The sequence below is a fragment of the Ailuropoda melanoleuca genome, chromosome 6 (assembly GCF_002007445.2).
Source record: "Ailuropoda melanoleuca isolate Jingjing chromosome 6, ASM200744v2, whole genome shotgun sequence".
In the NCBI taxonomy this organism is placed as follows: Eukaryota; Metazoa; Chordata; class Mammalia; order Carnivora; family Ursidae; genus Ailuropoda; species Ailuropoda melanoleuca.
In genome coordinates this window covers 59,020,884-59,165,062 of record NC_048223.1, presented here as the reverse complement: position 1 = coordinate 59,165,062, position 144,179 = coordinate 59,020,884, and the positions used below count along the sequence as shown (strand labels likewise).

Sequence of the window (144,179 nt, the reverse complement as noted above, 5' to 3'; positions counted from 1 at the left end):
CACAATTGTGATTGTACAGACTCATAAGCCAATAGGACCATTTCCTGACCTACAAGACAAGAGGAAAGAGCACCCCAGGTTTTAAAACAAATTAGGATTTAATGCAAAGACCCTGTGATGGGAATTTGCTTGGCATGTTTGAGGAAGAGAAAGAAAGTCCATGAATCTGGAATAGAAAAAGCAAAGGGGGAATGAGAGCAAGAGAGATCAGCAAGTCTGGCAGGGTCCAAAATATAAGCCAAACTGTGGAGCTTGGATTTTATGCTAAGAATAGGGGGTGCCTGGGTGGCACAGCGGTTAAGCGTCTGCCTTCGGCTCAGGGCATGATCCCGGCATTCTGGGATCGAGCCCCACATCAGGCTGTTCCGCTATGAGCCTGCCTCTTCCTCTCCCACTCCCCCGGCTTGTGTTCCCTCTCTCGCTGGCTGTCTCTATCTCTGTCAAATAAATAAATAAAGTCTTTAAAAAAAATTAAAAAAAAAAGAATAATGTGAACCCAGCAGAAGTTTTTCAAAGGGGCACATGATCTGAATTAGGTTGTTAAAAATAACCCTGCCTACTGCATGAGGGGGAAACTGTGGTGAAGTACAGCAAAACTGGAAGAAGAGAAGAGCACTGCAAGACCTCTTCTTCATAAAGGGGAAAAAAAAATGGAAGAAGAGAGACCAGGGAAGAGGCTGCTGCAGTTGATGAATAATGGTGTTTTGGACTAGGGCGGTAGTGGTGGACATGGAGAGAAATAAATAAATTTGAAATATGTTTGGAGTAGAATTGATAGGACTGACTGATGGATTAAAGCTAAAGGTAGTGAGGGAAAGACAAACCAAGGAAAACTTCTTGATTTTAAAGTTTTGATAATGGGATTGGTGGTGGGACTATTTATTGATAAGGAGAAGACCAGAGGGGGTACAGATTTAGAGACAGCAATTGAGAGATTGAGTGGTGATCCATTTAATATGACTATTAGACATCTTATCCAGGAGGAAATAGGTGTAAACAGTTGGATGCATGAGACTGAAGTCCAGACGGAAGTCGAAACTGGAGAAACAGATTTACTCACCATCACCCATAGATGGAATTTAAAGCTAGATATGAGATCGCCAAAGGAGACCTGGTATCTGGAGAAGAGAAAGGGGCTCAAGACCAAGGACACTCCAGACTTTACATGTCAAACAACAGAGGAGGATCAATCAAAGGACACTGAGAGGAAGGCAATCAGAAAAATGTGAAAAGCCAAGAGAATAAAGTTGGTCAACTACAACTTATTGTATATACATGAATAAAGCCATACTGTGGCCTATAAGTGGGTCTTTTGTGAATACATTAGCATGTCATACCTCAGTACCTGCTTAACCCTAAGTAAAAATGGCAATAATGAATTTCCTACCTGGAAAATCAAGAAAAATAGTTGGCCTAAAATGACTCCACCAAGATATCGCTTCACAATGAAATCTAACCAAATATAGTCATTTGTTTTCTATCCTTGACACTTTAACTGTAAAAACATACTACATTACTAAAAATATATATACGTCAAGAAAAACACTATGGCAAAACTATATGATTATGTCACTAGATGCAGAAAAGCCTCAGACAAAACCCAGTATCCGCTCATGAAAAAAAATTCAACAAACTGAGATAGAAGAGAACTTCCTCAACCTGATAGAGGCTATTTATGAAACTAACCTCGAAACTAACATCATCTGTAATGGTGAAAGACCGAATGCTTTTCCCGTAAGATCAGAAACAGGCAATGATGTCCACTCTCACAACATCCAATACACACTGTACTGGAAATTGTACACAGGGCAATTAGTCAAGAAAAAGAAACAAAAGGCAAAAAGGGAAAAGCAAAAGATTTCTATTCACAGATGATATCATTCTGTATATAGAAAATCCTAAGGAATCCACTAAAAAGCTTAGAACTATTAGATACTCAGGGAGTTTGTACAATATAAAATCAATGTGCAAAAATCAATTCTATCTCCATACACTAGCAATAGACAAGCTAAAATGAAATTAAGAATGCAATCCCAGTTAAAACAGTATCTAAAAAAATAAAATACTTAGGAATAAATTTAACAAGAGTACAAGACTTGTACACTGAAGACTATAAAACATTGTCAAAAGAATTCAAAGAAAATCCAAATATATGGAAAGACATCTCAAGTTTATGGATTGGAAAACATAATATTGTCGAGATGGCAAATCTCCCCAAATTTTTCTACAGATTTAATACATCCCAGCTTTTTTTTTTTTTTTTGGAAGAAATTGATAGTTCACATGGAAATGTACAAGACCCAGGAGAGCCAAAATAAGTTTGACGACTCACAGGTCCCAATTTCAAAACCTGTTACACAGCAACTGCAATCAAAATGATGCAGTGATGGCATAATGGTACATATATAGACCAAAACAACAGACTTGAAAGTCCAGAAATAAACCCTTATATGTACGGTCAATTGATTTTCAATAGGATGCCAGGACAAGTTAATGGGATGTGGGGATAGTCTGTTCAATAAATGATTCTAGGACAACAAACAAACATTATGCAAAAGAATTAAGACAGACCCCTACCTCACATTATACACAAAATTAATTCAAAATGGACCATAGACCTGATTACAAGAATTAACACTATAAAACTCTTAGAATAAAACATAGGATCAAATCTTTATGACCTCTGATTCAGCAATGGTTTCTCATATATGGCACCAAAAGCCCAAGCAACAACAATAACAAAAAATAATAAAGTGGACTTCATGAAAATTAAAATCTTTTATACTTTAAAGGACCCCAATAAGAAAGCGACAAGACAACCCACAGAATGGGAGAAAATATTTGCAAATACATCTAATCAGGGACTTGTATCCAACATATATAAAGAACTCTTGCAACTCACCAACAAAAAGACAACCTGATTAAAAACTGGGCAAAAAGACTTGAATAGACATTTCTCTAATGACAACGATAATGATGATGATGGAAAATCAATATCATTAGTCATTAGAGAAATGACTAATTTCATGCAAATCAAAGCCACAGTGGGATACCTTCACACCCACCAGAATGGCTATATTCGAACACATAGTCAATACCAAGTACCATCAAAGACATGGAGAAATTGTGACCTTCGTATATTGGTGACGGGAATGTAAAATGATGCACCTGCTTTCTAAAACAGGCTGGTAGCTCCTCAGATGGTGAAAAAGAGTTACTACATGATCCAGCAATGCCATTCTTAGGTATATACCCAAGAAAATGAACACACATGTCCACACAAAAATTTGCACAATGAATGTTCACTGAAGCATTATTTCTAGTAGCACAAAAAGTGCAAAGAACCCAAAGTTTATCAACTGATGAATGGATAAATAAAGCATGGTATAGCCATTTAATGGATTGTTATTTGGCAATAAAGTGAAATGAAGCACTGATACAAGCTACGACATAGATAAACCTTGAAAACATTATGCTAATTGAAGGGAGCCAGTCACAAAAGATCACACATTAGGTGAAATGTCCAGAATGGGCAAATCCGGAGACAGAAAGTATGTTAGTGGTTGCTGGGTGCTGGAGAAGATGGGGAGATTGAGGCGTATGGCTAAGCAGTTCGGGGTTTCTTTTCAAGGTCATGAAAATATTCTGAAATTGATTGTGATGATGGATATACAACTTTGTGAATATACTAAAAGCCACTGAATTATATACTTTGAACGGGTGAATTGTATGGCATCTGAATTATATCTCAATGGACCTGTTCAAAAAAGAACACCATTGTGCCTTTAACAATGAAAAGAACTGAATACTAGGATGGTGTATTATGAGGTCGGTCTAAGGGAAAAAAATTGCTCTAATGCAGTGTTGTTGAAAAAACATTGGACTCAGCAGTCAGTTTGGATCTAAACGCCACCTGTACAGTTGACTTGTTATGACTCAGGATGAAATGATACATGCAAAGTCTCTACTGTAATTCCCAGTACAAGGAAGGAAGGAAGGAACTGTTTCAATTGGAATGGTGAAGTCAAAGGCCCAGAACAGACATTGAAAGTATGCAGAGTAATGATGTTAATAGCTTGATCTGGAATAAGTAGTCTAATATGACAATGTGTGTGTGTGTGTGTGTGTATAAATGGACATAAAATAACATTGTTAAGAAACTTCGTGTGTAACTAAAATATCTGAAACCTAACTAAAGCTCACTTTTTTTCAGTAGGAGTAATACAGGAAAAAATTGAATAATCCTTTGCACATTATTGTCATGGAATTTAGCTGAGTGATGACAAAAGAAACTTATTTTAGGTTTTCAGACCCAAGTGCTAATTTCAGCTGTTTTCCTGAAGATAAAATTTTACACTACTTTCAAAACTTGAATAGAACTAATTTCTCTTAGTAGTAGCACTACAAGAAAATAAAAATGCAGAGAAAGGAAGTAGTTAGTTCAGGCCTCCAAATGCTCTTTTCTAAGTCTTCTAAAGGCAATCAGAAGATAATAAAATGAAATCTTTGTGAAAAAGGAAAATAAAGATCTGGGGGCTTAAAAGAAGTTCCCAGAAACAAAATGCGTAACTTGAAGGAAATGCAGTATACGGGATGCAATGTCATTTCCTCTGTCATTTTTCAGTGTAAGTACTACGATAAAAAGTTTGTACATCGATGATGAATTAATCCTGTTTTTATCTGCTGTTATGAGCCATATGAAATAAGCACAAACTAGAGAAAGGACAATGACAGGAACCGGTAAAACATTACAGTTTAAAAGTAGACACGATGTACAAATTCTGATGAGAAATAACTAAAATTACGAGTTGAAGAAATGAAGTTGAAATATAACTATGCAGTCTTAGGTACGGTTCTTACTTCGAATTAATTCACTGTCATTCTGTTTTTAAAAAATCTTTTTCACTTCACTGAAGATAATGCTGTGATCAATTATTAAATGGCGATAATAAACACTCTACCTTTGAGATCTTCCACGGTTTCCTGTGCCGGCAACTCCTGAGCAAATGGAAAAACAAAAATCAATATGTGACTCAGCTCAGTGCCCACTTCCAGGCAGTCAGCGGACACGGAGCAGCAGCTACTCGTTTTCCACATGCCACGTGGGGAAGAGACTATACCGTGTCCACTCTGCGTAAGCTTCTAAAAAAACGGATAGCAAAAAGGAATACAAAATATAGGTAAGGGCAGATATCCGAGCAAGACCACTGTACTGTGATAAAAGAGGTTTGATAATTAAGAAAGTGAAAAGGAGAGAGAAGAATGTGCTACCGTGTATGACCTTGAATAAAGCCCAATAAGTTTCATCTAGAGCAAAGGGGTTTGTTGACTTCCCAAGAGACAGGTGTGATTTCATGTGGAACGTGCAGCTGACTCCAGGGGAAGACATGGTAAATATGTCAGTTAGATGAATGACAGACAAGAGAGGGAGAGGGAAGTCAAGTTCTGCTGACAGATCCTTCTAGCCAGAGTGGCAGGCCCGGCAGGGTAGGGCGGCCAGCAGAGGAGGCCAGGGGTGGTGCGTCCAGCACCTGACTGGGTGTTTATCTCATGGTCCACAGCTCCTCTGAGGTCACTCCCACACTCTGAGATGTGGTACACCACCAGCACAACGGCAGTTATAGACAACTAGAGCTGCTACCCTTGCACGCTCCCATTCTAGGCAGGATCAAAACTACGCAACAAGAACAGCATGAAACAGAAAAACGCACACTGACCAGTGGCCCAGATGAGTGCTGAGAGTTTATGCTTTGCCCTCTGGAGCTGCAGCGGAGGGGAGGCGTGGAGAGGCTTCGATGAGGCTCTTCTTTTTTGCCATTGTGAATCTGCCTGTTATTGCTAATGTACAGAAGAAACACAAGAGCAGGGATATTATCAAACTGAACGATGACTTCCTATTAGTCCCAAACCAGCTCCTGTTTCTAGATCCTATTTTGTAATATTCACTGACCACAAATTTTGTTTTTAAGGGAGAATAGTAAATATTCTTTTAAAATAAGACATGCTTTCTAAAGGAACTATCAGAAATAAGGGCAAGAATAGCGACAAAGACACTCAAGAATCACTTTTACTTTTTCAGTTCTGTGTGATGCATTACTTCTATATCAGCAAACACAAGCGTTCTTTTTGAAAATACTCTGGCATGCACTAGGCACTGAGATGACAAGACAAAAACGCTGAAATAAAATATTTTGTTGTATTAAGCCTAAGGCAAATGAACTCCAGAGCACAGTACAAAGTCACATTAATAGTTAAACCATCTCGATTATCAATATCAATTTTATGCTTAAGTGTATGCTTCAAGAAAAGAAAAATATACGTATTTATGTCTGCCTATACTCGTGTGTTTTTACAAACAACTAATAAATTAAAAAAATATTTTAACCAAAACTAAAACATTTAAATTATGAACTGACATATTAATAGAAATGTTACCTTGGAATTTTGTGATTAGTTACATGTTCCTTGTCAGCCTCTTTGTCTTTATTTGGCTTTTCTTTCTTTCCTGAGGGCTTCTGCTGAATTACTTCTCCTTTATCAAACATGAGGTGTAGGCGATAACTGACCAGTTTGATTATCGTGAAGAATATAGTCACTGAAGTGCAGTAAAAAAATGCAGTGATGGCGTTTGGAGGAAAAGCCTGAAGAAGAGAAAAGAAAGAAAAAATTCATTCGATTGCAGGGTGATCTTTTGTTTTAAATCTGAAAGCACTGTTGGACTATTTATTGAATACAAATTAGGCAAGATTTCAAATTTTACTGGCTTTACAACTTTTCCTGGTTGCACTACCTGAGGAGAAAGAGCTGCTATCTTTTTATCTTTTTAAAAACATCGTTCTTGTTTCTCACATTCTGGTACTAGTTGTGTTGATGACCAACATTTCACTGCAGGCAGGAGCCCCACAGAGCAACAGGAGTTTTACAGTCAGCCTTTCTGGGTTCTACTAGCTCTTTTCCAGAGCCTGGTCTGGACTTCCTGCATGTTTGCTTATAGCAAAGCCTGAAGAAAGGCCTTTGAGATGCTGTTTCCTTCAACAAAGCACAAAAAGCCTTGTTGAGAACAGAGGAAAGAAGGAAGGAGAAATGTCAATGTAAAGTCTCCTCTCTTCCTTCCTTCCTTCCTTCCTTCCTTTTTCTTTCTTCCTTCCTTCCCTTTTCTTTCTTCCTTCCTTCTTTCCCTCCTTCCTTCCTTTCTTCCTTCCTTCCTTCCTTCCCTCCTTACCTCCTTCCCTGCTCTCCTGTTGGGTTAACACCATCAGGACATGTATTTCCCTATTTGTTTGATGCAGGCAAGGCGCCGCAAAAGGGCACACTGCTTCTAAAAGGAAGATAGCTGCATTAGTGTAAAAGGATCCGAGCATGGAGATCATGGTGAAGGTCAGTTCAATTCTGTCTGATCCCCTCAAGAAACAAAAAGAATTACTGGGATCCGTGCAACTGTCCCACTCTGTAGGATCCCCCACATAACTTCTTAGTTTTCTCCCAGGACCATGGATGATTGCAGGTTCTCTAGTCCTTCCTAAATTCTTATCTCTGAAGATTGAAACAGATCCCAGTGTCTCAAGATGATATGAAGGACAGCCTCAATAAAAAGCAAGACTCTTTTATCAATGCACCTCGATAACAGATCTCAAGAAATCCAGTGATAAGTGTAGTCTCTTCTTCAACCTGAACCTGCTGGGCCCAGCCCAAATCCGCTCCCAAGCAGCCCCTGCACAACCCGCCACAGTCCCATATTAGTCCATCATCTAGGTAAGACTGCTCCAAAAACAACATGGCCAAACAAAAAGAATAAAGAAAAAGGCAAACTATCACCAACAAGTAAAAGCTAGAGTGAAAATTTCACCATCACCGACTTGCTTTTACTTCATGGGAAAAAGGTCCACAAATAAATATAAATTAATAAATAAGTGACTGAAAGATTGATTAAATATAGATAGATAGATAGATAGATAGATAGATAGATAGATAGATAGATAGATAGATATGGGAGAAAGAGAGAGAGAAATAAAATCAGGTTCCCTACCTGGAAGCAGATAAGTTTCCCACTTAAACACATACCTCCTGGGGCACCTGGGTGGCTCAGTCAGTTAAGAAGCTACCTTTGGCTCAGGTCATGATCTCAGGGTCCTAGGATCGAGCCCCACATTGGGCTCCTTGCTCAGAGGGGAGTCCACTTCTCCCTCTCCCTCTGCCTCTCCCCACCCCACTTGTTCTCTCTCTCTCTCTCTCAAATAAATAAAATATTTTAAGAAATAAATAAATAAAAATAAACACATACCTCCTGAGGAGAAGCTGTGATGAACTTCAAGCAATACAGAGAGAAATTAAAAGAGAAAGAGTAATGGGGACCACTAATAGTACCCAACACTTTTTCTTAATTGTCTGAATATTTCAGGTCTAAAAAATTGAGGCTAAAGCTACACAGTGAGTTTGAAGAAACTGTTAAAGGAAGAATAAAACCCAGCAAACGTCCTGAGAACAGATTAGCATACTATCATACGTGAATTATATTCACAAGTTGTTTAAATTATAATGTAACTTGAGATTCATAGTACTCTGATTAGTAGGGGCCACAGAGAGAATTTGTGCTCACTAAATATTCCATGTGGCCCCCTGCATTTCCTAGCCTCCCTTGCAGTCAGGTTGGGGTCATGTGACTACTTTTGGCCAATGGACTTTGAGAAGTGGCTGGTGTCACTTCTAAGCCCAGACAATTATGAGCTCGGTGCCTCCTCCATTTCACTCTTCTCTGTAGTTGGCAATCTCAGAGGCCGTGTTTTTTAGATATTCCATCTGCAAGATGACAGAGCTTCCTTCAGCCAGGGTACCTGGGTGACTCTGGAACAAGGTCCTTACAGACCTGAGACAGACACGTACTAGAAGTGAGAAATAATCCTTTGATTCATTAAACCACTGAGATTTGGGGGGGTTGCCTGCTGTGACAACTAGCACTGTTTAACCCAATACTGGGGATTCCATTCCCATGAGGAAGCTTCCATTCATATTAGATTAGAAATAAATGGGGGAAAATACCCTCAGGTATTGGGAAGAGAATGCGAGGGAAGGTGAGAGAGAAAAGATTACATATGGCTATTGGGATAATTCATTTGGAAAGAAACTGACTTGCCACAATAAGAATAGATATTACTTTTCAGTTTACCCTCATAAATAGGGAGGTAGCACCAGCTTAGTAGTGTTGAAATTAAGAGAAGTCAAGAAATTACAATATGACTTGGTATCTAGTTTGCAACCCAGGTGAGAAGAGGCCCTTGTCTCACCCTTTATGAAGGACCACTGGCACTCTGTCACATCTTCAAAAGCCCACAGACCTCACCAGGCCATAGCAAAAGAGAGTTATTTTACTGAAAATTTCCAGGGAAAGAGGAAATGTTTTACAGCATGCTAGAGATGGCACATTATTCCTGCCAAAATTCCCTGATCTCCTTTAAAATGTCTCCCTTCAGAAGACCCTGCACACGGAATCTAGAATCTTCCCAAATATCCCTTTTTAAAATACCATGTAATTAAGCTCTGCTCAGGCTCCGCCTATTGTACATTTCCAGGGACATCATTGAAAAATACTTTCAAGGCCATTTTACTGCTGACATCATCATGTTCAGTCAACAAAAGATCCCCAGCTCCCAGAATTTTCTGTCTTTATAAGTATGAATGCAAGGAGAGGAGGAGAATTGGGGAAGAAATGTGTCATGGATGAGCAGTTTTTAATTGGCTTTTAATTTATATCACAGATCCTGCCCCCCAATATTAGATATAATCAGATTTTGAATAGAGGTTTATTTGTTTAAGGAAAATCATTATTTTTTTCTTTATTTCCATGAACCTATCATTTTAACACATTCTAATTAATAGGAGACAATATTTTTCACAATTATATCCTTGGCCAAAGAAAAGCTGTATGTTGTTCTCTGACAATTTATTAAGATAACTAATAGTGTAATAACTCATTTCACCAAACTTTTCCTGACAAAATTTCATGATAAACAACATGCTGTTACCAACCAAGTGATTACAAATATATATGCACTCCTCACAAAACTGGATTTCTTGGGATTTGGCGCCATCTAGAAGAATCTGTCTGTATGAACACCCAGACCATCTGCAGTCCCCCCAGATGGAACCTACCTCAGTTCCCTGAGGTTCATAGCTCAGGCCCTCTCATAGAGTGTACCCACTCTTTTAAAAAAAATTTTATTGTGTCAAAATATATATAACATAAAATTTACCATCTTTTCTATTTTTAAGTGTACAGTTCAGTGGCATTCAGTGTGTTCACACTGTTGTGCAACCATCACCGCCATCCATCTCTGGAACATCTTCATCTGTCCAAAGTGAAAGTTTATACCCATTTCCTCCTCTCCCAGCCCCTGGCAACCAACATTCTATTTTCTGTCTCTATGAATTTGACTCTTCTTGGTACCTCATATCACTGGAATCATACAGTCTTTGTCCTTTTGTGACTGGATTATTTCCCTCAGCATAATGTTCTCAACGTTCAGCCACATTGTAGCATGGGTCAGAATTTCTTTCCTTTATAAGGCTGAATAATACTGCATTAATTCATTACACATTTTGCTTATCCATTCATCTGTTGATGGACATTTGGGTTGTTTACACCCTTCAGTTATTTTGAATAGTGCTGCTGTGAACATGAGTGTGCAAATACCTCTTCAAGACCCTGCTTTTAATCCTTTTGGATTTATATCCAGAAGTGGAATTGCTGGATCAAACACCAATTCTATGTTTAATTTTTTGAGGAACCTCCATGCTGTTTTCCATAGTAGCTGTGCCATTTTACACCACTCTGGCTTTGAACTTCAGGTTAATGGATTATTACTGTCCATCTTTTGAGTAGCCTGGCAAGATCAATAATCTGGCTGAGTACTACCCATAAATAATGCTGGTGTCCAGTGAGAATAGACCACTTCTTGAGGGTATCCGTGTGCAGACATAAAGAGGGCACTCTTGGGGGTTCAACCTTTATCAACATGTATTTCATAAAGGTACCTCATCAATCTACTTTCACAAACTAAGTTTGAAGAAGACTTCTGGAAACGATTTTTTCATCTTAAAAAATGAGGAAGCTGAAAAGTAAGTGAGTCATACTTTCAAGTTGATAAGTACATGTATCTCCTCTCACCTGGAAGTTACTTACCTAGCCACTTCCATCACCTAACAGAGAATCGAGAACTCAGAAGAAAGATTTTTTTTAAATGTCTTCTGGGCAGTCAATACATATCACTGTCATAGAGAAAGTCCTCTCCACTCCTATGGTTTCCAGGAAAGGGAACTGACTCTAGGGCTCACAATTAGGGAGTCCACCTACCTGCAGATATAACACCTCTCCAAATAATAGCTTAATTTGCAATAAAGATGATACCTGAACTCTATCTGCTTGACTACTGTTTCCCTCGAGTGGCTCAGAAAAAGGAGGTGCTATTTATTGGACTGCCAAGTCTATGCACAAAGGTTCTGACCTTGACTGAAGTGTAGTCACTCAGAGCATTAGTTGGAAGCTTTGTGCTCTTACTCTAGGCATAATTCATTTATGTGTCACATAATATGCCTAATGGTATCTAGTCCATCACAGAAATTAGAAGGGGAATAAGGAATGAATACAAGTAACTGAGATAATGTAAGAAGGCATGCTAAATGACTGTGTAAATAGTGTTGGGAAAGTACAAGAAAAAAAAACCTGTGAAAAATCAAGTCACTTGTGTGGTCATCTTCTGAGACACAAACACACTTCAGTCATTCCCTGAGGACATCACTACAAAAGCATAATAAGATAACCAGTAGTACAAGCGAAATGTTAATGATATTCAGTATCGTGTCAGAGAAGGCAGGGAAATGTAGAACTATCAATGCGGTTAAAGTAAATTGAATTTTCCTGCTTTCAGGTTAAGCTTCAAGTAACTTAGAAAATGTTTTCACTCAGAGTATGTGGCCTAATGAATAAGGCGTTAATCTGCTAAATATAACACACTGTCTCTGCCATGTTCCGCCATCAAGGAGTGCTGGGATGGTTCTGCCGCGTGCCAGCGTGAGGAACTGCCCCCTGTGGGTATCTGGGCCATCTGGGGCAAAACCTCCTCGTTCATGTTTCTGGAAGCCTAACCAGCTCTCGACTATTAGAAGGTCCTAAGTTATCCTAAAAAGACAGGGTGCAGACTGAACAACTGAGTTGTCTTATCTGCTCCAGAGGTAAGAGAGATCCCCTCTTATTCATCCATTTTGTCAAATTAGGAGAGAAGAGCTTTGTCCATCCGACCATCCATTCCTCATTCATTCACCCATTCAATAGACACATACGGAGTGTTGTGTCACGACATTAGTTCCAATGACTTCATCCAGGTAGGATTTTAGAGTCCTATCGAAGCAAACTATAGCTCCCTTGGAAGAGGGAAAATCAGGCCATTTATATACGTGAAGGAATGTACAGGTTTTCACATCCTAAATAAAAGTTCATTACCTATTTCATGAAGTCCCATGATGAGAAAACAACCAAAAACACATTTAATACTGTCTCAGAATATCTGGAACTTAGGATTTTATCTTGAAACTAGAATGAACTCCGCAGTCCTGTGGATACCTGGAATGCGGTCGAGAGCTCCCGGAGGCAGACATGTGAGGAGGCTTGCTGGTGTCGGAATCTCCTGACAGAAGTTCAGGGGAGGGGGGAGAGGGGGCCCTCCATGCAGTACCCTCAGAGGTAGGCCAGCCTTGCAAATAAATACTTGCCAAAAAATGGTGAGGTGAGTAGAAGCAATAAATCTGACTGGTTCTCAAAAGGCAGCCCGACTTGTAGCTCTGTCTTGCCAAGTAAGATGCACAAAAAGAACATCCCACGTTCTCTTGGGCCTGCTGCTTGACAGCTCTGGGGTCTGCTTGTCTGTGTATCAGATCTGCTCTGATTTCTCTGAGCTCCTGGGCCTCCTTCTTTGTGTGCAGCTTTCACGAGGGAAGTGCTCGATACAGCAGTGGCAAATGTTTGGATTGACAAGGCAGTGCTACGGGGAACGATAAGAGGGAAAAACAGCTGAAGGTTGCACAGAGAGATTTGAGGCAGGAGCATTAAAATGAGAATCTCTGTGGGCCCGAATGCTTTGAAAACCATTTAGAAAGCTGGCACGTGCAATTACCTACTCCTTTCTCTCTTTCCTCTTCTCATAAAGAATATTTATGGTGGACTCTGTCTTCAATGGATGCCTAGTACAGTCAAGAAACTAGATGCATGTTGTCTTTTCCATTTTGGATGGTCACAGTAAGGGGTGACATTTCATTTCCATGTTTAATGTACACTAAGCTAAACAGGATGAACCACTCAGTAAACTCATTGAAGGCAAAGTGATGTCAGTCTCGATGCAGTGATAAGCTCAACCAGGAATCTGCACGGATAGAGTTTGAATATCATTGAATATCAATGCCTAATAGAAAAGTGTGAATTCAAATTTACAATGAGAATTTAATAATGTGAATATTTACAAAATATAAGCCATACCTGATCAATTCTATATTTGATAAATAAATCTAAACTTACACATTCAGTTTTCACAAGGAATTTTAGATTCCTTTAAGTACCCTCAAAACCCAAATGACAGAGACTATGTTTAGTGTCATAAAATTTCAAACGTGTTTGAATTAATATTTAATGAATCGAAATATTACATTTCTTCATTCGTAAGCAATGTTCTTCAAAATCAATTATATGAAAATATTAAAATCAGTCAGTAATACTGCTTTTAAAAGGGAATAGCGAGACAAAAATGAACTGAATTTACAAACTTTTTCTTTACGCCCCCTGCTTCACAAACAAGCAGAAGCTGCAATGCTGTCTGAACCACAGAAGGGGGAGCTCACAGCTCCAGGTGAGACGCTGAGCTAGAAGGGATCACCAGGCCGACTCCAAGCCCACCTGCGGATTTTGCATACCTTCCTTGCTTGGCCTGCTTTTCAGCATGTTAGGCAGAAACTGGGCGTTGGTATGCCTCAGAATCCTTTCCTTCTACCCAATGGCAAGTGTCTTCAGTTTGATTCTTTCATAGCCCACAGCTACCAAGGACTGCCCAGTGGGCTTCTGCTCCTTCCTGCTCAATGGTGTTTTTCAGTAGAATGGAAGTTCTACTGGCATTTGAGGTCCAGCAATTTCTCATTACGCAGTATGTTCAGCATGCCTGGCCCCTACTCTTTAAATGCTATTGTGACATTTATTTGAAATGCCACTCTGATAAAGTCATTGAGATGAACCTCAAAATACTCCTTACCAAAACTGCCAGTGCTTCTCGGGGGCAGTTACTTCTCCCAATCTAGAACCATCATGCCTACTTAACTATAACATAAGGAGTAGATATTATCACCTGGCAGTGAAGGCCGCTAGAGTCAGGGACATCACCCACTGATAGTCTGTAATGATCCACCTCATTCTTTTAGCCTAGAGTTTCTCTACCCCAGTACTCTCGACCTCTTGGGCTGAGTAATTCTCTGTTGTGGGAGCGATCCTGGGCACTGGGGGACAGGGCAGCATCCCTGGCCTGGACACACAAGGCACCAGTAGCAACCCCTCCAGTGTGGCAACTCAAATTGTCTCCACACATCACCAAATGTCCCTGGAGGGGGTACAGACCTGACATCCTCACTGAAAACCACTACTTAGCCCATAAATGTATATGTGATTACCTTGTACCAAAAACAGAGATAAAAAACATAGTCCCTGTAGTCACAGAGTTCAAAGTCAAGCTAGATGAGGAGATGATTACAGGAGAGAGCAGCAAGTGCATCCTTCTAGTCCACTGAGGCACGTCTAACTCAGACTGAGAGGTGGGGGTAAGTGGCCAAGGAGATCATTCCAGAGCAAGCCGTCATCTGTGAGAACTTGAAGGACCCTGAGCCAAGGCAGGCAGAAGGCATGCTGCGTGGAGCACAGATCCTTCCAGGAAGAGCACACATTCCGGAATAAGACACATGGGGCACTCCAGTGAGAGCTCAGAGAAAACACATGAGGAGTCTCACACAGCACATGCTTAGGAATTCCATCTTCACTGGGGCTTCTGGGTGGCTCAGTCATTAAGCGTCTGCCTTCAGCTCAGGGCGTGATCCCAGAGTCCTGGGATCGAGCCCCACATCAGGCTTCTCCGCTGGGAGCCTGCTTCTTCATCTCCCACTCCCCCTGCTTGTGTTCCCTCTCTCACTGGCTGTCTGTCTCTCTGTCAAATAAATAAGTAAAATCCTAAATTAAAAAAAAAAAAAAGGAATTCCATCTTCACCATGAAGAAAGAGCGTAGAAGACTGTTTCAGCATGGAAGCGAAAAGTGGCTACAAGGTCACCAGAGTGCATGGCAAGCTGGGTGGAGGAGCCCCTGCACTAGCCATGGGGAGACCAGACAGGGGCTGACCTACTTCAAGACTATTGAAGAACTTAATGAAATCATCTGTGTGGATGCCCACTGCACAACGTAAACTGTGATTTTCCACAAAAATCACTGCAAAAACTGTAAAGTACAATTTAAAGTATAAGCTATTATCTTTGCTCTCCTATGTCAGCATTAGAAACTCCAAAGACATCTCTGAAAGAAACATCTGAGGCCACCAGCATCAATGGCAAGACTGTTGGAATAAATAAATAATCTTGTAAGGTGACTATGAGGAAGGAGCTACCATATGGTAAGTTGTCACATTTTCTTTTTATTTTAAAAAGTTGTTATTTATGGAAAACAGTACGGCAGTTCCTCCAAAAATTAAAAATAGGATAACCGTATGATCCAGCAATTCCACTTCAACCCAAAAGAAGTGAAAGCAAGGTCTCCCAGAGATTTTTGTGCACCCATGTTCCTAGCAGCGTTATTCACAATAGCAAGAGGCAGAAGCAAGCCAAGTGTCCATCCAAAGATGAATAAACAAAATGTGGCATTATATACAATGAACTACAATTCAGCCTTAAAAAGGAAGGAAATTTTGATACATGCTACAACACAGATGAATCTTGAGGACATTATGCTAAGGGAAATAAGTTAATCACAAAAAGTCCCCAAGTCCTGTGTGATTACACCTACATGACGGATCCAAAGTAATCAAATTCACAGAAAGGGAAAGTAACATGGTGATTACCAGGGACTCAGCAGAGGGGGAACGGGGAGTTGTTGTTTAATGAACACACAGTTTCAGTTTTGCAAGATGAAAACATTCTGGAGATTGATTGCACAACCACATGAATATACTTAACACTACTGAATCGTACACTCAGAAATGATAAAGATGGTTGGGGCACCTGGGTGGCTCAGTTGGTTAACCGTCTGCCTTTGGCTCAGGTCACTCCCTCAGCAAGGAGTCTGCTTCTCCTTCTCCCTCCGCTCCTCCCCCCACTTGTTCTCTACCCCCCTCTCTCAAATAAATAAAATCTTAAACAACAACAACAAAAAAGCAATGATGAAGATGGTAAATTTTAAGTTTTGTATGTTTCACCACAATTTTTAAAAGTAATTATTATTTTATACCACTTGAGATTATGTATGGCATTTTCCACCTGGAAAATATGAACATATGAGCTCCCTCTGCCTGAAAATAGAGGTTCAGCGGGACCAGTTCCTCAGAATGCCTGCTAAGTCTCCTAGAGGATCTCTTCAAAATCAAACTGCATCCACTAAAGTGTCCGCCACCCAGAGTAAGCAACAGTTAAAAGCCCCACATAGTTACCTGGACCACAGCAATGACCAAGATGCCTCCTATTCACTCAGCCTCCCACAAGGACATGCTGAATACACCCTCTGTGCCAGGCTGTCTTTGGCACGGGGGAGGGTGCTGTGAACAAAGCATGCAAACATCTGTCTTCACAGAGCTTCTGTTATAGCACAAACTAATTACAGCTAATTACAAAATTAATTTATTTTTGTCCAACAAGGGGACCTACCCTAGTTTGGAGTACCAGGGAATAATCCTGTATGAAACTGGTATTTAACTTTAGCACTAAAGAATGAACTAGAGGTAACTTGGAGAGGCGAGTGCAGGAGATTTCAGGCCATGGGAACAGGTGCAAAAGCTATAAAGTGGCCTCAGAGATATGAAGAAGCTCTGTGGAGCTGGCCACCCTGGAGAGAGCAGGAGGAGAAAGGAGTGAGATGAAGACAGGAATCCAGGAAGAGCTAAAGGCCAGCCTGCTGCTGGGCCCCTTTAGGGCTGCCTCAGTCTTGTGGGGAGGTCCCTGGGGGCTGGCTTGCTCCTCTCCCCTTCTCTACTCCCCAGTGCACCGGAAAGTCCCTCTCAAGCACGACTGTAACCACATCACTACCCTATGCGAACACCCACACTCAACTCCATGCAGCACCTCTTAAATTCGTTCCAAACATTTCTACAGCAAGGCCCCATTGAGCCTCCAGGCTCTCGATCATTGCATAATGAGGGTGTGCTCTGGGGTCCTCCACTAAAGGCAAAACTCCAAACCAATTTGGCCTCAAAGAGTAAACCGCCTAGAGGGTGAGATGAGATGAACACACACAAAGTGGCATACAAACAATATGGACTGGCACTCAACTGAAGGGCTCGCTCAAGTCAACTGTCCTACCTGAGCATGAGGCTGTCCAGTTAGGGACAGTGGAGAAAAATCATAGGGAAGGGGAGCTGTTGTCAAGGGCCTCACGGGGAAGCTGGGCTTAGACCACGATGCCAGAAATAGTTAACACAAGACATGGAGCAGGAGTCTAGGAAAGGGTGGGTGCCAGGCATATTCCATTAGCACAGACACAACAGCCAAAGCCATCAGAGTGGCTTGACTCTCAAGGGAAAGAGAAGATAATGAGCTGCAGAGCTAGACTGAAGAAAAAAGGAGGAAATGAAGCCACGCAGGGAACATGGAGAAGCAATGAATGACAAGTTCAGGATGAGGAATGCCAGAATATACCTTTCTCTGCAACATCACTGGTTATGCTTACCATTCATTATCGATCAGTTGGTTAGTAAACGGTTTAGTGTACACTGTGTGTTAAGCACTCTGATTTCCAAATCAGCTATTATTCGTGCCACTCACTGAAGGTTATCTCACTTTCATGGATTCTCCTTTCCGGTCATTATAAACTCCTTGAATGCAAGGGCTGAGTCTCTCTTTCTACATCCTCAGTGCCTGACCCAGTCAGCACTGTGCCCTTTCTTGGCTCCAGTAGTTATGCCAGGCCCTGGTCTCCCCCCTGTTCAAGGCTCCTAAACAAGGGCAAGGGCAAGGGCAAGGGCAAACTGTGCTTTCCTCAGGAGCTGACAGAGCCCAGTGCAGGGAGAAGTCGCAAAAAGTAGCTGACTCATGGCAAGCTGTTGGGGCTTCCACCCTGGGCTGCTTTAAGATCTTCCTGAGATGACAAGTATAGGATGTGCGGAGGGAGAAAGGATCCTGCAGCAGAGACAGCACATCAAGGAGACCAGCACCCTGAGAAGCAGTTTACTACCATGATGGAAAGGGGAACCTGGGCCCCAATCTCATGAGTCAGAGCAAGAAAGAACTCTTAAAGAATTGTGCCTGCTGATGGGAATATGGGGGACACTTCTGTGAGAAGGAGTGGAGATATCTAAGAACCGAAGATTTTCTGACAACCAAGAGATATGAATAGGATTGTATGTCTCTTCTTTGCTGTCAGCTCCGCTTCTCCATTCCTTTGCAGCTGGACACACGGACGCCCTCCACTCTGTTGCATTCTGGAGCCAACCACAGTCCAGTTGCAGGTGTGAGAGCAAGTCTTGGCTCACAGAGCAGCTGCTCCAGGTGGTAAAGATGAGTCTTTCGGCATCCTGTATAGCTCCCATAGTCTAGCATTAGTGTCTGGTCCTCTTATAGGATGCAGCCCACTCCTAAATACATATCATCGGAACTCAAGTGGACCCAGCTTCGATGGACACCTACAAGTTTTCCCCCATAGCCTTTTAACATAATTCTAGTATTTTTCAATAGTTTCTTTGATTTTAGACTCCTCTTCCACATTTTCTGGCCCAGACCGGGGATGTGCCATTTCTCCAAAGAGCCCTTGTTCCTTTTGGAAGGAAATGGCATTTAGAGCCCAGAATCTGAGTGTGAGATTTGTAAATTCTTACTGGGTTATCATTGCTTCTAGGTGTTTTAATAGACAGAGCTAAAAAAATACATGTATTTTAAGAAAAATAAATTAATCATGATTTTAGCTAGGTATTTCCAATTCAAATGAAGGATTACAAGGTTCTATGTAACTTTGGGGACTTGATTTATATGCTTTTTTATTGTCAAAATCTTGATTCCTCAAAATAATAACATGATTTCTTATTTTCTTTACATATATATAATAAAATTTCAAAATAATAATATAAAATTTTATCGAGGGCAGTAAGAAAACTAAATTTAATTGAAGATTTTTTGTGGTTCTTTTATCTTTAGATTATGCCCCAGTAGGCCTAGAAGCTCTGTGTTTATTTTTTTTACGATTTTATTTATTTATTTGAGAGAGAGAGAGAGCAGACTGACAGAGCACGAGCAGGGGTAAAGGGCAGAGGAAGAGGGAGAAGGAGACTCCCCACTGAGCAGGGAGCCCAACGTGGGGCTCGGTCCCAGGACCCTGAGTTCATGACCTAAGCCGAAGGCTAACACTTAACTGACAGAGCCACCCAGGCACCCCAGAGGCTCTGTTTAAAGTCATTTGAAATATTTTTTGAGTGTGCCACCAAATTATGAAACAAGTTCATGCCTTGTTTCTAGCTCTGTTGCCTTCCCTCTGCTTATTTTTTATTAGTTTTTTAAAATTTATCCTTCTGTTGTGTCTTCTTGAAACATAAGAAACTGGTTTATATGCTTCACATTCCCTCCTCCTTTTTAGTCTATACATAGTTTCTGCTTTTTTTTTTTCACAAGAGTGGGTCCTAGAGATCATTTTTATAGCAGCCTACTTCCTCATCCACTTTTTTATGGCTGCAGAGCACTCTGCCATGTGGACATACCATAATTCCATCAACCAGATCCATATCAGTAGAGATGTGTTTCTAGTCTTTTGCTATAACAAATAGTACTTCGGTGACTCACCTTGTTAAATTTTTGAGAAGGGCTATTTATTTAAAATACATTAGATGGGGGTGCCTGGGTGGTTCAGTCAGGTAAGCGTCCGACTCATGATTTCAGTTCAGATCATGATCTCAGGGGCTTGAGATCAAGTCCCACAGCAGGTTCCCCCCCTCAGCGGGGAGTCTGCTTGGGATTCCTTCTCTCTCTGCCTCTCCCCCACTCATGCATGCTCTCTCTCTAAAATAAATAAATACATATTTATAAAAAATAAAGTACATTAGGTGTTATTTTTTAAAATCCCTGCTATCTAGATATGCCAAAATCACATTATTTTAATATGTACTCCTTGGATTATTAGTAAAATAGTCATTCACATGTTTATTGGTTATATGTGTATGTACCTATGTGTATTTCTCTCTGTCAACTCTCTGTTTATGTCCCTTTTCAAAGTGTTTATATTTTTTTTCATTTATTCTTACTTATTCATAAGAGCCATGTAAGGATGATAAATTCCATGAGGACAAGAGCCAGATCCAACTTGTTCTCCATTATACTCTCAACACCCAGCCTGGTATCCAGCAAATAGTTACTCAAAAATATTAGTGAATATATCAATATTTATTATAGTAATGTATGTCTATATGTTTTAAATGTTTCTCATTTTAACAATTTTACAACTTGGGGAAGTCATTTAGCCTCTGTAAATCTGTTTCTTCTGTGAGATGGGATTAATAGTTCTTAACAAGTTTGTTAATTATTTTATTAATATGTTTTCTAAAATGTAACAAGCACTCAAATGTTAGTGTCACTTATCATCACCATCATCCTCATCCTCATCTATGCATCATTCATCAAACCATGGAATAAAAAGTTCAGATATGATGTTTCATGATAGAGTAAAGGGCCACAGAGCAAATGTTGCTATTGTCTGCACAGTCAGGAGTGTTAATAATAATAAATAATAAGAAAAAATAATTATGAAATAAGCCAAGACAGTTGTTTTCCTGGGAAAATATTTGTGTCAGGGTCATTTCCTATAGTCAGGGACTTTTTTTTTTTTATTCTTCCCTGATTATCTAGTATCTGGTTGCCATCTTGAAAGGAAGATGTTGTCAAAAGACCAAAGGCAAATAAGCCTTGGTTCTCTTGATTTTCTTTTGAGGTGGTAAGGATTTGGGGGAAGGAAATAAAACATACACATGAGCCAATATAAAAAATTACTCAGGTCCCTCACCATCCAAAACTTCCATATGTATGATCAATCAATATCAATAAATGAATTAAAATCATTTTCATTTGATCCAATGGTCTTTTTAAAGTACAAGTTTCCCATGATGCGGAAAAAGTTTATAGTTATCACACAAATGCCACAAAAAATACATAATTGCCACATAAGTAATAAAACAAAGGTTATCTTGGAAACAACAGCAATTTGAACTTCAAGGAAATCCAATACAAAGAATAACACCTGGGTTTTCAAACTCCATTTTTAATGATCTGGATCCTGGTCACAACGTGGCGGTGAGTAGTCTGCATTAAGCCTGACCACAAACTGTATATGCACTACCAAAACTGTGTCTTTTCTTACCACGTTAGATTCCATTAGCGGAAAGAGAAGTTTGATCATCCCTTGTGTATAAAGCACCACACCAGCGGCAGAGAGGAAGTCAAATTGCATCCCCACCCTCAAGATTTCTGCAGAGTTGGTGGAGGGATAAGCCTCTCTTGAATCCCAACTTCTCACCAGATGTTGTGCCATTTCTCTGCTCCCTGCATGAAAGAACCATCCTTACCAGCTGTCTTCATTCCTCCACCTCCCATTGCCTCTTAAACACACAGCAATCTGGCTTCAACTCCCAGCACTCCACTGAAAATGTTCTTGTCAATGTCTCTAAAGCTAAACATTTAATGCAAGATGCCAAGGTCTCCAGTCTTTTCCTTACCTCACCCATATCACCTCTTTGTCTACATAGAGAGCTCCTTGGACCTCACCATCTGAAATGTAATAATTACCCAAATGTTAGTATCACTTATCATCACCATCACCGTCACCATCACCATCACCATCATCTATGCATCCTTCATCAACACTGAAGAATAATACATTCAGATCTGGTGTTTTGAGAAGAAGCAGAGAACAACAGAGCAAATGTTTTATTTCCTGCATAGAACAGTAAAGATTTGGAGATCAAATCTCTCTTTCTACACATCCTCTCTAGGAGCTCCCACTCAGTCCCTTGACAATAAATATAATCTCTACATGGATGATCTTCGAATTCTTTTTTTTTTTTAAGATTTTATTTCTTTATTTGACAGAGATAGAGACAGCCAGCGAGAGAGGGAACACAAGCAGGGGGAGTGGGAGAGGAAGAAGCAGGCTCATAGCGGAGGAGCCTGATGTGGGGCTCGATCCCAGAACGCCGGGATCACGCCCTGAGCCGAAGGCAGACGCTTAACCGCTGTGCCACCCAGGCGCCCCTGATCTTCGAATTCTTATCTCAAGCTACTATTGCTTTCTTAAGGTCCGCAGAACTATATCTGACTATTTACTCAACATCTCCACTTTGATATCTAAAAGGAAACTCCAAACTACCATGTCCAAAATTAGATGTTTGCTTTCCCATCCCTTCCCACCAACTGTCCTCTCCTACCTTTCCCATCTTTGGCAACGGTAGCTCATACACCTACTGCTCAAGTCAGATCACCTCGATTTTGCCCTCATCCTCACTCCTCCACCCCCAAAACGAACTTCTCACTAAACCCTACTACCATACAGTCACATGTCTCCATCTTAATGCCACCACCATCTCTTGGCTGGACTACTAAAAAAGCCTCTGGACTTCCCCTTCTATTCCTGCTTTTTCTCTAATCTACTTTCCACCCAGCAGCCAAAGAAATTTTTTTATAAAGTAAAACAACATATCTTTGAAATGTATTTTCTGAACCATGTGAAGGTTTCCTACTTTCAAAAATTATTAAATCAACAAGGATGAAGGGAAAAAACTAAAATTATACACCCACAGCTGGACCTAAACATACATCAAACTGACAATATACTTACAAAAACAAATCGAAAAACAGAAGTAAAGAACAAGTCCTATACAAATATCGAATCATTATGTGGTACCCCTGAAACGAGTACAAGTTTAAATCTCAATTTAAAATTTTTTTTCAAAGAATTAATCCAAGTAACTTTATTTTTTTTAAAGATTGTATTTATTTATTGGGGGGGAGTGGAGGGAGGGGCAGAGGGACAAGCAGACTCCCCACTGAGTGGGAGCCCAACACAGGGCTCCATCCCAGGCCCCTGAGATCATGACCTGAGCCTAAGTCAGACACTTAACCGACTGAGCCACCCAGGTGTTCTAATCCAAATTATGTTAGAACACAATACTCTCACAGCACACCACTGTATTCTTAAAGAATAATAACAAAACTCAAAGCAAGCTTGAACTTTACGGAAAGGTTTTGTTTTGGTAGTGGAATGGGAATAGTAATTCATGTGTGTATCATTGAAAAAATGATATTTTTGGCAACCAGAGTTCTCCTTATGGGAAAAAGTAGACACAAATGTGGAAGGAATAAAGGAGAGGAAGAATCCTTTGATTTGGATCAGATTAAAGGTTTCAGAATAAACTCTCAATAGATAGATAGAGAGGTAAATAGACAGACGGACAGATAAGCTCCCCCAGCTCTGTCTACGAAAGGACCCAAAGACAATTCTGTAGTAATGAACACAACGACTATTCCCTCAATCTTGGTTTCCAAATGCCACTCCCCACTAAAAGGATCCAGGCTCCTTAGAAAAATGGCTGCTTTTTCCAGAGCTGGGATGGGAAAAGTATATGTTAAGCCTGGACTATCTTGCTGGGCCAGAAAGCAAGAAAGTACTCAGAACCTGCTGGGGACACGTCCAAAGGATGCAGGAACTGCTCGAAGAAAGTCTCACTTGCCAAATTGTGTGTAATTTGAATATCAAAAAGAAGGATCATAGAAACAGATTTTAACCCACTGAATTAAAAAGCCATGAATCTAGGGACGCCTGAGTGGCCCAGTCGTTAAGCGTCTGCTTTTAGCTCAGGTCATGATCCCAGTGTCCTGGGACTGAGCTGCGCATGGGGCTCCCTGCTCTGAGCCTGCTTCTCCCTCTCCCTCTGCCTGCTGCTCCCGCTGCTGTGCTCTCTCTGTCAAATAAATAAATAAAATCGTTAAAAAACAAACAAACAAACATGAACCTAGGAGAACTACCAGCACAACAAAGCTACAGGGGAAGTGGGAAAGGGAAAGCTTTTCTTTACAGAAGAATACCATTAAATGGAAAATCACGATTTTGCAACTACCATTGCAATAATTATTTTAGGCAAGAATTGATGTATGTTACCACCACTGAGTGAAAGATTTGGGTGAATACAACAATATATACAGCCTCTGCATTTTTCCTCACGGATTACTTATTAAATACAAAGGGACAAATAGGTACCATTATAATAGATTCACGTAGGTGACACCCCTTTAACCAGTGACCAGACTTCACAGAGCTAACAGTCGGAGGATGGTATCACATGTCAGTGATGTTATGCACGACAAAGATACATTACTTATCTAGATTCCATGCCTCAAAAAAAAAAAAAAAAAAGCATAATCGCACATCGTATCTCAAGGAAATGATACAAAATATCTAAATTAAGGAACAGTCTCCAAAACATCTTTCAATGCCACAAAAGAAAACAAAAAGGCTTGAAGAACTTGTTCTAGAATAAAGTGCGATTTAGAGACATGACAACTAGAAGCAATGTATGATCCTTGATTAAATCCTGGAACCAGAAAAGCAAAACAAAAAGCTCCAACTATGTAGGGCATTATTGGGAAAACAGGAAACAGGATGGGAATTATACATTAGACAACATTAGATCAATAAAACTTCTTTTGCTTGTGATAATTGTGTGGGAGAATGTCCTTCATACCTGCAGACATTTTTAGGGAGAAAGTGTCCTTTCTTTTTAAAATTTGTTTTTTATTCACTTATTTAAGACAGAAAGAGTGAACATACAAGCAGGGTAAGGGCAGAGGGAGAGGGAGAGAAGCCTCAAACAAACTTCCCACTGAGTACAAAGCCTGAGACTGGCTCCATCCCAGGACTTCAAGATCAGGACCAGAGCTGAAATCAAGAGCCGGTCACGAAACCAACTGAGCCACCCAGGAGCCCCAGGGAGTGTGTCTGATGCCTGCAACTTCTTCTGAAATGATACAGCAGAATCAAAAAATGTATAAATATACAAAGAGAATGATGAAGCAAACGTGGCAAAATATTAAGAACTGGTGAATCTAAGTGAAGGGCATATAGTATCCATTCACTATTTTTGCAACTTGTTTATGCACAAGAAACTTTTCAAAAATAAAAATTAGGGAATAAAAAACTATATTCTACTTCAAATTTGACCCCCAAAACACACACACAAAAAAAACAAAAACGAAAAACCAGCATCAGTGTGTCTCACTATACTGAGAATTGGATCCAAATTCCACNACAAAAATGAAAAACCAGCATCAGTGTGTCTCACTATACTGAGAATTGGATCCAAATTCCACATGGTCTACCCATTTTTGCTTGGCTAACTCCTTAGGCATTTGTCAGGTCTCAGATCAGAAGTCATTTCCTCTGGGAAGCCTTCCCTAAATACAAAAGCCAGATGGCTCTTTATGTATTAATGTCTGAGATGTTCCATAAAGTGGGAAAATAAGAATATATGTACAGACAAATGACTGCATATGTATATAACAAAAGATTCATTTGCAAGTGTTGACCAAAAAGCCAAGATAGGATAGAAATTGGATTCCAATCTACTTCTGGATCAAACCACATCTAGAAACTTCTAAATGGGTTATGAAAGTGGATTAGATGCCTCTAAAATCTCTCACCCAAAGTGAGGATGCAATACAATCCAGAAGGAGAGGACTTGTGTAGATTTTTGGAGGGGACCAATGGTATTCGGTGAGTCCTGTGTCTGCACCTGACCCAGTCAAGACAGAAAGGCTGCAGTGGACCACTCAGAGACTTACTGGGGGTCCGCCACAACTTGGGTGGGGAATGGGAAAGACAATCTGAGTGGTGTCTGACTCCTTCCTAAAAGAGCTAAGAGATGTGAGACCAGCTGGCTCACTGCTCTGATGGAGGGACAAAGGGGAAGTTGCTATGTGTGAGCCTGGCCTCCCCCTCAGGGTCTGATGGGAGAAGGTATGTGAGTACTCACATGGGCTCTGTGTGTGAGTCTGCAGGAGTTTGCTTTAGAGAATGTCCCAAAGGGCTGCCTGAGTATGGAGGCCCCGCAGAAGCCACTTAAGTGAACTGCCAATTCTGAGAAACTTGGAAGTATTAGCAACCAGGCAGGACAGAGATGCAGCAGTCTTCCTCAAGGAACTGCAAGGGACAGAGTGCTGGCAAGGAAAACAGGGTCTCCGAAGGACCTGGGAAAGGGCCTCACCAGAGAGGTTCAACTGGGAACACGTGCCATACTTCCAGAGTCCAGAGCCAGCTAACCACTGTGTCAGTCAGCAAAGAACTTTCCAGCTCATTAAGACTAAAGGTGTCAGAAACATCAACCAATGTGTGAGGGAGGAGGAGAGTGGGACACAGCATGCCATCCTTAGACCCATTCCTGCCTATAGAAATGACTGAATGGTTGGAGCTTTGATTACCGTGCAGAACTGGACATTCTGAAATCTCACTCAAGTCTGTGGTTTGTTCCTTAAAGCAACTATAGGACTTTTATTACTTGTGAGCTGAAGTCCTGGGGCTTGCGCATGCTTTTATCCAGGAGTAGAGAAAAAACCCTCTATAGAGAGCAAACCACAAGGGCAACAGAGGATGAAGAAGGCTACTTTATGATTCAACCCAGTATCCCCTCACCAAACTTCCCCCCCCCATGTATAAAATATCCTCGGAACAACACACAGGAGACTGTAAGTGGTGCTGGCCTCTCGGATGAGGTACTAGAGACAAGAGGCAAGGGAAGTTAACTTTTCACTAGATGGTCTTTTTCACATGTTCAGAGTTTGTATCTCTTCATGCCAATGTGCAGGACGTAAATGCCCATGTTGTGAAATGACCATGTTGTGAAATGACCTTATAAGGTGGCGTGGCTGGCTGGTAAGAGCACCAGCTGCTGGGACTCTCTCTCTGGTTAGGTCACACCTGGCTGTGCATCCTTATGCACATTAACCACCCTCTCTGTGCCAATGGCATCAACTGAAATATGGGAATAATGGCAGTGCCTCTCTGGGTTGTGAGGACCAGGTGGCTGAGTACATGCAAAGCTCTCGTGAGAGGGCCCGCCTTATATGTGTTTGGTGAGCACTGGCTGTCGCTACTTCCTATTCCAACAGTTTATAATAATAATACGATAAACGTTAAAGGGGAAAGATTCATAAGAAAACAAGGGAAAAATCTGAGTACCATTTTTTCCTTCCATTAGATGTGGGAAAGAGACAAGATAATATGGTTAATACTTAAAAGTAACCATCTGAGAGACCAAGAGGTTAAAATCAGGAAAACAATCATCACTTGATAAGTATCAACTTCCCTGCAAAGCAAAAACAAAAACAAAACCCAAAAAACAACAACAAAAAACCCATCAAGGGTATTAAAGTATTGGACCTCATAACTGGAAAAACTAACGCTGTATCTGCGGAGAGAGGCATCCAAATATAACTAGTTACTAATTGGGAGAAATCTCCAAAAGCTCTAAGGGAAGTGCGGGTGGGTTGAGAGACATAAATTTAACCACCAGAAAATTAGTCATGAACTTGAAATACTAGAACAGAAAGAAGGGGAACGAGCACTATTTTTGGAGGGTGCTCCAGAGGCCAGCATCCCAGGACAAGGCAGGTGCTGGTTCCATTGCACAGACACAAAACACAGCGTAGGCACAACATCCATGTGTCTAAGTGGCAGGGGACAAGGACGAGCGGGAGGCATTGTGCAGAAGGGTGGCAATCATCACTCAAGCGGTTATTACCTTGGAGAGATTGAAGATGACTGTCCTGGAGAGTCCAGGGATGGACAGACACCCCTAGTAGAAGGGCTGACACCAGGAAAGCAAAGCCCTCACGGAGCCAAGACCTTCGCACACATAGTCCAAACAGCTATCTGGAGCAGCAAAATTTTAAAGACAGCTGCGTGGATGGCGTTGAGCCCAAATCTAGAAGGCTTCGGTCTGCACTTCTTCAGAGGCCCAGGGCCAGGAAAGAATGCTTTTAAGCACCCGCAAGGTACAGCTGCTTCACCTCCAACCCCTGTCTGTTGCAGGCAGGTGAGGGCAGGAGGCAGGTGAGGGCAGGAGGCAGGTGAGGGCAGAAGGAAGTTCAGACATGCAAGTAAGTTATGGGAAAGTACAAAGGGTCCCATGAGAATAAATAAGAGCCCAGAGGTAGAAGGACGAGATAACAAGCTTCTCAGAGTCAACAGAGAGATGGTATGGTCCATGTGATTCAACAGCAGAAAAAGCCTTCCTTATGGAGACACTGAATGTAAATACTAGGCCTGACCCGGATGAGAGGTAACATTTTTGGAACAGCAGCGTGTGAAGTACATGTAACAAAGTGACAATGACCAAGGAGACCCAGCCAGGCCTGTCATGGAAGGTTGTGCAGGTTGCATTTGGCACAAAGGCCTCCTCCAGCTGACAGGGTCAAATGGTGGCTGAGGTCTAGTCCCCAAGTCCTGAGCCAAGAAAGGGTCACTTTTTGAACACACCATCTTTTCATAATTCATGGAAAGGCATCTTATATGCTAAAAGTGGGAGTGGAAGGAGGGGGTACAAAGAAATATAAAACCTAAGGGAAAAAATTATGTACCCAAATGGGGGAGTGGCTACAGACTATAACAGGGTGGTTGACCAGTTGAAACAATACCAGCTAGCGCTCACAGAGCGCTTACTTTGTGTCTTGCTACACTAGCACATGATAGGTAAGCCCGTTTGGTAATTACAGCAATTGGAAATGAAGTGGTTCCTATCAAAGGAAGGCTCCAACACTAAATTAAAAAGCAGAACTGGAAACAGAGCAAGTCTAGCTAACATAAAAGAAAATGAAAGGCAACATAAAGCTAGAGTCATACGATAAAAGACAGGCTTTCTGTGTGAAAATCACATATAGTGTTGCCCTGCAAGGGGTCTTGAAGAACATCAAGGTTCCACCCCGTTTTCTCCACTACTCAACTCTTCATCTACTTGGGTTGATCATACCATCCCCAGGATAATGAGAATGCCACTTTATGTGGACCTACTGTTTCAGGGAGTTCGAATGCTCTCACGTGTACCAAGTCTAGCAGCACAGTGTTGTGTGAAGGCCAAGGACTTGGATACGACAGGACCTCAACTAAAATTCTATATTTTACCACCTGCTGTCTAGATGACCTTAGGAAAGTAACCTACTCCCCTGGATTTCAGTTGCTAAATCTCTAAAATGAAACCCATACTCCCCATTTTACAGGTGCTAAAACTGAGGCATGCAGAAGTGAGGTAATTGATAGGTGCTAGAGCAGGGATGCCTTTTGACACTAGCCTCGCGCTGTCAGAACTCACACGGGGTCAGAATCACGCCCATGGTATTACTGTTCTAAAGCTCCATGTGAATTTCCGTTCATTACCTCAAAAGAATTAGCACAAGAACACGTGTAATAAATGAAAGTTTAAATATCTCTAATGACAAATGCATTTTTCAGTTTGTTCAAAAGAAAGTCAGACTGGTAACAAATCAAAGTAAAACTCTTTCCAAATTATCCAAACTGGCTTAATGCTTTTAGTTGAGCATTTCCAAAAAATATGTAAAGTTTACAAATGCTAATAATTAATCTACTTTTCACATTATCAACCAGGTCTAAGTAAACTCTAGGGCTCAGAGATAAGTTTGCCTCAATAATTAATAATAAAGTTTTAATTTACATGCCCAAAGTCCCCATTAAATTAAAAGGTGGATTTTCCCTACAGTAGAACTATCTTGATTAAACATGCTTAAACTCAAATTGTGCAAAAACCAGAAGAGTCCAGGGCCCCTTAAATAACAGAACTTCAAATAAGCCCCTGCCATCAGTGAGCAGCCAGGTAGCTTTTTGGAGCAAAAAGTAGAACAAACTGAAAAAGATGTTAACAATCGCAGGCAGGCACTGAAGTGCAGAAAAAAATATATTTAAACATCAGGACCTAGAGAACAGAACACTCACCTGGAGAAGGAGGGTCTTTTATTGCTAAAGTCACTTTCAGAGACCAGAAGACCACAGAAATAAAAGGCTAACATGCATTTTTGGAAAGATATATTTAAAAGTAGTGTAAAAACAAATGCACGCCCATAAAATTATTCTGTAATACTTAAAAGCACACTGGCAAAAAAATACACAAAGTTTGGTATCACTGGTTTGATCCAAAAAATCCAACATAAGAGTAAAATTATTTAAGGTATCGGTTTTTTACTCTCTAAACTCTTGAGATCTAGACAAAAATTGTTTTTTAAAAAAGCATTAAACAGAAACTTAACTAAGGACAATCATAAATACAAGTTAGAAATCAAGCTACTCAATAAAGCATAATTAGGCAGAAATTAAGGGTTCTGATCACATGCATACATCAAATCTCAAAAGGAGTTACATAAAAATGAGCCCATATGCCTAAAAAAAATCTGTAGGAATATACATTAAATGCTAATGCGGTTGTTGCTGAGGAGTGGGATTAGAAGTGGAATATATATTGTTTTCATGATCAGAAATACTTAAAATATACAGTGAAGTAGACAATATAAGGCTGGATGGAACAGGAAGAGATGCAGGTTGATTTTATTTCCGCTAGTTTATTACATATGAGATCACTGTTAACCAAATGCAGGGCACTTCACTAGAGGCCACAAGAAAAACCAAGATGAATCAACAAAATCAAAACCCATGCCCTCAAAAAGCTCATGATCTAGGAGTCAAGGTAAAATACATGCTCCTACAACTAAGTACAAAGCAGAATCCAAAATGTGCTATCGTACTCACAGTAAATACAGAAGGCTAGAAGGGCAAGAGAGAAGAGCAATTAATTCTATGGAAATCAGGGAAGCTGAAACAGAGAAGGATGGAGAGATTCAGGCAAGTGAATGATGACAGAAGTGGGGGGGGGAAGCCCAGCTCATATTGAGCAGTTGCTATATGCCAGGTACTGAGAAGTGTTTCATTCATTTAACCAATCAACTATTCATTCATTCATTCATTCATTCAACCAACCTTCATATGTACCCTATAAGGACGTACTATTATCCCTGCTTTACAAACCAGGAAGCTGAAGCTTGCTGTAGCTCACACAACCAGTAAACAGAAGAACCAGGACTGAACCCAAGTTTGTGTTCCTCATCACTCAGTTTATGCTGCCCCTCCAGGCAGAGAGAAAACATCAAGACCTGGAGGCCAGGGGAAAATAATGAACAAGGTCATAGAAGAAGAAGGAAACTCACATTTATTGAAGGGCATCTATGGATCAGCTTTTGTATCTTCATGCCTTTTATATGAACATTTATTTATTTTACCTGTGATATGATCATTATCACAACCATTTTAACGCTGAGAAAACTAAGGTTTAGATAGGTCAAAGATCAGGCCAAACAGCTACTATGCAGCAAAACAGAAATTTAAACCAAGTCTGAGCCCAATCCTGGGGCAAGCCAGACAGATGGCTGGCTGGCTGTATGGGCAGTGCCTCATTTAAGCCTCCAAACAACACTGTACATCTGGTAATATTATTTTTCTCATTTTACAGCTAAGAAAATGAAAAGTAAGATAAGGTAAGTAACTTCCCCAAGGTCACAGAACTGGTAAGAGGTGGACCCAAAATTTCAGCCAGCCAGCCTGATTTCAGAGCCAGAATTCTGACCCTCTGGATAAAACGCCAGAAAGAGTAAATGGCAGCCAAATCATGGATAGCCTCTAAAGTCACACTTGGAATCCATCAGCTGTGCAAACTTACTGAAGATTTTTGCTGGGGAGAACATGATTGAATTACATTTTAAGAATAAAGTCCTTCAAAAGGCATATCAAAATTAGATTTTGGCACATAACGTTTAATAAGATATAAAGCACCTTACTTTTACAGCTTCTCAAATAAAGATAACCACTGTTTCAATGAGGTATATTTAATTTACCCAAGAAGGTCATCTATGTAGTTATTCTGCAAGCACTCAATTATGGTAACCCTCTTAAAGTGTCAAGTCCCAACTAGGTACTAAAATACTTCGCATAAACCACATTAGGTTTTCCCATTACTATATCTTTCTATAGATTTCTTCACATAGTGGTGTAGAAATTGGAAGTTAGGTAATTGATATTGAACCTGCCTTCTCAAAGCAAAACAGGAAGAGAGGGGAGGGGTTACAAGATCAACAACTGAAATACACTTGCTTTTAAAAATTCATTTTTCATTTTCGCTGTCATGCCCAGCTAACCAGCCAGGAGGCCTAGGATTTTCCACCTCCAGAACAGGTTCAACCAACATCCCCCAACGACAAGCGGAGTCTGACTCATCCTAACAGCCAGCATCAATTCTTAATGAGTCCCAGAGCTCCCAAAGTCCTTTCTACTTCTTTTCCTGCCAGTGAGTCCCTGGCCCCCTTTCCCTCTGTCCCAAATTCCTGAAGACCTTCCTCATTTCACCTCTTTTCTTTTAAATTGAGGTATAACTGACATACAATGTTATATTAGTTTGTGGTGTATAACATAGTGATTCGACATTTGTATACATTGTGAAATGGTTACCTGACAAAGTTAATACAATATTATCCACTGTATTCCCTATCCTGTACCTTGCAACCCCGTGGCTTACTTACCTTGTAACAGTACGTTTATACATCTTAACCCCACCCCTTAAGAATCACTGCCTGCCAACCCTTTCCATCATGAGGCAGACACGCAGGTTTTGGTGGCTTTTCCCCCTCTTCCCTCCATCCTCACGTCTCCCCGGCTCGAAACTCCCCACTCACCAGGTGCAGGGCCAGGGGCAGCAGCAGCAGGAACAGCCACAGGTAGAGGGAANAGAGGAAGAATCCTTTGATTTGGATCAGATTAAAGGTTTCAGAATAAACTCTCAATAGATAGATAGAGAGGTAAATAGACAGACGGACAGATAAGCTCGCCCAGCTCTGTCTACGAAAGGACCCAAAGACAATTCTGTAGTAATGAACACAACGACTATTCCCTCAATCTTGGTTTCCAAATGCCACTCCCCACTAAAAGGATCCAGGCTCCTTAGAAAAATGGCTGCTTTTTCCAGAGCTGGGATGGGAAAAGTATATGTTAAGCCTGGACTATCTTGCTGGGCCAGAAAGCAAGAAAGTACTCAGAACCTGCTGGGGACACGTCCAAAGGATGCAGGAACTGCTCGAAGAAAGTCTCACTTGCCAAATTGTGTGTAATTTGAATATCAAAAAGAAGGATCATAGAAACAGATTTTAACCCACTGAATTAAAAAGCCATGAATCTAGGGACGCCTGAGTGGCCCAGTCGTTAAGCGTCTGCTTTTAGCTCAGGTCATGATCCCAGTGTCCTGGGACTGAGCTGCGCATGGGGCTCCCTGCTCTGAGCCTGCTTCTCCCTCTCCCTCTGCCTGCTGCTCCCGCTGCTGTGCTCTCTCTGTCAAATAAATAAATAAAATCGTTAAAAAACAAACAAACAAACATGAACCTAGGAGAACTACCAGCACAACAAAGCTACAGGGGAAGTGGGAAAGGGAAAGCTTTTCTTTACAGAAGAATACCATTAAATGGAAAATCACGATTTTGCAACTACCATTGCAATAATTATTTTAGGCAAGAATTGATGTATGTTACCACCACTGAGTGAAAGATTTGGGTGAATACAACAATATATACAGCCTCTGCATTTTTCCTCACGGATTACTTATTAAATACAAAGGGACAAATAGGTACCATTATAATAGATTCACGTAGGTGACACCCCTTTAACCAGTGACCAGACTTCACAGAGCTAACAGTCGGAGGATGGTATCACATGCCAGTGATGTTATGCACGACAAAGATACATTACTTATCTAGATTCCATGCCTCAAAAAAAAAAAAAAAAGCACAATCGCACATCGTATCTCAAGGAAATGATACAAAATATCTAAATTAAGGAACAGTCTCCAAAACATCTTTCAATGCCACAAAAGAAAACAAAAAGGCTTGAAGAACTTGTTCTAGAATAAAGTGCGATTTAGAGACATGACAACTAGAAGCAATGTATGATCCTTGATTAAATCCTGGAACCAGAAAAGCAAAACAAAAAGCTCCAACTATGTAGGGCATTATTGGGAAAACAGGAAACAGGATGGGAATTATACATTAGACAACATTAGATCAATAAAACTTCTTTTGCTTGTGATAATTGTGTGGGAGAATGTCCTTCATACCTGCAGACATTTTTAGGGAGAAAGTGTCCTTTCTTTTTAAAATTTGTTTTTTATTCACTTATTTAAGACAGAAAGAGTGAACATACAAGCAGGGTAAGGGCAGAGGGAGAGGGAGAGAAGCCTCAAACAAACTTCCCACTGAGTACAAAGCCTGAGACTGGCTCCATCCCAGGACTTCAAGATCAGGACCAGAGCTGAAATCAAGGGCCGGTCACGAAACCAACTGAGCCACCCAGGAGCCCCAGGGAGTGTGTCTGATGCCTGCAACTTCTTCTGAAATGATACAGCAGAATCAAAAAATGTATAAATATACAAAGAGAATGATGAAGCAAACGTGGCAAAATATTAAGAACTGGTGAATCTAAGTGAAGGGCATATAGTATCCATTCACTATTTTTGCAACTTGTTTATGCACAAGAAACTTTTCAAAAATAAAAATTAGGGAATAAAAAACTATATTCTACTTCAAATTTGACCCCCAAAACACACACACAAAAAAAACAAAAACGAAAAACCAGCATCAGTGTGTCTCACTATACTGAGAATTGGATCCAAATTCCACATGGTCTACCCATTTTTGCTTGGCTAACTCCTTAGGCATTTGTCAGGTCTCAGATCAGAAGTCATTTCCTCTGGGAAGCCTTCCCTAAATACAAAAGCCAGATGGCTCTTTATGTATTAATGTCTGAGATGTTCCATAAAGTGGGAAAATAAGAATATATGTACAGACAAATGACTGCATATGTATATAACAAAAGATTCATTTGCAAGTGTTGACCAAAAAGCCAAGATAGGATAGAAATTGGATTCCAATCTACTTCTGGATCAAACCACATCTAGAAACTTCTAAATGGGTTATGAAAGTGGATTAGATGCCTCTAAAATCTCTCACCCAAAGTGAGGATGCAATACAATCCAGAAGGAGAGGACTTGTGTAGATTTTTGGAGGGGACCAATGGTATTCGGTGAGTCCTGTGTCTGCACCTGACCCAGTCAAGACAGAAAGGCTGCAGTGGACCACTCAGAGACTTACTGGGGGTCCGCCACAACTTGGGTGGGGAATGGGAAAGACAATCTGAGTGGTGTCTGACTCCTTCCTAAAAGAGCTAAGAGATGTGAGACCAGCTGGCTCACTGCTCTGATGGAGGGACAAAGGGGAAGTTGCTATGTGTGAGCCTGGCCTCCCCCTCAGGGTCTGATGGGAGAAGGTATGTGAGTACTCACATGGGCTCTGTGTGTGAGTCTGCAGGAGTTTGCTTTAGAGAATGTCCCAAAGGGCTGCCTGAGTATGGAGGCCCCGCAGAAGCCACTTAAGTGAACTGCCAATTCTGAGAAACTTGGAAGTATTAGCAACCAGGCAGGACAGAGATGCAGCAGTCTTCCTCAAGGAACTGCAAGGGACAGAGTGCTGGCAAGGAAAACAGGGTCTCCGAAGGACCTGGGAAAGGGCCTCACCAGAGAGGTTCAACTGGGAACACGTGCCATACTTCCAGAGTCCAGAGCCAGCTAACCACTGTGTCAGTCAGCAAAGAACTTTCCAGCTCATTAAGACTAAAGGTGTCAGAAACATCAACCAATGTGTGAGGGAGGAGGAGAGTGGGACACAGCATGCCATCCTTAGACCCATTCCTGCCTATAGAAATGACTGAATGGTTGGAGCTTTGATTACCGTGCAGAACTGGACATTCTGAAATCTCACTCAAGTCTGTGGTTTGTTCCTTAAAGCAACTATAGGACTTTTATTACTTGTGAGCTGAAGTCCTGGGGCTTGCGCATGCTTTTATCCAGGAGTAGAGAAAAAACCCTCTATAGGGAGCAAACCACAAGGGCAACAGAGGATGAAGAAGGCTACTTTTTGATTCAACCCAGTATCCCCTCACCAAACTTTCCCCCCCCATGTATAAAATATCCTTGGAACAACACACAGGAGACTGTAAGTGGTGCTGGCCTCTCGGATGAGGTACTAGAGACAAGAGGCAAGGGAAGTTAACTTTTCACTAGATGGTCTTTTTCACATGTTCAGAGTTTGTATCTCTTCATGCCAATGTGCAGGACGTAAATGCCCATGTTGTGAAATGACCATGTTGTGAAATGACCTTATAAGGTGGCGTGGCTGGCTGGTAAGAGCACCAGCTGCTGGGACTCTCTCTCTGGTTAGGTCACACCTGGCTGTGCATCCTTATGCACATTAACCACCCTCTCTGTGCCAATGGCATCAACTGAAATATGGGAATAATGGCAGTGCCTCTCTGGGTTGTGAGGACCAGGTGGCTGAGTACATGCAAAGCTCTCGTGAGAGGGCCCACCTTATATGTGTTTGGTGAGCACTGGCTGTCGCTACTTCCTATTCCAACAGTTTATAATAATAATACGATAAACGTTAAAGGGGAAAGATTCATAAGAAAACAAGGGAAAAATCTGAGTACAATTTTTTCCTTCCATTAGATGTGGGAAAGAGACAAGATAATATGGTTAATACTTAAAAGTAACCATCTGAGAGACCAAGAGGTTAAAATCAGGAAAACAATCATCACTTGATAAGTATCAACTTCCCTGCAAAGCAAAAACAAAAACAAAACCCAAAAAACAACAACAAAAAACCCATCAAGGGTATTAAAGTATTGGACCTCATAACTGGAAAAACTAACGCTGTATCTGCGGAGAGAGGCATCCAAATATAACTAGTTACTAATTGGGAGAAATCTCCAAAAGCTCTAAGGGAAGTGCGGGTGGGTTGAGAGACATAAATTTAACCACCAGAAAATTAGTCATGAACTTGAAATACTAGAACAGAAAGAAGGGGAACGAGCACTATTTTTGGAGGGTGCTCCAGAGGCCAGCATCCCAGGACAAGGCAGGTGCTGGTTCCATTGCACAGACACAAAACACAGCGTAGGCACAACATCCATGTGTCTAAGTGGCAGGGGACAAGGACGAGCGGGAGGCATTGTGCAGAAGGGTGGCAATCATCACTCAAGCGGTTATTACCTTGGAGAGATTGAAGATGACTGTCCTGGAGAGTCCAGGGATGGACAGACACCCCTAGTAGAAGGGCTGACACCAGGAAAGCAAAGCCCTCACGGAGCCAAGACCTTCGCACACATAGTCCAAACAGCTATCTGGAGCAGCAAAATTTTAAAGACAGCTGCGTGGATGGCGTTGAGCCCAAATCTAGAAGGCTTCGGTCTGCACTTCTTCAGAGGCCCAGGGCCAGGAAAGAATGCTTTTAAGCACCCGCAAGGTACAGCTGCTTCACCTCCAACCCCTGTCTGTTGCAGGCAGGTGAGGGCAGGAGGCAGGTGAGGGCAGGAGGCAGGTGAGGGCAGAAGGAAGTTCAGACATGCAAGTAAGTTATGGGAAAGTACAAAGGGTCCCATGAGAATAAATAAGAGCCCAGAGGTAGAAGGACGAGATAACAAGCTTCTCAGAGTCAACAGAGAGATGGTATGGTCCATGTGATTCAACAGCAGAAAAAGCCTTCCTTATGGAGACACTGAATGTAAATACTAGGCCTGACCCGGATGAGAGGTAACATTTTTGGAACAGCAGCGTGTGAAGTACATGTAACAAAGTGACAATGACCAAGGAGACCCAGCCAGGCCTGCCATGGAAGGTTGTGCAGGTTGCATTTGGCACAAAGGCCTCCTCCAGCTGACAGGGTCAAATGGTGGCTGAGGTCTAGTCCCCAAGTCCTGAGCCAAGAAAGGGTCACTTTTTGAACACACCATCTTTTCATAATTCATGGAAAGGCATCTTATATGCTAAAAGTGGGAGTGGAAGGAGGGGGTACAAAGAAATATAAAACCTAAGGGAAAAAATTATGTACCCAAATGGGGGAGTGGCTACAGACTATAACAGGGTGGTTGACCAGTTGAAACAATACCAGCTAGCGCTCACAGAGCGCTCACTTTGTGTCTTGTGCTACACTAGCACATGATAGGTAAGCCCGTTTGGTAATTACAGCAATTGGAAATGAAGTGGTTCCTATCAAAGGAAGGCTCCAACACTAAATTAAAAAGCAGAACTGAAACAGAGCAAGTCTAGCTAACATAAAAGAAAATGAAAGGCAACATAAAGCTAGAGTCATACGATAAAAGACAGGCTTTCTGTGTGAAAATCACATATAGTGTTGCCCTGCAAGGGGTCTTGAAGAACATCAAGGTTCCACCCCGTTTTCTCCACTACTCAACTCTTCATCTACTTGGGTTGATCATACCATCCCCAGGATAATGAGAATGCCACTTTATGTGGACCTACTGTTTCAGGGAGTTCGAATGCTCTCACGTGTACCAAGTCTAGCAGCACAGTGTTGTGTGAAGGCCAAGGACTTGGATACGACAGGACCTCAACTAAAATTCTATATTTTACCACCTGCTGTCTAGATGACCTTAGGAAAGTAACCTACTCCCCTGGATTTCAGTTGCTAAATCTCTAAAATGAAACCCATACTCCCCATTTTACAGATGCTAAAACTGAGGCATGCAGAAGTGAGGTAATTGATAGGTGCTAGAGCAGGGATGCCTTTTGACACTAGCCTCGCGCTGTCAGAACTCACACGGGGTCAGAATCACGCCCATGGTATTACTGTTCTAAAGCTCCATGTGAATTTCCGTTCATTACCTCAAAAGAATTAGCACAAGAACACGTGTAATAAATGAAAGTTTAAATATCTCTAATGACAAATGCATTTTTCAGTTTGTTCAAAAGAAAGTCAGACTGGTAACAAATCAAAGTAAAACTCTTTCCAAATTATCCAAACTGGCTTAATGCTTTTAGTTGAGCATTTCCAAAAAATATGTAAAGTTTACAAATGCTAATAATTAATCTACTTTTCACATTATCAACCAGGTCTAAGTAAACTCTAGGGCTCAGAGATAAGTTTGCCTCAATAATTAATAATAAAGTTTTAATTTACATGCCCAAAGTCCCCATTAAATTAAAAGGTGGATTTTCCCTACAGTAGAACTATCTTGATTAAACATGCTTAAACTCAAATTGTGCAAAAACCAGAAGAGTCCAGGGCCCCTTAAATAACAGAACTTCAAATAAGCCCCTGCCATCAGTGAGCAGCCAGGTAGCTTTTTGGAGCAAAAAGTAGAACAAACTGAAAAAGATGTTAACAATCGCAGGCAGGCACTGAAGTGCAGAAAAAAATATATTTAAACATCAGGACCTAGAGAACAGAACACTCACCTGGAGAAGGAGGGTCTTTTATTGCTAAAGTCACTTTCAGAGACCAGAAGACCACAGAAATAAAAGGCTAACATGCATTTTTGGAAAGATATATTTAAAAGTAGTGTAAAAACAAATGCACGCCCATAAAATTATTCTGTAATACTTAAAAGCACACTGGCAAAAAAATACACAAAGTTTGGTATCACTGGTTTGATCCAAAAAATCCAACATAAGAGTAAAATTATTTAAGGTATCGGTTTTTTACTCTCTAAACTCTTGAGATCTAGACAAAAATTGTTTTTTAAAAAAGCATTAAACAGAAACTTAACTAAGGACAATCATAAATACAAGTTAGAAATCAAGCTACTCAATAAAGCATAATTAGGCAGAAATTAAGGGTTCTGATCACATGCATACATCAAATCTCAAAAGGAGTTACATAAAAATGAGCCCATATGCCTAAAAAAAATCTGTAGGAATATACATTAAATGCTAATGCGGTTGTTGCTGAGGAGTGGGATTAGAAGTGGAATATATATTGTTTTCATGATCAGAAATACTTAAAATATACAGTGAAGTAGACAATATAAGGCTGGATGGAACAGGAAGAGATGCAGGTTGATTTTATTTCCGCTAGTTTATTACATATGAGATCACTGTTAACCAAATGCAAGGCACTTCACTAGAGGCCACAAGAAAAACCAAGATGAATCAACAAAATCAAAACCCATGCCCTCAAAAAGCTCATGATCTAGGAGTCAAGGTAAAATACATGCTCCTACAACTAAGTACAAAGCAGAATCCAAAATGTGCTATCGTACTCACAGTAAATACAGAAGGCTAGAAGGGCAAGAGAGAAGAGCAATTAATTCTATGGAAATCAGGGAAGCTGAAACAGAGAAGGATGGAGAGATTCAGGCAAGTGAATGATGACAGAAGTGGGGGGGGGAAGCCCAGCTCATATTGAGCAGTTGCTATATGCCAGGTACTGAGAAGTGTTTCATTCATTTAACCAATCAACTATTCATTCATTCATTCATTCATTCAACCAACCTTCATATGTACCCTATAAGGACGTACTATTATCCCTGCTTTACAAACCAGGAAGCTGAAGCTTGCTGTAGCTCACACAACCAGTAAACAGAAAAACCAGGACTGAACCCAAGTTTGTGTTCCTCATCACTCAGTTTATGCTGCCCCTCCAGGCAGAGAGAAAACATCAAGACCTGGAGGCCAGGGGAAAATAATGAACAAGGTCATAGAAGAAGAAGGAAACTCACATTTATTGAAGGGCATCTATGGATCAGCTTTTGTATCTTCATGCCTTTTATATGAACATTTATTTATTTTACCTGTGATATGATCATTATCACAACCATTTTAACGCTGAGAAAACTAAGGTTTAGATAGGTCAAAGATCAGGCCAAACAGCTACTATGCAACAAAACAGAAATTTAAACCAAGTCTGAGCCCAATCCTGGGGCAAGCCAGACAGATGGCTGGCTGGCTGTATGGGCAGTGCCTCATTTAAGCCTCCAAACAACACTGTACATCTGGTAATATTATTTTTCTCATTTTACAGCTAAGAAAATGAAAAGTAAGATAAGGTAAGTAACTTCCCCAAGGTCACAGAACTGGTAAGAGGTGGACCCAAAATTTCAGCCAGCCAGCCTGATTTCAGAGCCAGAATTCTGACCCTCTGGATAAAATGCCAGAAAGAGTAAATGGCAGCCAAATCATGGACAGCCTCTAAAGTCACACTTGGAATCCATCAGCTGTGCAAACTTACTGAAGATTTTTGCTGGGGAGAACATGATTAAATTACATTTTAGGAATAAAGTCCTTCAAAAGGCATATCAAAATTAGATTTTGGCACATAACGTTTAATAAGATATAAAGCACCTTACTTTTACAGCTTCTCAAATAAAGATAACCACTGTTTCAATGAGGTATATTTAATTTACCCAAGAAGGTCATCTATGTAGTTATTCTGCAAGCACTCAATTATGGTAACCCTCTTAAAGTGTCAAGTCCCAACTAGGTACTAAAATACTTCGCATAAACCACATTAGGTTTTCCCATTACTATATCTTTCTATAGATTTCTTCACATAGTGGTGTAGAAATTGGAAGTTAGGTAATTGATATTGAACCTGCCTTCTCAAAGCAAAACAGGAAGAGAGGGGAGGGGTTACAAGATCAACAACTGAAATACACTTGCTTTTAAAAATTCATTTTTCATTTTCGCTGTCATGCCCAGCTAACCAGCCAGGAGGCCTAGGATTTTCCACCTCCAGAACAGGTTCAACCAACATCCCCCAACGACAAGCGGAGTCTGACTCATCCTAACAGCCAGCATCAATTCTTAATGAGTCCCAGAGCTCCCAAAGTCCTTTCTACTTCTTTTCCTGCCAGTGAGTCCCTGGCCCCCTTTCCCTCTGTCCCAAATTCCTGAAGACCTTCCTCATTTCACCTCTTTTCTTTTAAATTGAGGTATAACTGACATACAATGTTATATTAGTTTGTGGTGTATAACATAGTGATTCGACATTTGTATACATTGCGAAATGGTTACCTGACAAAGTTAATACAATATTAGCCACTGTATTCCCTATCCTGTACCTTGCAACCCCGTGGCTTACTTACCTTGTAACAGTACGTTTATACATCTTAACCCCACCCCTTAAGAATCACTGCCTGCCAACCCTTTCCATCATGAGGCAGACACGCAGGTTTTGGTGGCTTTCCCCCTCTTCCCTCCATCCTCACGTCTCCCCGGCTCGAAACTCCCCACTCACCAGGTGCAGGGCCAGGGGCAGCAGCAGCAGGAACAGCCACAGGTAGAGGTGGCAGCTGTTGGTGAACTTGCTCTGCTCCGGGTCGTGGTACCAGCCGCCGGTGAGCGCGGCCCACACGCCCTGCCGGAGCAGCTGCAGCGCCTGGGACACCATGCCTGCTGCGCCCCGCGGCCGGCGCGCCCCGCTGCACGNCTGCTCTTCTGCCCCGATCCGCGAACCGCGGCGCCGGACCCGGCTGCTGCCGCGGGGCAGGTGGGAGCCATGTCCGAGGGAGGAAGGATTTTCCCATGGTGCTCAGAGGCGGCCGCTCAGAGGATGCTCCCGAGGCTCCGCCCAGCGCCCGCCCAGGCTCCCTCCAACAGGCCTGCTTGCGGGGTGGAAGGATTTCTGAGTCCCTCCAGCCTCTCTTCTTTGGCTCTGCCCGCTGCCCCCTCTTTTCCTCCCCCTCCTCTTATTAGAACAAAGATGTTCTCATGCAGAAGAGACAAACCAAGACACGTTCTTTTCCCTTTTCCCCTTTTGCTTCCTGCACCAAAAATATTTATGTAACCAAAATCCTGTCACACATCATTCAATGTAATTTCTCCGCCCCCCCTCGCCCCCAGCACTGCCTGCACAGTTTCATTCTCCTTAATTAACCGCTGACCTCAGACGTTCAACTAGTCAGCCTGCGCCCTGCCTGCACCTTTGGCACTGACGTTTTTGACTCCCCGGCCTTCTCCCTTCCTCCCCTCTGTTGTCCAACCTGGCAGATAAAGAAGATAAGCACCTTCCTGGAATAATTTCAGGAGACTCAACTAGACTTGTCTTTTTATATTTTGCCTAGAACATAATCCCAGTCATCAATCGACTACTTACAATGTTAATCTAAGTCTTTCTATACTGTTTAGATAGAAAGACCCACTAGAAGATATCAGTGAACTAATAATCTTTAAGCTTTTATACTATTTTATAATTTATAGTAGATAAATTTCAAATTCTCTTCTGAAAGCAAGTTTTGGACGAGAACAAGATAAAGAAGAACTCATCTTTAAAGTGAGGAAAGGAAACTCTCATTTATTAGTAATTGATAACTTCAAGTAAATGAGTTTCAGATTCTTGCAGAGAACAGGTTTTGGAAAAGGAGGAGATAAAAAGGAACTTGTCTTGATTAGGAATGTGCAGAGGAAGCCCTGCGTGAGGTAGGGCCTTTGGGCAAGAGCAGGTATTAGAAGGTTCCATGGTACCCAAACATGCCTTTCCGGTGTCCTCTGTCCCAAACACATCACATCTCTTCTCTGATATGTGCGCCTGTGTATGCCCTGGCCACGTTCTGGTCTGCAGCAGCATTTGCTCATGGCTGCCTTTGCCAGACCAGTAAAGGCATGCCAGGCTTTCTGTGCTAAAATGAAATAAGATGAGGTCCATCGTGAGGAGCAGGTCTGGAACATGAAAGTCCACTGGGTGACAGCAAAAGTCTCACACTGGTGTGTATGCCGCCAGGCTTAACCACTTTTTCATCTATTCTGCATTCATCTGCAGGAATGATTAACCAAAATGTTATAATGCTGCTTTCTGTGTTGGAATAGTAATTTTCTCAAAGCCAAGAGGATGCTTGTGATATGGCTTGATGCTTGAAACCTACCAGGTGCTCTATAAATATTTAACGGACAAATGAATTGATGAACTCCACAGGAAGCTCCACACTAAAGGGTCACTTTCATGCGCATGAGTCCACTAGGAATGGCCGTGCAACAGATCCGTTCCTGCACCACAGGCATGCCCTCATTCATTTGTGCCTGATTCATGAAACATTTAGTGAGCACGTTCTATCTGCCAGTTATTCTGTTGCAGACTGAGAAAGCAAATATCAATAAAATATAATTCTTACCATGAAGGAGTGCACAGACTACAAGAGGAATCAGGCAAATCAGCCAAGACTTGCAATAAAATGTTCTGGGTACTATAATAGAAGTGTATGTATGTATCCTGCGGTAGGAGGTCATCTAGAGGTCATGATCCCTGCTGGACCTGAGAGCTGGGCCAGGACTATCAGAGGCTCCTTACCCCCACCCCCAACTCCACCCCTGTACTTGGAATATATGTTCTGCCCACCGTTTTCACTCTAGGAGCCACATCAAGGATTCAGACTTGAGAAAGCAATGTGTTATTGAAACCACATTAAGACCTCTATATACATTAAGATTCTGGCTGGCAGGTGTAGATATCTACTCATCTTGTGGCTGCTCCAACAAGATACGTGCATTAGTTCCCTTGCTTATTAAAACTGCCACCAGGGTGTCTGGGTGGCTAAGTCCAAGCATGACCTTTGGCTCAGGTCATGATGCCGGGGTCCTGGGATCAAGCCCCATGTGGGGCTCCCTCCTCAGTGGGGAGCCTGCTTGTCCCTCTCCTCCCCACTCGTGTTCTCTTCGCTATCTCTGTCTCTTTCTCTCTCAAATAATATTAAAATTTTTTAAAAATTTTAAAAGAGAAAGCAAAACCTGCCACTTCCCAATCTAGAGTAGTCTGCCTCCCTTCCTTTGGTCTCTCTTCGCCCTCTATGTTTAGGGACCAGTTTCAAATTTTCCCTGATAACTCCCAAGGTTGCAAGGTCAATTTTGTGGATCATTTGAAGTTCTTCAGAACTTATCCTTGGCAATGGACAGACATTGAAAGGCTTTAAGCACAGATGTATCATGAACAACAGTGCATGGGGAAATGGTGCATACCGGAGCCAGCAAGAGTGGATGTGGTGTTAAGGGATTAAATATGACTTAGGACTTGGAAAACAATTCGACATAGAGGCAAAAGAATAAAGTAACTTTCTGTTTGGGGTTGGGGGGACTATGCTATAAAATTAATCAAGTTGTAGAATATAGGCTGTCTAGTGGGGGGAAAAATGACTTGTCTGATTTTGAGTTACCTGGGGGCTTGGCAGGTGGGGCAGTGTGAGTATGACTCTGGAGGTTAGTTAGGAGAGACGTCTGAAATAGGGATATAGGCTTGGGGAAGAACAGCATGGAGTTCCAGGAAAGGGAATGACAGTCTCCTGGAAAAAGAGTGTGGAGTAGAGAGCATAAGGATCGTGGATCACAAGGGTTAAAGGCACGAGCAGGAGGAAAGGAGGAAGGAAAAGAATAGACCAAAGTGGGCCTGTGACCAACAAAAAACTATACAGGGAAAGAACAATTCAAGAAGGAAATGGTTCAGGGACACCTGGGTGGCTAAGTCAGTTAAGCGCCTGCCTTTGGCTCAGGTCATGATCCCAGGGTCCTGGGATTGAGTCTCATGTGAAGCTCCCTGCTCAACAGGGAGTCTGCTTGTCCCTCTCCGTCTGCTTATCCTCTCTCTCTCTCTCTCTCTTTTTCAAATAAATAAATAAAATCTTGGAGGAAAAAAAAAGAAGAAGAAGAAGGAAATGGTTCACGGGGTCACGTGTCATAGAAGAACATTGTCCTTAGGAGTGACCTATGCCACTGCAGCTTCAGGACTGGAGACAGTGACGTGGGCAGACACCTAATTACATTATATTTAAAAAGAGTGAACAGGTAGTGAAGAAGAAGAGACAAGCGAAGTAAGCCACTCCTTAGAGGCCATGAAGGTAGGTGTGATCTAAATGCAGGCACAAGGTCAACAAAGTGTTCCTTTTAAGAAATTGTCTTTTAATACGGGAGTGGGAGGGTGGGGGCGAGGGATGGGAGAGATAAGCAAGTTTCTTCTCCACCACTCCTCTTCTCCTGCACAGTCTCATCTACTCTCCTGGCTTTAACTATTATGCATGTGTTGACGATCTGAAATCTCTATATTCAGCCCTGACCTCTTTTCTGAACTTCTGATTTACATGCACTTGGGTGCTGCCCCCCTCCAGGCTGTCAGCATGTTCACACATGTACTCATTGGCCTCTCTCTTGTTGGTATTTTTGCTACTCTACCTTCTATATTTTGGATCTCAGTTGATAAATCTACCACCCACCAAATTATTTAGAACCCAGGATCTATCTTAGATTCCCCCTCTCTCTAATCACTTCCTTCAGTCAATGATCAACTCCTATCAATTTTATGTCCAAGCGACTATTGTCTAGATATGTTTTGCTCTAGCCTTACTAGAGCAGGTCAGGTCTTCAAGATTTCTCACTTGTGAACTATCTCAGTGATTTCCTAATGGATTTTCCTATCTCTAATTTAACCCTTTGTATCAATTAAGGTCCATTCAGGAAAAAGTAAAAAAAAAGAGCAACTCTGGCTTTCAAACAGATGTCATTTTACATGGCAAATGGGAAAGACGAGAAAATGAGCAATGGATGATGAAGCTGGAGATGAGCAGAAGCAGGACTCCTAGGACTGGAGGTAGCCCCATCAGAGCCAAGAAGTCAAGGACTGGCAGCAGGAGATAGAGCCATGGAAGGTGCAGGCTGGAGAGAGCTGGAGCTCGGAGGACGAGCAGCTGCTTCAGCAAACCCCACAACATGCAATGGGGGGGGGCGTAACAATGGGTCTAATACATAAATACCCTGACTTCTCTTTTACACACTTCCAATCTCCTACTTCTCCCTTCTGTAGGTCAAACTTACCTGGAAGTCCTAGGGCCCAGAAGCCCGGGGAATGTAGTTACCTGCAGTAAAGATCTGAGCAGGTGAAGGGAAAGGCAAAGTGATTTATATAAAATGTAAATCGGACCTGGTTACCCCTTCTTAAAATGTTTTCCATCACATGCAGAACAAAAATAAACAGAAAACAATTCAGTGCCCTCCAAGCCTTGACTTCACCAAATCCCTACAACCTTGTCTCTGGAAACCCAAACTATTGATGTTATCTTTGCACGTACCATGTTCGTTCATGCCTTTCTGCTTGTGCTGATACTATTCCCTCAGCAAGTCCACATAGGTCAACATATCTATCACACACACACACACGCACACACGCATATGGGATTTTCACTGGGATTATAGCTGAGTCTACTAGCCAATTTTTAGAGAATTGACATCTGAATATTGAGCTTTTCCATTGGTGAACAAGATGTATCCCTTTACTTATTAAGACCTTTCAATACCATTTGACAGTTTTCTATGTAGAATTCTTGCACATTATTAATGGCACTCCGTGTGGGCCATGGTCTAATTGGCTAGGGCTGAGGAAAGCAATGTAAAACTGAAATATTATGGAACTGGGATTAATTGGGGTTGAAATATTAAAATTTATATGGGTACTGGAAGAGCACCCCTTCATGGCCAGAAGCATATCTAGGCTTCCTTCCATAGCAACTGCCTGCTAAGTAACGTGTGTTTGCCTAGCCGTCTCTAATGTGGGGCATATAGCTGGAGCCAGGGCAGTGACTCAGCTATGTTTGAGTTACCACGACATAAGCAGTAGCGTTAGGTGGAGTCAGATGGCTTGGCAGAGCAGTAACATTCCTAATATCCTTCGCTTCCCAAGGCTCATTCACCACCTTGCCCATCAACTGCAATTCTCAATGGATACTGACAACCTGAAGACTGTCCCAGCAGAGGATGACAATATGGCTATGCCAAAGAGCAGACCCTAGAGAACAAACAAGTAGTCTAGAGCCCTGGACAAGGAAAAGCTGGTAAAAGTCTCCATGCCAGCCTTCACCCTGGTGTGCCTGCCCACTAACACTAGTGAAGAGGTCACTTTGCTGCTCAAGGATCCATGTTGTTCATCTCCCAATCTGCTTCTGGTTCATGGGTCCCAGTGAGGCTCATTCTTGCTCACTAACTATTCTGGATGAAAGACTCTTTGAGGTCCAAGAAGGCTCTGAATGTGGGCAAATGGAAGAAGTTGTATCTTCTAGAGAAATGAAATAGTGATTAACAGGGTTTGTTATAGAGTGATATTAGCTACCTCTCATAGAGATAATGAGGATAATCCTCATTAATTTAGACCTCATTTATAAATATGAACAAAGAATAAAAATTTTTAAATCATCAAAATAATTAAAAAATCAAAAGTTAACCATTCTAAGAAAATGGTCCCCATGAAAACAGGACACATGAAGAAAACAAGAGAGGTCCTTAAAAATTATAATTAATAGGGGCGCCTGGATGGCTCAGTCAGTTGAGCTTTTGACTCTTGGTTTCAGCTCAGGTCATGATCTCATGGGTCATGAAACCGAGCCCAGAGTCAAGCTCCACACTCAACAGGGAGTCTGTTTGAAGTTTCTCTCTCTCTACCCCTCCCCCTGCTCACTCTCTCCTCTCTCTCAAATAAATAAATAAATCTTTAAAAAATTATAATTAATATTCTTCATGAGATTCGAGGGAATATTGGATTGATTAAAAATAAAATAAGACATTAATGAAGAGGAGAAACTCGAAAGTAGAAGAGAATTTTGGCTACTAACAAAGCTTGTGATTATCACATACAAACATTATCAGGAAACAGAGAAGGAAGAATATTTATCAACTCATTCTATGAGGCAAGTATTTCCCTGATACCAAAACAGATGAAGACACGACAAGAAAACTACAGAGTATTCTTTATTCCTCTATAACAAAAGCAAAATCCTCAACGTAATATTGGCACTCTGAATCCAATAGCATAAAAAATATTATATAGCATAATTATGTAGGATTCATCCCAGGAATTCAAGGTTGGTTTAACATCCCCAAATCCATTAAGCATTTGGGGGTGACCCTAATGTCCGTGTTGCAGGACACCACAAATACCCACTACACCCTTGTGTTCTCATTCTCAGAGCGACTGGAAAATACTCTTCATCAAAATGAGTGAATATACTAGGGAAGGGAAAGTGAGGGAACACAGGGAACAAGCTCTGGCAAAAGGGAAGGGAAAATAAAAACGAATTACTGCGTAACAGCTCACAAAACAGCCTAGAGAATAACTAATCCAGATGAAGAATCAAGATGCATTTTGAATGCAGTATCTGTAACAATTTTAGGTCTGTTTGGATATTTCACTTCTTTTGACTTTTTGGTAAATTGAATTTTGAAGAAGAATTTGTCCATCCCATCTAAATCTTTTACTTTATTGGCATAAAGTTGTTAATACCATCCTCTTGTGATATTTTAAAAAAATATGCAGTGATATATGCCTTTGCATCCCTAAAATCCATTATTTGTGACTCCTCATTCTTTCAGGTTCACTCCTCAGGGATTTATCAATTCAACCAGTCTTTACAAAGAACAGATATTTGATTGTGTGATCTTCTCTATAGAACTTTTGTTATTTCGTAAATTGACATTCTTCACTTATTTTCCCTGCTTTTATTGTATTTGAGTTTAATTTGTTCTTCTTTTTCTAACATCTTGAGGTGGATGCTTGGCTCGTTTGGTTTTTGCCATGACTCTTAATATATAGTTGAACCTATGTAGTTATATATAGTTAAACCTATATAGTTAAACCTATGAAGTTAAACCTACGTAATTAAACCTATAAATTTTTCTCTAACCATGGTATTAGTTATATATTTAATTGCTCAGTTCAAAATACTGTCTCATTTCCATTGGGATTCCCCTAACCCATGAATTATTTAGAAACATATATGTAGGGGCTCCTGGGTGGCACAGCAGTTGAGCGTCTGCCTTCGGCTCAGGGCGTGATCCCGGCATTATGGGATCGAGCCCCACATCAGGCTTCCTCAGCTCCTCTGCTGGGAGCCTGCTTCTTCCTCTCCCACTCCCCCTGCTTGTGTTCCCTCTCTTGCTGGCTGTCTCTATCTCTGTCGAATAAATAAACAAAATCTTTAAAAAACACACATATGTATAAACAAATATGATCATCTTATAATTATCTTTGATTTTGCATTTAATTCCAGAGAACATACTCTGAATGATTTCAATCATTTGTTGAGACTTGATTTATCACAAAGAATATGGTCAGTTTTGTAAATCTTTACATGTGCTTTTAAAGAATGATTTATCTGCACATTTAAGGTGCAGTGTTCCACAAATGTCCACTGATTAAATCTGGTGCTCACAAAGTAGGCATTATTCTTTTTTTAACTTTTTATTTAAATTCAATTTAGTTAAAGTATAGTGTATTATTAGTTTCAGGGGTAGGTATTATTCCATTGTGAAGGAAGAGAAGGAGAAGGAATAAGAAGGAAAAAAAGAAAAGAAAAAGCAGAGAAGCCTTTACTCATTTGTAGCACTAGGTGGCACCAGACACTGCTTCAAATACAGTAAAATACTGTCCGTGGCCATTATTACAAAGCAGGAGTGAAATCAGTACTCCAGAAATCGAGTCCCCAAAATAACAGTTCTACTTTTCACCTGTTTAGTTTGTTCATGTCCTGTGAAAGTCAGCGTGTATTGTGCGTGTTTTCTGTGAGTGACTATGATTACTTATTTATTAAATTATTTTTTTCTTAAATTTCTGTGCAAATTAGTATCCCTGAAGACCAGAATAGAAATACTGGAACCCAAGGTATATTCTAAATTAATTAAAGAATTTTTTAGAAACAAAAGAGGACTTTTCCTAGACATGAAAACGGTACATCAGGCTCCCACCCCGATATGACCAAAACACAGGAACAACAACAACAAAAATCTGACATTAAGGTGGATCCTGAGGAAGTTGACATCTGCAGCTATAAAGGACAGACCTTGGTGAGCTCACCCTCCCACAAATACAATGAAAACAGAGGCACAAGCAAAATCGATCATTTCAGAACTCTGGAAATTAACCAAAGCCACGGATTGAATAGCAAATCATCTATCTAAGAGAAACAATTGAACTTTGGTAAAACGGTGGGGTCTGTGATGTTTTAACAGGGGCTATTGTCATCCCTCCTGCATCCCAGGCCCATTGACCTGCCCTACAGAAATAGAAGAGTGTCCTTTAGGCTGAAATAAAAGGACACCAGACAATCTCTTGAATCCACCCAGAGAAATAAGGGACACCAGCAAAAATAACTACCCAGGTAAATTATAAACATGCTTTCATTTATAATTCCTTTATATGCCTATCTGTTTTAAAAGGCAACTGTAGGGGCACTGGGTGGCTCAGTTGGTTAGACAGCTGACTCTGGAATTGGGCTCAGGTCTTTGTGTCAGTGTGGTGGGATCAAGCTCCGAGTCAGGCTCCACACTTAGGGCAGAGTCTGCTTGTCCCTCTCCCTCTGCTCCTCCCTCCACTCACTCTCTCTCGCTCTCCCTCTCTCTCTCTCTAAAATAAATAAACAAACAAAATCTTTAAAAAGCAAGTGTATAAGGCAAGAACTACTAAACTGTGCAACTGTAGGACTTATGATAAAGATGTAATGTATATGAGAATAGCATAAAAGAAGTGGGAAGAAACAGAGTAATATGGGAGCCAAGTTTTTAAATAATATTGTAATTAGATGATTTTAATCCCTAGTACAACCACTAAGAAACTAAATTTTAAAATTACCTTAAAAGAGGCGTGTCTGGGTGGCTTCGTCAGTTAAATCTGGCTCTTGATATCAGCTTAGGTCTTGATCTCAGGGTTGTGAGTTTGAGCCCTGCATTGGGCTCCATACCCAGCATGGAGCCTGCTTAAGAAATATATATTTTTGTAAAAGATTTAAAATTACAGTAGAAGAAAGAATAGGGAATTAAAATGGCACACTAGAAAATGTCCATTTAGCAATAAAGAAGGCAGTAATGGAGAATAGAGACACAAAAAAGACATGGAACACATAAAAACAAATACCAAAATGTCAGCTATAAGTCCTACCTTATCAGTGATTACACCAAACACAAATGATTAAACCTGCAATCAAAAGGCAGATGGGCAGAATGGATTAAAAAGAATAATCAGATGATATGTTGCCTCAAAACATACCTCAGATTCCAAGATAAAAATAGGTGGAAAATAAAAGAGTTGAAAAAGAGTGACTATCCTAACGTCGAAGAAAAAAATAGACTTTGAGACAACAATTAAATGGTTGTTACTAAGAAAGAGATGAATTTAGAATATACCTTGGGTTCCAGAGATCATTTTATAATGATAAAGGATTAATTTATTAAGATTTAACAAATATAAACACATGTGCACCTAACAACAGAGCCCCATCACATAGGAAACAAAGAGTGACAGAATTAAAGAGAGAAATAGACAATTCAACAATAAGAGTTGGCGATTTCAGTAACCCACTTCAGTAATGGATAGAATAACTACACAGGTCAACAAGTAGATAGAAGTCTGGAACAACAATGTGCTGTACATATCCTATATAGGCAACATCAACCCCTATCTGGAATTTGGTTTGGATGTCCAGATTCATGATACCATGCAAACACCAAGAGAGTGTGAGCATTTTATTACTTCTATAATTAGGTTTTCTGTGGAAAGCAGAGCCAGGTCTCCCCAAGCAAATCCGAAGAGAGGTCCAGAGAGTGGAGAACGGAGAATGCATTTGGGTTTTTTTATGATGAAGGAATGGGACCAGGGTGAGGGTCCCCACATATGGGCAAGAGGCTTGCGTGGTTTGAATCTCCTGCTGGTGCCAAAGGAAGGACACCTAGTCCTTATCAGATTGCCCTGATGTGGGAAAAGCAACAGTGAGGGTGAGGCTTAAAGGCTGTGAGCAGTCAGTAACAATGGTGGTAGGGATGTGGAGGAATTGTAACCTTCACACACTCCTGGTGGCAACTCAAAATGGTGCTACTGCTTTGGAAAACAGTCTGGCAATTGCTCAACATTAAACATTAAATACCATATAACCACCTATTAATTACCATATACCAAATACCATATAACCCATCTAGGTATATACTGAGAGTAAGTGAAAACATATATCCACAAAGTTGTACATGAACGTTCATAGCAGGACTAGTCAGAATAGCCAAAAATGGAAACAAACCAAATGCTCACCAACTGGTGAATGGATAAATTAAATGTGACATACCCATACAATATCATTTGACAATAAAAACGAGTGAAGTACCGATACATACCACAACATGGATGAACTTTTACAGTATTATACAAAGTGAAAGAAGCCAATCACAAAACACCACGCATTGTATGAGCCCAGACCCGATGACATGAAATGTGCTGAATGAGCAAATCAGAAGAGAGAGAAAGTAAATGAGTGGTTGCCTGGGGCTGTGGGTGTGAGATCAGGTAATGCGAAATGACTATTAATGAGTATGGGGTTTCTTTTCCGGGAGATGAACATGTTCTAGAATCAGAGAGCGGTGTTGATCGCACAACTTGCGATCATAGTAAACACATCTGAATTATGTGCTTTCAAGGGCTGAATTGTATGCTATGTGAGTTATACTCAATAAATGAGTTTTTTAAAAAACCACATAAAACCAAACCAAACTATATGCTTAAGGGTCTCTGACCACGTTCACACTACATTGAAGAATTTGTTTTGATTCTGAAGCTTTATTTTCCCTTGGGGTGTTTACCAATTCTGGCAAATGTAGCTTTGATTGAGGATGCTGCAATGAGAGTGGGCACCTAGGGTCTTCTGGGACATGAAAATGTTCTGTACCTTTACCTGGGTCACGACTGCAAGGCTGTTTGCTTTCCGGTAATTCATTATGCTGTGTATATATGTTTTATGCATTTCTCTTGATGAGTGCTCTATCTTAAAATAGTGATTTTTTAAAAAAGAGATAGATTCTAGTAAAGTTATCAAAGGTCAAAACTGAAGAATCTTTGGGTAGCCTAGCCAAAAAAAAGAAAGAAAGAAAGAAAGAAAAAGAAAAAGCCACCTATTACGGGAAAATATTAGATTGGCCTCAGAATTTCCTTCAGAATTATATCATGTGAAAAGTTGATGACATCGTGGTTACAGAGTTCTTTGGAAAAGATTGATGTGAGTTTTTCTACCATCTCAGAATTTTATCACACATAGTAATGGCTTCCGCTGAATAATCTCCTTGCGCCAGGCACTATTATTCACATTTTATATGCACTAACTCATTTAGTCTACAAAATAACTCTTCTAGGTAGGAGCTATAATTAGCCGCATTTTATAAAGAAGAAAACAGGCATAAATAGCATAACTGATATATATCAACGAGGTACCCCATTTAGATAGAATATGTCACCATTTCAGACATTCACAGAGCATTCACAAATCTGATCATATAGTCATAGAAGAAAATCTCAATATGAAGAGGAATGATACAATTTAATAAAAGTAGAAGCTAAAAACCCATCTAGAAAGCAAAACAACTTCTGTCATCTAGAATTTTCAAAAATTACTTCTTAAAATCCTGTTGGTTCAAAAAAAGAGGTAAAGGTCACAATAACGGAATACCTAGAAAATAGTAAAAACATGGTATATAAGGGGTGCCTGGGGGGCTTGGTCGGTTAAGCATCCAAGTCATGATTTTCCGCTCAGGTTGTGATCTCAGGGTCATGGGATTAAGCCCTGCCCCCATTGGGCTCCCTGCTCAGCAGGGAGTCTGATTACCTCCACCTCCCTGCCCCTCCCCCTGCTCACTATCTCTCTTGGTTTCTTTCTCTAAAATAAACAAGTACATCTTAAAAAAAATTGTGTATCAGAATTCGTGGATACAAAAAAAGTAGTGCTCAAAGGCAAATTTACAGTTGCAAATTATGCTACTAAAATTGTGTACAGGAGACCACTGGTTGTCTATGAACAACGGCTATTGTCCCCCTTCTTCTGAAACAATGTTACACAGTGTTTGTAATTCTAACCTCGTAGTTAAAACCTATAGATAAGTCATGTAACATACACGGACTTCCTAACGATCAACAACAAAAGACCAACCATGGGGTGCCTGGATGGCTCATTCTTGGGGCGCCTGGGTGGCTCAGTCCTTAAGCATCTGCCTTTGGCTCAGCCCTGCATCAGGCTTCCTGCTCCGCTGGGAGCCTGCTTCTTCCTCTCCCACTCCCCCTGTTTGTGTTCCCTCTCTCACTTGCTGTCTCTCTCTCTGTGAAATAAATAAATAAAATCTTAAAAACCAAAACAAAACAAAAGACCAACCAGAAATGGGTAAAGGAAAAAGAATAGATAGTTCACAGAAAGCGTCATTCAAATGTCTCAAACATCTGAAAAGATGTTCAGTCTCAACCACAGTAAGAAATACAGTTTAGAACTGTGGAAAACGAGCTGTCCCTATCAGCTGTCCCTTGCTTTTTGCACAGGGGGAAGTTCCGTGTCGCGCTGTGCTGAGGAGGATTGGGGAAACACTTGCTGAAGGGAATTCAAAGAGGTACAACCTCTGGGGGGACCATTTAGCCAAATCCATCACAACAGCAGTGTACACACCCTTTCATTCAGGAATCCACTCCTAGAAACAGGTCCTACTTGCGTGCGGGCACTTAGGAGAATGGCAAAGTACCAGGATAATTCCTGCAGTACTTTTCATGACAATAGAAAATAGGAAGCAACCTAAATTTCCATCAAAGGACGCCATTAAGGTAGAGTATAGGTAAGTACTGTGTAGCGGTCAGGGAGAAAGAGGCAACGTTCAGTGTTCTACTACCAAACGATACCTAGGATATACTAAGAGAAAATAGTTAGGTATAAAATAATGTATAAATAAATGTATATTTGTATGAATCTATGTCTGGAGAGATACAAATTTAACTCTTCAGCAAAGAAATGGATGGCTGGGGGGTTGGAGGGCACATGGAAGAGAAATTTAGCTCTTCCAAGGATCCTTTTGCATCCTTAACTTTTAAAAAATATGTATGCAGATAATAATTAGAACACACATGGAAGATCTTCTAGGTTCCTTCTAGATGGATCCTAACACAGCAAATGTTAAAAGAGCATCTAATCAAGAGAACAATAAACTGCTAGAAGACTATTAATGTGGCTTGAGAAAGCAGGCTTGGAATCCACCTAAGTAGGAAAAAAACAAGGTTCCCTGTACCAAGGTCAGCATTAGGGAAAATCAAAATCCAGGACAAGTGGAAGATGGGGCTCGTATTTTTTCAAGATGTTTAATTTCAAATCTTTGAGAGGCTGAGGTTTTGTTGTTTTTGTTTTTGTTTTAAGGGCATTCTTACTGTTAGTCTAGAAAACCAGTTTGCCCAAGAGCATTATCAGATAAGAAAACACCCCTGAAAGAGATACTTACTGGAAGCATTCCCTCACAGAGCCCTCAAATTTATCAAGTGACTTGAGAAAAGATTAAAAAGACTTCAAATAATCCTGTGATTAAGTGGCAACCACAAAGCCATACTTTACAGAGCATAAGACCATTTTCAAAGGATTTCACATTGATCAGCTCCATCAAGATAACATAACCAACTGAACAAGGTAAGAGTAACACCCTCAAAATCAGGAAGTCCACATCATGACGCAGATTCTGTGGCTTAAGGCCCTAGAAATTCTTGCCGAGAAAAAAACTAACATTGAGGCATGAGGAATGGCAGCAACGAGAATGGATTAAACCAGAGTAGTTATAACTGGTACGTTCCACCTTTGTGTTTAAAACAAGGAGAGGTCAGCTGGTCTAGTTGAAGAGTTCTGAAGACATTTCTGCAGAGATTTTCAAAAGTGAGAAAAAGGCTTCACTTGATCAGAGAAACCTGAACTACGTGGATCAGATCTGAATTAGCCTATGTTTAAGCGTTAATTAGAAAGAAATGCTTAGATTTATTTAGTGTTACTCTTCTAAGAATTTCAAAAGCGCTGTTTCATTTTGCTATTTCATTAATGCTCATGGTATTCACCAACTTCTTAAGGGAGCAGGTTAATAGTCTTCCAATTTTATATATAGATTAAACAATTGAAGAGTGGAAACAAAAGCTCAAGGTCACTACAAAGGTCAGTGGCGTAAGTTGGCTTTTGCTGTGTATCCCAGTCTGGTTTTGGAAGCTCACAGATCTGATAATTCAAGAAAATAGATCTGATATGCAGGAAACCATCATTTTCATAATGAATAAGATAAAAGAACCCTACAGAGTAAGTTTGTTCAGAGTAGGAAAGTCAACTCACAAAAGGAGACCCATGAGTTCAAGAATAAGACTTTCTGATCAAGAACATTAACTTAAAGTATGTTTTGCAAGGTAAGTAGCAAGTTACTGGCACTTAATAAAAAGTAAACGTGGCAAAAACAAACCTATGATTCTATGGTTTTTTTCATTATGATCTTAGAATGATGACTTGCTCTTTTTTTTAAAGTTATCTCTGTCCTTCGTGTCCTCTGTTTAATATTTCTAGCTGGTTACGAAGAATTAGTCATTACATTTGAAAAGAGTCCAGTAAATTATAAATAAAATGAATTTTGATAGCACAAAATGTACAAAAATGGTAACTCAGGGTGGAATGGCAACCTTCCTATCTCGGGTCCAAGGTCATGAGCTTGGTAGCTTTACTTCAGAAGAGATATCTTCAAGGGTTTAAAGACTTGGGCTTTGTGAAAGGACTGGGATTTTTACATTGTTGTGCGAGTCAGTGAAGCAGTTCATTGTCTGTTTGGGCAGGCCTGACCGTAATCTGTAACTTTAAGCATGGACAGGCAAGGCTCCAGTCTTGTCCAGTGATTAAGTTACAGAAATTCTAAAACTCACGATTACGCGAAAGCTGAAAGCCAGCTGGAACTTTGAGAACGTTTAGGAACCCGACGCACGGGCTGAATCCAAAGCTTCACCACTTAAATACACGCCAATAAATGTGAACTTATCATTCTTGCTGCACCATCATCATCGTATTGTTATTATTACTCATTGAACCCCACATCCTCACGCTCACGAAAAGGAAGCCAGAGAACAAGATGCAAGACAAAAATACTTCATTGACAATCTCGACACATTCATAAAGTACTTCTTGCTACTTTTTACTCACCCTTCATTTATAGCTACTCAACTACAATATTGAAGTTATGAGTAGGGCATTCCAGAGAGCATGAAAGTCAAAGGGTACTGTGAACACCTTGTGGTATATGCCCAAGTGATCTTTCTCCAGATAATTGTTGTCTGATTCCTTTATCTCCTTCCAGTTTTGTTCTGATCTGATCTCACCTTCTGAACAAGGCCACCCTGTCCACCCCACTGAATATGACAAGGACCCATTCATTCCGCCTTTGCCCCCCATGCCTGATCCATGTTTTCTGGTTCTCTTTTTTATTTTTATATAGCAGTTAATTGAATTCTAACGGACTATGTAATTTATTTATGTATTCTATTCCCATCTACTGCTTCTAAGATACAAGCTTCATCATGATAGAGAACTTTGTTACGTTCACTTTCATATCCCAAGTACCTTGATTACTGCCTGATACTCAAAAAAACAAAACAAAACAAAACACAAGTGTTGAATGATGAGCCCATTCATTCTCTGTATTCTGTCCTATCTCAACTGCAACTATCTATATTGTTGCCTGGTTTTATTGTAGCATAATTCATGATAGATAAATAAGAAATCTGATGACACCAGGATAAAATTATAAATTGTCGCATACGTGCATAATTCGGTTTGCTCAAAAAGCATCATGTTTTGAGGTGCGATATTCCCAAAAGCCTTGGCAATTACCATGCCAACCTTTAATTCTGACAACCTTGTGAAAATTTTTAAACTTTTGTCGGCAGGTGAAATTGATTTGGGGTATAGGAAAATAAACCAAATGGAAGCAGGAAAAAAAGGATAAATATACTTTCTGTTTTTTCTTCTAATGGGTCCTTCATGAACGGTAACTAACATAACAGTAAATAATATGAACTAACATTTATTAGCCCTAATGTAGTGCCAGTGCTTTAATATGTCAGCTCAACAAGTCTTCAAAACAACTCCAGGGGTAAAGATACATCGTCCTACCATGTTACAGAAGAGACAACGGAAGTGCAAAGATCCAGTATCATCTAGCAAGTAATGACAAAGCAGAATTGGAACCCAGGACCGGGTTAATGCTTGTTGTTAATGACAGTGGCCTAGGCCCTTTCTTTGCTCAGCAGTTGATGACAGGTTATACCAAATTATACCCCATTGGTAAAACGTTACACACATTGTCTCCTAAATGTAAGCCAAGTAAGTAACAATAGATGGCATTTGCAAAATTCCAGGATGTCAATCAAAACACTTGTCTTAAAAAGATTGGCACAGGAGCACCTGGGTGGCTCAGTCGATTAAACGTCTGCCTTCAGCTTGGGTCATGATCTTGGGGTCCTGGGATCGAGCCCCGCATCAGTTCCCCACTTGGTGGGGAGTCTGTTTCTCCCTCTCCCTCTGCTCCTCCCCCTGCTTGTGCTCCCTCTTTTTCTCTCTCAAATGAACAACTAAAATCTTAAAAGAAAAAGAAAAAAGATTGGCACAGTACCAGACAGGAGCAATTAAATTGAGCTGTTAATAGTTTTCCTAATGCTCTTTATTTCACATTTCAAGTATAAGAGTCTGAGAAAAGTAACTAAAAATTCTGGGAAACAATTTTTGAATCCCAAATGTTTTTCCATTTTTTAAAGAATTCCTATGCACAGTTCTTGGGGGAATATTTTTTCCTCATGCCTTCTTCCCGCCTCTCCAGGCTTTGTCACTTCTCGTCATGTCCAGACACCCCAGCCCATTTTGGAAGTTCTTTCTAATCTGTCTTCCTTTCTCAGCTCCTCCCAAGAAAACACCCTTTCCTGCAGTTGAGTAATCTCGATGGCCAGTGTCCGGGAACCTGGAACAGCCGGTCACCTTGCAAACAACCTCTCTTCTCACTGACCCCCACTATCTTTCAACTGCGATGCCATTCCACAGATTCCACAAAATATGGCCCTCTCTCACAAGGCTATTTTCTCGTATCTGTTAATCTTGGCTCTCAGATCCTTAAAGGCAGGGGCAGCTCTAGATGAATTTTCACCACCTCACTTCCTCAACCCTTGTTTTGTCCACTGTAGACTATATCTCAGCTCTACTGAAGCTGAACTTTTAAATGTCAGCGGCCTTCTCTACGCCAATCCCTCTGGAGTCGTGGCTCTCAGTGGGTACATTAGACACCCTCCCCGCCAAGAAAGGGATGATCTTTTCTGCTATTAGCCTCCGAAGTTTCTTCAGGTAGGAAACTGGAAGTCAAAGCAGGTGGGAGAGTCAACATTAATCTCTCAGCACTTTTTTTTAAAAAGATTTTATTTATTTACTTGACACACAGAGAGAGAGCACAAGTAGGGAGAGCGGCAGGCAGAGGGAGAGGGAGAAGCAGGCTCCCCACGGAGCAGGGAGCACGATGGGGGGCTCAATCCCAGGACCCTAGGATCATGACCTGAGCTGCAGGCAGACGCTTCACCACTGAGCCACCCAGGAGCCCCTACTCTCTCAGCTTTTTGTCTTCAGGTCTAAGGCAAAGCCCATGAGCAAAAGCCCTCTTTTCTGGTTTAAATGTGAGTGTTTTTCTATTTTGTGGACTCATTGCCTTTACCACCGTGTTGTTGAAGTGTCCCAGCGTTGCCTGTACTGGCCTACAGCACACTCGGGTATTAAGTAAGGGTTTTACGTTCCCATTTAAATAAAAGCCTAATCAACAGAACTGCCTTTTTTTTTAATCCTTCCTTTAAGACAATTCTAAACTTCTCAAATCTCAGCACCCCTTTACATCCTTACAAATTATTGAAGACCTCAAAGAGGTTTTGTGTATCTGTATATAGTTTGTGTATTTGTGTTCTAACCATCAGTAATTTCTATATTGGAAATTAAAACTGAGAAAATTGTAAAACCTGCATTTAAAGCTTTATTTTAAAATAATAAAAAGAAACCCATTCCATAGCAACATGTAACACACTTTTATGAAAAAAACATTATTCTTTTTCCCAAACTGAGACATATAAATAAGTTGACTGGCATCGTTTCAGATTTTTCTAGATCTTTTCCTACCTGGTTAAATAGGAGATAGCTGCATTCTCTTATATGCTTCAGCATTCAACTTATTGCAAAATAGTGTGCTGCTTGAAACATATGGAGAAATTCCAGCCTTATGAAGATAAGTGATTAGAAAAAGCAGAAGCATTTTTCCACTTCTTATTTCTAGGTAATTACAGGTTTACATGCAGCGTAAGAAATCATACAAAGAGAGTCTGTGTCCCCCTCTCCTAATTTTACTTAATGGTAGCATCTCGTATAACTATAGTATGACATCACAAGGACAGCAACACTGATAACATCCAGCGAATTGACTTGGGTTTCATGTTCTACATGCATTCATCTGTGTGTGCATGCATGTGTGTGCTTGTGTGTCTGTGTGTGCATTTAGTTCTGTGTCATTTTTTCACATGTGCACAATCATATGACCAGCACCCCAGTTAAGACGCAGAACAGTTCCATCCCACAGGTCTCTCCTGCCACTGTTTTATAACGATAGTCACTTTCGGGGCACCTGGGTGGCTCAGTCGGTTAAGCATCTGCCTTTGGCTCAGGTAGTGATCCCAGGGTCCTGGGATCAAGCTCCAAGTGGGGCTCCCTGCTCAGCGGGAGTCTGCTTTTCCCTTTCCCTTGTTTTATATGTATTTCCCATGATGTCACGGTGAATATTAAAGACTCAAGAGTGAAGATTTGGGACACCTGGGTGGCTTAGTCGGTTAAGTGTCCAACTCTTGATTTTAGCTCAGGTCATGATCTTGGGGTTGTGAGATCCACCCCTACGTGGAGCCCCACATCGGGCTCTATGTTGAGAATGGAGCCTGCTTGAGATTCCCTCTCCCTCTCCCTCTGCCCGTCCCCACCTTCCCCACCCCATCAGAGCGTGTGTGCATTCGCATGCTCATTCTCTGGAAAAAAAAAAAAGTGAAGATTTAATTAATAGTTTTTACTGCTTTATCAAGGACATTTCAAAGTGAACCTAACATTTTTTTTTTCTTTTACTGCAAGTGTATGACATTGAAGAATATAATAACTACTTGTGCAATTTGGTGTCACTGCCTTGATTTGCTGCACTAACCATCAGTGCAAATGTCAACAGTGAAAAAGGCAAATAATATTTTGGTATTATTATGAAAATAATTTTGACCTTGAGGACCCCCTGAAACAGGGATCTCTTGGGGCCCACAGATCACACTTCGGGACCTGCTGACCTAAGATAATAGGGGTAGTGGTGATTAATAGGAACAAGATTCCCAAAGAGAAGATGATTCCTAAGGTCTCGTTCTTCTTCCAGAACCAACCCTGATAGGTACAATTTTTCCAGAGAGCAATTCCATATAGCCATTCCCTGTTTTCCCTAACACTAACCTGTTCTCTTTGTCTGATTCCTTTTTACTTTTTTCCTCTTGCTTCTTTCTTTCATCAACTTCCATTTAAATGTGTTTGTCACCAAAGTTCTGTCCTAGCTCTCTGCTTTTCCTGCATTACTATCTTCCTGGTAGAATGTACTGGGCTAGACAGAATGGTCATGGCTACAGCACACATCTCTAGGTAGTGCTATTTCCCCAACTGTAAGATTGGGAGCGGGGTTAAAAAAAAAGACACAACAGTAACAAGTCATGAATTTTAGAATCATCAAGCCCCGGCAGACCCCATCAGGACACTGCGCTGCTCAGAGGTCCCAAATGGGGAAAAGGTCCCAGGAGATCACAGTGCTGAAGGTCCTGGGAGGGTTTACAGGATGAGTCTTTGAATCGTGGTGTGGAGACGTAGAGTCAACTGGTACTCCTGTTAGTATCAGGTGTGTGAGTCAAATGAGGGCTCAAGTTGAGTTAAGTCAAAAAACTTCACAGGGATGACTGGGTGGCTCATTCAGTTGATCGTCTGCCTTCGGCTTGGGTCATGATCTCAAGGTCCTGGGTTCGAGTCCTGCGTTGGACTTCCTGCTCAGTGGGGAGTCTGCTTCTCCCTCTCCCTCTGCCCCTCCCCACCCCGCCACCTGTGCTCTCGTTCTCTCATAAATAATATCTTTAAAAAAAAATTAAAAGGTCTTCACACACTCATCCATCTGGAACTGGAGAGGGGGTTCCCAGCAGGCAGCAGGGTCCCTGAAGGGCATGAGGAAACTGCCAGGGTGAACAGAACTGTCACGCTGCTCACAAAGGCTTCCAACTAAAGGGCACACATGGGGGCCCCCTGCTCTCTGCATGGCCTAGAAGAGTGCTCTACAGTGTGAGACATCACCTTAGAAAATTACTTCCAAAACTCAATTCCCTCCACCCCTGGTCTCCTTTCCGTGTCCCTGATCTCTGATATTTCCACTGTATGACTAGGTGCCCCCAAGTTATCCCAAATTCAACGTGTAAAAAAATAACCCTAAAACCATTTTCTAGGTCATTTGACATCATTACCTTCCACCTACTCGCTGAAGTAAGAAACCTGGGTGGGGTCTGCTTGAACACTTCCCACAAGCCCTTATCCACAATTCTAAAACCAAAAAGCTCCAAAAACCAAAACTGATTTGGTAAGGTGGCATCAGAACTCATTTGGCAACAAAACTTAACTTGAAATGACCTCACTTGGTGAGGTTCATTTAATATTTGGGGGCAGAAATATCAATGTGTTTGATCATGGGGTGCTGTCCCATTCCCACTTGGAAGAGTTAACATTAAAATATGTACGATATCATTAAAATCCCCCAAATTCTAAATTCTGCAATGTACCTGGACCCCTGAGTTTGGGATGAGGGACTGTGGGCCTGTAATTGGTGACGAAGTCCTTTCGATTCTTCTTTGAATATTGCATCTGGCACTTGTCTATTTCTTTCCCAATACCAGCACCATAACTTCCAGGCCCCCTCAATCCTCCCTTTTACTGTCTCAGTAGTCTCCCTCCTGGTTCTCTTGCTTCTCACCTTGCCCTACTCAAACTTATTGCTTCCATGTTTGCTAATTTTATTTCTAGGCAGTTTCAGTTTAATCCTATCACTGCTCAGTCCTAAAGCATAGAGGTTCCCCAGCACGACCAGCCACGTTATTCCCAACCTCATTCATTCCAGTACAACCTTCTTGATATTTGCTATTGATGTGCCGACTGTACTATTTTAATTGTATTTTCTTTTAAGTTGACTTATTTTTTTTTACTTAATTCATTTGCATAAGAATCTTAATTTCATTGCTGCAAATGGAAAACACATAATGCTAGTCATACAAAGAAGCCAACCATAAGTGTAAGTACTAGAAAAACAAAATGGTTAGAAACTATGTTTGCCAGAGGGGCTGACCACAGACTGGCTTGCTTTCTTTATTGAAAAGGGATATTAATAATAAGAGGTAATATTTATTGAGAACCTAATATGTGCTAAGCACCTTCCACCCCTTTGCATTCATTACCTCCTTTAGTCTTCCCTATCACCCCCTGTGAGGTAGGTGTCATTTCTTATTATTCCCATTTTACAGATGAGGAAACTGAGCCACAGAGAAGTAAAGCAGTATGTTCAGGGTCACACAGCCAGTAACAGTATATATGAAAGTAAACTGAAAGTAAACTGGAAAGGCAGTGACTTCCTCATGGTGTTATTATAGGCCCTATCCTCATAAAACCCAAAGAGTCGCTCCATTCGCTGGTGGTAAAGGACCTATGCTGCAGGAGACTCTGGCCTACTAGAGGACATTCTCATTTTTCTGGAATTTTTATAATTGGGCTTTCTTCTTTCTAGTCTCCTTCCTTGCCATAGTGATCTCTCAGGCTCTAATAGTACCCTGAGCCCAATATTTATTTGTTCTCTCTTATCTTTGCTCACACTGCCTGGGATGACCGTCTTCCTCTTTTCTATTAATCCTAGTCATACTCAGCTCAAATGATGCACCACAAGGCATTCCCCAGGGACTCCAGGCAAAATGAAGTGCTTCTTTACCTTGAGCCCAGGACAATAGTTTATTCTCCTGCTGTGGAAGTTTCTCTTTTCTCGTACCATTCTCTAGAGAAAGGGGTTTCCTAACCTCCCAGCCTTACCATAGGGTCTTACACAGGGTTCGTACTCTATAAACATTAGTTAAATGAGAAGTACTGACACCTGGAGGGGTTCTTCCCCATCTCCATCAATATAGACAGGAGATCCAAGTCTGTATAGGCCGGTCTTGATCAGGGCAGAAACTGTGAATGGGGGTAGAACGGGATCATGGGGCGGAGAAGAGAGTCTCCGTGAGTCTGGGCTGCGCACTGCCGCCCTTTCAACAGCGCAGGGAGAGAAGGTGGGCTCTCTACTTCTCAAAGATTATTTCAAAAAAAAAAAAAAATCCGGAAAAAATTACAGAGAAGAAAACATGCGCATACAAGAAAAATCCCAAAGTTCTCCTTATCGCTAGACTTGAAATGATCCCTGCCCCCAGACATAAAAGCTTCACTTCCCATCTGTGTTAGGAGGCTATCGTTCCCTGCACGGAGAGAACGGAGAAGGGTGGAAGCCCTGCTTCCCAGAATGTTTCTGTACACAACTGGTCCCCAGCGCAGCGCCAGGTAAACACTGGTAAATGAACAGTCAGCATACGAGGGACCTCGGGAGTTTCTGTGCACGGACTCTCTTGGTCTGTTCGCCGTTTCTGGGAATATGTAAGGCCCACGACTCTAGCACCCAGCCGTGGCCAACGCTTTGTAAACTTGAACCTGTGGGTTCACAGGGGCCAGGCAGTCCTTTCCCACTCGAGGAACCAGTATAGGCAAACGAGGGATGATGTGTCACGAAGAACGAGCTTCGGGGCCTGTGCAACCTGCAGCTCACGGCGCGGTGATGTAATCTAGTCAGTTCTGGGTTTCTCGGGGTGGATTTCGAATGCTTGCAATCCGGTACGCTGGTCTGGAAACGCAATCCGATGCGTTCCGCAGCCTGTTCTGGGATGCACGGTGACTCTCCCAGCACTGCAACCTATTCCCTCGCGTCACGCCCCAGCGCACCGGGTCCCCTTCAGCAGCTGCATTGCTTTTGAGAGAATCATGGATTCCCCAAAGCCTTTCCCTCGGCTTAGTTTAATTTTTCTCGAAAACCTCCTGCAGCCACGGCCGGCTCCGCCTCCCGGGCTGAAGGGGCACGGTGCACCCTAGCCCCCGAGCGTCAGCGGCGGGGGGCGGCCCCGGGCCCGGGGGTCTGGGCAAAAAAAAAAAAAAAAAAAAAAAAAAAAAAAAAAAAAAAAAAAAAANTGGAGGTGCTGTCCCAGGACGCCGCCGTGTCGGGCGACGAGGGTTGGTGGGCCGGCCAGGTGCAGCGGCGCCTCGGCATCTTCCCCGCCAACTACGTGGCGCCGTGCCGCCCGGCCGCCAGTCCCAAGCCGCCGCCGCCGCCGCCACGGCCCGGCTCGCCCGTGCACGTCGACTTCGAGCGGCTGGAGCTCAAGGAACTCATCGGCGCCGGCGGCTTCGGGCAGGTGTACCGCGCCACCTGGCAGGGCCGGGAGGTAGCTGTGAAGGCGGCGCGCCGGGACCCAGAGCAGGACGCGGCGACGGCTGCCGAGAGCGTGCGGCGGGAGGCGAGGCTCTTCGCCATGCTGCGGCACCCCAACATCATCGAGCTGCGCGGCGTGTGCCTGCAGCAGCCGCACCTCTGCCTGGTGCTCGAGTTCGCCCGCGGCGGAGCGCTCAACCGCGCTCTGGCCGCCGCTAACGCCGCCGCGGACCCGCGGGCTCCCTCCCCGCGCCGCGCGCGCCGCATCCCCCCGCACGTGCTGGTCAACTGGGCAGTGCAGATCGCAAGGGGCATGCTCTACCTGCACGAGGAGGCGGTCGTGTCTATCCTGCACCGGGACCTCAAGTCCAGCAACAGTAAGTGGGCCGGGGTGGGCTGGGGGTGGGGGTGGGGAGACGCAGCCTTGCCCCAGCGAAGCCCACCTCGGTGCCAGCCCTGGGCCAGCCGCTCCCGGCCTTGAGCCAGGCGGAAGGAGGCGGGGATCTGCCTCCTGGCGTCAGCAGCACCCTCTGTGCAGGTGTTCCAGGGCCCGGAGGTCCAGCTAGACCTTGGTTACTTGCCTTGGGGGAGGTGACACACTTACCTTGACTTTGTTTTGTTGCTTTTTGGGCGCCTTTAAAAAAAAATGCAGATCAGACTTGCTGGCTGACTAAACAGCTGTAAAATAGCTGGATCTTCTGGAAACCTCGTGGTGCGCTTTGGCCTTTAGGTACAGTAAGTGGGTCATTTTCTGGAACTGCAAACTGGAGACTTCCTCAAATGAGGAACCCATGGCCCTCCTTCTCGGCTTCATCAAACTCCTCCTTTCCTTCAGCTTTACAAGTGCTGAATTGAGATCGCTCTTTACCACTTTAAATATGGCTTGATGTCCTTTGACATTTCCAAAGACTTTTCATTCAGACATCTCTGCACACGAAGTATAATTTTATCATTGGTTTGGTGGCTTGAGTGTTGATGGATCGATCGTCTCCAGACAAGAAACACCAGTTTGTGCCAATATGCACAAGTAGGCTTAGAGCAAGCTCGTGGTCCTTGCACAGGGTACTTGAAATCTTCAAGACCTGGCCTGTATCGTTTATTTTGTTTTTAAGTCAGGGTGAATTTTCTACCTGTCAATAGAAAACTGACAAATGAGCTAAACCTGAATCCTATTAAATTTCACCTTATAAAAGAGTTAATGGGATTGCCGTTTGAAGTTGGTTCTTCAACACTGAAGATCACTTGGTATTCTTAGGATGGGATGAGATCGCATGAAAGATTAAAAATGCAGCCCGAACTGGCATTGGCCTACCACAGCTGCCTGTCTTTCAACCTGGTAAAACCTGCTAGGACAGGCGCTAACCCAAACGGAAACACTGTCTTTCCCCAAGTCTGCAGGAAGAAGAATGACAAGAAGAAATGATGTATTTGTTTTATGTTTGTGCAGATTCTTTTTCCTATTCGAAATTCTTCAGCACTGAAAGTTACTTGAAAATGACGAGGGTGGCATTTTCATTATGGGAGTCAGAATACTTAGGTGTTGCTAACTCCGCGTAAGCATTGGATACTTGCTTTGGATTTTATTTTACGCTGTCTGCTAACCCCCCATATAAATTATAACCTTATAATTTAGATGGCAACTGCTCAAGTGTCAGAAGCAGATTCAAACAAGATATGGCATAAAAGAGTGGCAGTGGTAGCGTGCGTTCTTAGAGTTCGAACAGAGGCTGTATAAAGGGCTCCAGAAGTATTTACTTTTGGACTGTGTTACAGTAAAAACATAGCACAGTTTTCAATGTACTTTTTTTGTAAATGCTTCAAACCCTGCAGTCTTCACTACCAGTTGGTGCTTATTTCCTAAACTGTGCTTTCAGTGAAAGATGGGTTTAACTTGCTACCACAGAACAAGGCCTCTGTGCCCTGTCCGTGGGTCCCATAGGCTTTCTCCCCAGTGATATCCTGCAAGACCTTATCTGCTGGTTATTTTCTGCAAAACCAGGTTATTTTAAAGACAGCAAAAAGAGCATCATTGCTTGCGCAGTCCTGATATTTGTGGCAGTTCTGTGATGTACATGGAACTGCGTTCTCCAGGCTGATTCTTTTGCAGGACCTCAGATTACCAACACGGGCAAATGACTTGGGTTAGATTGATCCTTAGACCAAAAAAGCAAAAGGGCCTGTAACAATTATTTTTTTTCATCACGCTTAGTAATGAGTGAGGTTAGAAGAAATTGCCAAACCTCCTGGAGCATTTTAATTTCTATAATTGTCAGGCAAGGTCACCTTTGCTTTAAATTGTTGCACTTTGAAAAAGACATAATTGGCTTCGTCACTAGCCTAGCCAAATATTTGTTACAATATGACCATTACTATAGATCTTAAATGACTACAACAGAAACATTTTGCATAGGGCCTAAAATGTGCAAATCACAGTGCCTAGCACATTGCCTTATCCTTGCTCTCTGATGTTATTTATTCAGTGAATAAATGCAGACACTGGGACTTCTCTTGTGGTACATGAAGCCATGACTTCTTATTCAGACTTTTGAGAACAGCAGAAACTCTATTACAGTGTGTTTTGTTTGAATTTATTGGTTATTTGCTAATGGTGGTAGTGAGTTAATGATAATGTAAACAAGGTTTTAAAAATCAATATTGAATTTTATCTTCATTCTGGAGTCCACAAAGAGCCCGTGTAAAACTACCTGGAACCAAGTTAGTTGAAATTACTGTTTAAAACAAATGTTTAAGTTTGTCACAGGGAGATAATGGTTCTTGACATGTTTTCTTTCCTCTTTTCTCATTGGTTTTCTTTTAAGTTTTAATCGTATGTGGGAGACAGTGATTATGTTGAAATAATAGCTATGTTGTGATGGTACAAACAACTTTGTTCCTTTTCTAACAGCAAAAGATTGCAAGTTGAACCAAATTAGCAAGTTTTAAGCATCATTTATGTTGTTAGAGTATCCTAGGCCCTGGCACTCTCTGGATGCAAAGTGTGTAGAAAATACTTTGCTAAGTCTATCTATGTGCAACAGCTAGAGAGGAGTGTGAAGCAACTTTGGGTTCCTGTGAACATGGCCAGTTTTCTGTGCATGCAGAGGAGAGAGAAAAATCATGTCTTGAGCCCTCCCCTCACCCTCCAGTCACTTCTGGACCCTGGGGACATGGTGGCAAACCAGATGACAATATCCCCGCTGACATCCAGCATAGGCTAGCGGGAAAGATAGACGGTAGCCATGCAATGGCAAATATCAGTAAGCATGGTGGGGGTAGATGGTGATGGGGCCAAGGATGAGGATGCCAATCAGACTGGGGTGGTGGACAGAAGCCGCTCTGAGGAGTGACACAGAGATGTAGGTGAGGAGGAAGAATGAGTCAAGCAAAGATCCGGGGAAAGGAAGGGTAAAGGAGAATGAGCCTCACCTCCTGGGGTCTGGAGGGAAGGCTGGGAGGCTGAGAGAGAGGGAGGAGTAGAGGTAGCTATGGAGGGGCTTGTGGCCATGACCCACAGGGGTTCCACTCTGAGTGCCCTCTGTCCAGAGCCCAGGAGTGTTCTGTGTAGAGGAGCCGTGGGATCTGGTTCTGTGTTTACAAGAGCAGTCTGGCTGCTCTGGAGGATGGACTTAAAATTGGCCTACGTGAAGGCTGTGGAGGTTGTGCCCTTCAGAGAACGGGTTGCTTTCACCCAGGGTGGTAGCAATGGGAGTGGTTTTCAGGGAAGAGGAGTGAAGATAAACTAGTACAATATGTGAATTACTGACGATGGTTTGAATTATTAGAATTTAGTGTTTTGTTTATTCTGACATAATTCAGTATTGAAAAAAGATTGTGTGGCATAATTTGTTTTTGGTTTTGTTTTGGTTTTTTTACTATTGCTTACTGTGTTGTTGTGATAGCAGTGGTTTTAGCAAAAATAAACATTCCAGGAGAAACTGACCCACAAATTTTGGTAGCTACTTACTTTTATATTTTTTTATTTCAGTGAGTAAGCATCTTTTTAGCTTGATTTTTTTTTTTTTAGCCTTCTGGGGAGTAATTATTATATGTATTATTGTCTACAATGGCATTTACAATCAATAAATAGACATGATTACATTTAGTATCACATGCAGTTTAGAGCTCTTAATAAAACTACAAAAGGAATCTTATTTTTTTGAAAAATTTTTCTTATTAATACAGTGTAAATAAAGGAAAATTGTAGGAAATGTAATCTCCAAATAAGGTGTTAGTAGCTCATTGGAGTGATTTGGAGGAACTATTAATTACACTATTATCAGTTAAAAGACGTGCATCTTCTTTCTCCTCTGGTCTGTTCTTTTATTCCAGACATGTAGCTTCATGCCATGGCCTCATCCCGCTCCAGGGGGCACAAGGAGATTGGTACAGATACCCCAAGGGTGGCAAAAGCTAATCTGCTTCTGACACAAAAACAGCTAAAGGATGTATTTTTTAGAAGAACAGCAAGGACAAATGGTCCCCACATCATCCCCTACCATTTTAATACTTTCATATTAAAAGTAACTAGGCCACCACTCATTTTGTTCTAGTTGTAAGGAGGCGGGTCAGTAATTTGGTTCTGGATTATGCAAACTCACTCTTCACTGTGCACATCTGATCGAGTTTGTAATCGTCGAGTGTATCACAGCACAGTGAAGGAACGAGGAAAGGGAAGACCACTCCATACATTTCAGAAGGTGTCTGTGAGCCCAGCTTTCTCTTCGCGCGCCAGTCAGCAAGTGTTGAACTGCTCCAGAACCACGCAATTACTGGCAGGAACATCGCCTTCAAAGTCCGTCGGACCTGGGTTCGATTATTGGTGTCGTCATTTAGGAGCTGTGTGACCTTGGACAAGTTGTATAACCTCACTGAGCCTGAATTTCTTGATTTCTGAAACTGTCTACTGAATTCCTCTCTTTGAGATGGACAGAGTCCTGGAGGGAAAATCTGTTTGATGTTTCTTTAACCTGTCAAAGGCATTCGTGGAAAAACTGGCATGAAAACATAGGGCTTTTTTTAGGGAACCAAGAGTAAGTAGTTGGGTGCAGCTAGAATGAAAGGTAAACAAGGGTTTTCTGGAAAGGTTACAGGCATCGAGCATGTGGCCAGCAGTGAGTGGGTGACTTGAACACCATCCTAACAAGGATAACAAGAGCCAGCCATTGGAGGTTTTGAGGAGGAAAGTGGTCTGCTCTGCTGAAAGATTAACATCTATACAGAAAAAAAAAAAAAAAATACAAGCTTGGGATAATTTGCTTTATGACCATACTATCTAAGGTTATCAGTAGGGCAGTAAAAATTAAAATACTTAGACATTGGTTTGACGTAAATTGTTTATCATTTATGACCAGAACCTCGTATTTATAATCAATATTCATTTTGTGAGTTAGTTTAGGGCATTTTTCTCTTTCTGATTCACTAGAGTTAAAAAACAGTGACCAGCTTTACCGTGCCAGGCTGATGATTGTCTCTCCAAATATCAGGGTGACTGTCCCCAAACCCTCTGTAGCCCTCAAGGGTTCCGAAAAGGTGAAACACCTCTGTAAAGGAGTGTTGGGGGGCAGAGGAAGTGTTCCTAGACATGCTGGCAGAACTGTGCTGGTTTTATTTTGGATCTTGAAACAAATTTGTACAGGTGACTTCCAATCAGTGTGAATTTAGTTATTTTTTAAAATTCATCTTTTCCAAATACTGCTTCATCTCAGGTGTTTTAACTAAGGAATAGTCGTATCAGGCACAAGGGCTCGCGAGTATCTAATGCTTACAAGGCACTGGGTACTGCCCAACCTCGATCCTCACTTACTCTTCACAGCAAATTTTTGAGGTAGGTACTTTATTCCCATTTTACAGATGGAGAAACTGAAGCCAGGGCTTAATTGCCTTTATCAAGCTCACGTGGCTTGTCAGAGAATTGAATCCAGAGCCTGTAATCCTGGACCTTGAGCATTTATCTTCTCCATCTATTGCCTCTATGAACAGTTCTCAAATGTTTGTTCTCAGGACCCCAAAGAGCTCTTACTTGCGTGGGTTATAGCTATTGATATTTACCAAGTTAGAAACTTAAAATGATACATTTAAAATGTTTAATAGTATAAAAATAACAGACCCATTACGTGTTAACGTAGCATTTTTAATGGTAAAAAAAAAATCTTATTTTCCAAAAGAAATTTAGAAAGGAGAGTGGCATTGCTTTATACTTTTGAAGCTCACTTTGATGCCAGATTTAATAGAAGACAAGTGGATGTTCATATCTGCTCCTGCATTTAATCTGTTGTTACCAGGGAAGCCCAGGGGTCCCTACTTTGAGGACCCCCCCCCCGGCCAGTTGATCATTTCTGTTGGTAAAGAATGGCACTCTAGAGGACTTGGTCCTGTTCCTACTGTAGCGTCAGACACTCTTCATGAGCTTTTTTTTTAACAGATTAATGCACGTATTTAATATAACATAGAGATTCACATATTTTTTAAAACAAAATGTAGGAGCATGTATACAGCTTTATAAGTTTTTTTACCTATTATAAATATTCATTCACTAAACATTTATTGAATATCTGTATAATCATTTCAATGGGTGCGTAGTATTCTGTTATATAATACATCAGAAAGAAGTAACCAGTCCTCTGCCATTGCCATTTATTTTTTTTAATTTTTTTTAAAGATTTTATTGATTTGACAGAGAGAGAGGCAGCGAGAGAGTGAACACAAGCAGGGGGAGTGGGGGAGGGTGAAGCAGGCTCCCTGCTGAGCAGGAAGCCCAATGCGGGCTCAATCCCAGGACCCTGGGATCATGACCCGGGCCGAAGGCAGATCCTCAATTGACTGAGCCACCCAGGCGCCTCTGTCATTACCATTTACAGCTACATTCAATCCTTGTACAGGATTGTACAATCCTTGTACCATCTTTGTGTACTTAGATTATTTTAAGTTAAATTCCCAGAAGGGGAGATGCTGAGGCAAAGGACATACACATTAAAATGCTGATCCATATTCCCCAGTTTATCCCCAGAAGAGACGGATCATCTCACTAACAGTGTATGACGATTCTTGTTTCTCAATATCAGTTCCCAAATGGGCACTTTTTTCCTTTTTAATTCATACCAGCACATCAAATAAAAACCTCATTTGTTGGGGTGCCTGGGTAGCGCAGTCGTTAAGCGTCTGCCTTCAGCTCAGGGTGTGATCCCAGCGTTCTGGGATCGAGCCCCACATCAGGCTCCTTCCGCTGGGAGCCTGCTTCTTCCTCTCCCACTCCCCCTGCTGTGTTCCCTCTCTCACTGGCTGTCTTTCTGTGTCAAATAAATAAATAAAAAATCTTAAAAAAAAACAAAACAAAACCTCATTTGTTGTTATTTTGCTTTTAAAAAATAAAATTCCCTGTCTCACTTTTGGCTGTCCTGATTTAGTTGACCTTGTTTGGGAATAGCCATGAATTTTTTTCTAATATTTTATGTAGAAAATCTTGAAATACAGAATCGAAGGACTTTAAGCCATCACTTATGTACTCACCACCCAGATTCTACCATTCATGTTTTACTTACTTGCTTTAACACAAATCTAACCCTATCCATTGATTAACCCATTTGAACTTTTGATGCAGCAATATATGTTTTTTAAAAAGCTTCTGGATGATTTAAATCCAGAGCCAAGTTTGGAAACTGTTATTCGAAGGACCAGATTTGTGGGTTCCTTCTTATGGTTATCTGGGTTGATCTATAAATCCTTCCATGAACACAGACTGCGTCTAAAATCCAGTTAAGTGTCTGATGAAATTGCACGGTTGGTCATAGAAGGCACCAGGTGAGAGTATGGGTAGCTTTTTCTGGGCTTGTGTCTCTGGGGAAAGGAATCTCTCTAGGTATTTGTTCCTTTGACATTGGGTGACAAATAGTGTCATTGTGGTGTCTGAGGTTTGCCCTCTGACTCCACGACTTACCAGCTGTGGGTTCACGGCCCTGACTTCCTACTGAGGATAAAGTGAGATAGTGTACTGCCGGGGTTGGCACACTTTTTCTATAAAGATCCAGATAATAAATATTTTAGGCTTTGTGGACCATAAGATCTTTGTTGCAACTGGTCAACTCTGCTCTTGTAGCCGAAAGCATCTACAGACACTATGTGAGCAAATGAATGTGGCTGTGTTCCAATAAAGCTTTATTTACAAAATAGGCATTGGGCTGGATTTGGCCCATGGGATGTAGTTTGCTGACACCTGGTATATGTCAAAGTATTTCAAAAACTGTAAGACACAATCTAAGTGGAAGTTGGTAACTATGTTCATTTTTATATATTGTTTAGAAACAGTGAGTGCTTTAAATATCTCCTAATTGTGTGTGTGTGAACTCATTAATACTTAAAAGTTTCCTACACCTCTTTATAACCTTAAGAACATTACTATTAGTCATTCTGCACTATATAGTGCCATGTAATCATATATTTGTTCATCTTGCACAGGGGTGAGGGTCTTTTTGATTTGGCTAATTTGCTTGATTGGGGCCAACCAGCAGTATGAGGAAACAGTCTGGAGCTTTGTTCTCTGTAGGAGTGCTGCCATCTGCGTGCTTTGGCAGGTCTGCTTGAACTTGGGTTGATAAGTTGAGGGTCAAGGAGGAGGCATGAAGTACTATGTTGCTATTGTAACTGTTTCACTACCAGGTTTCATGTTAGTTGCTTTTTTTAAACTATTGGAAAAAGACCAAATCACATGCCATGTGGGGAAGTATCTTGATTGCATATGAGAATGTTTGAGTAATGACTGGCTTAAGGCGATTTGAAGGAGTTTATTTAGTTTCAGGTTTTCTGCAAATGTTGAGTCAAATAATATCAGATATATGACTTTCCGTTCACTAATACATTAGCATAGAATATTGTGGAAGACTTCCTCCCTCAGTTTGCTTTGCACCTACTTTGTGAAAATACTAAGGGGACACAAATATTGAACTAGATTTGCACACACAATGAAATGTAAGAAGTTTCCTCATTAAAACTGAACATTGTATGTGTCCATGAAAAGGTTTGTACAGTGGTTTTTATTTTTGGTGCAAGAGCAAGATGAAGTTCTATTTTAGCTGACCACATCTCTATTTTCTTTAGAGAAGTCCATCTTCTTGTATGTAGTAAGCTTACTCCTTCATTCATGCAACAGCTGCTTATGGATTGTGTGCTATGTGCCAGGAACCCTCTGAGGCCCTCGGTGTTCAGTAGTGAGCAAAGCAGAAATGCATTCATCCGCTCCCAGAAGTTACATCCCAGTAAGCAACGCAGACGTTAAACAAGAAATAATAAAAGATGTAGCATGTGGGAGAGTGGGTAAGTGCTTGGTAGAAAAACTAAAACAGTAAGATTGAAGAGGATGAATCCATTGAGGCTAGCAGTTGAAGTTTTAGGTTGGATAGGTCAGGAAGGCCTTCCAGAAAAGGTAGCTCATCAGGAAAACCTGAAGAAGTGAGGGAACGTGTCACCCGGGGAGGACCACTGTGGTAGAGGGAATGGAAACTGCAGAATCCCCAAAGCAGGAGGCCAGCGCAACGGGAGAGGACTGAGGGAGAACAGTAGGATGTGAGGGGGTGGGGGTCAGGTCAGGCAGGGTCTGGTAGGTCTTGCAAGACCTCTGACTTTACCATGACCCTGGAGAGTTTCAAGCTGAGGACTGGGATCTGACTTGCTTTCTAGCAGGATTGTGCTGGCTGCAGCATTGACAAGAGATCGGAGGGACACTAGGGAAGAGGTGAATTTGGGAGTCATCTGCGTCCAGGTGGTATTCAAAGCCCTGAGGTGGACTGAGATTATCTGGGAAGTGAGTAGATAGGAAGACCAGAGATCCAAGGCTCTAGTCCTGGCGGTCTGAAGTAATTAGAGATCAGGGCGATAGGAGGAACCAGAAAAAGGAGTGGTTAGAAAAGAAAGGGAGCCCCAGGGAGCTGCGGATGCTCTGGAGGTCAGTGAAGAATGTGTTTCAGGAAAGAATGATCAACTGTGTCAAATGCTGCAGACGGACAGGAATTCAAAATAACTATTCTGTTGTAATTCTCTTTAAGACAGTCTTTGTTTCCTCATACCGTTTCAGGAGTGCGGAGGTGAGCTGGTTTCCCGTAGCAGCAGCTGACTTCATGTGAGACAGCTGGTAACTCATCTTCTTCATGCTCCTGTTTTCCCCTTATCCTGTTTATGTACCTATTCATTTAACAAATATGAATGGTTGCTGTGTAACATCAGTGAATCAATACGTAAAGTTAATTAGGTGCAAATTCTATCCTCCAGTTGCTTATAATTTAATCAGAGAGCTGAGAAGAACAGGTAGGGTAAGACAGGCTGATAGAACTTCAGTGCGTTAGAAATGGGGACTTGGAGCTGAGGCCGTGCAGGAAGGCACCCGGGGGAGAAGGTATTGAGTCCTCTAATACTGCGGCAGGAGGAGAGTGAGGGCATTGCTCATTTTTTGGGGGGGAAGGGGAATTGCAGATTCCAAAGGCTAATGGGCTTGAAGCAGTCTCCCAGTTAACACTGCAGTGGGAAGGCAGCGCCGGTGCCCTGATGCTCCTGCAGGAGGTGGGGTGACCGCCCCATGTGGTTCTTACGGAGCATGGAAGTGGAAACCGTTCTACACGGCAGGAGCCCGGATGCAGTGTTGTGTTTTTCAGCGATGGCCAGTAGCACACAGAATTGTTAGGTTACAGGTTCATCTCAGGGGGCATGAGAAGATCCAGAGAGGTCATTATGAACGAGGTCCAGAAGGGGCTTGAAGGCCAGGGGGAAGGTTCGCATTTGCCTCTACAGACTGGTGAGTGAGTGGAGTGTGTGTCAGGAGGCAACACGGTGCCAGTGAGGGACAGATGGAAAGAAATACGCAAAGTGTGGTGCTGTTTGGTAAACTTAGGAAGTTAGCACTTACCATAGGTGGTTCTTTTCAGACTTGAAATTCTCAGAGTAACCTTCCTTAGGCTGAGAAAAGTGTGTTCATTAATACTATATTCTTTCACATTCTGCTTTTCTCAGACCCACTTTCTTTCTTATACCTTTTTTTTTCTGATAATATATTCCTAGTTAAAGATTAATTGAAACTAGCCCATTTGACTCAAATGGAATTTGGACACAGCAATCCCATAAGTGTTCAGAAAATAGAATGGATACAGCGTAATTGCTTTTAAAAAAATATACATTATATGCTATAATTCTGAAAACAGCAATGTGAAACTTCAAAGGAGCCGGAAAAACCACGTGCCTCATGGGTGAATAAGTAGAGTAAGTACAAGGTTGTAAAGGCTGATTGTTCGAGAACAGGGCTAACAAGGGTCAAAAATCTTCACTGAAATCTCACAAAAGGGGGCTCAAACACCCGTCGCTAGGTTACTCACAAGAATTTACCATTTCTGTGGCCAAAAAAGTTTATTTGCCTGGTCTGTACGTTATAATTTCTGATGGCAGGCTGGTGTGCCTGGGCTCTTCCTGGGGAATGGCAGGAAGTGGAAGTTGGCTGCCAACCTGGAGTCCTCAGGCTGAAACCTGGCCAGGTGCCCAAATCTACCTGTCGGGACACTGGCTATTTTTGGTTTCGGTCACTTTGCCCAAAAGATAAGGAATTTCAGGAATTCTGCTCAACACCTCTGAAATAGAATCCAAAACAATGGGCCTTTCATGGAACTCTAAACGTTTGGCATTCACAATGTTATTTTAACTTGTTTTCTGTGCAAAGTGTGGAGGCACTTAGCTCCTGTGAAAATTCGGAGGGGGGTGGAGCGGGGGGACGCTCTGAAACCGTCAATACAAAGGCTGCTCATAGCACATTGTGCCCTGACATTTATTTAGAAAGCGATCAATTTTAAATATTTCATTGTTCTCACTTTTATTTCTGTTTTCACTTATTTTCAGGCATTCTCGGCCTTTGCTTCTCAAGGGCTGCCAGGCCTTCCTGGGGTCTGGGGAGGGACATTTTTAGGCCTGTTTTAATCAGAGCTTCCTCATGCCTTCCTGTGTGGATGTTTGTAGGAGTGAAGACACACGTGAAAATGTCTTGGAAAACAAACTTTGATAGAACTACAGGCCATTTGATCATTAATTTGGGGTTCTTTTTGGTGGTAAAAATAACCGTTGTTTAAAAGTGAAATTAGTAGTATTATAAGTGGAAAAATGTAATACTGCTAATGAAATAGCTGATTAATTTTTTTGTTTGTTTCTGTGGTTTAAGTATTTCGGGTTTTAAGGGACTAGATATTTGTTTTTCTTGATATTCATGAGGAGTAAGGACTGAGAAATAAATATACCCTTAGCTGATGTGGAAGGAAGGAAAGTTCAAAAATTAATCTCATAAGCAATCTACAAAAAGAAATATCTGGTTGTTTTGCCCCCTTCTTACAACTAGTAGCTTTATCAGTTTTGCAGGAGACTGAGAATGTCATCTGCAGATGGGATCTGAACTCTGGCTCTAAACTGTAACCACATGCTTTTGGATAACATTTCTAGACTGTAGACTGGAGATTAGGATTCCCACTTCATATAATGATGTGACGATGACATGAGATATTAAATGTGTGAAAACATCTGTACGTAGTAGAGGATCAGTAAATGGTTGCCAATATTCTTAGTATTAGAACTGGTGACAATTATCACTAATATCAACTATTCCATTGAGGAATCGACGAAGAGGGTACTTTGTTAGGTGATATTGGGGGATACAGGGGAAATCTGTAAAATTTAGTTCCTAGGATTAAGTAGCTTTGCATATAATTTAGGGCAATAAACCTTAGGTACAAAGATAACGGACAAAACAACATAATATGTGGGCAGTGAATGATTGGAAAGATGAAATAGTCCTTATTTTGTAGAATGCTCTGGAAGGTTTTCCTAAGGAAGCTGGGCCTTGATAATAGCTACAGTGTAGATGGACAGAAAGAATAAGAGGCTATTCCAAACAGAAGTGAGTCTCCCCACCCCCAGCCCCTCCATCCTGCACTTTATAGTATAGCGTTGAGATTACAAGCAGGAAAAATGATAGAATTTTGGCCTTACTACTTACCAACTGTGTAACCATGAGCAGGCATATAAACCACCTTAAAACAGATCTATCACCTATGTAATGGATGTAAAGATAGAATAGGGGGTTCTTGCTCTCTAAGTCTCATAGTTAGAAGGTCAATGGGGAAAGAAATGTTACAGCATTGGTATTGGCAACTTGTGCAAGTCCCCACTCAAACACCTCTTCATGTTTAAATCTAGTGTTGACTCTGTCCAGTTGCATTAATGCTTTGACTTTTGTCCCTGTTTAATATTTATAAACATTTGAAGGTATGATGCAAACACAATACGAATCCACTGCAATTTCAAGCCTTGGAAAAGATAGAGGATTCCCTGAAGCCCATGAAAGTGATTTTGAAAGACTTACTAAAAACACTTTCAAACCTATTGATAAGGGTGTGTGTGTGTGTGTGTGCGCGTGTGTATGTGTGGGTAATCCTCACAAAATGCTCTTTCAGACACTGTTCTAAGCACCTGATATGTATTCATTTCTCGCACAGTACAACCTTATGATGTATCAACTATCACAATTCCCATGACAGGCAAAGAAACAGAAGCAGGGAATCCGAACCAAGCAGTGTGGCCAAGCGGTGCACGTCCTTCCTCACTGCGCCATACTGCCTCCACTGAGATCAGGTGGTAATTCTCCAGTGATAGGAAATCAGAAAGAAGAGAATGGGCACCTGATTGGAGAGAGATTTCCAAAGGATAAAGAAAGCTCTCCTGAAAAACTGATAAAAGCTATCCTCTGAGCAATGTTGACAGTGGTTAGGAGGGTATGTTTCTGGGGTCAGACCTCTGGAACTTCACTGCTCCTTAGCCATGTGACCAAGGACAGCTTATGCAACACCTGTGTCTCAGCTTCCTTATCTATAAAGTACAGATAGTAAATAGTAAACACCTATTGTATTGCGGTGTGGATTTTATGATTAAAATAGCCGTAAATGCATTTGACAAATAGAACATACTTGGTAAGTGTTCATTATTCTTATAACTAACATTTGGGAAAACGCTCCACTTTATGGTCATGTTCCAAAAATCAAAAAAGAAGAGTGTCTTGTGCTATTCTCCAATTTTGTTTGGGTAATTTATTCTAAAAGAACTCCCACACGTGTTTTGTTTTTATCCTTCTAAGAATTAGCACATGGTTATGACAGTGACACGAACATCCTTATTTAAAAAACCAAAGGATGAAATAGACTTACTTTCATTTTATTTTTCAAGGTAAAACCTGAATAATAATCCCCCATATACCCTATTTACTCTGAAATTACTGTTTAAGTGGAATCATTCTGTTGCTTTATTTTTTTCAGTACTAATTGTCCTCAGATAATGAAGGCCTATCCCTTGGGATTTTTGTGACAATTGAATGAAATAATGGATGTGTGCAAGGCATATAGGAAAACTCCACACTTGTCAGGGACTGTCTTATTAATTTGTTGTCATTACTATTAGGTGGGACAGGTGTGAGCAAAGGGCAAGTAGAAGAATGTGTGTGTTGTGTTCATTTGAAGGCATTCAGCACCTGCTCTGAATAACACAGAGTAGATAGTGAATATGAATGTCAATTGAGTGTGTTTGTCCCCATCGCCCTCCTCTTTCCCTACCAACTTTCTTTCTCTCTCTCTCTCTAACTCATTCACTCACTGTCTCAGAGCTAATAGTCTGGTGAAGTCCGAGGTGAAAACAAGTGCTTATTGTACCTTATGCTTTGTAAGTGCTGCGATAGAAACACGAGGTTCACGTGCGTGTAGAGGCGGGAAGCATTTCCTCGGTTAGGGGTGTTGGGAAGGTTTCACCAAGAGGGCACCATTTGGGCTGGATGAGGAGCTGAAGTGGAGGAAACACAAGGTTGAAAGGTAGGTTCCTACCTGTGCAGGTGTAGAGGCAGTGGTGGCCGCAGTGTGGGAGTGCTGACGTCATCTCCGAGTTTCACGGGACCGTGGAAGTTCTATGTTTTTAATGCAGGTTTATTACCATATAAGTTACACGCAGTAAAACCCTCTCCGGGTGTTCAGTTTGATGAGTTTTGACAAATATATTTATATAATCCTGTAAACACCACCACCAAGGTAGAGAATTTGCATCACCCCAGAAAGTTCCCTTGGGTAGCTTTGCCAGGAAGCCTCTGGCAAACCCTGATCTGATGTCTGTCCCCATCCGGAATATGTGTGGAATCATCGCCTGGAAGCATTGACGTCTGGCTTCTTGCATCTGGCATGATGATTTTGAGACTCAGCCATGGTGTCGTGTATATTGGTAGTTGGTGTGTGGAAGGTTTAAAAATTAAGGTAAGCTATGACATTTTAGGACGTCGAATCTACTGGTTAGGTGCACTATCCTGCCCGGTTAGGACGAGTGTCATGCCTGCGTGTGGCGGTGAGGCTGGAAGCGAAGTCGTGGCAGGGGAAGTGGACAAGGGGGGGTTGGGTTGAACTGGAACCATGGAGCTGCGAGTGGGAATGCAGGATTTTAAAGAAGGAGTGAGAGAAGTTAGCAAAAACAGTAGGTTTAAAGCCTTCGCTTTGTAGCAAATGGGAAGGAGGAATCTGGTTAGGGGGCTGCATTACAGCCACATGGAAAACCTAGGGAACTTTCTGCATGGTTATAGAGGAAGATCAACCAGGTGGAGGCGAGAAGAGCCCCAGGGGCTGGGAAGGGCAGGGTGTGCGGGTGCAGGTGGGGAGACATGGAGAAGCATGTTTATTTTAGCTCCTGTTGGTGTGAGAGCTCAGGTGCTGACTCTGGCAGGAGTTCTGCTCCTGGAAGTGGCTCTGGAGTGTTCTGTATTTTGTCAGGAGGCTGGGGGACTAGGAAAACTAGCATCCACATGATGTTTCTCTAAAGTTTCTACTTCTTGCTATATTTTGAGCTTTAGTAAAGCAATCATATCTCATAAAATGCCTTTATGAGTTAAAAATCTATAAGCATTTTAAGTTTACTATAAGATACTGTTTGATAATAATTACTTATGGTGACATGTCATCTGCTTGCGATACTCTTGAATACATTCAGTAGGAAAGGCTCCGCATTTAGATCAGGACCCCACTTCTAGGAAGAAAACAATATATTCTTAACAGGGACTCACAGACTTCGGACCCTATCCGTGATACCTCAGTAAATGTTTCTTGCCCCTAGAAATCATTGACTTTCTCATAAAGAGAAGCATTCATAAAGAGGGCTAAGCCATATTGTGCCTATGGATTAAAAAAAAAAAATCTTTTTAACTGCAGGCACTGGTGATCCAGTAAAGGTTATGATATCGGTGACGTAAGTAAGGCAAGATGGTACAATACAAGCCCATTCTCATTCACTCTGCTGACGGAGGTGAAGGTTGTGTCTTAAATACCAAGGAAACCGTGTGACTAGAAAATTATAACAATATGAAAATAGCACATCTTTGATTTAAAAAAATTTTTTTTTAGTTTTGCTGCTTGAGAAGATAGAGCACGATGACTTCTGCAATAAAACGTTGAAGATCACGGATTTTGGGTTGGCGAGAGAATGGCACAGGACTACCAAAATGAGCGCAGCGGGCACTTATGCATGGATGGCGCCGGAAGTCATCAAGTCTTCCCTGTTTTCTAAGGGAAGTGACATCTGGAGGTAAGCACCACGTTTTTTGCTTTTGCAGACGGCTGCAGAAACTGGTTGCTATGCTCCCTTTAAATGAGTCCCAGAGTTTTCAATAACTAAGCCTAACAGAGAATACAGGCCTTTTCTTCTCTACACTTATTGGAGAGCTCTTCTCTCAAAATCTGTTTCTTTTTTTTTTTTTTTGGTGATTATATATCAATAAATATTATTTATTTATCTATTTATTTATTTTGGTTTCAGGAGTAGAGTTTAATGATTCATCACTTACATATAACACCCAGTGCTCGTCACAAGTGTCCCCCTTAATGCCCATCACCAATCTCGCTCCTCCCCCAACTACATCCCTCTATCAAACCTCAGTTTGTTCTCTATCCTGAAGAGTCTCTTATAGCTCCTGGGTGGCTCAGTCAGTTAAACATCTTCCCTCAGCTCAGGTCATGATCCCAGGGTCCTAGGATCAAGCCTCGCGTCCGGCTTCCTGCTCAGCAAGGAGCCTGCTTTTCCCTCTCCCTCTCCCTCTCCCTCACCAGCTTGTGCTCTCTCTCTCTCTCTGTCAAATAAATAAATAAAATCTTTTAAAAAAAGGGTCTCTTATGGTTTGCTTCTCTCTGTTTTTCTTCCCCCTTCCCATATGTTCATCTGCTTTGTTTCCTAAATTCCACATATAACTAAAATCGTATGGTATTTTTCTTTCTCTGACTTATTTCGCTTAGCATAGTACACTCTAGCTCCATCCACCTCATTGCAAATGGCACGATTTCATTGGCTGAGTAATATTTCATTGTATACATATGCCACATCTTCTTTATCCATTTGTCAGTTGATGGACACTTGGGCTCTTTCCAACAGTTTGGCTTTGTTGATAATGCTGTTATAAACATTGGGGTGCATGTACCCCTTTGAATCTATATTTTTGTATCCTTTGGATAAATACCAGTAGGTATTGTTGGGTTGTAGGGTGGCTCTATTTTTAACTTTTTGAGGAACTTCCATACTGTTTTCCAGTATGGCTGTACCAGCTTGCATTCCCACCAACGGTGCAAGAGGGTTCCCTTTTCTCCACATCCTCGCCAACACATATTGTTCCCTGTGTTATTAATTTTATCCATTCTGACAGGTGTGAGATGATATCTCATTGTGATTTTGATTTGTATTTGCCTGATGATGAGTGATGTTGGGCATCTTTTCGTGTGTCTGTTGACCGTCTAGATATCTTCTTTGGAAAAATGACTTCATCTCTTCTGCCCATTTCTTAACTGGATTATTTGTTTTTTGGGATGTTAAGTTTGGTAAGTTCTTTATAGTTTTGAACACTAACCCTTTATCAGATATGTCACATATCTCCTCCCATTCTATAGGCTGCCTTTAGTTTCCTTGATTGTTTCCAAATCTGTTTATTTCTAGCTGTTTCATAAGTTCGATTGTCTGATTTTCAGTAAAAGCAGCTAGTTAAAAGATGGGAGAGGGTTGCTAAGTTAGTAAAAGTTGGCAGCTAAAAACAAAGTAGGCAATAGGAATAAAAAAAAAGGATGAAATTCTGTAGTAGAAACTCCCGACCTCTAGAGCCACCGAGTTGTGGACCAAGCATCCCCACACACCTGGAGAATGCATTTACCTGGTAAAGCATACTTGAGCCCTCGGATGTCAGGATGCGGAAGGGTGGGAAGGCCCCCTTTCTGAATTGCACATTTCTTTGCTTTAGAATCTCCTTTTATAACGTTCATATAAAAATAATTTCATTTGAGAGAGGTTACTTTACTCTGTGCGGTGGACTGGTATACTAGCACATGGACTAGCGCATTAACTGGCGTGTTCACTGATCATCTCTTGTCCTTCTTCCTCCTAACTGGTTATTTCAGCGCAAAGCAACTTAGACACTGTCATTGAAGTTTTACAATATCTCCTGAGATTACTGCACTTCCACAGAGTAGGTAACCAAGGCACTGGGGCATTAGGACATTTCCTCAGGATTATAAAGCTAATAAGTAGTTATACTCCTATCCCAGGCCTGTGATCCAGGATCCTGTGACCACAGCCCTTGCTTATCAGGCTACCTGAGTTCTCAGGAGATAGCCTTATTTATATTGTATACTACCCAGGTTCAGAGAACAAAGGAAAATGCATTACATTCTATAAATAGTCCCATCAAAATAGTTCTATTTTTTCCACATTGATGTTTTCTTTTTTCCACATGGGTTTTTAACATAAGCCCTCTGCTCTCTAGAAAAATGACCTGTCTTGAATTATTCATTCACTGAAACTCCCAAGAAGCAAAGTTAGGTTGTTGCTATTGTTTATTTTAGTTTTGCTATGTGCTAATGAGAATAGCAAGGAAGTAGTTTTGAATTTAGACAGTTTTCAATTATCTCCGGGATACTTTTGTCCCCTGCTCTGAGGTGATTTTTATTGATTGATCTATGAGTTAAATTTACTTATTCTTACAGTTAAAGTGTCTCTGCTAAGGCACCATAATGTAGATAATTTTTAAGAAACTAAACAGGTCAATTGCTAATAGTTATAGCATTATATAATTTAAAAGCACTGTATTATATATTCCCCTTTTTTTTTCTATGTGAAACAGTGCTATGAGATGGTGGAGCCAACATCACTATTATTTTATAGGTCAGTTAACTCACGATCAGCTCTTAAGGGCTTTGTGAGTGGAGACGTAGCTCGTAAGCAGTGATACTCCCAGACTCAAGACTTGAGCTTCCACATGCAGTCGTCTTTCACTGGTGCCCTGGTACTCCACCTGCTCGGGGAAGGAGCCCTGGACTCAGGGTTCTCGGACTCGAACTCCTTCACCTAGAGCTGGTAGAACATCAGCTGGAGGATCCCCGAGGCCCCGTTGCTTGGGCACATTGTGTCACTTGTATATTCTTATTCCGAACGTTTCCAGTAGATGGTCTGGAGTGCAGTCGGCAGTAATGGAGAGGTCTTTAAATGAGAGGTTATTGTATCTGGAATGACCTGAACCCGGAGTCTAGGGAGTTTCCAGCTCTTTTCAGACCTGGTGTTCAGAGACCCTTTGTTCTATTACAGTTGTGATGCTTCAAGTCCCCACATCTCTTTAGATCAGAAGATAATCAAATGAGACTCAGACATCAATTCCATAGCCAAATTTAAATGCTTTCTTTGGCGTAGTCTGAGCTGTTTTGCCTTTCTTTTAGGTGTGTGTATTTTACTACCTTCTGTCTTCTATCTTTAAAACAATGCTTTAATGTTCTGTATAAGCAACAAACTATAAGAAATGAAAATTAAGTTACCACTGTAAATTTCAAACTTTTTAAAACTTAAAGATAATGATGCTTTCAAAAATTAGAAAAGTAAACAGGACTGTACTAGTTATGTTAGTAGAATTAAAAAAATATATATGACTTGCTTATATGCCTGTGTGTCTCCACTTAAAATCAAATGGGATGTCTGGAGTGAGTGGTATTTTATGTATTAACAAAAGATAATTTGTACTTTATGTCTTGAAGAAGATAAAGGGAAACTAAGGTACTAATGGATACAGAGTTACAACGAAGAGGTGTTTTGTCCCATCAGCAGACCCATGCTGATTTTTTTGTCCATAACTATGAAGTAATATGGCAGAAGCATTAGTAATACATCTCTTAAAATATGAAGGGAGAGGAAGAAAGATAAACAATTTCAAAAAAACCATTTTAAAATAGTCAGCATAGTTTGATCTCAGTCCTGTGGTGTAAAGGATGGGATTTCTGTGGGACTAGAATCTTTAGTGTCCTGACAGTCCTCAAGAGGCTTTATTCCAGTGTAGAAAAATGAGATAGAAGGAGAAACATCAAAACCACTACATTAAAGGGTAACCTGGTTCTGGACCTGGTTTGATTCAGTTAAGTACTGCTCCTACACTTTCCTATTCCTTAGATAGTTTGAATTCCTGTCATGAATGCATAACTGATTTCTGGGAAGGCGTGCACTTACATGTGCTTGGGAAGTTCGCTGGAAGAACCCACCTCCCACCTTGGGATAAGTGCCACGTAAGGGTTTTGTTGGAAGAGAAGATTCTTAATCAGAGCTGGATGAGGGCTCTGATGCATTTATCCCACCACTTGTGTGGTAAGGAAAAGACATTTAACCCATGTAACTTTATGGCAGTTTTGCTTTGCAGCTATGGAGTTCTGCTGTGGGAGCTGCTCACGGGAGAAGTCCCCTACCGTGGCATCGATGGGCTCGCCGTGGCTTACGGGGTAGCAGTCAATAAGCTCACTTTGCCCATTCCATCCACCTGCCCTGAGCCGTTTGCCAAGCTCATGAAAGGTATTTGTGCACGACCTCCGTTTCTATGTGTCTGTGGAGGCAAGGGGATTCGCTCAGGAGAACGTCTGAAGATTTTTTTAACCAAAAGAGTACTTTCTGTGATCCTAATTTTCAAATGTTTGTAAGCAACTATGCTATTTTATGAATTAGAAACCTTGTCTTCAATCTAAGATGTCAGGTAAAGTATTGATGGATTAAGTAACTTTTTAAAAACCAGTCTCGTTTTATCAGTGACTCATTTAGGTACAAAATTCAACCAACTGGTAATTTTATGCCACCAAGTACACCAGTAGCTCTCAAAGACAGAATATAGTTGGCTTCATTCTGCTATTTTAAATTCTACCTCATGATCAAAAATGTTTTACGATCTTAACAGGCACGGTTTTGCCATGACCTTATCTATTTGATGCCTGTCTTTTAAAAATTAACTGACTCCTTTTGTAAGCAGCTAGTTACCTTCCTTCATTACTAGGCCATTTCTTAGAACCTTTCTTGTCATTATAACCTTTTAGAAACTTTGGTTTTCTTGGGTCAAGTTCTGGAACTCTCTATCTGTAAATCACCTGGCTAGAGCAGCTTAGGCTCCTGAAACAGAGTTCATGGGAAGGCATGGACCTCACACACCCACACAGTAATGTCGTGGAAGATAAACAACAGGAGCCTAACCTAATAGTAAATATTATTCATGCCACTGACCTGGTCACTGTGTGAAATAGAATTTCCAAAACCATTGTTGGTTTATTTTTAAAATCTTCAGCAAACACCATCAGCATGGGCTGATAATCTGAATTATACTGAGAAATGGAATTAACGTGGTTCTTGTTGATTTTAGAATGCTGGCAACAAGACCCTCACATTCGTCCTTCATTTGCCTTAATTCTTGAGCAACTGACAGCTATTGAAGGGACGGTTATGACCGAAATGCTTCAAGAATCTTTTCATTCCATGCAAGATGACTGGAAGCTAGAAATTCAACAAATGTTCAGTGAACTGAGAACAAAGGAAAAGGTGAGAGATCTGTATTAATTGCGTAGTGTATCCACATTTACGAAGACTATGGTAAACGTGAGTCAAGAACACTATTAGCATTATTATAAAAGACTTTCAGGCATGAATCTTTATGATTCTTACCTTCCAATTAAAACAAAACGAAACTCTACTCAAAATGTGTAATTAGAAAAGAAACAACCTTTTATTAGGGGAATTTTCAAAAGTGAAACAAATATTTTTTAAATGAGAATAGCATATAAACCCGTTGTATAAATTAACCAACTTCAGTAATTGTCAATATTTTGTCATTTTGTTCATCTTTTTCCATTATCATCCTTTTTTAAAAATGGAGTACCTTAAATTAAATCCTCGACTCATGTCATTTTTACCTTTAAGTCTTCGATATGCATCTCTAACTGGTAAGAATTTTAGAAATAACTTTTTTGCCATTATTACTTGAAAAAGTAATAGCAATCCCTTGATATCATATAATATTTTTTTTTTAAGATTTTATTTATTTATTCTACAGAGATAGAGACAGCCAGCGAGAGAGGGAACACAAGCAGGGGGAGTGGGAGAGGAAGAAGCAGGCTCACAGCCGAAGAGCCTGATGTGGGGCTCGATCCCAGAACGCCGGGATCACGCCCTGAGCCGAAGGCAGGCGCTTAACCGCTATGCCACCCAGGCGCCCCACATATAATATTCTATATTCAGATGTCGCAGTTTTTCTCAGAGGTGTCTTTTTACAGTTTTTGGTTATGTCTTTTAGGGCCTTTTTTATGCTAGACTCTGCCTCCCCCCACTCACACATACACACCCATCATTTATCTCCAATTGCTTTGTCGGAGAAACTGGGAAAGTGTGTAATTTCTGAACTTTTTAATATGAGTTAAGCTCTGGATGGGTTGTGTATTTTAAGAAGAGGCACAGAATAAACATGTACGTTAGATGTGCCAGAGCTGCATTTATGCCACCACATGCAGAGTGAAATGGGAGAAGTGAAGGCACATGGGGTTGGAAGGCAGACTAGTTGGGAAGTGAGTTCAGTTCGCATGGTCTCCCTTGGTGACAGACTGACCTCACAGCCCTGAAGGACCCCACCACTACGGCATGGCTTTGTGCGACCGCGGCAGTACTTATTTTTAAAGATACTTTTGTAGCACTTAGGCATTTTGATGAATCAAGGTTTATTCTGCTCATTAAGTGTGTAATTGTTCAATAGGTTAAATTCTGTTGTATGTGCAATAAATGTCTGGACAAAGTCCAACATTGCAGGCTTTTGATAACCTTTATGAAGCCATGTAATTGCCCAGGAAGGAATTTTTATGCCTCAGACATTTGTGCTCCTAAAATGGTAGAATTCTTTTGACGAGGGCAGTAATGATTTGCCTATATAAAGAGTCCACTTGCCGATTCCAATTTACGACATGGAAACATGGTGGAGAATCATTCCCCCGTGTTAAAGTTACTTGGCCTTGTGTGGTGTGGCTCTGTGTACATCTGTAGACTTTTACATTGGCCATAATACTAAGGCCTTCAGTCAACCCAAGAGCAAAGGTCAGGGCAAAAGAGGGAATAACAGCTGTGGTGTGGACATGCGTGCATAAGCGTGACTTGAACTAGTAGATACAATACTGTGCACAATACCAAGACACCGTGTGCCCACATTCTGTTGTTGAGTAGCTGACATCTACTGTTGTCTTGCTGAACTGGGAATGAATACAAGGCAGATCGTAGGTATTCCCAGGGTGCAAATTGTTTTCTTAAAAATACATATAATTTAAAAATATGTCTATGGAGACCTGGTTCTGAGTTTCAAGGTTATGTTTTGTTATTGTTTTGTTTTCCCCAGCAAATTTTGTTGACTGTGTACTGTGGGCTGGGAGCAATGTTAGAGTCCTGGGATACAAAGATGGATGTGACAGTCTGTATCTTGAGGTCCTTAGAAGGCCAGGCTAGGGATCTGGCATCTTGTTGACAAGTTTTTAAAAGGGACCAGCTAAGTATCTTGGCACCATTTTACCACCACACACTGAAGTCAAAACCTACTCCTCTCCCCCTGACCAATCTTCTTTCATTCTGCCTTTTTTTTTTTTTTTAATAATGGGATTGCTGTTCTCATCAGTACCCAGTCTCCAAGGTCTTAGAAGATGTTTCTGGTGGTCTCCTATGTGACAAAGCCTGGCAGCCGGAATCCCTCCGCTCGTGCCCGTTGGCGTCACTTACCACCTGTGTCACTGCACCATCCCACCTGGGAGCTTTGCATCCAGTCTTGCTCCCTTCACCACTGCCTCCAGTGACCCTTCTACAGGGCAGATCTGAGCTTCCTTCTTCAATGGCCAGTCCCTTTTCCTTATTAAGTTCCTTTGTCCTGACATATTTAGCCTCACTTTGTCACAATCATACTAAATTTCTTTCAGTTCTTCTGATGCCGTGCTCTTGACCTTTGGTCTTGGTAACCATTAATACTGCCCCCTCCCTCGCTGTTGGTCCCACCTCACAGTTGCTGGCTCCTTTACCGTCAGTCCTTCATAGCTCCCTTCCCTCACCGGGACGCCCTGGATGAACTGTGTCATGGCATCCCACACCCCTTGTCGGGGCTGGCGCTGAGTCCTTCATTACCATCGCTTGCTTAATTGTTCTTGGTTTGCCTTTTCTGCTAGATAATAAGTTCATCAGCTGTGCTATCTTATTCTTGGTCATTTCCATCCACAGCATTGAACAAAGTACTCAGCACAAGGTAGATATGATATGAATTAACCTACATAAAGTTTCTTAATATGCTCCTGATATGTATTCTAATAAGTGAGTGATATTAGCAGTCATTGTTATCACATTATTACTGTTTTAAGTAAAAAGGAATTTAAAAGTGTGTGTTATAAATCTATTCTGAATCTTATGCCATCAAAGAGGTATACAACTCAGCTGCTTAACTGCTGCCTGTATTCTTGAGAGACTCCCACGTGTGTGCACAGGGAAAATTTGGTTGTTCACTTCAGCATGGTTGGTGAGAATGAAAACCTGGGAACAGCCTCAGGATCCATTAACAGGGAAGAGACATCTCAACTACTGTATGTTGATTCCTTGGAAGTCTGCAGACTAGTTACAATGAATGAATTCTAGTTGCATGTTTCAATGTGGATAAATCTTAAACATAAGATTGAGTGGAAAAAGCAAGTTGCAGAATAGCTACATTAGATATATTTATGCAAACTTATAAAACCATGCCATTCAAATGTACAAAAAGACTGAAGGTACAGGTAAGAGAATGACAGAAAGCAACAAGGCACAGCAGATCTGCAGAGGGAAGGGAGAGGATTACAGTCAGCCACACATAGGACTTCAGCAGATCTGAGACAGGTCAGGTTAAAAACTTAGCATCTATTAAATATTGATGATGAGTGCATGGGTATTTGCTATTCTAATTGCAGTCTATTTTAAATATTTCATAATTTTAAATGATTGAAGTAAAGGCTAGAGAGAAATGTGTAAACTGCTAAAGTCATTTTTTTCCTAAAGTCATTTTTTTTTCAAGTAGATGTGTAGGTAATTCAGTCCCTACTTAGATCTTTTGGTTTTTCATAAGTTTAAAAATATAAAACAGGCAAATGCAACCTTAGATGGTGGGTTTGATTGTCGGCATGAGGTTTTAAGGAGCCTCCCAAGGAGGGTGGCCTGGAAGGCAGGAGAAGGACCTGGGAATCCATCCAGTCTGAGTGAAGAACACAAGGGGTACAGAAGAGGACGGTACTTTCGGGGGCTACCCTGGAATACTGGAAGAACTTGAAGGGAGGGAATATGCTTCCTATTGTTTCAGAGTTTGGAAGTAGGACTTCTCGGGTGAAAGCTCCAGGGATTAAAATGTGGTCTCCGAATCAACAACGTTCGGCCGCTTAGAGCAGACAGCGGTGCGGTAGACTGCATTCAGCTTCCTTCGCTCCAGGGATTCGAGCAGACTAAGGGGATATCTGAATGGGATTCTAAAAACTCTGATAGACCCCCCTCCCTTTTTAAAATATACGTTTTTATCCGAGTGCCAGAATCTATAGCCATCTAGCAAAGTGGTTAAGACTGGAGCCAGACAGCCGGCTGGAATTGGGGCTCTACCGTTTGCTGACCCAGGGCTGCTCCCCCCGTCTACCTCCTCACCAGGAAATGCCACAGGAAGGCTGCTGTTTCCGGGGGGGTCCGCGAGGATTGCTGAGTGCCGTCTGCACAGCACAGTGCTCAGTGCAGTGCCCTTACTCGGCAAGTGGCAAAGAAAGTGGTGGTTTTGATTGGAGCCAGTGGGCCACGGCCATTCCTCGGGCCAGTCAGGACACTGGGCTCCTCTGAGCAATAACATGCTCGAAAATGACCTGACCGGATTACTGTTTAAATTGCATTGAGTTGAAGGATTGCATTGAGATGAAGGTTTACTTTCAGTGATATTACTAATACGTTTCTTGGAAACTTAATATGATAGAGAAAATACTGACATTTTTTAACACTTTCTCAAATTGTTCTCGGGAATTCTAAGGTGTTTAATAGTGAAAATAAAAAAGATTTTGGGGGGCGCCTGGGCGGCACAGCGGTTAAGCGTCTGCCTTCGGCTCAGGGCGTGATCCCGGCGTTATGGGANCATGGGAGTGGACTTTGAGGAAATATAAATCACAGGATTTACAATTTAGAGGTGATATTACTAATAATTATGATTTTTATCTATTTCATTTATTTATTTTAAATTGCTGATAATTATTTATGACACTGCAGAATAGAAGCATATCCAGTGAGTGAATTCTTACTATACATGTGGTATAAAAGTCAAAAAGCATGCTTCGGAAATGCACGTCTGCTTTTTCTCCGTTTTGGGGTTTATAGTGGTTTCTTCATGATTCTTTGGATTCATTTTTGAGGCATCCCCTGGTGATGTCTTTGATTTTCTTTTTACATTCTTTTTGTACAGTGCCCCTTGAAAATGCAGCACTCATGGTATCTTGTGAGCCTTTGACTTAAAATTAAAGAGAATATATGATGCTTTTTTTCCCTCAAAGGTTTCTAACTGCATCTTTCTTGACAGAGTCAGGAGCACCATGTACGTGCACTATCTCCCTTTCTTGTTCACTGATTGCTTAAGGGAGGAGGCGTCAGACTCGGAATTAATGGTCAGTAACTTGGCTGCGCTCTGCGCGACTCAGGAAACTGCAGCCTCCCCAGACAGCGGTTCCTCCCTAAATTCCTGGCCGCTTATCTTCATGTGTCTGTCTTTGTGCATGGGGTGCGTGCACCTGTTTTTGAGCCACTGTTAGAAGGCATGTCACCATCAATGATTAACATCTAGTGCCAGGAATCTGGATTGGCCATTACTAGACTGGCCCATGCCAAGCAATTAAACAAATATTACTGCTTAGAAATTCTCAGCAACCAAAAGAATTTTTGTGTGTGCTTCGTAATTTCAGAGTATTCAAAGGGGTTCTAATACCCCAGGCCTTCTTTTTTTCTTTTATTTTTGACTGTTTTAAAATTCATTCAGAAGGAAAAGTACTTTGGCTGCTTTCTTTTGATTTTTTTTTTCCTCTTACGAAGTCTTGAGCAAATAATTTTTTTTTTTTAAATTTATAAAGTCATTGCTGGAGGATCCACATTTTAGCCTGGGACCTGGAATTAAACATAATTTTTTTTTCAATTATTGTAGTAGTAACACACAAAAAGCCTAATTGAATTGGCTGCCCTTAATCTGTTCCTCATGCCATTTCATTTTACAGTAGCTAATTGGATTGATACCAACACCACTGAAAAGTAGTATCTTAACAAAAGGGCAGACAGTAACGAGTTAGAAATTGGAAGTTCACTGGAGAGTATCCTCTGTCCCCAAATACACGACGGTAAGATCTCCAGTTTGGACAAACTTGTTGGAGAAGGCCATCAGTTAAATAACAGAGTCCAGAATTTTATTTCTAATATCTACCATTTTCGTTTTCTTTTTTTTTCCTTTTCACCTAATAAATAGTAATTTATGTCTGGAGCAATGTAATGAAAAAATACTGATCTCCTTATAAATAAGAATCAACTACTGGTATGTATCACCAGAAGTGACTTGAATATCAACTGGTCTTAAGTAAATCTTTGCAATTTTATGAAGCTTGTTTAGAAAAAATAAATTTAAAGCATGTTTCAAAGGTGAATTTCAGCCCACTTTGGTAAACTTACAATAAATTCAGAATTAGTTTGATCTGAATAATTTTTTGTTTTGTTTTTTAGAGTTCCCTAGTCTCTTCTTGATACCATTATATTTATTTGTGGAAGGAGGGTCTTCTGTGTTTTCCTCTATGGTAATTGTACCAACCAATAGCCTCCAAATATTCTTTGAACCCATCTATAAAAAGTCCAAGGGATTAGTAGACTTGAGTTGACATTTTAGTCCCATGGTTCAGCTCTGGTTTCTCCCATGAGCTTGATTTGATAGTGTCCTTTCATGCATCAGTATTCTTGAGGTAGGCTGTATAAAGTGGCCCCGCTTATATAAAGTATGACATGTTTGCCTGATGCTCAGAGCTCCCAGAGCTCCCAGCCCAAAGCTCCATCTGAGAAGGCATCTACAGTTTCTAACAAAGATCTTGGTATTAGGATGGTCTAAGATTAAATTTTCTGGAGCAGTATAAGTCTGTAAATAGCTTGATTTCTGTGTGAGTGCTTGATTTAGTAGCAGGGTAATCAAGAAGAGAAAATAGTTCAACCCTCAAAGGAATATTTATGTCTCTGCAAAAGGACAGATCATTTTATAGAAATGAAATAAAGTTGGAGATGTGATTTTAAAACTTTGTAGAACTCTTGGTTTTGCTATTGAATACTTTTTTCCTAATAGGAACAAAAGTACAGTTGACCCTTGAACAGCATGGGTTCGAACTGTGTGGGTCCGCTTACATGTGGCTTTTTTCAATAAACACAGTATAGTCCTGTAAATGTATTTTCTCTTCATTGTTATTAATAACATTTTCTTTTCTCTAGCTTTCTTTATTGTAAGAGTACACTATTTAATACATATACAAAATACGTGTTAATCGACTATGTCATCAGAAAGACTTCCTGGCAATATTAGGCTATTATTAGTGGCTAAGTTTTGGGGGAGTCAAAAGTTATTTATAGATTTTAGATGGCATGGTGGGGGGGGGATCAGTGCTCCTAACCCCATGTTGTTCAAGGATTAACTATATTCTTCAATTCATAGCTTTTTCTATGAAGTTAATAAAACCAAGAGTAAGTTAGACTTTAATCAGTAAGCATCGTGACGGGGGATTTTATGAGCTAATACATGAGATCTGTGTGTAACATGATACTTTGCATTCGTCCATGGGGTCCTGAAAAGTTCATTTTCCATTGACTTACCGTTTTAGAGATGCTCATTTTCATTTCTGGCGGGCCTTCAGCTGACTTCAAACAGGTTAGCTTTGTTTTTCCCGTAACCTCTCCACCATGATGTTTCAATCTCTGAGCAAATTCTTAAATAAGCTAAAGATGTTCTTCCAAAGTAAAGAAATCTGAGCTGCAGTCTTTCGTAAGGAAAGTAATTATCCTTTAATTAGTCAAGCTTTAACTTTTGGCTTTATTTGGAAAAGGGTTGTTCCCACCTGTACTTTGTTGCTCTATGTTAATGTACAATTTATGTGTCAGGTGATTTATGAAGGCTAGAGATGAAAGAGAAATGTTAAAATCAGGTGTGGAAAAATTGCGATGCCTTTTGGGGACCCCAAGACTGAGAGCGCTTGATGGGGCCCGCATAAGGCTTTAGTTGTCATCTAAGTCAGTGCTGTGCTAGAAAGATCTGCGCTCCGACGGTCCTGACTGCCAGGAGTGCTGTCCCAGGAGGACCGGAGTGGCCAGGGGATGAGCGGAAGAGCAGGAGACCCTGCTTCTTGCTTACGCCAGGTGTGCTGTCTGCCCCAGGAGCTGCGGTCCCGCGAGGAGGAGCTGACCCGAGCCGCGCTCCAGCAGAAGTCCCAGGAGGCTCTGCTCAGGCGGCGGGAGCAGCAGCTCGCGGAGCGGGAGATCGACGTGCTCGAGCGGGAGCTCAACATTTTGATATTCCAGTTAAACCAGGAGAAGCCCAATGTCAAGAAGAGGAAGGGAAAGTTCAGAAGAAGTCGGTTAAAGCTCAAAGATGGCCATCGAATCAGTTTACCTTCAGGTATGATTTTCGTCCTCCTGTTTCGTAAGAGTTTTGAATGTCGATTCCGTAATCGGCTTTGCTTCTTTAGCACTAGGAAGAGATGATAGAATGAGATTTTAAGGCATTACGTGAAGGGCGCCTGGGTGACTCACGTGGGTGAAGTGTCTGCCTTCCGCTCAGGCCATGTGGGATCGAGTCCTGCCTGGGGCTGTCTGCTTAGCCGGGAGTCTGCTTCTCCCTCTACCCCTCCCCCTGCTTGTGATCTCTCTCTCTCTCTCTCAAAAAAATAAGTAAAATCTTTAAAAAAATAAAATAAAAAAATAAAACATCATGTGAATAAGTATCTTCACTTGATTGCTTCAGTTCGTGGTCATAACATAATGACCCAACTCAGGTTCATGTTCACGTGTACAAAGCATCAGTCGCGCCTTAAAGCACATTGGTGCGGAGTGCTCTCTCGGCATGCTTTCCTGAAAGTGGATTCATAGATCTACTCCTTTTGAGATCAAAGCAGAATTCCTTCTTAGTTGATGGAACTGAACTTGCATTGCGTGTCCTGGTGAAAAAATCCTGAACAACAGAACTATTGCTATTTTGTCATTCAGTTGCTTCCACAAAGATCTATAATGTCATCTGGTAGCTGAGTTCATTTGGGACATTGAAGATGTTGTTTGTACCTTCAACAAAATATATCAAGTACTTCAATTATATGCCTGTCAGTTTTCACGGGAGATGCAAGTATTTTTAAAAGCTTCTCTAGATTTACTGGTTCATTTTTATTCCCCCTGGATTTTAAAACATTGTGACAGTTTTAAACATTGTAATGTATTAGAAGAAACTGAACAGAATAGAAAATAGCAAACATCGATCAATTCATGAAATTAAATTCTTTAACATTACATGTTATACTTGATTTAAGGAAAAACGAAAAACCCCTCCTCCCGCCCCCGTATTTTGTGATTCTTCTAGTACTGGGGAGGAATGGTGACAGAAGGAGAGCTGGCTGCACATTATGGAATGTGCATTAACTATCTGTTCTCCTTATCTCTCCATCTCTCTCAATAGGTATTACAGAGTCTCTTTAAGGATGCTAGTGTTGTCCTAAGATGTTTGTTAATGGCGTGGAAACTGATTTGAAATAACAGTATCAACAGTTTTGTTATATATATAAAGTATGTATAAATTGTCTTGTAAAAAATTACTTATTACAAAGTACTGGAAGGCTTGCAACATAATGTGACTGTCTAGATTATTGCAAAAACCCTCAGCTGATCAGAAAATCGCTGATAATGTGGCAGTATACAGTATACATTAGTGATTATTTGGTTTGCTGAAGTGAGAATGGGCTGTGGGTCCTTACACATTTTACCTTTGGCCTCTCTGGGAGAAAAAAAAGATGCCTTTTCAGTTTCTCTTCTGAAGTTTGCCTTGTAGCCAAATTGTAACTTGGGGGACCATGGACTGTGCTATCTTGTATGTCAGAAATTTAATTTAAAATAGACTATTTTATTTATGATGAGCCTTCTGCTTTCAAGTGTAGATGATAGAAAAATTGAGGGAGGCACTCCATCTGCATTTTCTCCAGTTCTTAGCTATATCAGCCTTCTCTCTGTGTTGTGACTCTGTTATCCTGATTAATATTCACTGATTCCTTGGGACACTTTGGAGGGGGGTGGCCAATGAGAAACTGATAGAGAATAAACTTGAGAGAAAAAATTAAATCATTCCAATGATTCTTTAATCTTCAGTGGTTGAATGATTAAAGAACATATCTCAGGATTACTGAGGTCACTTTCGCTCCTGTTTTTCTTCTCAAATCGTGTTTGGCCAATATCTTATATTCATTCAAAGGCGACTGAATGCATCGGACTATTTTTGCTAGATTTGTATTATTCCTGGATTGCACTATTTGGACTTTTCTCTCTCTAAGAATTTTAGTTACACATTTATTTACCTTGCAGTGCTTAATAAATGATTCCAGTTAAAACATACCCCCCAAAATCTGCTATAATCTGAATTCATCTTGAAGGAATGAAATTCAGTTGCTGTAATTTAGTATGGCATTTACCTCTTCTGGCCACAAGGTGATGCTACATTGTTGTCACACCATTACCACTGTGGAAACCGTTTCTCTTTAGAATCCAACTCTTCACCCCCCATACACCCCCCCACAATTTACTTGCGCAGTGTCCCAAAGCAGGTTACATGTCCAAAGATTCAAGAAGAATGATAACCATAACAATACTTATTTTTCTCCTTCAGGAATTTTGCTTAATATAGAAGAGAAAGCAGTTATTTGTGCCTTAAGTTCAAAGAAGTTACTGTCTTCTAGTAAATTCTTTGAGTTACCAAAAGTTAGAACTATTTAATGGTACACTATAAGGAAGAAGCATCTGACAGGCAGTAGGTTGAATGACAGCGATGCTTTCCTTTCAGTGTACCAAATTATTCCAACCCCTTTTGCAGGAATTTTCCCATGTGTAACTAGCTTAAAAATTTTCTCAGAAACATATTTAAGACTTCTACAAACTGCCTTTTAGTATCTGTGCCTGTACCCCTCTCAGAACCTTGTTATTAAATGTGAATTATTATCATAATTTTGTCCTTCAGAATCACTGAGGATAACTTTTAATCTTATGGCTATTTATAGCTGTGATGACTTTACTGCTAGAAAACTCAAATGTAGTTCTTCCCGCTGGCAGTCCTCCATGAGGTCCTAGCCAAATAAGGATAGATGCTTACAAAATGAGGCAACATAATCTAAGACAAGAATTTTTAAATTATATTTTGTGAAGTCTTGGAATTTGTAGGAAGAAAAAGTGATCATGGTAGATATTTTTTATTGTAAACACTTTCTTTCACTCGCCCTACATTATGTTTATCTTAAACCAAAGCTGTATTTTTAGAACATATAAAACAAGGCATAGAGGTTTGAAGCCTTGAAAAGTGGGTATGTTTCTAGAGCGATGGCATTCCAATTTCAGGCACTTCAGAAACGCCAAAAGCCTGCCACAGTCATCTGCCTCATGTGTGCAATGTGAGAGTGGGTGTACGTACATGCAAATACGACTACTTTCAGGGTCAAAATGATTTTTCCCTCTGAGACTGTCATGAAACATTGCCAATAAAAATACTGGTGTAGGTTTTACCCAAAAGCCTGTGAACCTCACAGTAATCTGCCACGAGAAAATTATTCTCTCAAGTACAAAGAAAAATAACACCAGCCAGTTTCTTAAACGTATCATTGGGACAGAGTCAACCTTTCCCCACTTTATAGGGAAAAGGATATTTATAATAAAGAATGTTTTCTTTGTGTTTAAAAACATAAAGAGTGCCCTTTTTTTAGCACTAGAGAAATTAGACATTTTTAGAAGATCAGAAGCACTCTGAAGCTTGGGTATTGCTGAAATACAGTTTTGTGTCTTTGCTGCTCCTCCTTGGCCTCCCAAATGTTCTGTTGGTTCCCGGCCATCATCTGTCCCACTTGGTTTATGGCTCACATGCTGTGAGTTGGTTCTCTGTTCTGGTTCTGAGGATGGGAAGAACATACCCGCCTTCTGCCCTTCTGTTCTGAGGGCTGGAATCTCCCAGAGAATTTGCTTCCAGAGTGTTACGACACGTCAAAGGGCGCATTGAACCTTCACAAGGCACTTCGATCTAAAATAAACTCTTTGGTATCCATGGGTAAGGGGATTTCTTTCTTTTATTCTTTCCCCTGCCCCCCAGTCCAGTCGGTCACCATGTCCTGCTAAACTGTTTTCTTGCACACATTCTTCTCTTTAACTGCTCTGCCTGGTCAGGTCTTTCATCTTTCTCACTTGGTAGATGGAAGAAGCCTCCTGTCTGGTACTTTGTTTCCACTCACTTTGTCTTCCAAACCACCACAGCCCCTGCTATGTATTTCTCAGCAGTAAACTGTGAGCTCCAGTTTGATTCTACTGCAAAACCTGACAGCATCTTCTCATTCAACAAATATTTGCGGATTGACCGTGATCAAGTAGTAGGGATTACGAGAAAATAAACACGATCTCTGCCCTTATGTTACTTACAATCTTAAACAGAGAAAATATTGACTCAGCAAAGATTTCCTAAGTACCTTTTCTGGGTGAGGCACTGTGCCAGCCTGCAGTGGGGTGCCGCTGTGATGGAGATTTCTGGCCCCTGCCGTGATGGAGCTGACATTGTCCTGGAGGCAGGGAAGTGAGCCCTAAGCTAATAATTAAATACTTATTTACTCGCTAAGATGATTAACTACTATGAGAGTAGGGTCATGCGATAGTCATTAGCAGAAAGGTGTCACCTGCTTTAAGGAGAGTGTGGAAGTCATCCTAAAGAAGTAACATTTAAATTGAGACTTGAGGTTAAGAATTGACTGAATACAGAGGGGGAAGGAAGAGAACAGGCAGTGAGCACCTGCGAAGAAGGCTTGGTTCCTCCCAGGAATTGAAAAAGACCGCTGTGGTTTGTCCAGGGGTCAAGACATCCAGCCCACCAGCCGTTCTGTGCAGCCCACAGAATGATGGTTCATGAACTTTTAAACTCTTGAAAAGAATAAGAACGATATGTCATGGCACATGAACATTATATGAAATTTAAATTGCCATTGCCATAAAGTTGTATTGGAATAAATTTATGTATAGCAAACGACTGATTTCTTGCTAAATAAGCAGGTTTGAGTAGCTGTGGCAGAGGCCATATGGCCCACGGTGCCTGAAATATTTCCTGTGTGGCACTTCATAGTAAAAGTTTGCTGACCCCCAGTTCAGACCATAGCAAGTGATAGGAGAACGGGGCAGAATGAGGCTGGAGGCATGAAGAGCTCAGACACGGACTTGAGGGGCTTACAGAGTGTGTTACGAGTTTGATCTCTGTAACTTAAGAAGTAATGCAGAGCCTTTGAAGACTTGTCAGCAGGGGACTGATGTGGGGTGGCATACATTTTTAAAATGCATCTGGCTGCTGTGAGCTAGACCCAAGGGGCCCAGTGCAGATGCAGGAAGATCAAAAGAGGAACTGTGGCAGCTCCAGGGTGGAATGGTGATGGCAGTGGGGATGCAGAGAATAGCACAAATCGATAACATCCATCAAGCACAGATTCCACCCTGAGCCCCAAGCCGAGTATTCTCTGTAATTTGTAGTCCTACAAAGTAGGAATCGTGATTTTTTTTTCCCGTTTTTGTACATGTAGATACTGAGATGCCTCCCCAAAATTCATGTGGCTGGTAAGTGCTAAGCTGGGATTCACGTGTCGAGTTTACTACTTCCAGAAGCTAAACTATAAATTTCTCCACTCCAGCTCTCAGATGAATCTAGAACACAGAATTGACAAGATATTTTGTGTTTGCTTGGATATGGAGGGTCAGGGAGAAGAAGACAATATTTAAAATGTTCAGATGTCCAGCATGAATGATTGGAGAGATGTCTTGCCTGCCAAATTCCAGCTCCTCCTCCTTTCAAATACCAAGTGGTTCTTTAAAGTTCTTTGAAGTGTAAAGTATAATTTTCGAAAAGGAAAATTACAGCTCTCTTGCAAATATGGAATGAACGCGTGTCAAAGATTTTTATCCAACTCACTAATAATGAGGACAACCAGTTAAAATTGGTTTCAGTGAGAATTTGAGGAGCTAAGTATTTCTGAGCAGTTTAACAAGGGAATGTTAGGGTTAGATTGCTAGGCTAAATACAAACGTGGTTAGGGCCCAGTGTGGCCATAAACTGTAACCTTTGGGATTGTCTTTCACAGCAGATGGAAATTGTTTGCATCATCACCAGACAGAATCTACAAGCTAACTTCTGCCCCTACCAAGCTGTAAAAACAGCCAGTAGAAAATCAAAGGTTAAGCCCAGCAGTGCACTTTCAGAACACCCAGTAATTTATTTTACCTGTGCCTGAGGTTTTGATAACTTTCCAACAGTTGACAAAGTTTTCCCAGACACTCTGCTCTTCCCTCTGCTAATATTTTGTCCTCCTTCCATGTATTCCTGGTTGTTGGCATACACTTTCATGACAGCTGCCCATTTTCCCATGAGGTCATAGGACTACAGAATGCTTTTAACTGGGGCAGGGTTAGGGGAGTTTTCCTTGACCCTCTTAGGGTCCCCAGCTGGGTCTCATAATCAAACTGTCAAAGACAGATTAACAGCGGGGGAAAAAAGCATAAAAATTATTTAACGTAAGTTTGATATGGCAGGGGAGACTTCATACTGAAATGAAGACCTAAAGAAACAGACCGGAGTATTCTTCTACTAGGTTTGATGAAGAGTGGACAGTCATGAAGAAATGTGATAGGTTAAGGGAAGTGTTTTGAGGGGTGGCATGTCCCAAACCCCTTATAACCTGCATATTCTGTTTTATTTTATTTTTTTGTAGTAATTTTTTATTATGTTATGTTAGTCACCATACAGTACATCCCTAGTTTTTGATGTAAAGTTCCATGATTCATTACTTGCGTATAACACCCAGTGCACCACGCAATATGTGCCCTCCTTAATACCCATCACTGGCCTATCCCAATCCTCCACCCCCCTCCCCTCTGAAGCCCTCAGTTTTGTTTCCCAGAGTCCACAGTGTCTCATGGTTCATTCCCCCTTCTGTTTACCCCCCCTTCCTTCTTCCCTTCCTTCTCCTACTGATCTTCCTATTGCTTATGTTCCATAAATGAGTGAAACCATATGATAATTGTCTTTCTCTGCGTGACTTATTTCGCTTAGCATTATCTCCTCCAGTCCCGTCCATGTTGCAGCAAATGTTGAGAAATCATTCTTTTTGATGGCTGAGTAATATTCCATTGTATATATGGACCACATCTTCTTAATCCAGTCATCTGTTGAAGGGCATCTCGGCTCCTTCCACGATTTAGCTATTGTGGACAATGCTGCTATGAACATTGGGGTGCATATGGCCCTTCTCTTCACTACGTCTGTATCTTTGGGGTAGATACCCAGTAGTGCAATTGCATATTCTGTTTTAATACAACAACACTGTGCAGTATTGGTTGTTTCCATCCAACAGTTGAGGAGACAAGCTCAGAGCGAGTTCCTTGCTGGTTTGAGTTTGTTCGTGATGGAAGCAGGACTCATTGAAATCCAGGGTGTCTTCTCTTTCACATTTGTTTTCCCCAGTGTTAGACTACATGAAGGTAACTTTTCTTCTAGAAGACCGTCAGGTTCTACAAGCACTCAATAATGTCCCATTGGTCTGTGACCATGTGTCTGACTGTACATAACATATCATAGACTCCAATTGTTTTCTTTAAAGATTTATTTAATTATTCATGAGAGACAGAGGCAGAGGGAGAAGCAGACTCCCCGCAGAACAGAGAGCCCAGTGCGGGACTCGATCCCAGGACTCTGGGATCATGACCTGAGCCGAAGGTAGACAATCAACCGACTTAGCCACCCAGGCGTCCTCGTAGACTCTGACTAGTATTGACTCAAGCCCTGAAAGGAAGATAAGAAGGAAACAAGAAACAGATCCAGAGACACTTCCTTCTTACCCTCTGGCAGATTTTCCTCTTACTGCTTGTGCTTATGAAATGCCTGTGAATAGAGCCTAAAAGCATGAAATCTCAATTCTCACTTCTTTGCGTATCCAATAGATTTCCAGCATAAAATCACCGTCCAGGCCTCTCCCAACTTGGACAAACGGAAGAGTTTGAACAGCAATGGCTCCAGTCCACCGAGTAGCCCCACAGTGATTCCTCGGCTCCGAGCGATACAGCGTAAGTGTTCTCTCTGGGTACAGGGGCTCCTGTGGGGATTTCTGTCCTTACCTGACTTGGATCCCATCGAACAAGAGGTGTATTACAGCTCATTGTAACTAACACGTGATATTAATAGGTGTCACCGCTATTCAGAAAGCAAAATTTGGTTTTACATTTCTTAGTCTAATTTTTTCTTTTTTTAATTGAAATATAATTGACATACAACATCATACTAATTCCAGGCATATAACATTATCTGATATTTGTATATGCAGTTGACCTAGAAACAACATGGGGGTTAAGGCTGCTGACCACCACCGCCCCCTGCACCACCACGCCGTGCAGTTGAAAATCCACATATAACTTTGACTCCCCAGAAACTTAACTGTTTATAGCCTGCTGTTGACTAGAAGTCTTACCAATCACATAAACAGTCAATGAACACGTATTTTCCATGTTATATGTATTATATACTGTATTTTTTTGACATTTTATTTTATTTTTTACTTTTTTTTTTAAAGTTCCATGATTCATTACTTGCGTATAACACCCAGTGCACCACGCAATATGTGCCCTCCTTAATACCCATCACTGGCCTATCCCAATCCTCCACCCCCCTCCCCTCTGAAGCCCTCAGTTTGTTTCCCAGAGTCCATAGTCTCTCATGGTTCATTCCCCCTTCTGTTTACCCCCCCTTTCTTTATCCCTTTCTTCTCCTACAGATCTTCCTGCTACTTCTTATGTTCCATAAATGAGTGAAACCATATGATAATTGTCTTTCTCTGCTTGACTTATTTCGCTTAGCATTATCTCCTCCAGTCCCGTCCATGTTGCAGCAAATGTTGAGAAATCGTTCTTTTTGATGGCTGAGTAATATTCCATTGTATTAATGGACCACATCTTCTTAATCCAGTCATCTGTTGAAGGGCATCTCGGCTCCTTCCACGATTTAGCTATTGTGGACAGTGCTGTTATGAACATTGGGGTGCATATGGCCCTTCTCTTCACTACGTCTGTATCTTTGGGGTAAACACCCAGTAGTGCAATGGCTGGGTCATAGGGTCACTCAATTTTTAACTTTTTAAGGGACCTCCACACTGCTTGCCAGAGTGGCTGTACCAACTTGCATTCCCACCAACAATGTAGGAGAGATCCCCTTTCTCCACATCCTCTCCAACAATTGTTGTTTCTTGCCTTGTCTATCTTTGCCATTCTAACTGGCGTAAGGTGGTATCTCAGTGTGGTTTTGATTTGAATTTCCCTGATGGCTAATGATTTTGAACATTTTTTCATGTGTCTGTTAGCCATTTGTATGTCTTCATTGGAAAAGTGTCTGTTCATATCTTCTGCCCATTTTATGATTTGTTTATTTGTTTCTTGTGTATTGAGTTTGAGAAGTTCTTTGTAGATCTTGGATGCCAGTCTTCTATCTGTAGTGTCATTTGCAAATATATTCTCCCATTCCGTGGGCTGGCTCTTAGTTTTTTTGACTGTTTCCTTGTCTATATACTGTATTCTTATAATAAAGTAAGCTGGAGAAAAGAAAATATTAAGAAAATCATAAGGAAGAGAAAATACATTTACTAAACTATATTGTACTTATTGAAAAAAAAATCCACATATAAGTGGACCTGCACAGTTCAAAACCATGCTGTTCAAGGGTCATATGCAATACAGTGTTATTAACTATCATCACCATGCTATACATTATATCCCTGTGACTTATTTATTTTATACCCAGAAGTTTGTTCCTTTTGACCACCTCTCCCTTTTAGTTCACCCCTTGCCTCTGGCATCCACCAATTTGTTCTTTGTATGTATGAGCTCATTTTTAAAAAGTTTGATTCCCCATATAAATAAGATCATACAGTATTTGTCTGACTTACTTCCCTTAGCACAATGCCATCAAGGTGCATCCATGTTGTTGCAAATGGCAAGATTTCTTTCTTTTTTTGGCTGAATAATATCCCATTGTATAGCTATACCACGTTTTCTTTATCCATTCATCCACTGATGGACACTTAGGTTGTTTTCCTATCTTGTCTATTCTAAATAATGCTGCCCTGAACATGGGAGTGCATATATATTTTTTATTTAAAATTTTTGTTTTCTTCAAATAAATGCCCAGAAGTAGAATTGCTGGATCATATGGTAGTTCTAATTTTTTCCAGTTTTATTGAGGAATAATTGATATACATCACTCTGTGAGTTTAAGGCATACATCGTGATGGTTTGATTACATATATTGTCAATTGATTACCTTAATAGGTTCAGCTAACATCCATCTTCTCATATAGATACAATAAAAAGAAAAGAAAGAAAAAAGAAAAAGGTATAAATTTGTTCTCCTTGTGATGAGAACTATTAGGATTTACTCTCTTAACAACTTTCCTTTATATCATCCAGCGGTGTTGGCTATAGTCATCGTGCATATTACATCCCTAGTACTTATTTATCTTTTAACTCAAAGTTTATACCCTTTGACCACCTTCCTCCTATTCCCCCTTCCTCCACCCTCCACCTCTGGTTACAAGTCTGATCTCTTTTTCTGTGATTTTTCTTTTTTTTAGATTCCATGTATAAGTGAGATCATATAGTATTTGTCTTCTTCTGTCTGGTTTATTTCACTTAAATTAATGTCCCCTGGGTCCATCCATGTTGTTACAAATGGCAGGCTCTCATTCTTTTTTATGGTTGAGCAATATTCCATTTTGTGTGTGTATTATGTATATATATATATATATATATATATATATATATATACACACCACATCTTCTATAACCATTCATCCATTGATGGACACGTGGGTTGTTTCCATGTTTAGGCTATTGTAAATAAGGCTGCTATGAACATGGGGGTACAGATATCTTTTCAAGTTAATGTTTTCATTTCCTTTGGATATATTCCTAGAAGTGGAATTGCTAGATCCTATGGTAGTTCTGTTTTCAATTTTTGAGGCTGCTGGATACTGTTTTCTGTAGGGGCTGCACCAATTTGCAATCACACCAGCAGTGCACAAGGGTTCCCTTTTCTCCACATCCCCGCCAGTGTTTGTTATCTCATGTCTTCTTGAGGGTGGCCATTCTAAAATGTGTGGGGTGATATCTCATTGTGGTTTTCATTTGCATTTTCCAAATTACTAAGTGATGTCAAACATCTTTCATGTGCCTGTTGGCCATTCATCTATCTTCTTTGGAGAAATGTCTGTTCAAGACCTTTGCCTATTTTTTAATTGGGTTACTTTATTTTTTGCTATTGAGTTATGTGTTTTTTTATATATTTTGGCTATTAGCCCCTTACCAGGTATATGGTTTTCAAATATTTTTTCCCATTCTATAGGTTGTCTTTCCACTTTTGTTGCTGTATAGACACTTTTTAGTTTGATGTAGTCCCACTTACTTATTTTTAATTTTATTGCTTGTGCTTTTGGAGTCATATCCAAAACTCATTACCAAGACCACTGTCAAGAAGCTTTATTCTTATATTCTCAGAGTTTCATGGTGTCAGATCTTATACTTAAGTCTTTAATCTATTTTGAATGAATTTTTGTGAATGGTATAATATATGGATTCAATTTCATTCTTTTACATGTGAATATTGAAGAGTCTTTTCTCCATTGAGTGTTCTTGGCATCCTTGTCAAATACTAGTTGACCATATATGATTGAGTTTACATCTGGGCTCTCTGTTCTGTTCTGTTGGTCTATTTGTCTGTTTTTATGCCAGTACCATACTATTTTGATGACTTTAACTTTATAGCATTGCTTAAAATCAGGGAGTATGATACCTCTTGCTTTCTTCTTCTTTCTCAGGATTTCTTTGGCTATTTATGGTCTTTTGTGATTCCATATAAATTTTAGGAGAGGCTTTTCTACTACTGTAATAAAGGCCATTGGAATCTTGATAGGATTGCATTGAATCTATAGGTGGCATTCAATCGTATTGATATTTTAACAATGTTACTTCTTCTGGTCCATGGACACAGGATACATTTCCATTTATTTGTGTCTTCTCTGATTTCTTTCATCAATATCTTACAGTTTTCAGAATAGAGATCTTTTATTTCTCTGTCGAATAGGAGTGGTGAGAGTGGGTACCCTTGTTCCTCATCTTAGTGGAAAAGCTTTCAACCTTTTACCATAGAGATGATGTTAGCTGTGGGCTCATCATTTGTGGTCTTTATTATGTTGAGATATATTCCTTCTATGACTAATTTGTCAGGACTTTTTAGCATGAATGGATATTGAATTTTGTCAAATGCTTTCTCTGTGTCTACTCAGATGACCATATGATTCTTTTCTTTCATTCTATTAATGTGGTGTATCACATTGATTTATTTGCATATGTTGAACCATCCTTGCATCCCAGGGATAAATAACACTTGATCATGGTGAATGATCCTTTTAATGTGCTGCTGAATTTTGTTTGCTAGTATTTTATTCAGAATTTTTGCATCTATGTTCATCAGGGATATTGGCCCATAGTTGTCTTTTCTAGTAATGCCCTTTTCTAGTTTTGGTAACAGGGTAACGATTGCCATATGAGTTTGGGGGTGATACATCCTCTTGGATTTTTTGGAAGAATTTGAGAGGGATTGGTGTTAATCCACAAGTGAAGCCAACTGGTCCTGGGCTTTTCTTCATTGGGAGATTTTTGATTACTAATTCAATCTCCTTACGGATAATTGGTCTATTCAGATTTTTTAATTCCTGATTCAGTTGGCAAGTTATATGTTTCTGTGAATTTTTCAGTTTCTTCTAGCATGTGCACTATGCTGGCACATAGTTGCTCCTGGTAGACTCATGATTCTTTGAATTTCTGTGGTATCAGTTGTAATGTCTCCTTTTTCATTTATAATTTTGTTGATTTGGGTTCTTTCTCTTCTTCTGTTGGTTTAGTTTAGCTAAAGTTCTGTCAGTTTTGTTTGTCTTTTCAAAGAACCAACTCTTAGTGTAGTTAATCTTTTCCATTTTTTTCCCTATTTCATTTTCTGCTCTGATCTTCATTACTTCCCTTCTTCTGCTAACTTTTGGCTCATTTGTTTTTTTACTCTAGTTCTTTACAGCATTGAGTTAGGTTGCTTATTTAGGATCTTTCTTGTTTAATGTAGGCATTTACTGCTATGAACTTCCCTCTTAGAACTACTTTAGCTGCATCCCATAAGTTCTGGTATGTTTTGTTTCGTTTTTGTTTGTCTCAAGAAACTTTTTTCCCTCTTTAATTTATTTTTTGATCCATTGGTTGCTCAGGAGAGTGTTGTTTAATTTTCACGTCTTCATGAATTTTCCAGTTTTTCTTTTATTACTGATTTCTACTTTTATGCTATGTGGTCAGAGAAGATACTTGATAAAACTTCAGTCTTCTTGTATTTACAAAGACTTGTTTTCTGGCCTAACATATGGACACTATACATAGGCCTGTTGAATGGGCTGTGAAGCTTCCCATGGTCCAGTTGGAATGGCTGAAGGCTGTATTCAGTGATAAGCAGGAAAATGAATTAGATTTCCTCCCTGGGTGCAGCTGGAGAAGCAGCCCTAAAGCTGGTAAAGCCCTTTGTTTGTCTTACCTCAAGCTGATCCACATCCCCACTTGCCTGACTGAACAGGGCCACTAGCTTTGCTCCACAAAGTATCAGCTCTGCCCTTCTGCCTCTTGGCTCAAGTTCTGCTTGTCCACACAGCTTCTAGGAGTTGTTTCCAGTCCTTCTGGTCAGAGGGGGCTGGAAGACACTCATTACAGTGGATGGGCTGTGATTCAGCTCCCTCCCTGGGCACGGGCAAACTGGGCCCTAGGGCTGGCAAAGCTCCTTGTTCGAGAATCTGAATCAGACAGATCTGCACAGCACAGAACTCCATGGTCAGAGTGCACCCCGACTCAGTTGTGCAGATGAACGAAGCTGATGGTTGAGATGACTGTTTGGGCACTGCTAGTGTGAATTCCATCAGCCAAGATCTGTGTGCTGGTTGTTGCAAGCCTGTCCCCCCATCTCCACAGATTCCTAGTGGTTGAGCCCCATAGACACCCCTTAATAGGCCCCCTGGTGCAAGATCAGAGTAGGGGCTCCTGCAAAAGTGACCCATACTGATGGGAGGGTACTCGTCCCCTCTGGGTTCTCCTTGTCCACTGGAGGAACTGAAAGGTCAGGGGAGACCTCTCTTTGTGGTGCTGCACTGACCTGGGGGTGGGGGGCGTAGTGCACTCCATGTGTAACTGCTTTCCTTACCCTTATGATGCAGTCTGTCCTGGTCTCTGAGGAGCAAAGGGAGTGCCTTAGCCTCACCCCTGTGTTCTATTTCTTAAAAGTGAGTCCAAAAAGTAGGTGAAGCAAAACAAGAACGTGTTTTATATGTGTATATGATGTGTATATGTAAGTAATGTGATAATCAGCCTACATTACCCTATTAAATAATTGACTTGCATCTTCTCCTTTCTTCACCAGTCTTAATTCTTTGCTACTTACTATACTTATTTGGAGAAAAAAATACCCCAGGTATTCCCAACAGCTTCTCTTGTCTTTGTTTCTGTGTCCCCTCTGGTCACTGACTGGCGTGGATATCCTGTTTCTACAATTCAGGAGAGCATGACTGTTAAGAGCATAGATTCTGGAGCCACACTGCCTGGGACTGAATCCCAGCTCTGGCCCTCCTGCGCTGGGATTTTGGACAACTTTCTTAACCTCATCACGCTTCAGATTCTGTTTCTGTAAATTGGGGACCATAGTAGTTTGAAAGGGTCAAGTGTATACATGTGGTAAGAGTTCTGTATGTGTTGGCAGTTGTTTCGATTGTTATTTTTATGATTATTCTTACCTGGAAGCTCGTTATGCCCTTCAAGTCACTCACCATGCTCTGCCATTTGTAGCATTAGCATCTATTCATCGTGAGGATTTTCCCCTGGGGTGGTCAGGCGCATCTGATTCAGAGGAACAGACTTCCTTTTGCTGTTGTAGATGTTGTCTGGCACATTTCCTCTGGACCAAAGATGGGGAAATGTGAGCAAACTTAGGAAAATTTATTGTGAAAGCATTGTAAGAAGAAAAGAAAAGAAAAAATAACCCCCAAACCTCTGAAACTGAAGGAGAGAATAATTATATGTATTGAGAGAGATGAGAATCATTTCAGTGAAATTGAACAAAAAGGAGATGACCCCCAAATTGTTTAAAAACCACCAAAGTAAATACCAAAATAAAAATACAATATGAGCTTGACTTTGGATAAAAATATGAGTATGTCACCATCATACAGAACCACTGTCTGCCAAAGACATCTGCTATTTGCACAGAACATCTTCTTACTGTAACTTCCTCTGGCTTACTCTAATCGTTGGTATTATTACAAGATACCATATGTAGGGCACACTTCTCTTTGGGAATAAGAAACAAATTTAACTCATCCTCTGAGAATTCAAGTTTCAGGGCATGTCTTAAAGCAAGGGTAAAACACACCTTTTCCGTGTTGTCTGATAGAATGGAAGGGTGGAAAAGTCCATCGCATAACTCCCTGTTCTTCCAGGAACCTGCTGCCATTGTACAAGCTTGGTGTGTTTTTCAATAACCGAGTATCATAATAGATAGTAAACTTAGAGCGCATATTTTTCCAAAGAGATGATTGATACAAGCTGAAGATGTCCGTAACCCTCCCTCATTCCACCCCGTCTCACTTAGCAATCCGCATAATAGACAAAAACCAAGAAAGTTCTGCTGGCTAAATGTAGTGATGACGCATCTGTGACGGTTTCGTGGAGGCAGAAACAGCCAGCCCAGAAGCTCCATACGGGCAAAGCCCTTGCGACCCAGCCCCCAGCACAACCGTGATAACAGTTACCATCCCCTGAGCGCTTGCTGTGCCCGCACCATTCTAAGCTGTTTCCATGTGTTAATTCATGTAAGTCTCAAAACAGCCTCATGAAGTAGCTACTATCGTGATCCCCCAGTAAGGAAGGCACAGAGAGGTTATGAAACCTGACCAAATTCAGTAGCTCTGAAGCCGCGATGCTGGACTCCAGGAGTCTCCAAGAACCTGGACTCTGCACCACACCCTTGCCTGGCTCTTAGGACAGTAAATATTTAGCGAATGTCCAAACAGAAGAGACAACAGAAGAGAAGATCAAGACAGGGCGGAAGAAGATGAGGGAACTGTAGCTGACGCAGGGGGCGCAGGCTGGCAGGTTGTGTAGGTGAGAGAGAGTCCCGTGTGGCCATCCCGCCTCCTGCAGTCAGCTCCAGCCCACAGCTCCCCCGGACTTGCAGACTGCGCACCCCTTTCCTCTCTGACTCCACGGGGATGCTGTTAGTAAGAAGAGCGAACGACTTACTCAGGATTGTCATGCACACACACATATACGTGCATACACACAACACCTCTGTACACATAGATACGTATATTTTAAAATGTGGAAATACTGGAACACGCAAAGCAAGCATCATCCATAATGCAGCCAGTTTTAAAAAAATGATTATAAAGAAGTTCAGTTTCCATCTTTCCATAAACAGTCGTCTCCCTCAAAGTTCAACACTTTAATAAAAGTTTGATACCTGTGTTTATTAACTTCTCGTGTAATGTGTGTTTATACACACGCAGGCATTAACACTTTTTAATAAAACGGGGTCTACGTCATATATGTAATATAGACATTTTGACGCTCTTTTTTATCCGAACCTCATCTCTTAGGGCCGTTGAGTATTCCCCTCTGTAGATACGTCATAACGTTTTACATTGTGCTTTGGACCATCTACTCATGGGATTGGTTTTCTAAGGGTGTTGTAACAGTAGCCACTTTCCCCAGTGATGTCCAAATCCATTGCAGGCTAAGTACAAGCGCACTTCAAGGCTAGAAGGATAGCGTGGAAGCGTGTCAGCAATATGTGAATATTAAATGTGGATACGGACCTCCCTGTGAGGGCAGGAGAAAAAGCAAGGGGGGTGGGGCAGCTGTTCAACAGTTTGAGGGTTTAAAAAGCAGCCGTAGCCAAACTGTTGTGATGACTGAGCAAAATTTGTGAGGACTAATGAAAAATCAGATTAAATTGCAACGTTATGAACAGGCTTTGGTTCCTTAGGTTCAGTTTATCTTTTCTTTTAACTCATTCCACTTTTTGGCTAATTTAATGATGAGAGGAAGAAGTTTGCCATCGGTAGGGCACGTTCACGTTTCTTCACTGTTGACATATCTCAGCTGAGGTCGTCGTACAGCTGATTTGATTCATTGAACTTCAGGTGTTTTGTAATTGGTTAATGAGCGATGCTCTCCGCCTAGTAACTGCTGATGAAAGCAACAAAACCTGGGGAAGGAACACGGTCGGCCGACAAGAAGAGTTTGAAGATGTGAAAAAGAATTTCAAGAAAAAAGGTTGTACCTGGGGACCCAATTCAATTCAAATGAAAGAAAGAAGTGACAGCAAAGAAAGGTAAGTGTGTGATACCTGGGGGCACTTCAGCAGAGACCATGACAGGTAGCAGTGCCTTTTAGACATCCACATTGGCCAGACTTCACTTTTTAAAAAGCGATTGGAGTAGTACAGAGATATCTGAATATTAATTTCATTTCTAGGATTTTATCCTCCTAAATTATGTTATTATGTAGTTAAGCAGTTAAAAAAACTTTGATATATTTCCTGTCTCATTTCAAGGGTTTTTTTTTGTACTTTGTTAGCCCTTCAGAAAAATACAAACGTGGTCCCTTTCCTACTTAAAAATGTTGTTGGCATACATCTGTCAAAATCTAATTTGTGTGTCACGTGGTTCTATCAAACTAAACATCTTTCTCTTTTAGAATAAGACCTCTCTCAGACGGCAACAGTCCCTGGTCAACTCTCTTAATAAAGAATCCGAAAACCATGCCATTGGCCTCATTATTTGTGGACCAGCCAGGTAAATGTGTTTCAGGAAATAGAATTTTATTTGAGTAGACTTAGCATCTGAGTGTTCTAGAAGCTTTGCTTTAATAGTTTCATGTGGTTGTCCACGTAGCATAGGGAAGGTTAGCAAGAAGGAGCATTGCTTATACCTTTACTTAAGCTCAAAACCTGTTTACTGTCCTGTACGTCGTCATGACAGAAAGTATTAAGCTCCATATTATTCATTGGGAATTTGTAACTCCTGTTCTCTACCAGAAAAATTAGTGTCATAATTAATTCTGTAGAATCGAATTAATGTAGTATAAGAGATAGCAACTATGAAAACATAGACATCCTGAAATTCTCCTGAGATTTAGGGGTGGTCTCCTGGCTGCATTGCTACCTCGTAACAGGACTAAATCTTGTCAAGCAGGTTCTCTATGGAAAACCACCACTTAGAATCACATTGGAATCTCTTTAATTTAGATGAGTCGTAATTATTTTTTTTTTAAGATTTTTTTTTTATTATTTTTTTGACAGAGATAGAGACAGCCAGCGAGAGAGGGAACACAAGCAGGGGGAGTGGGAGAGGAAGAGGCAGGCTCATAGCGGAAGAGCCTGATGTGGGGCTCGATCCCATAACGCCGGGATCACGCCCTGAGCCGAAGGCAGACGCTCAACCGCTGTGCCACCCAGGCGCCCCATAGTCATAATTATTTTTAATACTTAGTATGCCTATTCAATATTCAGATATTAAGAGGTTGAAGAGATATGTTGTTGAAAACCCTCAAGGATTGTCATCACCAAAGAAAAGAAAATTGCTCTTTAAACTTGACAATTTAAGACAGCCCTTTGACACTATAGCCAAATTAAAGATGTTTTAGCAGAACATGGTGTCCATTTCTTGAATTTGTCATCAGTGCCATGCGTAATTTTACAAGCACTATACTCACTACCCATGTTCACTTTTCCTCTTTTGCATTGTCGTGAGGATGTGGTTTCAGTATAAATATCTGCACAAGTACATTTGGGTATATGCAGGACAGGTGCTAAGTGCTTCCTGATGTCACATTCATGATGCTATTCTGACTCTTGCTTATGAAGGTAAGAGGTTCTCCTCTTACACATGTTACGATTTATTGTCAAATATGGTTTGAAGACTAAGGAAGAACAACTAATTGTAATAAAACTGTTCTTCCTACAGTACATTTTTCATTATTTGTGACTGAACAGAGAGATTAATCAGAGAAGTCCTCCCCTTTCCCCCCCAATTCCTTTTTTTTTTTTTTAAGAATGTTCTGACCTATTAATAAGTCCTCCAAAGGACAGTTGGATGAAATACAAGAATATATTTGGCTGACTCAGCTCCATCTCCATTAAGTTAACTCTTGAAGTTCATGTGATGAGTTAATGAGCAGAAGGTTTACAGTTGTCTGTCCCACCTGCAGTTCCCCTCCTACCGCCCATCTGTGTGGTCCTGTCCTAAGCATTTGTGCCTCACCTTGAGTGTTTCCTGAAAGCTTTTCCAGACCGCCGCTGAAGCAGCGTCCCACCCCATCCCTGTGTCTCATGACCCAGTCTTGTTTATGCGTAGCTCTATCTGAAATTCTTATTTGTCTGCATTGACCCCGTTAATGTTTGTGTTCTGTTTCACTCCCAACCTGGAATTTCAAGGATTTTATCAGTTTTGTTTACCACTCCCAATGCCTGGAACACAGCAAACACACACCATCTGTCAAATGGCTAAATGAATCCTAAAAGGACACGTTTTGATCTTATGTAGAGATTCACCTTGGTTTGGGGGCTACAGATGCTTGTCAGCAGTCCTCAGAAGGGAAGATTACACTGGACCAGCATAAGTTCAGGACTACTTCAGGGGAAAGAGTTTTACTGACCAGTAAAGGTACACGTGAGCACACTTAGGAAATGCTCAATGTACTTTTAAGTCAATGAATTTCACTTGTTGGTAGCATCCCCCATTCTTATTTTTTTAAACAATGGGTTGATAATTTGTTACCTGCTATGTGTACTGCGCATGTATGTAATACATTTTCATTTCACCCGAATGCATTTCGTGCCTGCGTTATGAAGGTAATATTCAGGGAAGATCCTTCCAAATTTAAAAAGACAGGTGGTCAGAAGCCTACCGCCTGCAGGCATGCACATCTGGGTTGTGATCTAAAAGTACAAAAATCGAAAGATGCAAGGGCTGGTCGGGGGGTGGGTTCAGAGGAAGCTGAGACTGCGCGTGGGGGGATGGGCCGCGTTATGCAGCGCTAGCATCAGCTGGTACTTTGAGAGAGGGCTTTCTGAGGGAAAAGGGAGCTTGGGGTCAGTGTTAGAGGGTGGAAGGAGGCCAGACAGAGGAAGAAGAGGGCACCCTAAAGGCAAGGCAATGATGGGAAGAGCACCACCAGCTTGGGGACGAAGCTGGCGTCTTGGCTTGTCTGGATTCTAGAGCACATCGCGGGTGTAACAGGACACGGTACTGGAGAAATCACTGGAGGCTCTGTTGCGGATTGCTTTGAACGTGGATGAAGGCATTTGTTGTTCTTGGTCATTCACTGCTAAGCACCTGCGTGATAACAGTGACCACTTGCTCTTCAGCTGCTCTGATTTGTTACCCTTTGGGACCTCTTTGGAGTGTCGTCCTCTGTGACAGTGTCTCCCAAGCTTGAATAAAGGCTTATTAAAACACAGACCCCTGGGCTTCAGCTCTAGAATTTCTGATTGCATAGTCTGGAGTGGGTCAGGAGTTCACATTTCTACACGTTTCCAGGTGATGCAGGCACGCTGGCCCGGGCGGCACACTTTGAGAACCACTGATCTGGGGCCCGTCGGTTCTCATACACACAGGCGAGCTCCAGATAACGGGGCCCACACATTGAGAGGACACAAAGGGCATGTTTTGTCTGACACGTTACAGGGCCTGCATATATGTGTGTGCATTACTGTATCTTGATGGCTTTTTCCTATAATAATTGTATTGCCCGTGCCAGTGAAGAACCATTTCCTGAAGCATAAGGAACAGCAGGTGATGTGCTTGCCGGTTCCTCTGAAGGGGACCTTGAGTTCTGTGCCCAAGACTCCATTTCCTCCGGGTCTTTCTGGATGAACGGTTTGCTGAGCTGAAAAGGACCCCATGTGCTTTGACTTAGAATATTGATTAAATTTTAGCTGTATTTTACAGTACAGTTTGAATGATTTTTACTGTAAATTGTACTTAACGTGTGTATTTACATCTTTGCTTAGGTGCTTCCGAAGAGCCAAAACTTTCTTCTGACGGATCGGAGCACAGAAAACCAAAGCAAACAAAATCACCTAGTCAAGCCTACGTTGATCTACCTCTTTGGAAAGATGGCCAGAGAGAGAATCCAGTGGAACCTGGAAGCTGGGAGGAGGGACCCTCTTTGAGCCCTGCTGCCAGCACGCCTCAGGTGACCCCTACGAATAATCGGAGCAGATCCCCGCAGAGGAAGAAGACAGAGTCCGCTCTGTACGGCTGCACCATGTTGCTGGCGTCCGTCGCTCTGGGGCTGGATATCAGAGAGCTTAATAAAGCACAGGCTGCCGAAGAACAATTGCCCAAAGAAGAAAAGAAGAAACGTGAGGGAATCTTCCAGCGGGCTCCCAAGCCCCGAGGCGGGGCCAGTCCTTCCCCAAGGCCACCGTCTGTGAGTGAGAGGGCCAGCAGTCCACCCTTCCTCCCTCCGTCAAGCGCCATGAGCCTTCTGTCCATGCCCTCTCTTTCTACAAGGTGCTTGCTCCAGGCCGACAGTGAAGACTTGTCGGAGGGCAGCGCACACATTGCTTTGGACCCCGAGATGCCCACTCCAGATTTTTGCTTTGCCATCGGAGGATGTAGTCATGAGCCAACCTCCACACCAAGACTTGAGACTGATCATAGTCCGTGGAAAAACCTGTCTCCTCCTTTCCTAGAGCAGACATGTGGGAATGTGCCTTATTATGCTTCTCCGAAAGAAAGCGCATCACATCACAGACGAACCCTGTCCGATGGAAATGCTTTTCAGACCCCAAGTAGGTTGCATTAGTTGGGTCAAAGTACAAATCAGCACTGTAGAGATGAGAATGTGAAGTTGTGTGGATATCTGCTTGTATCTTTTCCAAGTGATTACATTTACAAGCTTGTTTGCACAGTTAATACAGCTCCTTGAATTCTACCCTACTCTTTTATTTGACTTTAAGTATTATTTGAATTCCAGGAAAAGCATAATTTGATCTCAGCACCAACAGTATATAATAGCAAACTAAAACAGAATGAGCAGGTGGGGAATAACTGCCCCAAGCCCCTCACAGTAGAGAACACAGGTCATTTGCCCACATCTGAACCAATGATTAGTGGGAGAGCTGGAGCTAACACTGGTCACCTAGCCTCCACTGTGCTGGTTGGTCTCCTGCGTCCCCCAGTGTCACTGCTCAGCTTACGGTCAGGTTGCAATTAGCAGGGGGAAGAGTCAGTGCGCTGGGCAGGGGTTGACTATCATTTCTTCTGTATACAAAGATAATTACAAATATAATCATGAGTATTAAGTGAGGTCACGTATATGAAAAATGCTTCTTGGGTTGTACAGCGTTATGCTATGTGGTTAGTTGTAAAGTATACTAAAACTGAAATTGTTTGCATTCTTTCTTTTTCCTCTGCTCTTGCAGTGTCCTACCCAGACGTGGTTTTTTTTTTTTTTCCAGTTTACTGTCTATCGTCTTTAGATAAATTTATGACTCTTTTGGAATGCAGTAGGCTATTAGTAATTGATGACTGACTGCACGAGGAGAAATCCTAGGACAGTAATCCCACGAGAAACCATTCTTTTTCTCTTACTTATAAGCTAATCATAACTTGCTAGATTGATGATGAGTCCAGATTTCTGGACAAGAAAGAGAAGGGGCAGCATGCAAAAATCTAAAATCTGTTTTCTTGCTCCCATCCATTTTTTCAGATCATCATCTGAAAGTGAAGTTTCATCATGTTGCCCATCATTTCAAAAAAAAACCTTTATTCTCACCTAATCCATCTTGAAACCTCTCGTTTCTAAAACAGTTCTATCGATCATTGGTCCAAGCGCTATGAAGGTGACGTGACTGTGTTTACGGTTCTAGTTTCCCTGGCAGGAACATTCTGTCCAAGCAAACACCGTATCCCCATAGTTTTGAAAGGTGTGTGTTGAGGGCGTTTTGCTGAAGCTCACTTGAAAGTGACTACCTAATCCATCCATCCTCCTAGTTACTTGTCTGGGTGTTGACTGGCTTAGAAGTCACTGTCTAACTGCACACCGTCTTTGCTTTCTCGAGCAGCTGGTGCAACTCTCAGCTCAGCCCCCGGCGCCTTGGACCTGCCCCCTGAGTGGGCTCTGGGAATGCCCCGGTGCTCCTCTGGTCCTCACGGAAACCGGCCAACGGAGGCCCCGCCTGAAAGACAAAGAGCCGGCCCCATCGTGCCTCCGCCTCGCCTCGCGTCCTTGAGAAGCCGCTCGGAGTCGCAGGCCGCGCAGGTGCGCTCTGCTGGCCGGGGTCCGGGGCCCACCGCCGGTTGTCCCCCCGGGGCCAAGGACAGAACTACACCCCACGTGCCTTCCCTACTGGACGCTGACGCCGAAGGCCAGAGCAGGGACGGCACGGTGCCTTTGTGCGGGATGAAGAGCGGAGCCAGCCGACCGTCTGTGCGTCAACTGGAGAGCGAGTTTCTGTCTTAAGTGCCTTACGTTGTTCGAGCCTTTCTTTGTTTTGTTTTATTTTGCCTTTAAGGTGAACAAATTAAAACGATGTGTCTACCTTTGAACCCATTCATGCTGCTGTGTTTTCGAAAGCGGTGGCCATGTTACTAAAGTAGTGATGGATGTCAACCTTCTGGGAAAAATGTGTGGGATTGCTGTTAGCGGTCATTTTTTTGCTACTGGATTGTTACCTAGTAACTTGAAATGCACACGAGTGTAAAAGAGGAAACGTGCAGCAATGTAAAGCTATGCCGGGTAGAATGACCTGAAGTGTAGTTGTGATGCTTCATTGGTTCTCACTGACATCCCCCAAAACCCAAATCAGAATGAGGTGCGCCATGTTTTCTTCCTGTTTGCCTTTCCTTCTCTTTCTTTTTTATTTTTTTATGTTCTTCCTCTTTTTTGTTATTTGTGCAACAAAAAGCCAAGAATAATGTGATATTAGTCACTAAAGTTATCTATTTAAAAAAAAATTGACTAGGCTAGATGGAGAGTCCGAGTGACACCCCTGAACTGAGCAGTGGGCTTGTAATACGTAGATATGTCTGGGTGTCACGTGGATTATGCCTATTTCTCTCTGAGGAAATTTTACTGAATGTAACTTGTAAATGTTTTACTGAATGTAACGTCTAAAAATGTTCTTCATCAGAACCCCAAAATGGATTTTTAAAAGGTCACTAAGACCACATTATGTATGTCCACTCGAGCGAAGCTTATCTATAGTTCTTCCTATAGAAACAGGTCTTATCATCAGGAGCCGCTTATTTGACATCCAGACTATAAATCTTTTTCATTCTGTAGTAGGATTTTTAAAAATTAAGTGACACATGTATTCATGTATTGCAAACATTCATGTCATTTAGTTTTATTTTTCTCTATATAAATGTGTGATTATTCTAATAATCCCAAATACCGTTAGAGAGAAACACTGCCAAATCAAGAAACAGAGACACTGTTAGAATTAAAGTATTTTGTAGTGATCGTCATGTTTCAGTAAATTGTGGATAAATGTCAGACATCTGCTAAGATAAGCTGATAGGATGGAAATGACAAATATGGATTATTTTCAGATATGGGCTTTTAAATGGATTTGGGGTAGTAGATCAGGATTTTAAACGATTTTAGATGATTTTATGAGTCATTTTATAAAATCATACATCTATGATACAGACTACTGAGTTATTAAACTACAGAAATGCTATCCAGGAGCTCGTAAATTTGTCTGGGTTCTTTTGTTAAATTCATTATGCTTCCCTTCTGTCACAAGAATGTGGTTGTTTTGGTTGACAATAAATACTTAATATTTTGCATACAAGGAAAAGCTAAATTGCAAACATCGCTGGACATTTCATTTAAAATTTTACCTTGGTTAAAGTTTACTGAATAACGGAAATGTCAGCAATTTAAATCAGCTGTGATAAAATATGTACCTATCGCAGAAAAAAGAAAAGGATATTATTTGGGCACTTGAAACATCAAGTGACTTGGCAGGTGTGCCCAGCAGATGGTGAACAGAGCATGAAAGGATTATATTAACATAAGTGCATTCTACCCCATGGAAAACAATCTTGGGTTTAAAATTCTTGCAGCAAAATCTCAGGTACTTAACTTTGTTTTGTTGTATTATGTTCCATTCTGTGATTTGGCTTCACTCTTGGAAGATTGTTGAGGTACGAAATCAAAATTTGATTTCCTCAAAATGGTACCACATTTGAAACTATGGTTGGCTGTTCCATTACATATTCAGTCATTTGGGGGCATGTATTTCCTGCTAAAAGTAAAGGAAATACATGCTAAAATAGCACATGAAAGAAGTATAGAAACTCTCAGTTTCGCTTCTGCCAAAACATCATTTGTGTGTGTGTGTGTGTGTGTGCGCGCGCGTGTGTGAGTGAGTGAGGGGTGGAGGGTAGTGGTGGGTGTTCGTTGGTCTTGTCCCTCTGCTCTGTTCCTGCTCCCGTGTGGCTTCATTTTAGTCAACTCTGCATTATGATGAATTTAGAAATGAAGCTACATTAAAAAGATGATTGCGATACAAGGATTCAGTCTCACAACGTTACAACGAATACTTGTATTTTGCTGAGATCTGTTGTATATTTGTGATTTTCTATGTGTATTAGTATATTTAGCAGAATCTGGTTATTTATTTTCATGTAGACTTATTAGCTCGTTGAAAGAGAAATTAAGCTGATTACTCTTAGTCAATATTGAAGGTGCTCCCACTGCAGAAATTTAAGGCCTGAGCCTGTTATGCTGTATTATGAAGCCTTGTGACTGAAAAAGATGTTTACATATGTTGTCTATTTTTTTAATAAACTTTTTTTTATAGCTAGTCTACTTGCTCAGTGGCTTTCATCTGATGATTGTGACTGTAGTTCGTAATGGTTTATTTTGTAGGAAAATAAGGATAAGTACATTAGTAAAGGTCATTGATGCTTAATAAGCCAGGTATTAGCCTGATAACTTCATTAAACTGGAGATTACTAAGTGAGTCATGGGATTAAATATTTTTTAAAATTTTATTTAATTTTTTTTAAAGATCTATCCATCTATTCTAGAGAGAGAGAGAGCATGCACACAGGGAGGGGCAGAGGGAGAGGGAGAGAGAAACTCTAGCAGACTCCGTGCTGAGCTCTGAGCTTGACACAGGACTCAATCTCATGACCCTGCGATCAGGACATGAGTTGAAACCGAGAGTTGGACGCTTAACTGTACCACTCAGGGACCCCTGGGATTAAATACTTTTTAAAAGGTATAATGAGATTCTTTATTTAAAATGTTTGGTTTACATATGCATCGAAAAGTTGCATTTCATTGTGAGAATTTTCCAACTCCATCTTTTCAGAAGGCACTCTTTTGCAGCGTGGAATTAGTATGAATTAAATCTGTTGATGCTGCAGGGATGCAATGAATGAGACATGCTAATTCTTAACATGCTTGAATCAGAAGAATTTTAAGAATCATGAAGCATCTGATAATTCTTACTTAGCATGAAAGCTTGGGTGGATAAAGAAAAAGATCATAGTATCTCATGCAGATCCGAGCATCACCCCGCCACAAGAGAAGGATCGACGTATGACATCCATTGCATATCTAGGTGTTAACGACCCTCCTAGGTGCCCATGTAAGACACCTCCTATAATTATCTCCAATAAAATTTGTGAGGCAAGTGTAGTATCCCTATTTCATTTGGAATGAAATAGACACAGAGAAGTTTGGTAAATTTCCAAAGACCCAGCCTGTATCTAGTCCCTACCATCTACCTGCTGTAACCAACCAGACACATAGTGGAGAAGATGGAGACAGCTGAAGTGTGAGGTTTGTAAATGGAATCCAAAGCTGAGGCAATTTTTCATCAAAAATTTCAGAAGTCTGGAAAGGTATGGGTATTGAAAGCAAAGTGAACAGTGGTTAATAACAGTGGGATACTTTTTAAGTAAATGTGAAATGAAACCGAAAATACTAAAGCATGCATACCTAATAGGTCAACTCAGAAAAATGGCATATTCTGTTACGTGGATCTATACATATGAAGTTATTTAAAAACTACAAAGTAAATATACAATAATCTGGCAGAAGCTGTCTATATTTTTCTGAAAAGGTCAACATGCTAAGACAGTGAAAGATGAAGCTTTAATAAATGAAAAATGTAATAGTTACCATACAATGGAGCAATTATTACCCATGTTTTTACATCCAAACAAAACAGGTAAGCTGAATTAGGGAGCTCCTGTACACTGACAGACTCACTGCACAGCTCCTGAGGTCCTAGGAAAGACAAAATGATTTAATGGTGAGCAAGAGAGACACCACCTCTGGACCCTGCCTGCATGGAAGGGAGTGGAATAGAACCACTAGTTCTATAAGATCTAGTAAGAAAGACCAGGGCGCCTGGGTGGCTCAGTCGTTAAGCATCTGCCTTCGGCTCAGGGTGTGATCCCGGAGTCCTGGGATCAAGCTCCACGTCAGGCTCCTCTGCTGGGAGCCTGCTTCTTCCTCTGTCACTTCCCCTGCCTGTGTTCCCTCTCTCGCTGGCTGTCTCTCTCTCTCTGTCAAATAAATAAATAAAATCTTAAAAAAGATAAAGAAAGGAAGGAATGAAGGAAGGAAGGAAGGAAGGAAGGAAGGAAGGAAGGAAGGAAGGAAGAGAAAGAAAGAAAGAAGAAGAAAGAAAGAAAGAAAAAGAAAGAAAGAAAGAAAGAAAGAAAGAAAGAAAGAAAGAAAGAAAGAAAGAAAGAAAGAAAGAGAAAGAAAGAAGAAAGAAAGAAAAGACTTTGAGGAACTAAGCAGGGCAAGCTTCCTGGGCATGTGACTTGTGCCATTTAGAGCTCAGTGCCCAGAAGTTCCCGAGCTGGACGCTAATGCTTTGCTACCATAATCTTGAATTCATTAATACATTTGGGGGGGCGCCTGGGTGGCTCAGTCATTAAGTGTCTGCCTTCGGTTCAGGGTGTGATCCTGGAGTTCTGGGATCGAGCCCCATGTCAGGCTCTTCTGCTGGGAGCCTGCTTCTTTCTCTCCCACTCCCCCTGCTTGTGTTCCCTCTTTCACTGGCTGTCTCTCTGTCAAATGAATAAATAAAATCTTTTAAAAAAATTTACATTAATACATTTAGAAGAGGGACCCCTCATTTTTGCACTGGGCCCCACAAAGTATGTGCCCAACCCTGACTACAAGTGAAATGAGTTATAAAAGGTGAACTAGTTCCTGCTTTGTTAGTACTGGAAGAGCTGATCTAATTTGAGGGATTCAGAGAAGGCGGAAGGAAGCCAGACCCCAGCTGGGGGAGAGGAGCTCCTGTCACCAGCTTTGGGAGGCCCTTGCCTCCTTTTACTCTTGCTGCTTTCCAAGTTTCTCTTTGTTTTTGGCTTTCAGTATTTTTAACCTACCATGTACATCTTTTTCTAGACTGTATCCTGCTTGGATTTTCCAGCTATAATTTCCTCAAATATTTTTATGCTCCTTTTCCTCTCTCCTTCTGATATTCCCATTACACACATGTTGCTCTGCTTAATGGTGTCCCACATTTGGGGGAGGTTTCCAGTCATTTTTATTTGGTTTTTCTTTCAGATTACATAATCTATATTGATCTCTCTTCCAATTCTCTCATTCTTCTGTTCATATCTACTGTCAAGCCCCTCTAGTGATTTTTCACTAGAAAAAAATAAGTAACATTATTTTCTACTGTATTTTCAACTCCAAAATTTCCATCTGATGCTTTTTTTATTATGTTTATCTCTTTATTGATTCTCTTTCTGAAGAGAGTCATCATAGCCTCCCTTACATTAATCGTGTTCTCCCTTAGTTTGTTGACCATATTTATAATGGCAGCTTTGAAAGCTTTTTTGCAGTCTGAAATCTTTCACAGGCCGTTTCTGTTGCCTCCTTTTTTCCCCAGTGTGTAGGTCATACTTTCCTCATATTTTTGTTGTTGTTGAAAACCAGAAATTTTTGGAAACGCATTGTAGCAACTGTGGATAATGATTTCCCTCACCCCCTCTCCAAGTCTTGCTTTGTTTTTGTTTGGTTGGTTGGTTAGTGATTTGGCTAGACTATGTTAGTGAGGTCTCTTTCCCCCTACAGTGTGAAGCCTTTGGTGTCACTCCTCAGAAGATGTAGCCTTGGTGTGCACACAGCCACCCTGGGATAACACAGTGTTAGCACGGTTCCATTTGACCTTCTCTTCCACTGATCTCTCAGTTACCCTGTGTGCTTCATTTGGTATTACACCCAGCTCTTAGGCACCAATAATTGTTGACTGGTTGCTCTATTATTTTTTATCATGCCTGGGGCACAAATTGCTCTGCAGTCTATTCCAATTGATTTCAGACAGGGGTAGTTTGGGAGCCGATCTTTAAAGCTTTGTTCTGACCCCAGGCAGGATCTTATTTGATGCCTTTTTGCCTGATTCTCTCTGGTAAACCAGCTGACCTGTGGTTTATCTTATTGCTCTTAATTAAAAGGAGCCATGGTTTTTGAGAATGCTCTTAGGCTGGAACATCCCCACACCATGTTTTAAATAAAATTAGTTCCTTTGGTGAAAAATCTTTAGCTCTGTTCTTGTGTGACATCTCCTGCCCTGAGTGAAATATCTGAGCCATACTCTGGGCACTGGGTAGAGTGGTAACTTGTGATCTTCTTGGCTTGCTTCTTTCGGAATAGAACCACTGCCCTCCAACGGAACTTGTGTAAAAACATTTAGGAATCCAATATTCTCACTGGGGTAGAGCCTTACGCCGTGAGTGGGAGCTGGATGGAGGAAGAGAAGTCTTGACCTCTCGGTCACACTCACCTAGGAATTTAGCCTTTTAAACACAGAGTTAGAGAGGATGAGAAATGCTGGTGTCCTGTGCCTCCCACTGAAATACCTGCTGCCTTGATTGGGAGCTGAGGGAGACAGGAGGGAGTCCTGTCTTTTTTGGCCAAACCTGATTGGAATGGAGTCTCTATCAAGCTGTGCTAGGTGGGGGTGGGGTCAAGTGGAGGGAGCAGACCATAGCTCAAATGTCACAGGCTCTCACTGTTCTTACCAAGATTGAGTATATTTTTGAATAAATACTTATTTATTTGCCATATGTCCTTCAGACATTTCCAGAGGCTTTAAACTTTTTTTAAGGTAGTTTTCACCAGTATGCTTCTCATATAGCCTTCCGTATGTGGAACGTCTGGTTATATTTCACAAAGCTCGTCACTAACTCCTTTGGGAGCATTTTCTCCTATTGGCTTAGATAACACCACATATTGAGATTTATGGTTTTTAGCCCATGGCCCTAAATGCATCTCAAGCAAATCACTCTCGGTTTTCTATCGCCGGCCTTGTCCTGACCTTAGAACTCCATTTAATATATTTTCTGCTGCTTACTTCTCATCTCCCCTTGTATGTCTAAGGGGCATCTCAACCGAGATGTGGCCCAACGTTCTTGATTCACTTCCTTCCCTAAAGCTGCTCTTCCCTCAGCCTTCCTCTCAGTAAACAGCACCAGCGTGGAGGAGTTAGAGGACAACCCTGAACAGCCATCCTACAATGTCCAGCAATGTCGTGACTGAACTTACGTCACTTACAGACGTTCAGTAACTATTTGTAGAACAATTGGATGAATGATTCCCGTTTTGCAGATGAAGAAACTGAAGCTTAGGGAGATCAAGTAAATTGCTGGATCTGAATCCAGTCTGAGTCCAGTCTATGCTTTTCGGTTTAAAAAGCGTGTTAACAGTTAAATAGTTAGTTTGCAATAAGCGTTACTGTTAACATGTTGATCAAAGGATAGTTGAAAGAAAGTAGTATAAACTATAGTTGGAATGCGACTTTGGGGCATTGTTGTGGAGGACTTTGAATACTAGGCTAAGGATTGGGCACCGCATTTTGCTTTATAAAGGAACAATTATAGGTTTCAATCTGGAATGTGCATTAGGCTTCTCCAGAGAACCAGAACTAACACACACACACACACACACACACACACACGTATAAGAAGAGAGATTTATTTTTATGAATTGGCTCACATGATTTGGGGCTGGGAAGTTTGAATTCTGCAAGACAGACCAAGCAGGCTGGAGACCCAAGGAAGAGTTGATGTTGTAGCTTGACTCAGAAAGCTTTCTGGAGGCAGAATTCTGAGACCAAGGTGTTGGCCAGGTTGGTTTCTTCTGAGGCCTCTCGTTGGCTTGTAGATCTTCTTTCTGTGTCTTAATATGGTCTTCCTTCTGTACATGTCTGTGTCTCGAGTCCCTCTTTTAGTAAGGACACCCATCATATTGGATTAAAGCTCACTCTAATGAACCATTTTGATTTGATTACCTCTACAGAGGTAATCCCTAATCCGATCACATTCAGATATATTGGATGTTAGGGTTTCAACATACAAATTTGGGGGGGAGTTGACACAATTCATTCTGTGACAGACTGGAACATGTTTCAGAATATCAAATATGACAGTCGTGTGTAAAATAGAGGGCAGAACTAGACCCACAGAGATTTCATCAGCTATACCAGCAAGACAGAAGAGGAAAAGGAGCACGTGAGAGCAAGTTTCTAGTCTCCAAACTGGGGACTATTGGCTGCGGAGGGCAAACAAGAGCTAGAAGTCAGGGAGGGCAGCACAGTTAACTGCATGGGAGGTTGAGGGCCGTCCACGAGAACTGAGGTGCTGAGAGGACAACTGGCACTGAGATAAGTTAGGGTGTTTTCTGGACAGGCACAGTTTGCTGTTCCAAGTGACCGAAAACTCTAGAGATATCCAACTGGCAGGTGGAGCTGCAATTTGACACAGAGACGAGTTGGAGAGAGATTCTGGACTCATCTGAATGTTGATGATAGTGGAAGGTGCTGAATGGCTCTGATGAAGAATGTAAAGAGAAGCAAACTGGAGAAAGCTCTCTGGAAAGCATGAAAAAGGCAAGTAATGCAAAGAGGCCAGACAACTCGCAGGCAAACAAGACCCAGAGAAGAGAAAGCAGTGGAAGATCATGCCACAGCTTCTCAAATACCTTCCCGGATCCATAACAAAACTTTTAAGGTTAATTTTATCTGAGAATGGGCCCACTTTTGGGAGCCATCAGTACAGATACCCTCCTGCCTGGAAGTGGGTGCTTATCAGTTGTATTAAAAGAAGCACCCCTGTTGAGTTCTGCCTACCTACAAAATCCCAGAGGGTCTCTGTCAGAGGGAGATAGTACCATGACCCAGAGCCCACCCTCCTCTGTTACTTTTCCTCCTTTCTGTTCTTTCCTAGACTGTAAAGATACAGCGTAACAGCACAAACCACATATAAAAGTTCTCTATCCCTAAAACTATAAGATAGGAAACTAATATTATTTTTACTACTATCTGATCACAGACAGACTAATGTTCCAGACCTCGATGGCCATCTTGCCTCTTGCCACTCTCTACAAAATGGCCGCTGGATCTCTGCAGGGATGTCATCTTCCTCCTGGTGATGGTCCAGGCTAGCCCTGGGTTTACTAGCGGGAAATAACACTAGGACACATCTGTAGAGATCGCCAAAGATGGCCTGCTGACAAGGAACAAGGAGGTACAATTTTCTCACTCTGGATGTCGAAAAGTCAGAACACATTCTTGCATCTCTCCAAAAAGTTTCAAGTCAATTAAGGAATGTTTTCCACAGGAAATATGTATCTGATTTTATTACATAAGTCTATAGGAAAAGAGTTATTGGGAAAAAAAAAGAGTCTGGTACAAGTACAAAAGTTTTTCTTTTTAAGGTGTTTGATCATGTGAGTTATAGTGACCCTTGGTCATGCAAAAGCTCTCACTAAAAACTAGAAAAATCTCTATATCTTACAGCTTAATAAGTATTGACATTTCCAATAAGCCAAGACTTTTCTCTGAAAGGGGTAGTTATTTATAAGAGGTGCAAATATGATTCAAATCAATGAGTTGTTTATTGTTTCTCCAATCTCTTCATCACCCAAAGCCAAAGTACCTGTTTCAAAAATTGAAGAATCCTATTTGCATTATTTGCATGGGATTTTCTGATTTCTGCCACTAGATGACACTATATACACAATATTTCACAGACAGGGAAAGCCAACATAGGCGGATTATTTGAAAAATTGTAGCCAAATTTATTCCCTTAGAGGAAAAAGGAAAAATAATCGATGCAATTTGGGAAAGCATTGGGAAAATGAAGGGAGCAAAGGAAAATGATTTTTTCAGTGATGGTTACATAAGAACAAGAAGATGATCTTTATAAAGTAATCTTTTAAAAATAGGTCTGTTCTAAATAGGGAGACAAGGAAGTTTGATAGCTGCAAACGGCATCAAATCTCCAAATGTTTATATGCAGCCCAGGCAGAATGGAACCAAAATGTCTCAAGTAGGTATTCCACCATAATTAGACACTGGCTGAAAACAGAATTCCCCTGCTGTTTAAACTCATCCAGAACCCAACAAAAATATCTACTTAAAACCATCTAAAAAAATCTACTTAAGAAATGTTCCCCATTGTACACCTGAAATTCATATTTAACATGCTATGTTAATTATACTTCAATTTTTTAAAAAAATTCCCTAATATTCACTTGATACACATTAACCACGTACTGGATCCTATAATGGACACTGTGGGAGCGCTTGACACACACATTTAAATTCACACAATACAATAATACTGAGTAAAGACGCACATCACCCAGATCTTTACAGCAGCATTATCAACAGTTGCCAAATTATGGAACAAGCCCAAATGTTCATCAACTGATGAATGGATAAAGAAGATGTGGTATATGTATGCAATGGAATATTACTCAGCCATAAAAAGGATGAAATCTTGTCATTTGCAATGAGGTGGGTGGAGCTAGAGTGTATAACACTAAGCAAAATCAATCAGAGAAAGACAAATACCATATGATTTCACTCATAGGTGGAATTTAAGAAACAACACAGATGAATATAAGGGGAAAAAGAAAGAGAGAGAGGCAAACCATGAAACAGACTATAGAGAATGAACTAAGGGTTGCTGGAGGGGGGGTGGGTGGGGGCGGGGGTTAAATGGGTGATGGCGATTAAGGAGGGCACTTATGATGAGCACCAGGTATTTTTGTAAATAATGAATCTCTAAACTCTACCCCTAAAACGGAGATTACACTATATGTTAACTAACTAGAATCTAAACAAGAACTTGAAATGTAAAAAAATAAGTATACACAACATACATATACACTCAACATGTGCACACTTCTACACACAGTACACACAGCATATAACATATACACACTTCCAATACACCACACAACATACTTACATACACTTACATACACAAACACACCTAAACACACAGCACACAAATACACAACTCATACAACATATACACACAACACACGCTTAGACACATTAATGCATACTCACACATAAATACAGCATGCGCTTAAACTTATATAGAACACACATATCCATACACACACTCACAACACCTAGTCATAGACACACAAAAAATATATATACACACGCACACACACACACTCATACACCCAACACCACAGTCATTCGGCTTAGCAAAATGATTCACCTTCAAGGGAAGGTGCCACCCAAAACAAAGGAAGGGTACAGAGGGAACCCCCTGGACCACGACTTGCCTTGGCCTCTGGTCATTATCTTATGCTTATAGGATATACAAAGGGTGATTTTAAACCTTTAATTTTAACATCTTCCTCATTAACAGAGCAGTAGTAAAAATAAGGAATACACTAATACTTTATACAGCTTAAAAACTCTAATCCCTCTTATGCATCATAAAAATATATAGGAGATCATGGTAGGAATCTCACTTAATTTCTTTTGGTCATGACACTGTGTTTACAATACTCTTCGGTGCATTTAATTATTGCAAATTATCCTGAAATGTTCTGGACAAGTGAAGTTCCTTTCCCTCTGGAAGTTAACTTTTTTTAAAGCATACCCAGTAGGAAAGCCTATAAAAGTAGGTGTCCAAAGGTGTTCTAATTGTTGGCATCACCGTTTTTTTAGGCCAACACCCCATGTTCTACTGATCCGACTCTGACTGTATATCAGCTCTTTTAATTCCATCATATGCTCTCAAGAATTTTACCATTATTAAAAGTAAGGTCAAGCAATACCTTTTTTTCTTTTAAAGACAAATGCTGGCTTTACACACCCCATACGATCATCTCAACAGATGTATAAAAAGTATTTGACAAAGTTCATCATTTGTTGGTAGTGAAAACTCTGAGTAAATTTGGAAAAGAATCCTTCAATCTGATATTGGGTGTCTCTGATAATCTACAGCTAACATCACAGTTAATGGTGATAGCCTGAGATTAGCAAAAAAATGCAGATATGTGCACTCCTGTCACTTCTATTTGGTATTACCTAAGAGATCTCAGCTCCTGCAATAGGACAGAGAGTGGAGGTCAAACCTCACCTGTTGGAAGGGAAGAGGTAAAATGCCTTTATTAGCAATAACATATGCTGAGAGGAAGAAGACAGACAGAAAGTACATACTGCGTAAGTGTACAGACGTCAAACTCTAGACCAGAGCGGGCAGTTCGGGTTGCCGGTTGCTAAAGCTGGCGTGGGGTGTGACTGGGAAGTGGCACAACGTGAAGAAAACGTTCTGTGTCTTTATTTTGGTGGCGTTTGCATGGACGTGGACACTTGTCCAAATTCATCGAAAGTGGGTGCATTTAAGGTGGGTGTGTTTTACTGAGCGTAAATGACATCTCTGTCCAGATTCGCCCTCCAGCCAAAGACCAGACACACCTGTAATCGAACTGGTTCTGTTACGCCGGCGGCGCCGCACGGAGGGCGGACGCACCGGGTGGGGAGCTGTGGGAGGGGTTAGAAAGGCCTGACAGCGTCTGGCCCGAGGGGGGGGGCGGGGGGGGAGGAAGCAGCGCTTTGCTTGGGAGTGCGTGCTGACAGGTTCTGTTTCTGTGGCTTCAACAGCGAGCCTGTTCGTGTGTGCTCAGCCGTGATTCCGGAATAGTCTTGTTGAAGTCACAATCCATCACGGTCACGGACAGACCTTGTCTGGGGGCGCAGTCCTGGGAAATGGTCCATGTTTAACCAAGACTGAGCCCCGCGTGGGGCCAGCAGGCAGCTCCGCCTCGGACCTGAACCAGAGGACCAGGCCGGCCCCGTGTCAGGGGCTGCTTCTCTCCTCTTACTTTGGGAAAGTGATGCTGAACATTTCCCTCTCAACCCTGCGGAGCCCTCACAGCTGCTCCGACTCCAGCCTGAAACCGTGTGCTGAACTTTTACTGCTCGCTTTATGGGCTGGGCTGTGCACACGGGGCCGACTCCCATAATTAGGGCTTCTAACATTGGCGTCTGAGTTCCAGAAACTACTTTGAACTGCATGGCTGTGATGAATATTTTTCTTTTCTGACTGCACACATTGTGAGCAACTCAACCTTCATCAGGCTTTTGTCTGTATCATAACCCTCGGCCTTTGAAGACTCAAATGTATTTAACTTAGTTTCTCAGCCCCTTAAGGGGGAAATGCTGTTTTCTGGTATGCAATGTATATTCTCCTTGCAGAAGGAATCTTTGAGAGTGAATGCAGCCCTACGTTTCCTGATGAATTGCTAAATCTGTACACAAAAGCCTGCAGATATCTGGGATGTTGTTCTTTTGAAATTTCACTGCATTGTATTCTGAATACTTTGATTTTGGCTAATTACTAGAATTCTCATTCTTTAGATGAAATATTTAAAATCTTCCCTTTGTCATTTATGGACAAAGTTCTCTTCACATTTTTTAAATAAGGAAATTAGGGCCTTGAACATTTTGTTCCTTTCTCTGGGGGGAAACATGACAATTGGAAATATGTTTCAGAAATTGTCCGCTGCTCAAAAAAAAATTTCAAAACTCTGCATCAATTCCTGTTTCAAACCTGATATGAAAATAATTTTTATTATCATGTCTAATCTGCAGGTTTGGAGTGTTCAGTAAATAATCTATGAACTTCAGTTTTCAAAATATTTCTTTTCATTGTTTGGAAGCAAAAGAGAAATTTCCTTGAAGGGACAGAATTTGGTAATATGCAATGTCATGGAAAACATTAGCTATATGTGCAGATTATTTTCAATAGATCATGAATTTTTGGATGTTTTCCAGAACTTTTGTTGAAATCATATGAATATCCTTATTTCTAACATATTCCTCAGTTGAAATTTAAATGAAGATAATTCTCATTTATTACTGACCAGAGTGTGAGTAGAAGGCAACTTTATTCTTTCTTACAGCTCACCATTTCAACCTGCTCTGCCCCCTCATTTTTCCGGCCCTCAGTGGGATCTCATGCCCGTCTGATGCTCTCAGAGTTATTAAAATGCCCATCTGAAATTTCCCATCAATTTACCTGCTTGTCCTTCCCCTAGATCAGCACCGTGTCAGGCAGGAGATCTGCCTGGCTTCCTCCTCTTCGCCCAGCCTTGCTTACTTCTCCCACTTGGCTCCTCTGACCGCCTCGGCCCCGTGGGACTGCTTAGCAGGGCGGGAGGGGGGAGAGTTTACTTCACAGGCAATTTGTGATTAATGTCTGTTGCCAGTTGGCACGGCAGTGTCGAAAGCTGACCTCATGGTAGGAGGCTCTCATGGCTTCCTCTGAGGTGGCCCTGCTGGGGACCTTTGATGGCAGTTAGCTGGTAGCAGAGAAGCCTGCGTTGACTGATCACCAGGCCTGTCCCTGGTTTCCAGCCATCGGACTCCAACTCCCCAGGAGTCCATTTGGAGAGTCTCTTTCAAGATGGTTCTAGAAGGTTCCATTTTTAGGTTTCATATCTGCCCCATGAGAACATGAAACTTTGTCCCTTCCTACTTCAGAGGTGCTTCCTTTCCCAGTGTAGCCTCGTGTTCTTGCTCTGTGGCCAGGCCCACTGCTCCAGCTAGGCTCTTATCCTTTGGGCTTTAGGTGAGATAAGTACTAGTTCCCAGAGTCCCCAGATTCCAAGGATGCATGTCAAGCTCTGTGAGTGATTCTTTTGAAACCCCTCTCATTTAAAATGCGGACCCCACCCCCACCTCAACAGAAGACAGGCAACAAAGGCTAACAGAGTAACTTCAACCCTCTCCAAGAAGCCTCACCCCCTAAACTCTTCACTTCAGCCATCTCCACACTTCTGCTTACGTACCGCTTATGTACGGGGTCACCACCTACCGGCTCTTTTATGGGGTCATTCCTTGGCAATTGCTGGGCTGCTCACCTGCCACTCACCTTGGTTCTCAGCCTTTGGGCCCCACCAAATCTGAGATGAAGAGGAAAGTCCTATTTAACTTTCAGGAATTTTGAAGGTATTTTGAAGTCAAGCCATCTTTGAGAACTCAGAGAGTAGCATATCTAGTAATTCTCCTGTGTCCTTCTAATGCCCCGTTTAAGGATCTTGAGCAACAAGACATGGGAGAAGCATCTGGATTTCCATATCTCTTCCACCCCTCGCAAGTCACAGTCCGGTTCACATTTCTCTGGTCACTCTTTTCTGGCTTTCTGGAACTTCATTCCACACATGAATGTCTTCGTATTCAGCAAAGATTCAAGGGATTCTAGAGCTCTTTTATTTTTTCCTGCACACCTCCCTCCTTTTTAGCATCATGCCCTTCAACCTCCTGCCATATCAGCCTCCATCACCTCCTTCCTTCATCTCTGAAACTCAGGCAGACCACTGTGCTGGGCTTGGGATCCTCCTTTCTGTTCCATGGGTCTTGGATGTGCCGCCAGGCAAAATCCCAAGGGATCACAGACTCCCTTAGTTTGTTTCCCTTCTCTCAGGGAACACAGCCCAATACCACCTACTGGTCAACGTCTGAAAACAGGAGTTTCATGTTCTAGGCAATTTCAAGTGTATGGCAGGAGGCTAAGTTAGGTTCCTGTTATCCCATCAGAGTTGGAAGCACAACAGTGTGTGTGTGTGTGCGTGTGTGTGTGTGTGTGTGTGTGAGATGTTTTTTATGTAACAGTTATTTTCCAAATATTCAGATATTAAAAGTCTGCTCATTCTTTTGTGTTCTCACAATATTTTCCAATATTTCAAAGCATCTCACTCTTTCATGATTCTTATGTTTGAAGCTTGCTGTTTTTGACTTCAACTTAATATTAATCAAAGCTGAATTAAAGACATTTTAGGCTTATACTTTCTGATTCTACATGTATTGCACCTGTATTATTTTAACATATTCATTATGGGTCCCCCTGTTTTTAATCTCTTTTCTTCTTCAATGTCAAACTTGAATGCCAGCGGTTCTTTATAGGCAACTTTGAATGTGCAGATAAATCACCGGGGATCTTATTAAAATGCAAATTCCATTCAGTAGGTCTATGGTGGATTCTGGAATTCTGCATTTTAACCAGCTCCCAGGTGAAGGCCATGCTGCTGTTCTGGGGACCAGACTGTGAGGGGCGAGATTTGGGTCATTCTCTAATTGCCTAGGAAATTACTCTTTAGACATATGAGAAATTTACCCAGAAGTGAAACTCCCATTTTCTACCTTGTGAATATGGCAAAGTTTGGAAGAAACAGACCTCAAGAGTAATTTTTTAATTTACTCACAAAAATATTATTTCAGAATCTGTCTTAGCGACCTAGCTCACTGCGAATTCCCATGTTTATCCCCCACATTTCCCATGTTGTACCAATACATATTTTTTTTAATATATTCACTGAACAAATATTTATTAAGCAACACACATTATTGAGGACAGAATAATAATATCTTCCCAGTCATCATTACTCATTGCACATATGAATGTCAATGAAATAAAAGATCTGAAAGGCTTTTCAAAGGAGACCATCCCAAACAAATACAGCTGACTCTGGAACAACACGGTTTTGAACTGTGTTGGGTTCGCTTACACATGGATATTCTCAACAAATACAGTCCAGTACTGTAAATGCATTTTCTCTTCCTTATGATTTTCTTAATATCATTTTCCTTTCCCTAGTTTACTTTATTGTAAGAAAACAGTATAGAGTGGCGCCTGGGTGCCTCAGTCGGTTAAAGCGTCTGCCTTTGGGCTCCCTGCTCAGTGAGGAGACTGCTTCTCTCTCTGCCTGCTGCTCCCCCTGCTTGTGCTCTCTCTCTCTTTCTCTCTGTCTGACAAATAAATAAATAAAATCTTTTTTTTTTTAAAGAATACAATATAAAACACATATCACATACAAAATGCATGTTTATCAACTGTTTACATTATCAGAAAAGCTTCCAGCCAACATGCGGCTATTTGTGGTTAAGTCTTGGGGACTCAACAGGTATAGGTGGATTTTCCACTGCTTGGGGGATCAGGGGGTTCAGGTCAGTGCCCCAACCTCTACGTTGCTCAAGGGTCAACTATATTTTTTAATTTGAAGTGAAAGTGAGTTGCTTTGTTTAAGACACTTCATCCTAACAACCATGACATTTTACTTGGATTCTTAACCTAATTAAAAAGATGTTCCACTAAAAATTGTCTCCACTTCATCTCACTTTTTTACCCTTAATTATATAATAACATTCCTATTTCGAAGTACACAGCACAGTTTTTTATCAGATAGTGTGTAGCCATTCTGAAACAATGCTTGAGAGACGCTACTGATTAGAACAGACCTCATTCACACCAACTGCTCTAAATGACCTTTTCTCACATATAAAAGTGTGTGTGTGTGTGTGTAAGTATGATAATGGAAAAATACCAAGAAAAATTCACTTCTCACTGTTTCCTTTAGTATTTTTCATACCATCCACTACTGCTTGTGTAAAACTCTTTGGGAATTTATCACACAAGTAAAAACCCAAAAGTTTTTTCTTTTGAAAAAAGTGCTTCCAATTTTATTTTGAAATGTAGTTTCCTAGAAAAGCTTTATCCAAAGCACCAAGGACCACGTAAACTGTTCTTGGCCATATTCCCAGTTAGAAGAATGAAGAAGGAGGGCGTTGTAATTCCTTCATGTGCCCTTGTTGGTGCATAAGGGGAAAATGGGAGGTAGGACAGACTTTTTTTGTTGGTTCCTCATAAAATAATTTATGAACGCGCTTTCCTTATTTACCCAATAGAAACAGTGATCTATCTATCTAATAGAACAGAGATTCCTGTTGCTCAAAAGCCATTCACTACAGTATGCACCAATAATCTTATGCTGATGCATAGCAGCCACAGTTCCGTGTTTCTGGGTCCCCAGCATTGAAGAGTGTGCATGTCAAGGCACTAATAACTTCTGACTGCCACCACGTACAAAGCATTCTCTGCCGTGCATGGCTTAATGAGTCTCTACGCCACAGGGAGAAGTCACAGCATGACTGGGTAACGGCTGCCTTGTTTAAAATATTTTGAAAGCCTCTAAAATATTTTTAAAATATTTTAAGCACACAAATTTTTAAAAAGATAATGTTCAGACTGATAAACTTAGATTTTAGACTTTCTGGATCACGAGTTGTAAAAACTCTTGAGTGCATGCATTTCGGAAGACAGCTCGTTTTTGTATTGCCGCTTTCACTTTTAAATATTTTTAGGAAAAGTACAAATGTGTTTGTGTTAAATGTCGTGAGACACCTGTGACTTGTGTCTCCAGGTAGAGGACAGTGAGCTTACACAACCTTCACGAGAGCAGTCTCTGATGGCAGCTGGCCAAATTATTGTCGTATCTAGAGCAGGGTTTTTCCAAGTTCAGGGTGCATAAGAATTAGGGCGTTGGGGAAAAAAGCAAATTAGTAACTTCAGCTGGAAAGCCTAATTCAGCAGGACTGCAGCTAGGATGGGGAATCTGCTTTGTCACTAAACACCACACCCCGCTGTGATTCTGACGCAGCCTGTCTGTGGACCACACACAGAGAAATTTTGACCTGGAAAGACTTACCTGGACTTCAAGGAGCATGCTTTGAACCCTCAACAGTAGGTAGGTGGCAGCAAATGCAACACACACACACACACACGCACATGGTCTATACTTGCCATGGTTCATGCAGATATGACTTCCATTTATATTTTCAAAAATGAAACATAACTCCCTCTTTTTCCTATCATGGCTGGCTGCTTCTCTGAAAGTGGACACTTAAGATGAGACACCATTCAGGGCACCTGCGGGGCTCAGTCGGTGAAGTGTCTGCCTTCGGCTCAGGTCATGATCCCAGCGTTCTGGAATCAAGACCCGCGTTGGCTCCCTGCTCAGTGGGGAGCCTGCTTCTCCCTCTCCCTCTGCTGCTTCCCCAGCTTGTGCTCTCTCTTTCTCTCTCTGTGAAATAAATAAATAAAATTAAAAAAAGAGAGAGAGTGATCCAGCCATTGCACTACTGGGTGTTTACCCCAAAGATATAGACGTAGTGAAGAAAAGGGCCATATGCACCCCAATGTTCATAGCATCATTGTCCACAATAGCTAAATCATGGAAGGAGCCGAGATGCCCTTCAACAGATGACTGGATTAAGAAGTTGTGGTCCATATATACAATGGAATATTACTCAGCCATAAAAAAAAAACGATTTCTCAACATTTGCTGCAACATGGACGGGACTGGAGGAGATAATGCTAAGTGAAATAAGTCAAGCAGAGAAAGAAAACTATCATATGATTTCTATCATCTATGGAACATAAGAACTAGGATGATTGGTAGGGGAAGAAAGAGATAAAGAAAGGGGAGGTAATCAGAAGGGGGAATGAAACATGAGAGACTATGGACTATGAGAAACAAACTGGGGGCCTCAGAGGGGAGGGAGGTGGGGGAATGGGATAGACCGGTGATGGGTAGTAAGGAGGGCACGTATTGCATGGTGCACTGGGTGTTATACGCAACTAATGAATCATTGAGCTTTATATTGGAAGCCGGGGATGTACTGTATGGTAACTAACATAATATAATAAAAAATCATTAAAAAAATAAAAATAAAAATAAAAAAAGAGAGAGAGAAAGAGATGAGACGTCATCCTTTCCCCTTCAAAAACCCACTTCCATCCCAGGTGTCTCCTTCAGTCTCACAAGAAATTGGCCATAACCCTTCAGCATCAGACTCTGCTTGTGAACATAACAGTTTGGACAAAATGCCAAATCATTTTCAGAAGATAAAAATCTTCACACAGCAATGTCCTGTCTGAAGACGTCAGGTTGGAAGTAATACTTTTAAAACATTTTTAATTCTACGTATCATCCACTTGGACCCAAACATTATCTATTCCCAATGAGCTATTTGAAATTGTTCTCATGATTGTTTGGTATTCATTCTCTTCCCAAATATGTTGTCTTTTGTCACAAAATGAGAGGAGCAGATACAGGGGAGGGGCACAGGTGTGTGGGGAAGGGACTTTGGTTCATTTTAGGTTCTGAGACACCTATCAAATACACGTCAGTATTTCAAGAGGTATAAAAACCTATTTTCAGTGATATTAAGTAGTGCCATGTTGTCCTAGCATAGAACACACCGCAAAATTCATCCAACTGTGTGCAAATTCAGAGTTTTACCTCCTGCCCCACTGGAGACTTGCAAATTCTCAACCATCAGCTTTCCTATATCTGAATGAGACATCTTGACCCCGCAGTTACTTCTCAAAGAACGAGTATTGTCTTAACATGAGATAGGTAAAGGCTAAGTAAGAAAAAGAAAACCAACAGATACTTACCACTGGGGGAACTCTTTTCAGTTGTTTTGCTTTAAGATTTTTAGGTGGGATGTATCCAAGCCCCATTTCATTTTATAAATACAGCAACCCGGACACAGTCTAAGTTTCAACTGAGACCATGAAGCATGCCAGCAACCTTTCCTTGTCCAAATATAAACTTGGCTTCTTGCTTTCACTTAACTGTGGGAAAGTGGGAACTTACATGGTGTCACATCTGGAGGGGGCCTCTGGAGTTCTTCTGCTCTGTTCTTTATCATTTGAATTGACCACTGGTAAACCATCCCAGGAAAAGCTCCTGGTCTTAGTCTGAACTTGAGATAATGGAAATAACTGCAAAAAGTACAACACCAAAAAAAAATGTATTAATGAGCTGTATACCCAACTTTGGGAGGAAGGAATCTAAAACACCTGATATCTGTTAGAAGACTTCCAATCCAAAACACATGGTGTGTAACTGTAGCGAATGCTTTCCGGCAACTCCTACTTAATGGGGCTGTTATTGGCCTTTAAAAAAATGGAATAGAATTGAACAGATCAGAGTGATTTCATGTCATAAAGTTAGTATTTTATCATGAAGGTGTTTCAGGGGTATATAAATACATTGTGTATTACATCATAAAGTAAAATATATTTGTTTTATAGGTTTTGTCAAATAATTTTTTCAACACTAGTAGTGATTATGTGTGGTAGTGTTACACATATAGTATAAATAAGGTTAAACTAATATTAATTATTATTATAACTACATTTGTTAAGCCTTTACAGCTTGTGAGGCACACAGGACAAATGATATGCATATTCTAAACACTTCATATAAATTTCCTCATTATTCTTTCTAGGAATCCACTGGAGGTATGTACCAGTTTTACTGCATTTCAGATTACAAAACTTACAATGAAATAATTATAGGAATAAGTTCCAGATCTAGTCTAGGCTTTGATCTTGACTAGCAGGGCTATCTATACGAATCTCTTCCAATTCTGGTGTCTCAAATTCCTTATCGCTAAAGGAAAATTATGATTCTATCGCTAAAGGAAAATTATGATTCTTTCACTAATTTACTCACGAGATGCTGTGATGTTTACTCTGATAATATCTGTGAACATGCTTTGAAAAAACAGGTAATAGTAAACAAATTTATTCAGGTATTACTAATCTTATTTTCATAAGAGCATAATTTTAAGAATGAACTGAAATTTAACATGCCATTTTGAAAATTTTCCCAGTGGCAATAATTGTTAAAAATTGAGAACTTGTTACTAAAACAGGTTATTGTCTTTCTTAAAAAAATCTCTAAAAATAAGGTTATTTAAGAGAAATTCCTGCTCAGAGATGGTCCAATGGAGACTATGATGGAGTAACTCAAATTTGCATGGATTATGAGATCCCATTCTTTATGTGATAGCCATTCTGGAAGACTCGTGACTTCATAAAGAACATTAGGACTATTAAGTTTTTACTATCATAATCACAAAATGGGATGTTTAAACAAAAGTGATACATAAAATCCCAATACAAAATTTGATAATAAAAATCTGTGATCCTGACCATCTCATACCCGTTAGGATTACTACTATAACAAACAAACAAACAAACAAAAAAAGCAAAACAAAACAAAACAAAAAACAAAAAACAAAACCAAAACCACCAACGACCAAACAAACCCAGAAAATAATAAACACTGATGAGAATGTGGAGATATTGACACACTCGTGCTCTGCTGGTGGGAGTATAAAATGGTGCAGCTGTTATGGAAAACAGTATGGCAGTGCCCTAATAAATTATGAATAGAATTGTCATATGATCCATCAATTAATTTCACTTCTAGGTATATACCCAAAAGCATTGAAAAATTGAGTCCACTGTAGTGGACTTTGAATCCTTGGTTTTTCTATTTGTATGTGCGTGTTCATAGCCACATTATTCACAATAGCCAAGGGGTAGAAGCAACCCAAATGTGCACTGACAGGTGAAAGGATAGGCAAGATGTGGTGCATACATACAACAGAATATTATTCTGCTTTGAAAAGAAATGAAATTCTGACAGATTCCACAGCATGGATTCATCTGGAAGACATGATGCCAAGTGAAATAAGCCAGTCACAGAAGGACAAAGACTGGAGGATTCCACTTACATGAGGTCCCTAGTTTAGTCAAGTTCATAGAGACAGAAAGTAGAATTATGGTTGCCAAGGGCTGGAGGAAGTGAGAGAGTGGGAAGTTAGTTTCTAATGAGTATAGTTTCTGTTGAGGGTGATGAGTCTTGAAAATAGATGGCGATGATCATTGCATAGTGAATATCCTTAAAACCACCAAATTCTACACCTCAAAATGGTTAATAAGCTGGTAAATTTTATGTTATGTGAAATTTACCACCATTAAAAACAAAACAAAACAAAACCTGTGTCCCTAAAACTTCAATCCTGACTTCTCAGTTTCAGACAAAAATTTCCCTTTTTAAGCAGATTAGTACGAGCAAAGGTTTCACTTTATCGAAAGCTTCAGAGTCCCCCATGGCCAAAACACTTAGGATACGGAGGGCTCTTCCAGAACCAATCATAAAGGAAGAAATGACCTCGGGGGCTGTCTGCATGATATAGCTTTTCCTCTGCACAGTGAGATTACCAAGCTTCAGAGTTAGTTCTTGAAACACCAATTCCCTCTATTTTCCTTTAGCTGCTTGAGCACTTTTAGAAAAACAAAGCTAGATGCTAAGGTTGAGGTTGTCTCTATTTTCCCCTACTCAAAATGTTGTCGTGGAAAAGCGTGGAAGAGCATTCGAAATGAAAGGTCTTTGAAAAGTGTGGTTCTTACAGGGCAGCATGAGCAAGCTTGCCTCTATCCCTTAAGTGGAATCTTAAAAGAGAAAAGGGGCATTTCCACTCTGCCTTCCTATATAAAGAGATCTGGTGTAATAAATAATGAAACTAATAATTAAATACACACACTTATGCAAAGATTCTGTCAAGTTGCCTACTTCTTCCTGTTACATTGGTGGACACACTCTTAAAATTATGACTCTCCACTGTGTCCATAACTATTCATATCTTTAATAAATTGGTGACTCAAAATTTCCTTGAAGATCCATGGATTGGTAAAAACAAACAAAAAAACCAAAAAAACACTGAAACAGAATAAAAAGGAAGTGTGGTCTTGTGCTCTTTCTGTTCTTGTTTGCTTTTTAAAATCTGACACATTCTCAGTTCATTTCAAGGATAGCAAGAATTCACAAGAATCTTAAGTACATAATTAATTAAAAATTTTAAAACGCATTAAGTAAATAAATCCCTTGGCATGTTTTGGGAGGGTGGCAGAGAGGAGGAAATGCATTGTTAAACCAAACAAATTCTGACAATTTCAGGATTTCCCAAAGAATTAAAATTTGTTCTATGGGGCATTAGCAGCTAAAACTTGATTACCTTTTTTAAAATATTCAAATCTTGCAGGTTTTTAACTTACTAAATTGACCTTCATGACCCTCATTACCTCTTTGGTGTTCATATTGAACTGCTAGAGGGAGCAGGGAAATGAGAATCAGGATAATTGCTCTATGGCAGATTGTCAGCCATGAGCGATTCCTGCATTCATACCTACATCACAAGGCACTGGGAGACCTTAGTAGACATTTACCAAAACACCTCAGATGTGCTCTTGTCTGATGAGCTGGAAGGACTTCAGATAGGTGAGCAATGATTTCTTTTTTCTTGACTGTCCGTTCAGACCTTGAGAAGGGTTCAGCCAAACTGGGGGCCAGGGGTGGGGGGATGATGTATAATCCAGGAAAATGGTGGAAAGTTGTGCATCCAAACACCCACAATAGCAAGTTTAGGAAAAACTGGTACAAGAGAGGATCAGAATAAAAGAATATTATCAGAATAAAATGAACATTATTTACAGAAAGGGGCAAAGGCACAGCAACACTGACACTGAGTCAAGAGAAGAGGAGAAGGGAAGGAGGCTATCTCAAATTCCCCACTGAAAATTTGGTGGGAGTAGCCCATACCTACCACTCTTCACGAATGAAATCATCTTGATCTTAAGAAGCATATCTCACCATGCTGGAATAACAAAGGGAAGGGGAAATGAGACTAACCAACTCCAGTGAACGGCCCGGCCTCAGCTGGGGTTGTTTTCAGACGAAGTAATTATTTCTTGCTCTTTTTCCCATCTTCCACTCAGCTGCCTTCTGTTCTTGTCCCCTTACGTATCTCTATCCCCGTGACTGTGAAACTGCCTCCAGGCTGACGTCATCACTTCCTCCTGGCACGATGATGG

At 41.1% G+C, this 144,179-nt stretch overlaps 2 protein-coding genes across 2 annotated transcripts in view; one reads left to right on the top strand and one right to left on the bottom strand.

Annotated features, from left to right (window-relative positions):
* PCNX2 (pecanex 2) overlaps nucleotides 1-42,603 on the bottom strand; it is a 296,677-nt gene extending 254,074 nt beyond the window's left edge. Inside the window, exons 1-4 of the mRNA XM_034662505.1 lie at nucleotides 42,419-42,603; nucleotides 6,436-6,641; nucleotides 5,718-5,838; nucleotides 4,962-4,998 (exon numbers count right to left, since the gene is read on the bottom strand). Of these exons, the coding sequence (XP_034518396.1) occupies nucleotides 4,962-4,998; nucleotides 5,718-5,838; nucleotides 6,436-6,641; nucleotides 42,419-42,571 (517 nt within the window). The 5' untranslated portion in view covers nucleotides 42,572-42,603. The remainder of the gene's footprint in view (nucleotides 1-4,961; nucleotides 4,999-5,717; nucleotides 5,839-6,435; nucleotides 6,642-42,418) is intronic.
* Nucleotides 42,604-50,892: 8,289 nt separating this feature from the next.
* MAP3K21 (mitogen-activated protein kinase kinase kinase 21) lies at nucleotides 50,893-122,154 on the top strand. The gene is made up of 12 exons (XM_011222180.3): nucleotides 50,893-50,985; nucleotides 65,535-65,630; nucleotides 66,314-66,926; nucleotides 82,983-83,163; nucleotides 87,290-87,438; nucleotides 88,271-88,446; nucleotides 96,352-96,592; nucleotides 104,173-104,295; nucleotides 113,533-113,683; nucleotides 114,049-114,146; nucleotides 117,365-118,150; nucleotides 119,426-122,154. Exons 1-12 carry the CDS (start codon nucleotides 50,893-50,895, stop codon nucleotides 119,821-119,823), a joined length of 3,105 nt encoding a protein of 1,034 aa, XP_011220482.2. The 3' UTR covers nucleotides 119,824-122,154.
* The last annotated feature ends 22,025 nt before the right edge of the window (nucleotides 122,155-144,179 follow it).

Bases quoted from the DNA above. Each gene is read 5' to 3' on its own strand.
- MAP3K21 (XM_011222180.3), top strand. From the start codon at position 50,893: ATGACCAAAACACAGGAACAACAACAACAAAAATCTGACATTAAGGTG. The intron at 104,296-113,532 runs GTAAGTGTTCTC...CTCTCCGCCTAG, and splicing joins TCGGCTCCGAGCGATACAGC to TAACTGCTGATGAAAGCAAC. The intron at 113,684-114,048 runs GTAAGTGTGTGA...TTTCTCTTTTAG, and splicing joins AGAAGTGACAGCAAAGAAAG to AATAAGACCTCTCTCAGACG.